Below are 144,179 nucleotides of genomic sequence, written 5' to 3' on the forward strand. Positions count from 1 at the left end.
GCCAGTAGAATGCATTCACATCTGGTGCTAGAGGTCGTCGGATCGATCCCTCCTCGTGTTATGTGAGCTTTGTTGTGAACAAAAATCGTGAGCGTGGGAGTTTTTGGATTAGACCGTTTTCGTCCACTGTCTTCATTCCACCAATTCATCCATCATCATTCATACGTCTTGAGCCGTAATTGCCTAAAGAACATATGAGAAAGTCAAGTCCTTGACCTACTAATTAGAATTTGTTCCGCTACATTAGACCACGGAGGCCGAAACCATGAACTGGCGTGTTCATAAGATTAGCGCAATTTGTAGTAATGTTCAATTAGCACGGCAGATTCCAAATCATATTACATGTTCCTGTATTCTTTATAATTCGATGCTACAATAATAATAACAAAAAACAATGATCAAATAAATCACCCAGACCCCAGGATCGATGAAATGTTCCTAGAACGGTGCGTAACAAGTAAATAACAGAGCTATATGACGGAATGCGAGGCAGTAAATCAAAACAAAATCCACACATATCATTGTTGATCAAAAAATACCTCAAAAGTCCCCTGAATGAAAAATGTATAGATATCAGCTATCAAAAATACCTCTTAACATCACATATAATAGAAGGGATAGTTGATATTAAGAAAATGAAAATATAAGGTTTCCTAAGAAACCAATAGTGCAAAATGAACATCGCTTTACTGTATGTCCTTGTACGCATCGAATAGCACGGAAACAGATTCAACAGTTTCAGGCTTTAGAGCATTTCTCCGTTCCTGAGTACTAAAATCTCTTTCAGTAGACGCACTAGAAGCAGGGATGACGAGATACTGACGCGTTAATTTACACAATTTTGGTAATGATTGTTCTTGTTGCTTCCACCACTGCAGTATATCTAGTTCTCTTACACATGATGTCATGTTGAGGTAGATGTCTACTTCATCATCAAATTCACCAGAGACTGAATGTCTATCTTCCAAATCCATTAGTTTATTCTTCTTGGTAGGTGGTTCCAAGTTATGCCAACTAGCCTAAAGGAGACGATGGTGAGAAATAAATGAAATAGTGGAGTAAATAAAGTGGAAGGAAACAGGAGAACGCCGCGAACCCCCCACACGGTGTTTGTCCACCACAAAGTTCACTTGGCGAGAGCTCGGATCAAACCAGGGACCCCATACACCAGAGGTGAACGCTCAACCGCTGAGCCACCGTTCCAGGAACACCTTATCGACCCTGGCGATTTGGTGATTTATTTGATCATTATATTTTGTTATATTTGTAGCATCATACTATAAACAATACATGAAATTGTAGCGTTCCCATCCGCCGTCGAAGTCAGGAAACCCGCCGAGTGTCCAACACACGTGGATTAGCAAAAGGTCGCACGATATGTTGACCAATCAGCAGCTCCCCCAACCAACTACAGAGGGAACTACACGAGCTGATGTCCTTACATGGTATCCAAAGCAAAAGCAGGCATTAAGTGATAATTCAGCATCCAACATTATACCAGAAATACCACAAATATAAAGTACTTATATCTAATAAATAACCAAAGACTCAAGTCAACTTAACAAAGGTTTATTAACAAATTAAATTACAGGGTGATATCTGATCGCTCAGATAACTAAAAACAACAATAAATTTACCGTCGAAGTACTGTAACATAGATTCTATTTATCAGCTTCAATTTAACCGCGTTCAATGTCAATTCAAGTCAAATGCAAATCAAAAAAATTAACTCTTCAGTATAATAAATATATCCAAATATCAATGTATTTACTAAATTTAATTTCAATTAAGGAGAGAGATAGAGATTCAAAATGCCTCAGTAGTTTCAATATATATCATTCGAATTATTAAGTACGTCGTAAAAGTCCAAGCTCTGGGGAGGATGAATACTAATGCAATCTCAACAATAATACTTCTTATATATTTTAATTTTAAAGCAAGGGTTGTCATTAGTAAATTTCAACATCGAACCCCGAAATGTCTTATCTCGTTCAAAAATCTTTCCAATTAAATCTCTGGCTAATCAATAAATTAATCGAACTTAATCATACTATAAGAAGTAATTCAGTAATAGAAATATACTGGAGCAATAATAACACTACCACAAATACGAAAAGTAATATGAGCTTATAGCCAAAAATGATAAATGCTGAATTATCAAAATCTCGGAAAATGAAAACGTATGGGCGACGAATTGAACCACAATAAACCACAAATAACCACAATGGATGCGAATTAACAACCCACACAACATAAAACACACACAACGGACCAACCAAAGAATATAATAAATGGTTTAGCACTCACCTTCACAGCTCCTTTGGATTCATATTTACCTCCTTATGCAATTGAACCTCGGTCTGCATTTCGTCTCTCAAGTGATAACGAGGAATAGAGAATAATTTTAATTGTTGTTGCATATACAAAACAGGAAATATTAAGATTCCGACTATTCTTAGTCAATTTCTGCGAAAACACAGATTTTCAATCGACATTCAAATTGTCGCACTTCGCAACCCTCCCTTGTAATAATTACAATTGAGCGGCAAATACTTAATATTCCAAAGAATATCTTATTAAGCCCAATGAAGATATTTCCACAATTAATATTCCTCTCACTGATCGATCGGCCAAGATTCAGGCTAGTGTCTTCCCACATTCGCATTCCACTACTTCTAGAACGTTAATGTATGTCCAACAAAAGTCAAAGTTACAGCAATGATACTATCCAGGGATGATGGCAATTAACTTATTAAGGCAAAATAAAGGTTTAACTGCTGAGCGTACTTACGCCTCCCACATCCCCTTTTCACCAACCAAAAATGAATCCACAGTTTCTCATTTAGAACTAGCATAAAGCGAGTTGGATTCAATAAATATCTCTATAGAATGCTTAGTGAAACTAAAACAGGATCTTTCAGCCTATTCACACGCAAATCCCCTACGTTCTCATTCCACAAAATTGAGAACAGAAAAACGATTTCAATGGGCAATTTCCTCGGACAAGGCAACTCGCCGTTTGACAAGACTTAGTCAAATATACTTCTCTTTATTTATTTTCTTTACACTCACCCCGAACACGGCAAAAGCGAGGAACAAAAATGACGAGTGGAAAGAAATAAAATTTCACTCGACTTGAAAAACAGCTGGGAACAAGCAGCTTTAAACTACGTTCACAAATAATCCTCTTCATTCACTTCTTTTGCTGCACTTCTTTTCTGAAAATTTGGTAAATTCAATACACGGCAACAATTCACTATTCTCATTCCTTTTTATTACACACACAATGAAGAAATCCAATAAGGACTTTAGGTAGAATCAAACGATGTAATAAGTGTCATATTAACAGAAGTCCGCTTCTACCATAACGAACATTAACAGAACAGACGTACTCTCCTCTCTGAACAAAGAAAACCAAAGGCACCTTGCATGCCCCAGACACCAATATCAAGACATCTACACGTCTTCAACACAACATAGCTAGTACGCCGTCCCTACGGACGATCGTACCGACCATGGTTCCTGGCGCCACAATCGCGCCACGGGATTCACGCGTAGCGACCACGACCTTGAGGCAGTAAGAAAGTTTACCTCCCCTCTCTCTCTCCTTAAATACACTCAACTGATAACAGCTCGCAACTTACAAATTCTTTCATTCTTTTTCCTCTCTTACCTTTCAGTCTTTTTACAAAAAGAAACAAAAATGAAAATACAGATAAATTTTAACATTCTCTTACAAGAGAAATGCAAGGTTGACATTGACCAGATGTTTTACAATCCTTATCTTCTTATTTTCTCCTCTCGCCATAGTTCTTCGTAACTGGATCCTTACAGGCTGGCCACCGATGGAAAAGAAAAATTCTTCTTCCTGGAATTTTTCGTCATGATAGAACAGCTAGGCTACGAAACATACAAACATCATAAGTACAAAGTAATAAATTACACAAATAAATACTATATAAAACCATAAGTTATGTACAATATTATATACAATTACTAATAATAAATTACTACTATACACAATAAGTTTAATGATTCATAAATATAGAATATTTATTCATCTCGAAATCATCATAACATATAATAAATCTCAAATTCTATATACACAATATTTCTGTTTAACATGATAACTCACAGAAATTTTTGTTCATCACGATAAGCACAGACTTTTGTTCATCATGATAAGCACAGACTTTTGTTCATCATGATAAGCACAGACTTTTGTTCATCATGACAAGCACAGACTTTTGTTCATCATGGCCATGATGAAATAACAATGAAATGACAAAAGACTTTTTGACACACTAATAAATAACAATTGTAGCCTCATATTCATATACATACTTACAAATTCCAATATATCTGATAATCGCTCCTAATTAGCATTATTCATTACGTCTAGTTCGATAGACCTTGATCTCAGAAACATGCGAACGTCTATAGGAATCTTCATTATTGTTTTCATCCGACACTAAAACTGTATTCGGAGTGAGAAACTTTCTGATGATAAATGGTCCATACCATTTGTCACTCAGCGACTTAGCTATCTTGTCTTTAATCGACGATTTTACATGCGCCTTCAAAAGCACCTTTTGCCCAATGTCTAGATTAACGGGATTTCTCCTCTGCAGCATTAATTTTCGTCTAGATGCCCAGCTTTTCTCCATGTTACTTATCGCCTTCTTCCACAGCTCTGCTGAAGATTTACCTCCGAAATCGGTATCGTTGATGCACCATCGATTCTCGAGCGGTGTATTATAAGGACGTCCATAAAAGACCTCGATTGGTGACATCTTCAATCCCGAATGTTCGCTGATGTTTAAGGTAAATTGCAGCTCTGGGATAAGGGATGACCACAGATGTTGCTTGGTAGAAATATAAGCCCTGAAAGAAGCTTTCATCGTTTTGATAAATCTTTCCGCTGCATTACCACCAGGATGGTACGGACTTAGTCTAATGTGTTTAATGCCCAGGCCAAATAAGAACTTCTTAAAATAGTCCGATACAAATATAGAGGCATTATCAGTAGACAGGGCCTCCGGAAAGCCTAGTCTACTAAAAATTTCCATCAATTTGTTGGCCACAACACTAGAACTCAAACTTCGAAGACGTTCAAGCACCACAAATCTGCTTGCACTGTCCACCCCGATGAGAATATATTTGTAACCGCTGGAATTAGGTAAAGCTCCAACGATGTCATACATCCAGTGTGCGTTAATCCTCCGGCTAAAGTTCGAAGCTAAGTATCCCATCTTCTTTTGATTGGATTCCTTCACTTTCTGACATGTATCGCAGTTTCTGACGAAATTTTTAACATCTTCTTTTATACCGTCCCACGTGAATTTCTTCATCATCTTGCCCAGTGTTCGAAAAACACCAGCATGGCTGCCAATTAGTAAGTCTTCATGATGATATTCCATAAGTAATCGTCTTAAATCCTTAGGGATTACTATCTTATATGGATTGATAGCTGAATTAGTTCTTTTTAACAACACATTCTTGTTCAGGATATATCCATTAACTTCCTGGCCATTTTCCAATTTCTTAATGATGTCTTCCACTTCTGGATCTTCTCGCTGCAATTTATCAATGGGCTCCTTCACCAATGGAAGATCCCACAGATGCGCTAATTTCATGTTTTTCTTAAAAGCCGCCAATCCAACTGGGCCGTCCAAAACACTAAACTCAAAGGGATCGTACATCCGCGTTAGAAAATCAGCTATGATGTTCTCCCCTGATTTTATGTGCCGGATCTTAAAGTTGAACTGACAAAGAGTCTCCACAAAGGGACCATATTTCAGAAGTCTTTTACTGTTGTTGAGGATCCAAGACAGAGCTTTGTTGTCGGTCAAAACATCGAATTCATTTATAAGATAGTGTCTATAGCGAGAAATGGTTTTAACTAAACTAATAAATTCAATCTCATAGATGCTACGATGTTTATCAGCCTCTGACAATTTTTTACTATAGTAACACACGGGTTGAAGATCCCCGTTCGCATTTCTCTGAGACACGCAGCCCGCTATACTTTTACCACTCCCCTCGTCATGCACAACAAAGCGTTTATTGAGATCTGGAGTTTTCAATACAATATTTTCAATCAAAATACATTTCAACTTATCCAAGATCTCTTGATGTTCGGGTGTCCAGACAAATTTTACCTTCGGTGATTTAAGAGCACTAAGAGGAGCCATAAGCTCTTGTAACTCTGAGGCAAATTTGGAATAATAACTGAAAACACCCAAAATCTTTAACAAACCACGCCTGTTACGAGGAGGTGGGATATTCCTAATTGCGGACACTCTACTCGGGTCGATCTCCATCTGGTCTCCCTCAATTATATATCCTAGATAGTTTATTCTCTTATAGAACATAAAACACTTATCAGGTGACACTGTAATATTATACTCCTTGAACCTTTGTAGAACTTTTTCCACCATTTCCTTATGTTCTTCTACTGAATTACTGGCTACTAATACGTCATCAAAATACACCTTGACGCCTTTATCAGTAAGATCTCCAAGTACTTTCTCCATAGCCCTCGATAAAATATTGCTTCCCGTCTTTATACCAACGGGTATTCTTGTATATTGATAACACCCTTTAGGTGTAACAAGAGTAGTGATGTCACGAGACGCTTTATCGAGGTATATCTGATTATATGCCCGCTTGAGATCAAATTTGCTGTAGAATTTCTTATCAGCTAATCCAGTTAGACATGCCTCTAAGTTTGGGGAAGGATACACATCATTCACTATCAAATTATTGGCCTTGATGTAATTACCGACAATTCGAAACGTATTATTCTTGTTCTTGACAAGAAAACAACTACTACCATAATTAGAATGGTCCACCTCTTCCAATATCCCTTCTCGAACAAGATCATTAATTTGCTCATAAAAATATTTTTCTTTATTTTTGGGAATTGGAAAGGGTGTATCCTTAAATGGTCTATTCTCTTTTAGATAGAGTTTACCTACAAACCCTTTAATGCATCCAACCCTTTCCGAAATAACATCAGCAAACCTAATCTTCATCGAGCTGATAAATTCAGAAATCTCAGGGGTTTCGTATTTCCAAGAATCCTGACCCAAGCCGTGATCTTTCACCTGTGTATTAAAATGGTTAAACACCTGTGTGTTATTCTGAGCACCATTTGATGACCCCAAGCAATGGTCAATAGGTTGGAACTTTTTATTACGTTGTATGAGCTTATGAAAGTTCTCAGACTGTTCAAAATCCACGTCTGACGCTTCTGATCCACTGCTACACTGCCCTGGTGAAACACTCTTTCGATTTGAATCATCCACCTTATCACCCTTATCTGGATCACTATCACCACAAGGTCCTTGGAACCCACCTTCTAATTTAGAAGATTTAGTAACTTCTTTCATCTTTCTTTCCTTCCTTCTTCTACGACGTTCACGTCTTTTCTTGCTGTAATTCTCGGACTGTCCAGCCTTCGAAACGTTTCCTATCATTGAATCAGAATTGTGAACAATATTCACATTATCCACAGGTTGAGCACCACCTGATATAGAATTACCACAAGACACAGATTCTAAAGTTTTTCGATCATCATCCTGAGTTTCGGTATTCAAAACCCAATTCGATGGTTCACTATCAGCAATAGTTCGATGATCATTGGACATTCCACTCGCACCAACTCCATTATCGGAATGCGAAACTTCAATATCACTATGCCTCCCAGCAGAATTCACAGGCGAAACTATTTCCGCAGATGAAGATCCTTGGAAGGACATTTCACTTGCACCACCAAGTCCATCCGAAAATCCAGAGACCCAACAATTCGGATGTCCCATGTTGGAAACCTCTTGCACACCAATTTGCATCCTATTCGAAGGAGAACTATTTCCAAAGTTCCATTGAGAGTCAACTAAAGCCAAACTTTCAGCACCACGATGATGAGATCTGGAAGCAACCACAACATCAGCTGAACTTCCAACTCTTCCAGCTGGAAATGTAGCACGACTAACCGCTGGTCTGTAGTTCTGTACATTAATACTCAATGGACTCCTCCTACATGTCATTCCACTAACACCAATTCGCTCCAACGAACTCCTTGATGTAGTATTAGAATTTCCTGAAGTTCTTGAAGTTGAATTTTCCAATGATGAAAACCGGAATTCGGACACATCATTCGCTCCACCTGAACCACTGGTCGACGAATCCAGGCGACAAGCATCTGCCATACTAGCCAACGTATCTTCTATAGGACTCCCTAAGTCCACCTCGGAGTCAATCATGGCTCTAATCTGTCCTAACTGGATGTCATCTGGCATTCGAATCTCCAACAGTCTCGATTCAGTCTCTGAGGAATCCAGATTACATTGGATGCCCTCATCATGTAATCCATAGTTGAACATATCGTCGTAAATGAAAATTGAAACCATACTATCATTGGTTTCAATTTGATTTCTTCTATGATGCTCCCTATTATCGTCCGAGTTCGACTGGCCATCTCGAGATACTGATTTAAATCCTTTGGGATGAAATTCAGGTTGTCGAACCGTCTTCTTAAAGTTCAATGATATACGTCGTTTCCCATTGCGGAGCACTAAAATATTCTTCGAATAATCTATGACGGAGCATGTAGTACGCAAAAACGGAGTTCCGAGTAAACATTTACATGGTAATTGGTTAACAACCTTAAACCCCACTCTTTCGAAGTGACCCGAAAGATTCAAAGTCAAATTAATTTCTTGGTTCGTAGTAAAATGCAAACCCGAAGGAGCATTTACATGCTTTTCTTGCGTAATCACTATCTTGTTCTCCAAACCGCAGGCGCGAACCAAGTCCATCCGAACTAAGTTGAAACTCGAACCGCCATCTACGCATATGTCCGTCACTTGATTATGAACTTTCCCCACAATGAATGAAGCAACTGTATTGTTCATCTCAGAAGGAACTTGCGTTTGACCTAGTCTCTCGTCTCGTCTAGGCTCAGATTTATAAAAATTTCTATTGGAATTCCGAAAATTCCCTGAGTTTCCATTTATTCTACCCGATCTGTTTTCATTAAGGGTGGATCCACTATTATTTTCTAACAAAGATTCATTTTTCTTTAATTTATTCTGATATACACCTTTAGTTTGATAACTGGATACAAATGTATTAACCTTTCGTTTGTTAGTACCCATCTCCATATTATAATCAGATTGTTCTCGGAAATTCAACACGTGTCTATCAGCTATATCTAATAACTCCAAACGAGTTGCTGGAATATAGTTATTAAGCATTCGAAACCTTTGATTGGGGTTTATACCACAAATTATAATATTTATTAATTCCGACTCTGGACCTGAAAAACCTAGGACATTCATCGCGACAATAACTGATCTCACATAATCGTTTATTTGTTCGGACAATTTTTGCCTTCTATAAATAAATTCTGAAACAAATACATGGCGACTAATAGGAGTAACAAAATTATGTAATAATTTCTCTCTTAAATTCTGCCAACCTATGTTATTATTAATAGCAAATAGTATTTCCCTTAATAAGGCCCCTGTACATTTGGCAACTATCACTGTTAATATCATACTAAGGGAATAACTAGTCTCCAAGAGAGTATCTTCGATCTTAAGCAACAATTGAAAAACGAAATTACTATTGCTCCCATCAGTCACTACTAAATTCTTGAATCTTAATTCAAGAGATTCACTATTTCGTTTAAAGGCATATTTAATCATCAGATTATGTTCGACATCATACATATCAGGTCTGTTATAACCACTAGAAGCACCTGGTTCTAGGTTATGTGTCTCTATAGACTTACCAATAGGCTGAAAAATAGGAGAACTCACAGGAGCTTTAGGAGTCGAATTCCGAATTTGAGATACTCTTCGATAATAATTCCTAAGATTCAGATATCTATTTGAACCATTACCTTGATTATTACCAATAGCATGCTCATTCGAAAAATTCCTATTTCCAAAACCCATTTGCATGGGTTGATTCATCGAAGCTTCAAAGGTAACCTGTCTCATATCCCTCTGTGGTTCTCTAGAACTACTAGCATTTGCCAACCTACTGAAACCATAACTTATAGAGTTTGAGTCTTCATTCACTCTCCCCAAATTACTATTGTTTCCTAAAGAAACTCGCCTGGCATATAGGCTTCCTTGCATAGTCGGAGTAAGAGACATACTTAAATTACCAAAATCCGAATGCGTATCTCCTTCACAATAACCCGTTCTGTCACGTGTGACTAATTCCGAGTATCCATCAGGCATATCAATGCTAACATATTCAGACCGATCATTCATTGCAACTAGGTATTCAAAATTCAACAAACAGCAATATAATATTATAAGAATCAACACAAGATATTATAAATAAACTTAATATTAAACTAACTACGGACACTACTGACAAACCAGGAGAAACAGAATGGATCAATCGAACAAACAACCTTTAACATTAATTCAATTGAATTAAAATATATTTAGGTTTTGTTTTATTTATTATTATTTCTCTTTTTTTTCAAACGATGGCAGCCTCACAAAAATACTAACAATTTATAATAATTGTCAACATCAACCAGCACGACCGTTCAAATAATAGTAATTTGAAATTACCAATATCATTATAACAGTCCGTTTTTTTTGCTTTTTTTTTTGAATAATTTATCCAATTCTGAACTATTTAAATACTTCGTACAACAATTCGGAAGCAACAACCTTTCACAAATTTTGGTAAAGAGAGGAATCCCATCGGAACTTAGTTCAAAAATTTGTAACTCTTCTCGTAAAGTGAAACTGACTTCAAAAAAAAACCTTTTACCATACAGCGGAACCAATACTTTAATCTTACTCAAAGAATGGAATAGAATCGTTAACCATACAAAAAAAATGGAACGGAACTATTAATTTAACCATGCAAAACAAAAAAAAATGTTATGGTACTAGCTATGTTGCAAATTTTGTAGCGTTCCCATCCGCCGTCGAAGTCAGGAAACCCGCCGAGTGTCCAACACACGTGGATTAGCAAAAGGTCGCACGATATGTTGACCAATCAGCAGCTCCCCCAACCAACTACAGAGGGAACTACACGAGCTGATGTCCTTACATGGTATCCAAAGCAAAAGCAGGCATTAAGTGATAATTCAGCATCCAACATTATACCAGAAATACCACAAATATAAAGTACTTATATCTAATAAATAACCAAAGACTCAAGTCAACTTAACAAAGGTTTATTAACAAATTAAATTACAGGGTGATATCTGATCGCTCAGATAACTAAAAACAACAATAAATTTACCGTCGAAGTACTGTAACATAGATTCTATTTATCAGCTTCAATTTAACCGCGTTCAATGTCAATTCAAGTCAAATGCAAATCAAAAAAATTAACTCTTCAGTATAATAAATATATCCAAATATCAATGTATTTACTAAATTTAATTTCAATTAAGGAGAGAGATAAAGATTCAAAATGCCTCAGTAGTTTCAATATATATCATTCGAATTATTAAGTACGTCGTAAAAGTCCAAGCTCTGGGGAGGATGAATACTAATGCAATCTCAACAATAATACTTCTTATATATTTTAATTTTAAAGCAAGGGTTGTCATTAGTAAATTTCAACATCGAACCCCGAAATGTCTTATCTCGTTCAAAAATCTTTCCAATTAAATCTCTGGCTAATCAATAAATTAATCGAACTTAATCATACTATAAGAAGTAATTCAGTAATAGAAATATACTGGAGCAATAATAACACTACCACAAATACGAAAAGTAATATGAGCTTATAGCCAAAAATGATAAATGCTGAATTATCAAAATCTCGGAAAATGAAAACGTATGGGCGACGAATTGAACCACAATAAACCACAAATAACCACAATGGATGCGAATTAACAACCCACACAACATAAAACACACATAACGGACCAACCAAAGAATATAATAAATGGTTTAGCACTCACCTTCACAGCTCCTTTGGATTCATATTTACCTCCTTATGCAATTGAACCTCGGTCTGCATTTCGTCTCTCAAGTGATAACGAGGAATAGAGAATAATTTTAATTGTTGTTGCATATACAAAACAGGAAATATTAAGATTCCGACTATTCTTAGTCAATTTCTGCGAAAACACAGATTTTCAATCGACATTCAAATTGTCGCACTTCGCAACCCTCCCTTGTAATAATTACAATTGAGCGGCAAATACTTAATATTCCAAAGAATATCTTATTAAGCCCAATGAAGATATTTCCACAATTAATATTCCTCTCACTGATCGATCGACCAAGATTCAGGCTAGTGTCTTCCCACATTCGCATTCCACTACTTCTAGAACGTTAATGTATGTCCAACAAAAGTCAAAGTTACAGCAATGATACTATCCAGGAATGATGGCAATTAACTTATTAAGGCAAAATAAAGGTTTAACTGCTGAGCGTACTTACGCCTCCCACATCCCCTTTTCACCAACCAAAAATGAATCCACAGTTTCTCATTTAGAACTAGCATAAAGCGAGTTGGATTCAATAAATATCTCTATAGAATGCTTAGTGAAACTAAAACAGGATCTTTCAGCCTATTCACACGCAAATCCCCTACGTTCTCATTCCACAAAATTGAGAACAGAAAAACGATTTCAATGGGCAATTTCCTCGGACAAGGCAACTCGCCGTTTGACAAGACTTAGTCAAATATACTTCTCTTTACTTTATTTTCTTTACACTCACCCCGAACACGGCAAAAGCGAGGAACAAAAATGACGAGTGGAAAGAAATAAAATTTCACTCGACTTGAAAAACAGCTGGGAACAAGCAGCTTTAAACTACGTTCACAAATAATCCTCTTCATTCACTTCTTTTGCTGCACTTCTTTTCTGAAAATTTGGTAAATTCAATACACGGCAACAATTCACTATTCTCATTCCTTTTTATTACACACACAAGGAAGAAATCCAATAAGGACTTTAGGTAGAATCAAACGATGTAATAAGTGTCATATTAACAGAAGTCCGCTTCTACCATAACGAACATTAACAGAACAGACGTACTCTCCTCTCTGAACAAAGAAAACCAAAGGCACCTTGCATGCCCCAGACACCAATATCAAGACATCTACACGTCTTCAACACAACATAGCTAGTACGCCGTCCCTACGGACGATCGTACCGACCATGGTTCCTGGCGCCACAATCGCGCCACGGGATTCACGCGTAGCGACCACGACCTTGAGGCAGTAAGAAAGTTTACCTCCCCTCTCTCTCTCCTTAAATACACTCAACTGATAACAGCTCGCAACTTACAAATTCTTTCATTCTTTTTCCTCTCTTACCTTTCAGTCTTTTTACAAAAAGAAACAAAAATGAAAATACAGATAAATTTTAACATTCTCTTACAAGAGAAATGCAAGGTTGACATTGACCAGATGTTTTACAATCCTTATAGTAGTAGGCCCCCGCGTATATCTAGTCGAGTCACAAAAATTTTTGTGACGTCATAGGTCAAAGGTCAATGACCTTGGCCCGGGGTCAATGACCTAGGGGTACCTAGGACCACCCCCTCTAAATTTTGGCAGGGGTACCATGGCCCACCCCCTAAATTTTGGCAGGGGTACATAGGACCACCCCCCTTAAATTTTGGAAATTGCCAAATTTAAAAATTTGGTATGGTAGCCTAGGACCATAGTATGTACCTCTATCAGTATTGGGTGTCTATGTCGTTCCCTTTCATGGGTAAAAAATTGCCAAAAAGTCAAATTTCGGGGGTTTTTGACCTAATTTATCCCCTTGGATGAGGTGTTATTACCCTATATAGTTATATGGGCGTATACAGGGGTCCATTACCTTTCATAACATATGGGTATATTAATGCACCCCTTGAAAAATTTGGGAGGGGTACCTTGGCCCACCACTTAAATTTTGGAAATTGACCAATTTCAACATTGGGTATTATAGTATAGGACCCTAATATGTATTATGATAAATTTGGGTGGTCCACCTCATTCCCTTCTAGGGGTACAAAATTGCCAAAAATATAAACGTAAGCAATACGTTGTACCACGTGTTTGGTTTTTCGACCTAATTTATCTCCTTGGATGAGGTCCTATTACCTTATATGATTATATGGTCATGTATAGGGGTCCATTCCCTTTCATAAGATATGGGTATATTAATGCACCCCTTGAAAAATTTGGGAGGGGTACCTTGGCCCACCACTTAAATTTTGGAAATTGACCAATTTCAACATTTGGTATTATAGTACAAGACCCTAATATGTATTATGATAAATTTGGGTGGTCCACCTCATTCCCTTCTCTGGGGTACAAAATTGCCAAAATATAAACGTAAGCAATACGTTATACCACGTGTTTGGTTTTCGGCCTAATTTATGTGCTTGGATGAGGTCCTATTACCTTATATAGTTATATGATCATGTATAGGGGTTTATTACCTATCATAAGACATAGGTACATTTGTGCACCCCCGGGAGGGGTACAATGGTCCACCCCTTAAATTTTGGAAATTGACCAATTTAAACATTTGGTATTATAGTACAAGACCCTAATATGTATTATGATAAATTTGGGTGGTCCACCTCGTTCCCTTCTAGGGGTACAAAATTGCCAAAAATATAAACGTAAGCAATACGTTATACAACGTGTTTGGTTTTTGGTCGATTTTATTCCCTTTGATGAGGTGTTATTACCTTATATGTTTACATGAGCGTATACAGGAGTCTATTACCTTTCATAAGACATGAGTATATTGATGCACCCCTTTAAATTTTTGGGAGGGGTACCTTGGCCCAACCCTTTAATTTTGGAAATTGCTTAATTTCAACATGTGGTGTCATAGTACTGGATACTAATATGTATCATGATAAATTTGGGTGGTCCACCTCGTTCCCTTTTAGGGGTACAAAATTGCCAAAATATAAACGTAAGCAATACGTTATACCACGTGTTTGATTTTTGACCTAATTTATCTCCTTGATGAGGTCCTATTACATCATATAGTTATATGGTCATGTATAGGGGTCCATTCCCTATCATAAGACATAGGTACATTTGTGCACCCCCGGGAGGGGTACAATGGCCCACCCCTTTAATTTGGAAATTGCTCAATTAAACATTTGGTATTACAGTATAAGACCCTAATATGGATCACTATAAATTTGGGTGGTCCACCTCGTTCCCTTTTAGGGGTACAAAATTGACAAAATATAAACGTAAGCATTACGTTGTACCACGTGTTTGGTTTTTGACCTAATTTATTCCTTTGGATGAGGTCCTATTACCTTATATGGTTATATGGTCATGTATAGGGGACCTCGCTATCATAGTACATGACCTCAATATGTATCATGATAAATTTGGGTGGTCCATCTTGTTCCCTTTCATGGGTAAAAATTGCTAAAATATAAACATAAGCAATATGTTGTACCATGTGTTTGGTTTTTGGCCCAATTTCTTCCCTTTGATGAGGTTTTATTACCTTATATGGTTATATGGTCATGTATATAGGTTCATTTCCTATCATAAGATATGGGTACATTGATGCATCCTTTAAAAATTTGGGAGGGGTATCTTGGCTCATCCACTCGGTTTTAGAAATTGTTTAATATAAGCATTTGGTATCATAGTACAGGTCTCCAATATGTACCACTATAAATTTGGATGGTCCACATCGTTCCCTTTTCATAGGTAAAGAACTACCAAAAATCAAATTTCGGAGGTTATTGACCCCTATTTAGCATGTTATATGGTTTATTACCTTTATATGTTTATGTTCCCTTTTAAATTTGGGAATTATCAAATAACAAAATTCGGTAAACCTTTTTCTAGGACCCATTGTAGATGTTGGTGTTCCTCTTATGGCCAAATATTCAAAATTTAAATGTTATTGACCGGCTTTATTATTGAATAAGTACAGGATTTATTACTTTTTTCATAAGACACAGGTGTATTTGTGTACCAATCTTAAATTTTGGAAGGGGTACATTTCTTATTGTCGTATCAATAATTGGTAATTGGATAGTATCTCATTCATTGGGTAAATCATTATGATCACGTGATCGGTTATTGACCTATGATGGGATTAGGAGTCCAGGACATTGGTACATTGAAACTTTGTAGGATAATTTGATAATGCGTCATTGGTTTTGATTATTCCCGCCAAATATAAACGTAAGCAAGACGTTGTACCACGTGATTGTCCTTGATGAGGTAGTGTACAGGGATTCATTTCCTTTGTTGTGGTACTTCTTAAGTTTGAGTACACACGCACTTCTAGAAAACAGTTGGTTCTACTCAGGTAAACAATTGACGGACATTATTGACCTTATTGAACATATAATGATATGATTAACTCTAAGACTTAGGTATATCAAGAGAAGTATTCTTTAAATTTGGGAATGGTGATAAACAGAATTTTAACATAAGGTGCGAAATTTGAAACAATACATTGAACTTTAGTCACAGCTCATAGTCTAAGATCATTGGTGGTGATTGATTTGAAATCTGATAGCTAACCTTATTGAATCTTATGACTCATAGACGAAAGGCAATACATGCTACAACAGTTTAAAATTTAATCATAAGGTGATGTAATCTGACACTAGCAAAGTTATTGTGTATGCAATTTGATTGGATGATCACTATCTTTCCTGCAATCTGATTGGTTGATCACTATCTTTCGTGCAATCTGATTGGTTGATGATTTTCAAATCTTTGCTGTATTCAGTTTTAAGTTTGTTTAACATTTAAAAATCTTGGTTTCGTTCAACATTTTGCACTCACTGATAAATATGATCAAAACCGTTTATTTGTTAATCGAATAGTTAAAAACCGGATAAAGTTTGACGGTTAACCGTGAAACGTAAAATTTTTTTGCTTGAAACTTTTTGTTTGAAAATTCTTGCTTTCAAATATTTGTTTGATTTTTTTTGTTTCAAAATTTTGTTTGAAAATTTTCAAAATTTTTTGTTTAAAAATTTTTCGTTTGAAATTTGTTTGAAAATTTTTGTTCGAAAATTTTGTTTAAAATTTTTTGTTTGAAATTTTTCGTTTCCAAATTTTTTGTTTGAAATTTTTTGTTTCAAAATTTTGTTTGAAATTTTTTTTCGCTTCAAAATTTTGTTTGAATTTTTTTTCGTTTGAAATTTTTTGTTTGAATTTTTTTTCGTTTCAAAATTTTGTTTCAAAGATTTTGGTTTGAAATTTTTGTTTCAAAGTTTGAGTTGACATTTTTAAAAGTTTGTGCATTTATTAGTAAAGAACCGGAACTGTTTAGAACAAAAACCTTTGACAACATTGTGGTGCAATAGTACACGTCAGAACCTGGGGTTGTACTTGAAATGAAAAAACACAATTCATTGAAATGGATCATTTTATTACACTCCACATACATCCATAGCAGATAGTGGTTCTGGATATTGTCGATACAATGTATTTTGAACTTCTTGCACTAGTTTGTCTTTAGCATATAATTTTAATTCCAATTGAAGTCTTTTAAGGTCTAATGCAATATCAATTGGTGGAAACTCAATGTCCATTTGATCACAAATAAACTGTTTATCAATACAGGTATGCACCCACGAACGATGTTGACAACCATCACAATATCTAGATACATGTTGTACAATATGCATAACACATTTTTCAAAATAGTACTTTTTCAGGAATATACTAGTTTTGTTGCACACTTCCACTGCATGTTTCACACACTGAAATACGCTGATGAATTTGTTCCATTCAGTTTGTGTTAGATACACCATGTTGCGAGGGACATGGAATGTACTCTTTTTACGTAACAGCACCATCTTCTCTTCGAGGACTGTACGCAGCACCACTTCATGATTTGAGCCTAATGATTTGACTATGGTCACATTTAGCTCATCATGAAAATAATCGTTCATTTGGTCGATTCGTGAACATAATATTTGCCATTCTTCACAGGTCAGTTGTACACCAAATTGTTCTGCTTTGCCCAATCGAATCACAGGTTCAAATGTTCTAGCACTGATACCAATCATCACATGTTTTGTTTGAAATATATTTATTGGATAATAGCTTGCGAAGATGAACTCTTTATCGTTAGAAGTACACATCTTTCCTCCTGAAAAGCACTTGCTCAAATGATTTCACGGTATTGGTTGATTTATAGAACTACGGCTGACGTCATATGAAAGGAATGTGCTGACGTTTGAATTCATGATTTCATCACAGTTGCTGACGTCATGCCGACCAACCAAATTCATACAACTACGGCTGACGTCATTGGAAAGAAATGTGCTGACGTTTGAATTCATGATTTGCTGACGAATCTGGCTGTGTACTAAATTCAAGTTGATGACTTCGACCCAAGAATCCTTTGTAACATAAAGATACAGATCCAGTATTTAAGAAACGCAGCAGTTCTTCTTGTTTTGATGCTTCCATGGGTAAATATCTTGCTGGTAAAATTATATTCTTATCATTTTCAAGCTTCACTACGATTCTTAATCCAAACTTTGTAGGGATCATTTGGCTAGCTAAGATTCTATAAGGTACATTCTGTTGTAAATCAGTAATCTTGGTAAATGATTTCATCACATCACGTGTGTTTAGGAACTGCAGACAAGTAGCCATGATGATGTTATCATGAATACTAACTCGAACGATACTTATATATGATGCAAAACTGATGACGTTGCATTATCATGTTCTGACATGTACTATTGCACCACATGTTGCCAGAGGTTTTTGCTCTAAACAGTTCCGGTTCTTTACTAATGAGTGCACAAACTTTTAAAAATGTCAAACCAAACTTTGAAACAAAAATTTAGAACAAAAAATCTTTGAAACAAAATTTTGAAACGAAAAAAATTCAAACAAAACATTTCAAACGAAAAAAATTCAAACAAAATTTTAAAGCGAAAAAAAATTTCAAACAAAATTTTGAAACAAAAAATTTCAAACAAGAAATTTGGAAACGAAAAATTTCAAACAAAAAATTTTAAACAAAATTTTCGAACAAAAATTTTCAAACAAATTTCAAACGAAAAATTTTTAAACAAAAAATTTTGAAAATTTTCAAACAAAATTTTGAAACAAAAAAAAAATCAAACAAAAATTTGAAAGCAAGAATTTTCAAACAAAAAGTTTCAAGCAAAAAAATTTTACGTTTCACGGTTAACCGTCAAACTTTATCCGGTTTTTAACTATTCGATTAACAAATAAACGGTTTTGATCATATTTATCAGTGAGTGCAAAATGTTGAACGAAACCAAGATTTTTAAATGTTAAACAAACTTAAAACTGAATACAGCAAAGATTTGAAAATCATCAACCAATCAGATTGCACGAAAGATAGTGATCAACCAATCAGATTGCAGGAAAGATAGTGATCATCCAATCAAATTGCATACACAATAACTTTGCTAGTGTCAGATTACATCACCTTATGATTAAATTTTAAACTGTTGTAGCATGTATTGCCTTTCGTCTATGAGTCATAAGATTCAATAAGGTTAGCTATCAGATTTCAAATCAATCACCACCAATGATCTTAGACTATGAGCTGTGACTAAAGTTCAATGTATTGTTTCAAATTTCGCACCTTATGTTAAAATTCTGTTTATCACCATTCCCAAATTTAAAGAATACTTCTCTTGATATACCTAAGTCTTAGAGTTAATCATATCATTATATGTTCAATAAGGTCAATAATGTCCGTCAATTGTTTACCTGAGTAGAACCAACTGTTTTCTAGAAGTGCGTGTGTACTCAAACTTAAGAAGTACCACAACAAAGGAAATGAATCCCTGTACACTACCTCATCAAGGACAATCACGTGGTACAACGTCTTGCTTACGTTTATATTTGGCGGGAATAATCAAAACCAATGACGCATTATCAAATTATCCTACAAAGTTTCAATGTACCAATGTCCTGGACTCCTAATCCCATCATAGGTCAATAACCGATCACGTGATCATAATGATTTACCCAATGAATGAGATACTATCCAATTACCAATTATTGATACGACAATAAGAAATGTACCCCTTCCAAAATTTAAGATTGGTACACAAATACACCTGTGTCTTATGAAAAAAGTAATAAATCCTGTACTTATTCAATAATAAAGCCGGTCAATAACATTTAAATTTTGAATATTTGGCCATAAGAGGAACACCAACATCTACAATGGGTCCTAGAAAAAGGTTTACCGAATTTTGTTATTTGATAATTCCCAAATTTAAAAGGGAACATAAACATATAAAGGTAATAAACCATATAACATGCTAAATAGGGGTCAATAACCTCCGAAATTTGATTTTTGGTAGTTCTTTACCTATGAAAAGGGAACGATGTGGACCATCCAAATTTATAGTGGTACATATTGGAGACCTGTACTATGATACCAAATGCTTATATTAAACAATTTCTAAAACCGAGTGGATGAGCCAAGATACCCCTCCCAAATTTTTAAAGGATGCATCAATGTACCCATATCTTATGATAGGAAATGAACCTATATACATGACCATATAACCATATAAGGTAATAAAACCTCATCAAAGGGAAGAAATTGGGCCAAAAACCAAACACATGGTACAACATATTGCTTATGTTTATATTTTAGCAATTTTTACCCATGAAAGGGAACAAGATGGACCACCCAAATTTATCATGATACATATTGAGGTCATGTACTATGATAGCGAGGACCCCTATACATGACCATATAACCATATAAGGTAATAGGACCTCATCCAAAGGAATAAATTAGGTCAAAAACCAAACACGTGGTACAACGTAATGCTTACGTTTATATTTTGTCAATTTTGTACCCCTAAAAGGGAACGAGGTGGACCACCCAAATTTATAGTGATCCATATTAGGGTCTTATACTGTAATACCAAATGTTTAATTGAGCAATTTCCAAATTAAAGGGGTGGGCCATTGTACCCCTAGCGGGGGTGCACAAATGTACCTATGTCTTATGATAGGGAATGGACCCCTATACATGACCATATAACTATATGATGTAATAGGACCTCATCAAGGAGATAAATTAGGTCAAAAATCAAACACGTGGTATAACGTATTGCTTACGTTTATATTTTGGCAATTTTGTACCCCTAAAAGGGAACGAGGTGGACCACCCAAATTTATCATGATACATATTAGTATCCAGTACTATGACACCACATGTTGAAATTAAGCAATTTCCAAAATTAAAGGGTTGGGCCAAGGTACCCCTCCCAAAAATTTAAAGGGGTGCATCAATATACTCATGTCTTATGAAAGGTAATAGACTCCTGTATACGCTCATGTAAACATATAAGGTAATAACACCTCATCAAAGGGAATAAAATCGACCAAAAACCAAACACGTGGTATAACGTATTGCTTACGTTTATATTTTTGGCAATTTTGTACCCCTAGAAGGGAACGAGGTGGACCACCCAAATTTATCATAATACATATTAGGGTCTTGTACTATAATACCAAATGTTTAAATTGGTCAATTTCCAAAATTTAAGGGGTGGACCATTGTACCCCTCCCGGGGGTGCACAAATGTACCTATGTCTTATGATAGGTAATAAACCCCTATACATGATCATATAACTATATAAGGTAATAGGACCTCATCCAAGCACATAAATTAGGCCGAAAACCAAACACGTGGTATAACGTATTGCTTACGTTTATATTTTGGCAATTTTGTACCCCTAGAAGGGAATGAGGTGGACCACCCAAATTTATCATAATACATATTAGGGTCTTGTACTATAATACCAAATGTTGAAATTGGTCAATTTCCAAAATTTAAGTGGTGGGCCAAGGTACCCCTCCCAAATTTTTCAAGGGGTGCATTAATATACCCATATCTTATGAAAGGGAATGGACCCCTATACATGACCATATAATCATATAAGGTAATAGGACCTCATCCAAGGAGATAAATTAGGTCGAAAAACCAAACACGTGGTACAACGTATTGCTTACGTTTATATTTTTGGCAATTTTGTACCCCTAGAAGGGAATGAGGTGGACCACCCAAATTTATCATAATACATATTAGGGTCCTATACTATAATACCCAATGTTGAAATTGGTCAATTTCCAAAATTTAAGTGGTGGGCCAAGGTACCCCTCCCAAATTTTTCAAGGGGTGCATTAATATACCCATATGTTATGAAAGGTAATGGACCCCTGTATACGCCCATATAACTATATAGGGTAATAACACCTCATCCAAGGGGATAAATTAGGTCAAAAACCCCCGAAATTTGACTTTTTGGCAATTTTTTACCCATGAAAGGGAACGACATAGACACCCAATACTGATAGAGGTACATACTATGGTCCTAGGCTACCATACCAAATTTTTAAATTTGGCAATTTCCAAAATTTAAGGGGGGTGGTCCTATGTACCCCTGCCAAAATTTAGGGGGTGGGCCATGGTACCCCTGCCAAAATTTAGAGGGGGTGGTCCTAGGTACCCCTAGGTCATTGACCCCGGGCCAAGGTCATTGACCTTTGACCTATGACGTCACAAAAATTTTTGCTGACTCGACTAGATATACGCGGGGGCCTACTACTCTTATCTTCTTATTTTCTCCTCTCGCCATAGTTCTTCGTAACGGGATCGTTACAACATGTAACACCATTCGATATTTGCCTTGCTAATTGAACATTACTACAAATTGCACTGATCTTATGAGCACGCCAGTTTATGGTTTTGCCTTCCGTGGTCCAATGGTAGCGTACCAAATTCTACTTACTAGGTCAAGTACTTGACTTTACCATACGTTCTTTAGGTAACTACGGCTCAGGCTGAATGGATGATGATGGGATGAATTGGTGGAAAGAAAACAGTGGGAGGAAGCGGGACCACCCCAGAAACTCCCATGCACACGATGTTTGTCCACAACAAAGCTCACATAGCATGAGCAGGGATTGATCCGACGACCTCTAGCACCAGATGTGAGTGTTTTTTTTTATTGAGCCACTATTCTCCCTCGTAGATCAAACATCGGTTCACATTCTACGCAGACCGGTCATAATAACTAGCATTTCTCAATTTTATTCTGTACTTAGAAGGTAAATTCGGTACCATCAGACATGTCAACTCTGACGCGAAGTCGTAGCACTTGTAGTATTAGCAGTGGTCGTAGTAGTAATAGTAGAAGTAGTAATAGTAGTAGTAGAAGTAGTAATAGTAATAGTATTACCAGTACATCACAGTCTTGAATAAAGAGTCAGTTTCCCAAACACATTACGATTAACATAGGCTGACAGTAAGACCGTACAAACATGGCAAAAATAGAGGTAGTGGAGGACATTAAAAAAACAAGTAGGCTGACAACATTAGTTTCCGAACCGTCTTTCAGATACAACGACTCACCAAGGGTAGTCGTTAACCTGGTTCGATCGATGATATAGGAATCTCGAGTGGTAGTAATAGTTTGCATGTAAAAATATCTTTTAATAATTATATATACTATTATTCTCACCTTTTCTATAAGAATTATAAAGTCGATGAACGGTATCAAATGGTTTGTTAGTTGATACACTTTTATGTATTTTCATTCAAACTGTCATGCACACAGACATGATGATTAGGTATCCATAAACAACAACTACATAGCAACTAATTACATAACACACTATCCCATAATATATTTTTTACATATATTAAAAACATTCTTCTTTTGTTATTATTAAATTAACATTCTATTAAGTATAGTGCACATGTATGAGCACTTTCTGCCCAAGGTACAGGTAATTAATAATCTATCCAAAGTATTTCGTTCTATAAAATGTCGCCCGACAATTGGACTGAATATAAAAGTCATAAGCAAGCTTGGCTTTTATCTTCAAGAACCACTGGTCCGTTTACAATAATGGTCTTATTTTACATATGTTCATCACATTTTGATCGCCCCTCGTATGTATCTTCATTACATATCATAGATATAGATACATTTATAACAAATCTTTCACTTCATTAATACTTATCTTTTATTACATTAATTATATTTATTTCATTATCATTCATTACATTATTATTATTATATTTTATTATTAAAACGTCGTCGCCTATTTATTTAATACTTGAAGGGTGCGAAGTCAAAATCGTAAGAAGCAATTACAGTTAGAACATGAGTTACCATTACCCAGGGCGCATTATATAATAATTATATTAGGTGATATTTTAAAATAAACATTGGATCAATAAGGCATCAAAATATAGAAGAATCTCATTCAAGATAGTCGTTGAATAATTAACTTAATAGAATGAATTTTATACTTAACATAATCTTTGACAGTTAGGTTTTCAACACAAGTCAATCTAATATAAATAATCTTTGTTTTTAATCAATTATGAATCGAATTATAATTCCTCATATTGCCTGTATAGCGAAGTTATAAGAATTGTTTTCATTATCGATATTAACACATAAACTTAAAAATAAAAGTTCACAAGAATCTATAACTGATATGGGTTTAACCTAATTTCATTTACGGCAATCAGCTTACATTCATACTTGCATATGATTCTAATAAAGTACATTGTACTGCACAATCATGATTAGGTTCCACAACATGTTGTACATGTATTTCATCGTGATTCTGATTTTGATACGAAGTGCCATCTCTTGACCTCCAATTACGTCTATCCATGTAGCTTGTTGTATTCCTGTAATTTCGCCCTATATTTCGATTGTTTTTATGTCTACTTCTGTTGGGTGATTTGACATCAGGATTACTACGATTAATTAGGTTAGGCGGATTCCCTACATAACTTGGCCTATTTTGCTCGTTTTGATTGCTAGAATTTACTCGGCTTAGGTTGTGTTCCGAATCGTTCACACTTCTGATATTTAGATTCTGAACAGGTAGAAAATGATCTGAATTATTCTTATTTTTACCCCCTCCTACTTGTTGATTCAAAGCATGGTATTGGGTTTCATAGCATTGGACAAGCATTAACAAATGGTTGAAACTCATACGCTGTGTAGAAAACAAGATCTGTTGTAACTTAAATGGGAGCAAATTTCGAATCGATGCTATTATTCTAGATTCCGATTGTATTGGATTAACGACTTTTAATTCGTTGTATGTATTTACGACAAACTCAACAACAGATTTGTGCAAACGAGGATTGAAATGTTGATTTCTAATGGTGGCATCTCGATTTGCAAGCAAAAAGTCATTTTCATAATTCGCAATTAGCGCTGCTTTGAATTCCTCATAAGTATTGATGTGATCACGTACGGCTTTAAACCATAAAGAACATGGTGGGAGTAATACATGAGGAATTAATTTCATATATTGTGATCTATCTATACACATTATATTGCATTCGTCCTGAAATTTTTCCAGGAAAGAAGTAGCGTTTTCATTACATTTACCACTGAATTTACTCATAGCCCGTATTTCACTCATCTTAACACTTAATTTTACCTTCCTTTTATCATTCCGTGTACTTATTGGCTGACAATTCCTATCCATGACGTGATGTGTTTTGCACCATCACTTTTCCGCCCATCAGTCCTCTTCGGATGAATTTCTTCCAAAATAATATCTTCATCAGACACAGGTGAAGGCGAAACCATCTCTGGTGAGTGGGGAAAATCCAAGCGATCACTACCCATATTATTGTGGTATGTGTTGTCCTTAACCTGTAGCGTTCTAATTTCTTCCTGTAGAGTAGCTATCAATTGCGTATTTGCACGTATGTTGTTAGAATTATTGATGACCTGAATCTTTTGCTGTTGAACAGAAGATTCTATTACTTCTAAATCCTTTTTTACATCACTGATTTCTTGGCTCAGGTGATTGTGATTATCCTGGCATTCCTCAGATATTCCTTTTAACTTTTCCTCGAACTGCGAGGTGATATCGTTCATCGTCTGGATAATTAATTGTTTCGTTTCATCTGACTTCTGTTCCATTCGTCTGCTTAATTCCTCGTATTGCTTGTTGGATTCTTCGGACTTCTGCTCTATCGTCTGCTTTAATTCGGTAGACATCTGAATCAATTGTCGCTGTAAGGCTAGCAAGATTCGGTCTTCTGATGTCATTCCTGATGCTACACTATGTTCACCGTCGTCACTATTATTGGATTCTTTCTCAACTGCCTCACCGTTCATTTTTCTTATAATTATTCTACCACTTCTTAGTCTGGTGAAATTTGTATTCATTAACTTTATTACACAAGTAAATTCACCCTTACTTTGCTTCGGGATATGAATTTACAGCAGGTCCCGGGTGAGGTAAACCAAAATTTTTATATAACGTGCTTACCAAGGGTAGTCGTTAGCCTGGTTCGATCGATGATATAGGAATCTCGAGTGGTAGTAATAGTTTGCATGTAAAAATATCTTTTAATAATTATATATACTATTATTCTCACCTTTTCTATAAGAATTATAAAGTCGATGAACGGTATCAAATGGTTTGTTAGTTGATACACTTTTATGTATTTTCATTCAAACTGTCATGCACACAGACATGATGATTAGGTATCCATAAACAACAACTACATAGCAACTAATTACATAACACACTATCCCATAATATATTTTTTACATATATTAAAAACATTCTTCTTTTGTTATTATTAAATTAACATTCTATTAAGTATAGTGCACATGTATGAGCACTTTCTGCCCAAGGTACAGGTAATTAATAATCTATCAAAAGTATTTCGTTCTACAGACTATCGGGCCGGCCCGGCTCGGCCCGGTTCGGCCCGATATGTGCTCGGCCCCGTTCGGCCCGAAATGTGCCCGGCCCGGTCCAGTTTGATATTACTTGAAACGGGTCGGGCCGGGCCGGGCACCGGGCCGAATCGGGCGCGCCCGGCCCGTGCAGGGCTCTGATTCATATCCACTGCAAACGTAGTTTTTGTTTCATTTTGACTTTTATTTTAGTACTCAGACGAGAATTGTGTTCTATGTCTTAATTTTCTGCATTCTTTCACATATGGAAACATTCGTTTACGTATCTAAATGTTTCATTACGTATGGAGAGCTAAATGAGCTCACTCACTCCGGTTCACTTGTTCTGACCTTTCCAGCTTCTAATTTAAAATTTTGGGGTCGGTTGTTTTGCCCCATAAAACAGTCTTTCCGCAAAGAATAATAAACCCGTATTCCTTTATTTTTTGCGTATTGTCCATACAAAAAGATATGTTGCAATTCTTCATGTCCTTTACACACATCTCAGATACTGTTACTAGTACTTTTGATATTTGGTGATCAAAGGTTTGGAGGGGTTGGCGCACTACGGAACCGTTTTCCCCAGGACAATACGAAACCCGTATCCTCATTTTACGTCTGCAGTATCTGTGCACAATTTAATTCACTTTGGCTCACTTCTTCTTGCCTTTCGGGCTTCAACTTTCAAAAGTTTGGGTGGGGCTCTAGCCTTTAAAACCGTTTTCCCGCAGAACATAAAAAACCCGTATTCATTTATTTTTTGCGTATTGTCGATACGAAATGTTTCTTTGGAATTCTTTATGTCCTTTACACACATCTAACATACTATTAATAGTACTTTCGATATTTCGTGATCAAAGGTTTGGAGGGGTCGGCACCCCACGCTTCCGTTTTCTCAAGGAAAATACAAAACCCATACTCCCCCATTTTATGCCTACAATATCTGTGCACAATTTCGTTCACTTCGGCTCAATTCTTCTTACCTTTCGGGCATCAATTTTCAAAATTTTGGGGTGGGTTCTTTTGCCCACAAAATAATTTTTCCGCATAAAATAAGAAACAAGTATTCATTTTCTTTTTGCGTATTCTCCATACACAATGTTTCGTTGCAATTCTTCATGTCCTTTACAGACATCTGACATACTGTTACTAGCGCTTATGAAATTTCGTGATCAAAGATTCGGAGGAGTCCGCGCCACACTTAACCGTTTTTTTTTAGGTAAATGCGAAACCCGTATACCCTCATTTTATGTCTACAATATCTGCGCAAAATGTTATTCACTTCGGTTCACTTTTTCTTCCCTTTCGGTGCCAAATTTCAAAATTTTGGGGTGGGGCCTTTTGCCCCATAAAACCATTTTTCCGCAAAAATGAAAAACCCGTATTTTTTTGTTTTCAGCACATTTTCCACACAAAAAGTTTCGTTGAAAGTCTTCATTTCCTTTACACACATCTCACATACTATTAATATTATTTTTGATTTTTTGTTATCAAAGGTTTGGGAGGGTCGGCGACCCACCTAACTGTTTTCTCTAAGAAAATATAAAACCCTTATTCTCATTTTACGTCTGCAGTACTTGTGCAAATTTCATTCACTTCGGCTCATTTTTTCTTGTCTTTCGGGTGTCAACTTTCAAAATTTTGGGTAGGAGCCTTTGACCCCTAAAACAGTTTTTCCGCAGGAAATAAGAAACTCGTATTCATTTATTTTATGGTTATTTTCCATACAAAATGTTTCGTTGCAATTCTTCATTTCCTTTAAACACACCTCACTGTTACTAGTAATTTTGATATTTCGTGATCAAAACTTTGGAAGGGTTCGTGCCCTTTCCAACAGTTTTTTCCAGGAAAATACGAAACCCGTATTCATTCATTTTACGTTTACAATATATGTGCACAAGTTCATTCATTTCGATTCACTTGTCCTTGCTTTTCGTTCGTCAACTTTCAAAATTTTGGGTGGGTGCTTTTCCCCGTAAAACCATTTTTACGCAGAAAATAAAAAAAAACAATATTCGTATGTTTTTCGCATATTATCCATACATTAAGTTTCGTTGCAATTCTTCATGTTCTTTAGACACATCTCACATACTGTTACTAGCACTTTTGATATTTCGTGATCAAATGTTTGGAGGGGTCCGTGCCTCACCGAACCTTTTTTTGCAGGAAAATACGAAACCCGTATTTCCTCATTTTAAACCTACGACATCTTTGCAATATTTCACTCACTTCGGTTTACTTCTTCTTATCTTTCTCGCGTCAACTTTAAAATTTTGGGGTGGGTTCCGCAGAAAACAAAAAAAAACGTATTCCTTTATTTTCTGCGTATTGTCCATACAAAAAGTTTCGTTGTAATTCTTCATGTCCATTACACCCATCTGACATTTGTTACTAGTACTTTTGATATTTCATGATCAAATGTTTGGAGGAGTCCGCGCCCTACCCAGCCGTTTTTTAAAGGAAAATAAGAAACCCGTATTCCCTCATTTTATGTTTATAATATCTGTGCAGAATTTCATTCAGTTCGGTTCACTTCTTCTTACCTTTCGGACGTCAAATTTCAAAATTTTCCGTGGGGGCTTTTGCCCCCTAAAACTGTTTTCCGCAGAACATTAAAACCTCGTATTCCTTTATTTTTTACGTGTTGTCCATAGAAAAAGTTTCGTTACAATTCTTCATGTCCTTTACACACATCTGACATACTGTTACAAGCATTTTTGATATCTCGTGATCAAGGGTTTGGAGGGGTCCGTGCCCCACCCTACCGTTTTTTTTCAGGAAAATATGAAGCCTGTATTCCCACATTTTACGTCTGCAATATCTGTGCACAATTTTATTCACTTGGGTTCAGTTATTCTTGCCTTTCGCGTGTCAATTTTCAAAATTTTGGGTGAGTCTTTTATATTAAACCTTTACTTTATGTAACTTTTTTAAAATTCTTTTTTTGGGGGGGGGAGAAGGAGAGAAATGTTTTTTCTGATATGTGTCTTTTGCCATTCATCTTTTTTGAACTGCTTAAGTAAGATCATTTTGTAACTTTTGATGTCATCCAACTCCGTCACGATAATAAAATTGTCATTCTTAACAATTTGTTTTATTTCCTTATTTTTCAGTTTGCCACACTGATATGTTTCTAACAAAATTGAGGTTTGGTCCAACGCCTTTCGAATTGGGAACCAACCCAACCGCCGAGCTTTTTGGGTTGCCTGCTATTGCAGGAAAACGAGAATTGCAGGTGGTAATGCACTTTTGGAGTCGTGTATACAATATAAACAAACATCGTCCCCAACATATTGTGTTGACATGAGTAATTGGTATAACACAGGGGGTAACCAAAAGCCCGAAGTTTCGATGCCAAAATGGGATTTGAATAATGAGGGAACAAATCCAATGCAATGCATTTATAATAGGGATGGAGACGAAAGTCGCTTATTAAGAGGGTTTTCACCTTTTATAGTAAACATGGATAAACTTACTCTTCGTGCTGCTGGTGAGAATTTCTCAAATTTATGTATGCAAATACCAATGTGTGATGGGTTGGATGATCGCCTCTTTTTTGAATTTTTGCTGTCTGTATATAGAATAGCTAAACGTAATATATTTCCAACTGAATCTCTTGTTATGGCCGCATTGGGTAAAACTGCAAATCCCTTACATTCTGAACTAATTTCACAAATATCTGTAACGAATGATTGGGTGCAAATTAGTAATGCATTGTTTACTAAGTTAGTTACGGGTGTTGGTCGAAAATATATAATGGATACTTATGTTTATTGTTTGCAACAACGACATGAGACTGCCATGGCATATATCGAAAAGGTGTGCGATAGTTATACCATTGTGAAAGGTGCTTTACATGAAAGTGTAGTGAAAGATATTATATTGAGTGGATTGAACCCCCAAATATCTTATGAGCTTTCCCGATATACTCCTCCAAAAAGTCTTGGTGCCGTAATAGATGCTGTCAAGCAGCATATGTCGCATCTTAAAAATATTTCAACGTACTCAGCATTAGTAGAACAAAATAAAAGTGAACTTAAATTGAAGAATACACTTGGTAATCCAAGACCACAGTGTTTTGAATGTGGGGGTCCGCATCTTGCTTCGAGGTGTTGGGTTCGACGTCAACGAGTGTTTAATAATAGAAGTATTAAAACCAACACGAATCAGGGGAGCAGGAAGTCAACTGTGATAAAAGATAATGTTAGGATTGTCCCCAAGGATAATAATAGACAGATGGTAAACCAGATCACTCAAGGTGGTTACGATATGACCTCGAATGTGTGTGATCAAAAGTCCCAGGGTCGATCCCCGCAGGTGGTGTCGGGAACGTATTTGAAACCTAAGGAAGTGAATAATAGTGTTGATATGCCATCCAAAATAGATAAATCGAAAATGATTGCTGCATTTGTGCATGCATATATACTCGGTGGAACATTTCTTGGGAGTCTTGATTCTTGTTCTTCTGTTTCGCTCCTCAATAAAGAGCAGTTTTTAACATGGAATAATAAACTTAAACATCCGATTCAAATACTGCCTGATAAATTTAGTGGAGTTAGTGTGGACAATAATAAGGTTGAATTGGAGGGTGCTGTCCGTATACCGTTGAAATTTCTTAGTCGTGTGTATAGATTAAAATTCTTTTTGGCACCACGATTAAGACCAACATTTATTATTGGCATACCTGAACTTAAATATTTAAAAGCATCAATAGACATTAATAACAATGTATTACATTTAGGTATCGAAGGTGGAGCAGTGCAATTAATATACGATAAATCTTCTTCTATACGACATCCTTTTCCTTCCACTAGTGGTGATCAGCAAGAAAATAGTTTTGACTCTGTTAATCAAGATTTATGTTACAGGGGGAGAGGTGATTTAATTTCACAAATGTTTCTTCGTGCGGATTCTGCGATTCTGCAGGATATGAGTGTGGTCCAGATGATATGGATGCTGGGAAAACTTTTATTGTGAATTCATCTTCACCTCACATTAGTTGTGCGGAACAAGATTTCCTATATCCAATAGGATCCAATGGGCGAGTTCCATCCAAAGGTGCCGAGTGTAGTGGGATCATCAGTGATGCCAACCCATATGGAGGTGCCAGTGTTGCCATCTCTTCTGAGGATGTAGTCCGGTCCAAGTCTCAACGAGTTGTTAAATCTTCTCAACGTCGGAAGAGGATCCAAGGGATAAACCACTCAAGCGTCTCCAGGGTTGCCAGCCTTGATCGACCTATGTCTACCCATGGAACTTATCAAAGGAAGGACCAACCAGATGTGCCAGCCAGGGGTCAAGGAGTTGTCCAGCCATCTCAACAATGGATGATGGGGCAGAGGAAGAGTCAGCCAAGGGTGTCCAGTGTTGCCATCCCAAGTCCGTCGGCTAGTGATACAGAAGTACGGAGTTTCCCAGGTGTTCCTGTTCAGAGAATCCATGGATTGGGACAAGAGCAGAGTATTCCACCCAGGGTTGCCATGTCTCCTCATCTGAACGATTTCTATCCAGGCATCTCCAGGATGACCAATGAGAGTCAGAAGTTTTCCATAGATGTTGATCCAGCTCTTCTTGAAATGGATCCAACATTAGAAGGGTATGTACAATGTTTGTGTACTAAATATCCTACTGTTTTTTCTAATCGTGTAGGTGAAGTTCCTAATTACGAACATCGGATCCAGCTTAAAGATTATTCACCTATTCGACATAAGGCTTATCCAATGTCGCGAAAGGCTCAAAGAGAAATGGATAAGATTCTAGATTCTCTTTTAGAACAAAATATAATACGCCCTAGTACTAGTGAGTTTTCTTTTCCGTGTTTTATGGTAGGTAATAGAGATGGATCCAGGAGACTTGTAATTAATTATACTGATCTAAATAAACGTTTAGTGTTGAATTCTCAATATACTCCTAGAATAGAGGATGTGTTTGCTGAATTATCTGATGGTGTGATCTTTAGCAGGATAGATGTAATGAAAGCGTACCACACAATTAGACTTAGTGAGGATTCAAGTAAATTTACAGCCTTTCTCACACATCGTGGTTTATTTGAATATCGTTATGTTCCTTTTGGCATTGCTAATGGGTCATTTCTATTAAGTAAACTTATCACAGATATCTTTTATTCTATGAAAGATCAGGGTGTAACATGGTATGCAGATGATTTAATCATAAGTAGCCCAGATTTAGAATCTCATAAACATACCTTGGATATGGTAATACGTAAATTGGAAGAAAATGGATTAACCTTGTCCATTGATAAATGTAAATCTTTCCAAAAGAGAATTTCGTATTTAGGACAAATTATAGAAGGTGGTAATATGTACATGGATCCATCAAGAGTTGAATTTATACGGAAATTGCCAGCTCCAAAGAATAGGCGTGGTGTAATAGCATTATGTTCTTTCGCTCAATATTATAGTAGATACATTCCAGGGTTTCAAGAAGTTCTTGAACCAATCTCTAGGTTAAGATCTCCTAAGGTGTTGTTTGAGTGGGGTGATGAGCAAAAGCAAGCCTTAAAGAAATTGAAAGAATTATTTGAAAGCTATGTTGTACTTAAGCTTCCTGATCTAAATTCGTGCTTTGTTGTGTCATCGGATGCTTCGACCCATTGTTTAGGGGGAGCGATTTCACAATATGATAAAGCTACAGGGAAACTAATTCCAGTGTCATTTTTCTCCCGTAAATTGCGTAAATACGATGTAAACAAGCCCATTTTTATTTTAGAACTTATGGCCGCATTAGAAACCATGCAGCGTTTCCGAACCTTTCTTCACGCACCTTTTGAATTGCGTGTAGATAATATGGGATTAGCGTACGCATTGAAAAATTTGAAAAGGGTGAAAAAATACGGTAGCCTATTGTATAAATTATTTGAATTTAATTTTACTGTGAAATCTGTTCCATCCTCATTAAATGTACCAGCGGATTTTATTTCCCGCATACATAATACTGAAGATTTTGAGGATTTCCAGGAGGATCCATCCCTGGATGAACAAGTAATCAATATGTTGATGGTAAATTTATGGAATATGCCTTATGCGCAGTTATCGATAGAAGAACACCAAAAAAGGGACCCAGAATTGAAAGCTATTTTTGATAGAATTAAGAATAAGGAGAATGTACCTGATTATAAGATTGTGAAAGGAATATTATGTAAGAAAACACGAGCAATTAAAAATCCTTACAAAATCTGTCTCCCCAAAAGTTTGACCAATAACATAATTGCATTCTATCACGAATCGATATTGCCGGGGGCGCATTTGGGATTTTCTAAATGTGTCGCGAAGATCTGTATGCGCTATACTTGGGAGGGCATGATACCGCAAATAAGAGAGTACATAACATCGTGTCCTTTATGCCAATTGAGTAAAAGTAATAATATGAAAGTTATGGGACAATTGGTCTCTAGTTTTGAGAAATTTCCGAACGGAAATTGGGCATGTGACGTCATAGGTCCTTTGGTAGATACGCAGTCTGGTCGCTTTTGCTTGATAGTGGTTGATTCATTTACGAAAAGGGTATTTTTGGAACCTTTTCGGAATCTATCCAGTCAAACAATAATTAATAAGTTATACAAACTAATGTGTCGACATGGATTTATTCACTCTCTGACCCATGATAATCACAGTATCTTTACGTCGTCTCGCTTTAAAGATTTTATGTATGCTAACGGGATCCGAGACATAAGGATTGCACCCTATCATAGTGGTAGTAATCCCAGTGAGAGATACATCAGAGTGATCAAAGATTGTTTAAAAATTTACTTTTCGGATAAACAAAATAAATGGGATCGTGGGATTCATGAGATAGAATTTTCGCTTAATACATCAGTTCATTCCGAACATCAAAAGTGTCCCATGGAATTAGTGTATACATACGATGTATGCGACCCATTGGATATCAAGTGGAGGATAGACTCTACTGATATTAGACAGAGAGATCCTAATATATGGGTAAGTGCTCTCAAAAACATGGAACATGCATGGGAAAAGAGGAAGCGAAAATATGATAAGAAGAGGGTACCGACATCTTACCGAATTGGGGACAAGGTATTAATAAAAGCACAGGTCCAGTCCTCATTAAGTGATAAGATAACAAAAAGCCTTTGTAATCGGTGGTCGGGGCCTTATTCTGTGGTCAAGATTTTAAATCCTAATACCATTCAAGTACAAGCAGTTAATAATGAGCATGATATTAGGAAGTCTCATGTATCATTAACCAAACGATTTCGAGAACCCCGTAATGTTGATTAGTGATGACTGTATAGCAACATAAGTATGTTTTGTAAAATTTCTAGAAATGTAGTTACATTATCATTTGTAAATTTTATTAGGAAATTTTAGAGATTCATTCATCAAATCATACATATTCATAGGTCTCATTTTTAATCATTATATTTGTGAATGAATGTGGTTGTGTTGTATGGATATTCATATAGTTCTCTTTTCAGATAAGTCCGATCGGCATTGTTAGTTTGTCCTTGTATAACCGATTGTAATCATCGTTCTATGTTGTATGTATTTGGATTGAATGTATCTTCGAGTATCGATTCTGCTGGATGGACGACGCTCAGGTCATGAATGAATGGAATATGGAATCATAGTAATCATATTATCATTATTTTTCTTTTTCCTACATGTCTGGAATTTCATAAAAATATACTTATGATCTAATGCTATAAGGCATATTATATGTAACCAATTAATATATATATGTAGAGTGAATTCTATATTGAATGTTTTTGTTAGGGTGTTTCTTTATTAACTTGTGTAATTATGAAAGTGAATTACTGTGACTTATGACTAATTAGACTAATTAACCTTAGTAGAAAGGTGAGTGGATTACTGTAGAGTATTTTTTTAGTGCACTTATTTTTTTTTGTTTTGAGGTAGTTAAATGGTCAAATAGGTAGTTTGAATACTAATATCGACAGTTGACTATGGTAATTTATCTTTCATAAAGTTAAAAAAAAGGTTATTATATATATATATATGGTTATGTAAAAAAAATATATTAGAATATTTTTTTTTATCCCCACAATGGGATTGTGTAACGATATTTGGAAGAGAGAATAAGAGAGAAAGATTAAAAAAAAAAAAGCAGAACTCGAGACTTATGATATTATTTCAGTTTCGCAGCGCCGTAGTGCCAGAAAATGGAACTACGATGTCTGTTGGTAGCGGATTCGGATTCGGGTTAATATAGCTACTTAAAGTATCAGGTGGAACACATTGAATTTTGAAGCTTTGCCTTGTTAAATAGAATACGCATAGCTATGGTTCGAAGGGACATTAACGTAAAGTGGATTAACACCGTGAAAAGAAACCTTACTTTTGAGTCTGATTTATATTATATTCTGCGTTAAAATATTATTGTGTTATGTTCCTCCTATAAGGTTTCGTCATGAGACATTTTGTGGGTGAAGTTACATTTCGTATTGAAGAAATTGTTTCTTTTCGAGTGATGTGATTAATGGTTGGCCAGTTTGCCTTACTTATTTGTTCGTGAAATAGAAATTCCACGACATATAGAAAAGTATTTTCTCTCTATTTCTCGTAAGAACATTTGATTCTATGAAGAAGTGTAAAAATATAATATTTAGAGAGGAATACTGAAACACCCATATATGTGTTGTAAAAGGGACAAGCAGTTTTACTCATTGGTAAGTGACTCAATTATATGCTTTGATAATACATATAGATTAAATTCTGTTGTATGAATAGCGTTTGTAATATATATATCTATCTATTCAAGTTGTCATATAAATATTTTCGATCATATACAGCTTTTTCTTTGCAATAAAATTACAATTAATATATTCATTTGACCTATGAACCCGATAGGTATTGAGTTAATTAGATTCGTAGCTTGCTATATTTTATTAAATCATATAATCATTATTCTAAAACAATTTAAATTCAATTGTAATTTCAGTGTAGTGAGTTTTGTAGGGCAGTTTTAATTGTTCCGGCTCACTTCCACCCAACGTCACTGCTATTCCATATTATATGGGACGGGGTACGTTGCAGAGTTTTGTGTATAATAAAATATTTTTACGTGCCAAAATTTTGATATATAAACGAATTATATTGGACTATTGTAGATAATAATTTTGTTAAATTTTGTATTAAATATTGTATTGTTATATGCGAGTTGATATTGATCCAAACAATAACAATTTACAGAATTATATTGTACGTAATGATAATATTCAGTTTATTTTCATGGTCTTTGTTAGGGTTAGGGTTTCACTCATATTTATATTTCAAAATTAAAAAAAACGTGTTTTCCACTGTTCTTTACCTAGGGAACAATATCCCTAAATTCTAGGAAGATAAAGTTTGATAAACTGATAGCCTATTGCTCAAAAGTGTGGACTAACATAATGTCCCTGGGAAATACCCAAACGGTGGACTACGGAGGTTTTTCACAAACTTCAAAAACCCAGAATACCTGGAAATATGAAATTTGTAGGTAGATATCCTATCATTCAAAGAAGTAATACAAATTGTTAAATTTTTCGTTACTTTTAGTACTCGCTTAAATAGTATAACTATTTTAATTGTGCGGTAATATTTCCTTCGTACTATAATATGATATATTATTGTTAAAGTAAAGTAATTCCCAACTACCTCAGTCGATGACTATGAGTATACGAATCTCATAATAAAATATCAATATATAAGCAACAAGTCAGTCTTTACTCAAAAAATACTTACCTTTCCTTTTCCCTTTATTATATCAAGGAACGAGGAACGTTCGTGAGGTTTTCGTCACTCCAACTCGGCCCAAAAAATCTTAAACACCAATTTTATTCTTTGGCTTCAGTGACGTGTTCCCAACAGACACCAGCTTATAAATGCCTTTTTGGGGAAAAGTCCTTTTTGCTGGAGTCCAGAAATTGTAATACAGCCTTTGTGACATCATCGAGTGTTCGGAACTTTTGTTTCTGCAAGTGTTTATCCATGGCCAAAAACAGGTAACAGTCCGATGGAGCGGTGTCCGAGGAATAGGGTGGATGAAACGACTTTCCAGCCCAATTTCTTGATAACCTCTTTAGTTGCATTTGCAGTGTGAGGTTTGATAGGATCGCGGAGAAGAAGAACTCCTTTTCTGTTAACCAGTGCTGGTTGCTTCTGGACCAGTGCAGCTGAAACTCTTGGAAATTGTGACGAGTAGACCTCGGCTGTTTTGGTTTTTCCGCTTTCTAGATATTCATACTGGACTATGCCTGCGCTAGTCCACCAAACACATACCATTACCTTCTTTTGCTGAATGTCCGGTTTAGCAGCCATTGAGACGGAACCAGAAGTCGTCCAATTATGTTTCCTCTTCCAATCATACATGATAAATGTTACGTCATATGACAAGATTTGGTCCAGGAACGAGACTTTATTATGGCGCGATAGCAAGGACAGGCAGCTGTTTAAGCGTTGAGCATGTTTCCCTCGGATAGGACATGAGGAACGCATTTGTTTGATTTCATGTCACCTCAAGGTTATGAAGATATAATCGAAAGGTTTCATCAGATACTCTAATCCTCTGTGCCAGCTCCCGTAAAGCTTGATGTGAATTCTGCTGATTTCTTCCTTCATCTGGACTTTGTCGAGGATGAATGGACGACCAATAAGATGCTTGTCTTCAAGGCTCTTGTCCCGAAAGAAAGACAGAGCTCATTCGTAGCTAAGCAGTTAGAGTACGCGCATTTGGCTTGAGAGACTTGGGTTCGATTCTCGGCGGGAACTCATTTGGGTCGGATTCCACGTTAATCAGTAGGTCCCGTCTCATATAGCCTCGCTGTTGAAAGAGACGTTAAACTCGAAATCAACCCAACTCGGAAAAAAAAGCAGTTGAGCCTCTTCTGAACAATCCGTTTACGGCCCTCTTCTGACGTCCCTCTAAACTAGAAGCATATTCATCTAACGACCTTTCCATCTTTGTTTCCTAATTTGTACCCGTAAAGCAAAATAGGCAAATAAGCAAAGCAAATTTCGCTTCGTACAAAAAGGATAGCGAAACATTCGTTACACTGAAAAACTATATTAAATAAAGTTTGAAAGGAATATAAGCATACTGTATGACGCTAAATTCAATGTACCAAAGCGGAGGGGTGATTCCTGACCACAAAACCACCAAAAAAGTTCCAATAAACATAGGGCGAATACTGCGTCGTTTACGTGTTATAGGCTACCAAAAGCGTGGGAATAGACACTTTGGAGTTAAATATTCCACAAACTACAGATCGGAGGCGTGATGCTGTAAGATATCGTCAAAGGATCCTAACCTGCTCTATGAAATATGCAGTCTTTAACTTTGTGCAGTGGAGTCTCAAGGGATTCTCCAAAGGACGTTAGAGATTCCCGAACATTGTATAATATGACGTAATTTTAGTGGCAACAGCATGCATGAAGATCCAGTATGTTGAAATACAAATCCCGACTGTAACTAACTTCAAATTGCCCTACTCTCGTTTTAATACGATCTTGCAATCCCCATTCTACTACAGGAAAAATAGATTAATTGGATTTTTGAAAGCTGTAAAAGATAATTATTTCACTAATGCATATGTTTATACACACACAAAATATAGAAAATGATTGTTTAATATTAATAATAGATTATCTTATCTTCCCAGTGCTGGTACTAACTACTATCTACATAATTATTAAATAAGATGCTATCTACTTAATTATTACACAATACCATAGGACTAAAATTAATATTAATTTTACATATAATTATATGTATACATATTGAAAAGAATAAAATGGCAATGAGCCTGAAAGTACTCATTGCTACTTGATTCTTTTGAATATATATATATATATATATATATATATATATATATATATATATATATATATATATATATATATATATCTTTGTATGTATGTATGTAGATAGATGAAAATATCACACAGCTAGATACCATGTATGCAAAAAAAAATCCTGATAATACGAGTAATAGTATTTTATGGAGAAATGATCCCAATAAATTCATTCAAATAGGAAGCATTTCATATATCAACGGAATATAAAATCACTGGTAGTAATCAGTCTTTGAAAAAGATGAAATTAGATTAAATTCGTTGGGTTAAGTTCTAACCTGTTGAGCCTCTATTCTACAACTGCTTCAAATTCGAAAATGTTAATATTCCCGTTGTTTACCTTCACTTTTAGTATTCCCGCGCAAATAACAGCTTGCATGTGTGTCTTCATTTCTCTAATTTTTCATAATTTCATTATTACCGTCGTGATTAATACCATAAGAAAAGCGTGATTAACTAACCAGACTAATCATTATCAAAACTCCGAACACATATTTCTGACTTTCACCGGTCTGAGTGACCGTCTGATTGTCCGCGAGGATTTCGAGACGAGAAATCCGAACCTCTCGGTGCCTAATGCTTATTTCATGATTGAGAACGACGGGCTATTTGAAAAAAAGTTCTCCTAATCCGTTTTGAGAAATGTCTCTTGGTGTCTATACAAGGTAAGTTCAGGTCTACTGAATATACTAATTGGTGAGACAGCAGGGAGGCAGGTGTAAAAAGCAGTCACAGATATATAAGAAATCATAGCTTTTTCCAGTAGCAGAATAGTTTCACTGTATTCCTTACAGTTGAAAAAACAACATAACACCAAAACTTTGCCCGAAAACATAATATGCAAGGATATTCACCCACTTGGACGAAGAAGTATTAGTATCTGAGAGCATTACTTAGAGAAACAACAACGAGCTAAATTTGCAGAAATCCATTCACGTTAAGCTCTAAGAGATAGAAATTAATGCAAAGAAAACGAAAATAATAATACGCATCATACAGAGACCGAAAAAATTAAAAAAAATAAACAAAATAAAAAAAGAAGGAAACAGTTAAAGAAAAGAGCCAAACATATGTGAATAAATGAAATTTTAACACTTAACGATAAACAGTCTGCGTCTTTCTTCTTGCCCCCTGTATCTGTCTTGGTTTTTCTCCATTCAAAGGATAAATCTCTTTTACTATCAAACATGAACATTATTTATAATGTTTAATTCCTTGAAAAAATGTAACTCTTATTTCCGGCTGGGATTCGAACACAGAACCCTTCGAACGCAGACAGTTACAGATACTGCCTACTTATTTACACAGGCTATATCAACTGTGTTAATAAGTCAGCCATTACACATGCTATTATCAAACGTGTTAAATAAGCCATTGTAGGCGAGTTACCTCAGTTACACTTGAAGTTTGAAATTTATTCACGGTCTTTAGCCATCTACGGCAACAGACCCCTTGTCTTCATTAAAAGCATTTGTTCTGTAGATTAGAATCAATAATTAATTAATCTATAGTCTTGGAAACTTACTTTTGTCAACATATATATACATACATACATACAGGGTGCGGAAAAATTCCCTGAAAGGTCCAATATCTCGCTAAATATACAGATCAGCGAAACAAAAATAACACGTGTTAAATAGTTTTGAAAAAGCTATTGAATGATACCAAACTCAATCCCCTATCTTCATGTCCTTCGGGGATATGGGGATAACTTTAAAATTTCCCCATAGTCCTTAAGGTACCAGTACTGACACCTGGTAGCGTATAAGTAGCGCACTCAGTATAAATAAAGCTTCGAAATTACAAGTTGCGAGTTGTGCCGTGGATAAGCCGGTAAGGTGTATTCCTGTTGATTGGGAGGACGCGGGTTCTTACCTCGGCTACATGCATTACTTTATATTTGAAAATATATTTCCATATGTTTATATTTGTTATTAATAATAGCTATCTTGTATTTTTGGTAAATTATCTTAAATTAATACAGGTTGAGTAAAGTCGAGAAGGCTAAAACACATATATGACTGCTTTATCCGCATGTGCAGTCCAGAGATTGAATGGGGCAGTGGGTCGCGAGTCAACAGAACGTGACCCACCGTGATCTACCAGCCATCAGGACCCACTCTGACCCACCGACTCATTCTGAGCCACGCTGACCCACCGGTCCACTCTGACTCAACAAAGCATTACCAACCCATTCTGCTCATTACATTGTAGACAGCTTCTGAACACTGGTGAATTTTTGTATATTTTACTTTCAAAGTCTCCTTTTTCTTCTTTTTTCATTAGTTTGTATTGAATAAAGAACTTCAGGCAAGTTTGGATATTGATATTTGCAATTGAATAATAGCAATAGGACTTATTACTTATCTTTCAGACGCAGATTGTGACATTTTAGAGGAGCAAACTACTGGTTAAAATATTTTTGAATCATGTGTCATATATGAATTATTATATAAAAATTAATTGAAGCTATATGTGCGTGATCATAACATCCAAACTGCAAACTGAAATGAAATGACCTTTGGTATATAGTTAGGCCCCAATTCCAACTGAGAAGTTCTCATACGCGTATTACTTTCATTATATTACTTATTTTATGGGATTTCGGGGTCCGAATTTTTGCGAAATATTTAGTATGTCACACCCGATCAACTTGGAGAGCTAAAATTCTGTATATTAATTCTTTATTATAAATGAACAGAACACGACCTATCATTTTTTAATTCTCTTTTATTGAGGGTGGTATTTTCTGTCTTCTCCAGACAGAAGTGTTTGAAAAGGGAATAACGACTGCTTTGAAACAAATGCAGAATATCATAATTAAATCTGTCATATCTGTAGGTTGTTGTGAATAAGAAACAAACTTGTGAATCAAAGGTTTAAGAGCAACTCAAGTTATTAATATAAACTATCTCAAATGTCATTGACTTATAACATGATAACAGAAATGCGAAAGTAGTTTTGAAACGAAAGAATAGAATGTAAAACTTTGTAAGCGGATACAAGAAACTCCAGTTAACACACTAAAGACGAATCACTTACTGCGTAGTGATCGTCGTTTACGGCTCAAGGCACTCGACCAGTAGCATGGAAGTACTCGGATCGAATCAACGTGGGACAAGTATTTTTCGTTCGCAATACCCCTACATTACAAAACGAATGCTCAGGCCACTACCCTCAGACTGCTCTATTATCTAAGAGTTAAAAACACTCATGTATGTAGCAAATTGCACACGTTTACGATTCCGATATTTTATTAACGATGAAGCACTCTGATTTTGGTCATGACAAAATACTATAGCAAAGAGAATTCAAATTTAAATTTAAACGAAGCCATATTAACAAGTAAGGATACGAAGGAGGAACTGGTGTTAAAAGTAATTCGAACCCTTAACCCGAACCTGGTGCCTCAAACCAGTTTTTTATTCACCGTAAGTATTTCCGTAACTTGTCTCTATTATACACGGTTATATTCGTTTCATAGCTATTACCAGCAACCTTGAACGACAGGGACGCGAACACAGATACATCAAAGACATTTAACATTTCAAAGGCTCTCCCACCGGGAATCGAACCCCGTAACCGCAACGTTATATGGAGCGTTCAGAACATATGGCAATCAAGGTGAATAAAATTTACATAAAATTTATGCTGTAAACTAATTGCATCAGAATTTTAAAGGTCATCTGAAGTGACTCTCTACTTCCTTGACCGGTAAGTATCAGAGTTCATATGGGTATGTAGGGAACCAGTAGGATCTGTAGATCACAAATAAGTTGATATTTATGTTACAAAGTGAGGTCTGTTCAAACAGGAGTCGAAAAACCGATCAAAGGTCCCGATAGGTTTTGTAACTTCTCGGGTCACCGTGCGCCACTGGAGAGGAACTCTGTGGAAGTTGGATGTAGCGTCCCAAGAACATTTCCCGTCAATTCCTATTCAAACCAAAAGTAGTTGGAGTTAGCCATATCCAGTTTCAACGTGTATTGCTATAAAATGAAAACGGTAACAGATAGCGAGAAGTGCGTTTTATTTTCAAACAATTCAGAGTCTTAAGATAACACAAAATGATTATCGACAACATTCTACTGAAACCGAAATTGATTCAAAATTACAATTACTTCAGTTTGTAAGACTTATTTCTATTGACCAATCATGGTAAGATGTATCGAGATGCAGTTTTTTTTTTCAATCGATTTAGCATGCCAAGAATAGGTACCCTCAAATCCATTTAGTGTATGTTCCATATAAAACTGGTTCAAATTAACCGTTTATGGGTTCAAAGGTTATCACCATAGAACAGAAATGGAAATAGATAGCGACAAACAATTTTTGCAATAAACTCAATCTCTAAACAGTATATATATCATCACAACCCCGCAGCACCATGTCGAATCTAGTAGTAGTTAAATTGGCTAATACATCTCTTTTCAGATTTTCGTAGAGCATAACTTGTAAAAGATGATGAGGAGTTTTTTCAATCGATTTAATGTCCCAACAATAGGTTCTATCTCTTCTCTTAATCCTTTATTTAAAACGTAAGTCCTTCACATTAACGATTTATGGTTTCAACACTTATCTCCATACAAGAAAAAAGGAAGGGATTGTATCAAGGAATGGCTTTTAGATGTATTCAGCGTCCGAGGAACAGGTTTTAGCTTTAATCATATTACTTTATTGAAGCGGTTTTAGATGTATTTTCACAAAAGGAAAAGAGTGTTTTTCGAGGGATAGTATCCCTTGTCCCTTGAAGCAATGGAAGGTATGAAAAAATCAGTTTGCTTAACAATGTAATCCTAGTAATCCTAATTTGTGGATCCTAGTAAAATATGAAAATGCATAATTTATGAAAAAAAATGTGTTTCAATAATTTATGTGTTTCAATCTGTCACATTTCATTTTCCTAAGATAATAATACAAGGCTACTAGTACTTGTATGATTCAAGATCAAAAGTAAATTGTGTTCTAGACGTCTTTCCAAGAGAATCCAACTGCTAACCACGTTCAAGACTAATTTTAAACAATTACAACTTTTCCTCGCCGCCAGTGTATGGACAAGAACAGAAAACTAAGAAATTTGAGCAGCTACCTCCCTTTCTCTGCCAAAGGCGGAATTTTGGGGAATGGTGGAACAGGGGATCACACAGTTATAACAGTAATTTTAAATGTCGAGTTCCATGTTTCTATGATGAGAGATTCGGGAAATACACTATTTTTTAAGTATATTTAAACCCCTTTTCCAACTTACGATATGTATTGTAATGAAACATGATGAAACATGTAACATGATTAAAGTCTGGCTCGCGTTAACCAAGAAGTGGTCAGGTGGCACTCCAAGCCGTGGCACTATTTAGAGAATGGTAAACTAGGCTTAAATAATAGAAAAGGCGTGAATGAACACGGGTTGGAGTTATGTGGTTGAGGTGAAGTTTAGCATTGAAACTCAATAAAGAAACAGGTTCTTTCGGCACCCGTTATTTGTCAGCACCAATCGGAGCGAAGCTAAACACTTGAGACACGCATGAGAAATATCCGAGCTGTTGGAGTAAATAATCTGTTAATCATATTTTCAAACCCTATTAAAAATACTTGTTCTTGTTTTCTTTCCTTCGCGCACATCAAAGTCTGCATTTGAATGACTTCCAATGTTAAACTTCAAATACTGATTACTTCTCGTGTACACTTCCACTTGAAATTTTACATTTATTCATAATTGATCCTTCTGTAAATTGTAGTCAAATTCTAGTGAGGAAGGCAGTCAAGTAGTTGCACTCAAGAAGTAAGGAAGGCAAAACGGCGCTTTGCTTATGAAATACTTGAATTCGAAAATAATGGAGCAGTTCTCTGGAAACAGCTAAAATTATTAGGTGTTGGGAGAAACATATCCAACAACGCAGTTAAATATACGCCAGATGAATTGAACATTTTTTTCTGTCAAAGCCGTATGATACTAGCCTCCATGAAACTGCGAACAATAAATAATATTGTACCTTCGGAAATAAACTCTCTTCTCGTTTTCTCACGTATAGCCTGCACATGTATTAAAAGCAATCCAAAGAATTAAATCTCAAGCCACCGGTACAGGGTGATATTTCAATAACCATGATCAGGAAAATCCTACCGCATGTACTTAATCCTATCGCTGACATATTGAATTACTCTCTTTCCACAGGTACTTTTCTCAGAGTATGGAAACTCGCTAAGGTCCGCCCACCTCCAAAAAAGAACAACGCTGACAATATCACAGACTATAGTCCTATCAGTGTCCTTCCCGTGCTTTCAAAAGTTTTTGAATATATTGTAAATGATCAAATTCGGGAATACTTAACAACAAATAATTTATTGGATACATTTCAATCTGGTTTTCGAAGTAATTATAACACATGCACTGCACTAGTAAACGTAATGGATGGGCTATTGATAACAGAAAACTGACGCTTCTGACTCTACTTGTCTATAGTAAGGCATTTCAAAAGATTGAGTTTGACATATTACTTCAGAAATTATCATTATTGTTTAGTTTTTTCTGAATCAGTGGTTAAATGATCTCATTCTTACCTTCATGAACGTAAACAAAGAGTAGTGATCCATCAGGATCATATATCGACATGGCATTGTATCAACAGTGGAGTGCCACAGGTTAGCGTACTAGGTCCCCTTCTCTTTGCCCTTTACACTAATGATCTCCCTAAAATTCTCACCTAGTGTAAATACCATACTTACGCTGATGATTTTCAGTTATATGCTTCTTTTCCCCAACAAGATATTAATAATGCGATTGAGAAAATAAATACTGAGTTAAACAAAAGCAGCGACTGGTCTACGGCTCATGGGTTAAAATTAAATGCAACAAAAACGCAGTGCATCTTAATTGGATCCCCAAGAATTCTCTCTTCTATTCATATCTATCAGCTTCCAAATATAAAATTGTTCAATACTGTTATTCCATTATTCACAACTGTCAAAAATTTGAAAGTCATACTAAATCAAAATCTCTCCTGGTCAGATCAAATAAATGGAGTTTGTAAGAGAGCATTTGGTGCTCTGCATACGTTAAATCGACTACGAAATTTCTTACCAATATCTCTGAAGATCAAACTTATCAACGTACTGGTGTTTCCACATCTTGACTATTGCGACTCAGTCTATTCTGATCTAACAGAAAATCAATCAAAGCACTTGCAAAGAGTGCAAAATGCCTGCTTTATATTTATTTTCAATATAACTTACAAGGAACATCTCACATCTCTTTATAAAAAATGACATGGTCGACGTTAGTTGGAAGAAGAAATTTACATAATATTACCCTATTGTACAAACTACTTACTACGTCAGAACTTTCGTATCTAGAAGATTGATTTTTATAATTATCAGACTTTAATACTAGAAGCACAAGATCACAAGATAATTTCTTGCTCTCCATATCCAGTCACAATTCTGATTCATACTCACAGTAAAACTACACGCCTCTGGAACAGTCTATCTCAATTAATACACAACGTTTCCACAGTTGCCAATTTTTAAAAAATCTGTAAATTCCCTCTCTTAAGTAAAGATAAGGATACTGGTAGCACATGAGGCATCTTCGTTTTACGCGGATTATTAATAACCCACATATGAACACACAACCAATAGGTAACCTATGCTAATTTGTACAACTTATGCATTCTTGCTTCTAGTACCGCAATATGCAATATGCAATTTAGGTTTCTCCATGTTATTTAGTTTCCTCTATTGTATATTATTTTCAATTTTTGTTTTTGAAGTGTTTACCTATTTTTTTACTATAGTAATATATTCTTTTTATGTGGTTCAATACTTTTCTTTTGTAATTGTTAATATTTTCTCTATATTGGTGGGCCCTTTTTTTTAAAAAAAAAATATGCCCGTGGTTATGTGCTCGGAGAAGGCTGCAGAGCCTTAACTTCGACACGTAAAAGAAATCATAAATAAATAATAAATAAATAAATACATTGAATATAAGTATCGCACTAGCTTTAAATTAAGCTTGAATGCTAAAACATTCTTCAGTTTCATTTCTTAAGTGATTTCCTTTTCCTGTCCAGCCATTGATTTATCAATAGCTTACAAACCGCTGGCATGCAAAGTCTTTAACGGTTTTTTCCTGTATACTTATCTCAACTTTCTCAGATTTAGTAAAATATTTTCCTCAGTACCTTTTTAGTATTAAAAGTTGTTCCAATAATAAATTACCATTAGCACCTAATCTTAAAACTGCTTCTGATGAAAAGGAAAATTATACTGACTATATAAAATTTCATGTGCAGTTTCCTCATTTTGCGAAAGTTTCATTTTTTCAATATCGTAAGTCTTATTTCTTCGTAAATTATTTATTACTGGTGCAACTTAGAACACTTTGTTCACGATTTATATACGAGTCACTTGAGTCGAAATTGCTTTTCTCACCCGCTCTCACTCTGATAGATACAGCAACTCAAACAAACCTAATTATTCAGACAGACCCAATGGCCCGGAAGTAACTGAAATATAAGCGCTACACCATTTTAATCTACCAAGTCATCAAATTAAATTTTACATTTATTCATCTTTTCATACTAGAAGAAACACAGCAGTTTTGGCCATTCTCTGCACAAAAAAGATTTAACAGAACACTGTTCGTATTCAGCTGTATTTCTTATATTGTACATGACAAGTTTTTCAGACACGCTTGCTTCAAGTTTGACTAAACAATATAAGAAATTCATATACTTTATCTCTCCTATAAATCAATGAGTTTATACTGCTATAGAACTTGCAGTTATCTTTCAATGCAGTGTGTCGATTCACACAGATGTACCCATCAAAAGAGGTAAGCAGCCATAAATTTAGTGAGAAGAGAGCGCTAAATCGTGTTTCTAGAATCACGTTTCAAAATTAATTTAATGTCCTACGATTAAGTTCTTTAGGCTAAAGGAGACGGGCAATTAATAAAAGTTACCTAGCTAGTTAAAGTTTCAATTATTTTATAACGCGAATCGAATTCCAGACTACATACACCAAAGGCGCACACGCTAGCCACTAGACCAGCATGAAAGGATAGAACTAAATTAATAGCGTCATACAAATTATTTTTGTGTATGATGATGTTTCGCCTTCTTCAGATTTGTTCGAGTCTTACCGAGTTACGCGTCTGACTGATTCCAGGTCACGAAATTCTTAACCAATTTCATCCCTACTTCCAAGTACAACATTTGTTCCAATCCCAACAGGTAAGAACTGACTGTAGTCAGATAGATATTCTTTTCTAAAACCCAAGTTCAATTTTCGGCGGGAGATCATGCTGTTGGGATCCCACATTAGGTTGTGAGTCTCATATGGTCTCGTTGCAGAACGGGACGCTAAACTTAAATCAACTAATAATTTATATTCTAGAAAGCGCTCTGCAGACCATTTTCTTTATTATAAACATATCTTTATGTCAATCAAAACAAACGTGTATACCTAACAAGAAACATTCAGTAAAACCTTCAGAAGTATTCACAAATTAAAAATAAAAGATTTGATATATGAGCTTTCACCATAAATAGATTCCAGAAGGCGAAGTGTGCTTTTTTGACATTTTATTTTGACATTAAAGATGAGTAACTACATTTGCTAAACGTTGAAGTTACCTTTTCCCTGAAATATATACAAAGGTAAAAATATTTCTTGACCTAAAATATAGCATGTAGTAACGATGGAATTAGGTATGTTGATTTATAGACAAATTAGGAAGCAGGAGATGGTTCAATAAATCACACCCTGGATATACCGTTAGTTTGGGAAGTTGAAATTTGTGCTCAATTCTTTAAGATTTAAAGTTCTTAATACATGTTACATTCTATCGATAATCAAATTCAAGTTGTATTAGAATGTGAAGTGACCCTACCTATTGAATAAACTTGTGTTCTAGCATGTAATGACAAATAGTTTCCTAACTTTCAATACCTTGCACTTCAATGCAGTTTACTTCATTATAACTATTATTTAATTTATTATAGAGTTTGTCACATTATTTTCGACATTTACACGTATAAATATATTCATTTGTTTTAATTATTTATGAAAAGAAATATGGCATAACATGTTATGTGACATTTTGACTGCGCTCACTGTTTTGTTTAGAACAAAATATGAGGTTTTTATATCTAAAGAAAAAACGATTTTAGTTATATTTAGTTCCAGAAATAAAGATGATAAAATATAATGTGAGGACCACACTCAAAATAACTGAAACCCATCTGCTTGACCATAGTTGTTTATGGCTTAAAATTAAAGATAATGCAATTTAGTTTTCAGCTGTAAACCTCGTCATACTTGTAATTAATATTAAAATTTAGGGCGTTCTTTACGTTTGTAAAATTCTACTTCATCTTTTTCGCTTGATAACAACAATAACATCAAAATTTGAAGAATGTCGAATCAATTAGCTACAACTGTAATCATATTTTTGTTTTAGTTGTCCTACTTAATCAAATTAAAAAAAACACAAGAAAAGCACGAAGAAGTTTCAAACACGACTCACCTTTTGGTAGTTCCTTACGGATCCAATGAACTACGGGATAACGTAGCAGAAACTCCCTACTCTGTAAATACAGTATATATTGCTAATATTCGTAAGTTTCAAGCTTGTGAAAGAACGTAGCTGTTTCGTCTTTCTATTAAGATTTGCGATATTTCTATTGTATCTTTTCTGAGTTGCAAAACGAAAGATAATGCATTTATCGATTTTGTTAGCGAATTGGCCTTTAAAACATTTAAATAAATCGAGAGGTGATAGAAAGAAACTATCCCGCGAATAACATGCATACTCTTTTGTGACAGATGATAACACTACTTCAAGTTTGACTATTGAATTGAAATTGTTTGTAAGTCTTCGTTCACACTGTTAAACGATAGTTACTTCTTTAATTTTGGTTTTTGTCCTGATAACTCGTGTAATACCTGCAACAAGTTGACACTCTTAGCCATAGATTATAAACTTGTAGCAATGTAACAAATATTTGGCAGAAATTGTATGAATTTTTAAGCAAAATATGCCGCCTTTATCCTTCGTCCTTCAGTGACATCAATTTGTTTATTTTGATTTTAACCATTAGCCTACCACTAAGAACAGTGCTCGCATTTGGTTTGTTTTACAGATGTATGTTTTAACTACACCAAGCTCTTGCCATTCGGATATTTACCTTGCCTGCCTCAAACATTCTGATAACAACCAATGACTTGTTTATAACCAGAAATATTTTGTAAAATTTTAATCTCTTTTAACTTGATTGTGGTAGGTGTCATTCTGAATATAAAATGTTTTGGTGTTTTTTAAGAAACTTTTCTTTCCTTACTTTCATACGTATCTAATAACTTGGCGATTTCTATCATGTACTAATTATATTGTAAATAAATAGTTTGAAATGTTTAGTTCAGTGGTAAAGCATACGGCTTGTCATTGTTAGGCCGTAAGTTCGATTTCGATGGGGTCAAACATTTTGGTATGCTATGAGAAATTCCTCAATGCATTAATAATTATATAACATAATTACATTTAAAATAAGTCATTTGTGTATATATATCCATACAACCATTTCAGTTCATAAGTAATTATTATGTTTAAAATATACATCTGAGGTACGGTGAGTGTTTACAGAACGTCGGCATATTATTGTGAATGTTATATACAAATTAACTAAAACAAGGATTATCAATACGTATGTCTTTTGTATTTGCCTGAAGCAACACACTTGAGGTTCTGTCTATAGAAATAACTATTGCAACTTGAAGTAGTAGTAACTTGGCTTCACTTTGTGTTTTGGTAGAGTTTTGTCGATAGCCATTGGATGTTATCTTAAGACGCTGATTCGTTTGTAAAAAGACGCTTCTCACTATCTGTTACGTTTGATTTCTATATTGATAAACATTGAAAGCGAAAATGGTTAATTTTAATCCCTTTAAATTTGAAAAGTGTTTCAACGGAAAAGATTGAATCCATCTTTGAGACTGAAATAACTGCAAAAGGTCACATCTTGATAGCATTCCCCGTTTTCGCTCTATAAAAATCAGAATTGACAACGTCAGTAATAGTAAATTTGACCTTTTCCGTTTTAAATACAAAATTAAAGGGTAAATAAAACCCATTCTTAAGATATGGATAGAATGAAAGAAACAAAATTTTGATAGGTTTCTATCATTTGTGAACTAAGGGACCCGGTATTGCAAGCAGAAACAATAACAATAAAGAATCACTTCCATCTTTAACAGAGTGTTGTTGATAGTCATTATACATTGTATTGAGAGGCTGATTTGTTTGAATAAAACTGCTTTTCGCTATCTGTTACCACTTTTGTTTTACGGTAATAGGGGTGAAAAAGATATTCAAACCGTAAGTAATAGTAAACTGAGCCACTTATGGTTTTGGTAGAGTAATGATAGTGTGTGTATAGTGATGATATGTTTGCAAATCTGCTTCACCTTTTCTATTATCGTTTTCGTTCCATAGTGATACACGTTGAAACCGATCTTTGCTAACTTAAACCACTTTTGGTTTTAATATTGATTGTTGGATAATATTCTTTGGATGTTGAATTCTTGGAGGAACATTTTAGGACCCTGAATTGATTTTAAAAAGCCTTATCTTGATATCTCTTATTGTGTTGATTTCTGGAAATAAGAATTGAAATAGGAAGCAATAGCTAATTTGAACCATTTCCTGTTGATTGTAAAAAGAGTCGCAACTGATATCTTCCATTTGTTTGATCTACGGAAACAAACATTGAAATAGGAAGTAACATTTAATTTGAACCTCTTCCTCTTTTGATAGGATGTTGAAAATAATTATGGTATTTTGCCTTAAGACGCTAAATTGTTTCGTCAGAAATGTTGTCGGTATCTGTTACTGTTTTCTTTCTATGGCGAGGATCGTTCAAACAGAATATGGGTAATTTTCAGAACTTCTGCTTTCATTAAAGCTGCCACGGAGAAACACGATGCTTTTCTTGAGACGAGAATTCGATTGCCAAAAGGAACTTGTTAATATCTTTTACCATTTTTGTTCTAAGGAAATCAGTATTGGAACCGGAAGTACTAGTAAATTTGAACAATTTCCGGATAGTAACAATATGTTTGTTGAGAGGCTGAAGCTTTTGCCTAAAACCGCTTCTCGCTATCTGCTGCCGTTTTCATTCTATAGCGATAAACCTTGAAACCCCTATTGTAACGAGAATTTATAGTAAATTCTAACTACAGAAGAATTTGGTAGAATATTGTTGATATGTTGTCTTTAGGCTCCAAATCGTTTACAGAAACGGCTTCTCACTATCTGCTATCAATTCCTCTGTATAGCGACTACCGTTGAAACCAGAAATGGTTAATTTAAACCAATTCTGATTAGAGCAGAAGGTCAAGGGGGTAAAATAAAATATATTCTTTGGACAGTAAATTAATTGCAAAAGACTGCATTTTCAAGCATTTACTATTTACATTAGGCGGAAAAAGGAAATTGAAGCCGGAAGTATTAGTGAAATTCAACCATTTCAATTTTAATAGTGTATTGTGGATGACCATGATATGTTCCTTATACACACGGAAAAGTTTATAAAAACGTCTTCTCGCTGTAAGTTGCCGTTGTCATCTATGGGTTAAATGTTAGAACTGGAAATAGCTAACAAGAACCTTTTCCGGCTTGAATATGAAGTTAATTGATGAAATGGAACCTATTCTTTGGATGCAGAATCAATGACAGAAAACCATTTCTCAATATCATTGACTGTTATTGCTCTGGTATCCGTCAAAAGACACACGGATGAAACCACTCTATAAGAATTTCGACTTTTATGCACTTCATAGTTTCTAAGTCTAAAGAGTCTCTTTGGTTCCATCAATATAATTAACTCTAACATATCAATGATACTTTTGTGTATAATTTAAAAAGTTAGCCGTGAAATTTATTCCTGATTCGAAGCAGTTGTGGGAAGGCTTATTGCTATATCATATTTGTGAGTGTTCAGGTAAAACCAATATAATCTTTCTATTTTACATCGGGTTAATAATGCGTAGGTCATTTCAAATGTATTTCAACTTTACAGACAAATCGTCTCGTGATTTCATGAAAAGCCATTTGTTGGTTCTCCACGACAATAAAATAGCTAATACTAGAAGTATACGGGACCCATTAATTCGATAGAAGAGACGTATAGAACATACGTGTTTACGTCCAAGGCTAATGCCTTCGGCAGTTAGTAGAAGGCTTAACAGGGTGGGAACAATGTAGCAACGTTCTATGAAGAAGAATGTTTTGCTGTGTAAAGAGTGCTTTGGGTTGTCCTATCTGTTGTCTGTATATAATACGACCTCGGTTGTGTGTTTGTCTGTGAGGGTTAGAGTGCGCTCTGGGGATCAGACGAGTTGACTGAAAGTTACTAAAGTTTGGTCACGGAAACCTTTGTCTAGGACCCAGACCAGGACGAAGCTTTTTTTTGCAAGATTCAAACCAGGGGGTCTGAAGAGAGGAGGCGTTTACCGAAACACGTAAAAATATTAGAAAATGTCCGATGTTTGTGTCGAATTCATAGTTTTCGCGGTTGCTGAGATCAATTGTGACACTTCCATTGGCGATGACTTTCAAAATCATCTATCATTTTATGTGGGCGGGGATCACAGGGAAGAAAGGGGTTACCGAGACGTAAAAATAATCCAAAATGACCGATATTAGTGTCAAATCTATAGTTTATAAGGTCGCTAAAATCAATGGTAACACTTCCAATAGCAATTACTTTCATAATCGACTACCATTGTTTGCGGGCCGGATCACCGAGGGGGGGGGGGGCTGCCGAAATGACCTATAAAAGTGTCAAATCCTTAGTTTTCACGGTCGCTGAGATGAATGGTGATTCTTCCAGAGGTGTTGGCTTCCAAATACAGCCCCCATCGGCTGGAGACCGGAGGCGTTAATTTCAAATTTCGAACCAGGAGTCTCACGGGGCGTTTACCGGGATATGTTGAAGTTTCAGAAAATGACCGATTTCTTTTAGTTCCGTTGTTCAGTTTGTTTACATAAATATTTTATCTGACCCACGCAAAAAAATGGTATTTCAGCTAGTTTTTAACAAATGCAAGAAATAAATTATTAATAATATATACATAGGGTGGCCTAAAAGTAGGTATACAATATAGTACTGATCAGCTCATTGCATTTAAATAGTTTCTTATTGTTATTGAATAAGTAGATTTATTTTCGTTATTATATGCTCTTAATATGTTTTACTTAAATTTTAAGCTCAGAAGAGCCAAAGTAAATAAACTCATAAACTAGAATGTTATAGTTAATCAATGCAGATGTGTATGCCTACTTTTGGACTACGTGAACAGATAGGAACGTATATTGAAAGAAAAAAACTCAACTGTAAACATACAAACCCTATTTCACTTTATATAATTTATCCTAAACCTAGGTCACTAATCTAAGATAATGTAACAAAAATACAATACATTTGCTAATAATAATAAATATGAACATATAAAAATATATTTTGAAAGAAAAAGTTCCCCTGACTGAACTTGTTTATTCCAGTCGCACAAGCATTAACTACTTGCCTACCAAGGTAGCCTTATAAATATTGGTTTGTATATTGTATTTACATTGCGAATAGGCAAAATTGAAACTAAATAGTATTGAAGTCGATCATTTAGTTCGAATAAAATCTGTATGTTAAACACAGCAGAATCCCTTTGAGAACATTTCTAATGCCGAAACAGTAATCCACATGGCCTTAAGAAAGAAGGAAATGTGTAAAGATACATGTATGACTGTCTAGAGATAGCGTGGGTTAATGAAAACTTAATCCACGACTCACCATTCATCTTGACGCACTATTTACCGTGACCTAGAAGGCACTATGACTCACCACTCACTGTGACTCACTCGAACCCACCACCCACCATGAATTAATCTGATCCATTGTCAGCAACTCCGACCCACCAAAACCCATCGTCATCAATTCTGACCTATTATCCACGCTCTCCTCTCCACTGAGTAAAGTTTACACTTGTAATGCTGTGAAATCATCACTAATCGGAGTTTGAATCTCTACGGTTCAACGCTCAAGCACCGCTCTGTTACAATACCGGTGGGTCTGATCTTTATTATATATAATGTTAAAGTGTTTGGCATTGGCCAAATTGCGATGAATTTAAATTTAATTATCATATATAACTATTTCTTTCTTGACTTAAAGACTTTTTCAGTGGAAAGTGGGGTGTAATTTGAAAACCTCAAAGCAAGGTAAAGTAGACCAAAGTAAAGAGAAATCTAAAATTGTCCATTCAATTAAGAAAGCGTACAAATTTCAAATTCCGACGTAATTAAGCTTACAGTACAAATTGTATGTCCCTTTTCCTCACAACTTTATGACGTGATATCTTTATGCTCTAAACGCTCCATACAATAAACACAAGTTTCAGCAATTACTATAATACGTAGAAAGCAGTAGATGTAAATTGCGAAACACTGTACTTTTTATTTTTTTATAATTGCCTTACAATTTCTTTCTGAACTAATATGGATCGTTTTCCATTATTTTTAGAAACCAACCGTATATAGCCCTATAGAAAATGCTACCCCCCCCAAAATTCTTTTTAAATGATATTGAGATTAGGGACTAACTATATACCAAATATCATTTCAGTTGAGTTTGCAATTTGATCATGATCACACACATTATTATATTAATTTTATATAATAATTAATATATTGCAGGTGATTCAAGTTTTTTCAGTAGTTAGCTCCGCTAAAAGCTCACAGGCTGTCCCTGAAAAGTCAAGTAGTAAATCCTATTGCTATTATTACAATTACAAATATGGTAAATTGCCTGAATTTCTGCAAGGGTGCCTGAAGTTCTTTCTTCAATATAAATAAATGAAAAAAGAAGAAAAAAGGAGGCCTTGAAAGTAAAACGAAGACAAATTTACCAGTGTTCAGAAGAAGCTGTCTACAATGCACTGAGCAGAAAGGGTCGGTGTGTTAGAGTCGATCGGTGTGTCAGCGTGTTTCAGAGTGAGTTACGGTTCTTTGTGCGTCATAGTGAGTCATATCCTGTTGACTCACGACCTACTAACCCACTCGCAATTCTTGACCCAATTGACCCACTGACTCACTCCATCTCTGGACTGCACAAACGAATAAAGCAGTCATATGTTTATCTTAACTTTACTTAACCTACTTTAAGTTAATCTACAAACATGCAATAAAGCAATTCATAATAAGAAATACAAACATATGTAAATGTATCTTAAAAGAAAGAAGAAACAGAGTGACCCAGCCGACATTTGAACGCTCGTTGTTCCACTCAACAAGCAGATATCTTACCGACTTATTCACAGCAAAAATTGCAACTTTTGGTTTTGAAGCTTTATTTATAGATACGCTACGAGATGTCATTATTGCTGCGACGGCCTCTTTCAAGAAACGTTTCGTAAATTTACGAAATCACTCTTTTAATCCTCAATCAATCAATCTAATATATATATATATTGGTGCATCAGTAAGTTCCCAAGCTCTCAAGAGTTTAGATTAATTTATTCTTGGTTTTAATCTACAGAAGAAATGTTTTTAATGAAAAAGGGGGCCTGTTATCCGTAGATGGATAAAGGCCGTAAATACTTTTCAAATTTCAAATAGAACTGAGGTAAATCGCAGACAATGGCTGATTTAACAACAAGTTTGATAATAGTATGTATAACGACTGATACTTACTCAGAGTCCTTGAGAAATATGGTTTTGGGTACTCCTTTATTTCGCTTGTACGAGGAATTTATACGCATAGATTGACAAAAATTAAAGTTAATAGTGGCTTAAGTAACCCAATAGACATTAATAATGGTATATTGCAAGGTGACCTAATGTCAAGTCTATTATTTAGTTTGTACCTTTCTCCTCTTATATGCGCGACTGAACGTTTACTCCCTGGTGTCTCTGTCTACAATACCAAGCTAAGTGTACAAAGTTATATTGATGATTCTCATTATTGTTTACACAATCTGGCCGACATGAATTGCCTACAACGTTTATTCGCCTTGTATCAACAGGCTTCTCGAGCGCAACTCAATCACAGAGAAACAAAAATATTATGTATTCATCCAGAATACAATGCTTCATATAGCCACTACTATGACACAGTTCAATGTGTCACAATACCTGGTGTGTGTTGGTTCAATAATATCAACCAAACCGTAGAACATTCATATCATATTACAGCAAATAAAATTCGAAGTCTTCTTATCACTCATAGACAGCGAAACATGAACATTTTTAGAAGATACTCTTTTCTCAAAACGTCTGTATTTGGTATTTTTCAGACACATTGCACAGATTTTACCAATGCCAGTTAAAATATGTAACCAGTTCACCAGTCAAGCTTTGTTTTCCAAAATCTTCCACGTGGCTGAGAATTAACTCTACCTCCCCTCACGTGAGGGAGGCATAGGTTTTTGGCACATAGAAGAATAGGCACGTGCCCTTCTTATGCACGGAAGTTGTAAGCTTGTCTGTGAACACGAGACTTCGATTACGGCTGCTGTTATCAATGTCTGCTACCACTGTTTAGACCTTCAGGCACCAGTACGCGTGTTTCCTTGGAGCTACAAATTTCTTCATTTACGTGATGTCATACTTGATATGATATATGCCTTGCTAGCAAAATAACCAATTGAAACTGGTTCGGTCAACAATCTTTACTGGTGCTACGTTTGCTTGTGGGTTACTAGTATACGGAATGCCGTTTTAAAGCAACCACACAAAAATTGGGAAGCTTAATGGAAAAACATATAGCCCACAAACCCACAAACCCAAACACAAACCCACAACCAACGTACAACCTGGTATTTCATAGTCAATAATGTATACCAAACATTGGAAAAACTTCAAATACAGGTATTGTAAATATGAATATATGCCCATACTGCAACAATCTCGATACACTAGCACATAAGTTTTATGAATGTTCCAACGTACCAACCATCTGGACGTATTTTTTGTATTTTAATTAGTAAAATGTGTCGTCTTTCACCTCATAGCTTTACTGTAACAGAACTTATCTTGTGGCCTGAATTTAGTTATTTTCCAACATTTAAAAACCATGCTGTTATCTGGATCACTATACAGACATTTATGTTTCTTGTGCATACTAATAGGCCTTATCATATAGAATTATACAACCAATATGTGAAATATCAGGCCAGCCTTCTCTCTCCTGCACGAGAAAGGAAGTTTTTTGCCAACTATTTAACTGTTCTTACAGAATCTTTGTCCAAGCATGTAATATTCAAAAAAAGCTAAAACAAAGATGAAAAATCTGTAATAAACTTTTGTCACATTAGCTCATGATAATGTCGGTATAACTCGTGGTAAAAGTACTAATGATAATGTAACCTGCCTGCCGCGTGCAGACACCTATGTATATATGCATTGTCTTTGTTCATTATGTCAAGTTTTTTTCGTCTTTTTGCTTTAATTTTTAACATATTTTTAAAAATGCATTGATTCACTTTTTTAAAAAAAAATCTTAATATGTTCATGTATTTTGTTTGTTCTTCTCAATAAAGAAGATTTAAAAAATGTAGTTAAGCGGATGGTGTGTCCGCTTATCGTTATAGAGTTCACGTGTTCGATTCCCATCCTGACTCTACTGTTACATTTCTTAAGGAATTAAACATTGTAAATCATGATCGTGATTGATACCGAAAGATATTTATTCCAAAAAGCAAGAAAAAAGTCGAGACAGAGGAAGGGGGAAAGACGCAAACATTGTTTACATTAAGCGTTAAAATTTCACTTATTCCCATGTTTTTTCTCTCTTTGCCTTTCCTATTTTCTTTTTTATTCTTTTATTTTGCTTTGCATAATTTTTCGGTCTCTGTATGATCCATAGTATTATTTTCGTTTTCTTAGCATTAATTTCTATCTCTTAGAACTTGAAGTGAATAAAATTTCTCCATATTTTTATTGTGTTTGTTTCTCCAATTTATGCTTTTACCTGCAAATACTTTCTTGCTCCAAAAGAAGAAATATCCTGGCATGTTATGTTTTCGAGCATGTATTTGCAATCACGTTGGTTGTCCAACTATCAGACATACAGTAAAACTATTCTGCTACTGGGAAAAAGTCTCTTTTCTTATACATCCAACCTCCAGTTTCTGAAGTTTCTGACTATACACGATATTTGTCCATAACAAAGCCCACTTTGTGTAAGGTGGGATCAGCCAAAAACCCTCGCACTAGAGTCAAACGCTGCACCTCACAGCTATCGCAACCTAAACTATAGTGCATTTTTAGTATATATAATACCGATGGAAACTTCTATTTCGGCAAAGCAGTTCCATAATCCATGATCTTTAAGTTTTAGTATCCCTTTTTCCATGTTCTGTATTTGTTCAATCCTATATTTCCGGGCCAAGATTTGTCGTTACATCCGTAACTTCCCATTTTCAACCCTTATTCTCATATGGAAACACATGTTACATCAAACTTCACTGGTCGCATTCGCTTACACTCTGAGCTCCTCCCTGGCTAAGCGGTTAGCATACGCGCCTTTGGCGCGGGAGACCCGGGTTCGATTCCCGGCGGGAGCTCATGTGGTTCGGATTCCACGTTAATCAGTAGGTCCACGTCTCACATAGCCTCGCTGCTGTACGGGACGCTAAAATGAAATTCAACTCAACTCAACTCGCTTACACTCTTCACTATACATAATGCCACAGTATTGAAAAATTAATACACATAATACAGGCTTGAATATACATTAAACATCAGTTTTTGACAGAAAACCAGCAGTATTAAATTAGTCATATTACTGTATACATCCAGTAAAGATGTTAGTGGTGTTTTAAGTTCTATCTATCACACAACGTTATAATATAATTGATTCAATCCTACACATACTAAAATAAATTTATTCAAATTTGTATAAAGAAATAAATATATTATTTAAACATACCTTAATATCCAATTCACATTAGAATTTCCAATATGTGATACACCATGCAGAGTGCTCTGCCTCATATATTCTCGCAGGGAAGAACGAAGCAGCTTGGAAATTTCTAATGTAACTGATCTGAGCTCTTTGTCAAATTGCCTACGAAGTGAAATGCAATATGATACAGCATTTTTATTTAAAATTATAGGTGACTAAGTATTTAGAAAGGATATCCATTAGGAAGAAAACATAAAGTTCTTACTAGTAGTATTAATAATTAATCATCCTGGATACCTTTGTTAATGACTTCTATTACAAAGATTTATTGTAACCATACAGTTGAATCCAAAGTTTCAACTTCTTGTGTCATCCAATCTTATTCAACACTTTTTACAGGAGGTATTTATAATATAAAATTAATTACGTTACTTTTGTGCACTATCAAACATGTAGTATCCTTTTAAAAATGAAAAGACACTATCAAGACGCTAAGCATGAAATCAATTAGGAATTTCTTTATAAAAATAAAGGAGTAACGCCGTATTTTAATATGATCGCTTCCACCAAGAATATGCCTTACATGCTAATATTACAATAATGAGATTCGAAATAACTGCTGAAAATATACACAATGATTTATTCTGAACCTCTACTGTTCCGATTAAATAAATCATAGAATTTATTCTAAAACACTTTTCTAAAGTCAGTGAATACAAGCCCTACTGTAAATATTAGTGAATAATGGTAAGATTAGATTAAAGATCCTTATTTGTGATTTTCTCCTTTAATGGCCTCCATCCACACACACTCCCCATTACCTGAACATTTGCTCTATTTGAGCCTCAAAATGACGAAAGTAGCGCTGATATTTCTAAAATAATAAACCTGATATAAAACACGCTGAGCAATTTATGTTGATCTATCACTTCAGAAGCACTAGTAAATCTTTAGGAGATGGCTGTGTGTGTCTCCTAGTTGCTATGAATCTTCCCAAATTACAAAACTATTATTTTCGATATACAAAAAAAAATCTTCTCCCCGTAAAATGTCTCTGCTGTTTCGCCTATCCCCCCGAGGAATTAGAGGTGTTGCCGTCACTGATTTGAACAAAGCTGTTTTTATTAGTTATATATAGCATTTATTAGTATCCCAAAGACTTATCCTATTTCAAGTTAGAAATTTTATATACTGTTTGAATTCAATCTGTTATATACTATGTTGCTAGCCAGCTGTGAAAACCGGTGTAATTAGCTATGTAAAGATTGTATGATTTAAGCAAAATAAAACGACCATACTCTTCAAGAAAAAATTTGTCTGTTGACTGGTAACATTGCGAATAATTGGTGGCAACAAACAGTAATACCCCATTTGGGAGACAACGTCAGGGCTTCGCTCCCCGAACTCTGAGCAAAGCTAAGAGATCCATTATATTAACCTTAATGCGTTGTTGTAATGAAATTAACATATAAAAGTATGTGGGGAATATTTCTTGATGACACATTCCAATTCTGTTCACTGCAATAATTTTACAAGTATGTAAAATACTATTTAGTGTTCCTAAATGTTTGAACATAAAATTATGGAATAGTTACACATACCAACACAAGTGCAGTTATAATTTAGATTCTCTTTTATAAAATGGAGCAAATAATTTTGCAGCTCTTGAAGCCACAATTGCATAAATACATTTTGCAAAGTTATTTAGAAGGTACTGTTGATATATTAAAGAGTTTACTTCACTTACCATTTCAACAACTGGATAACATTCATGAATTAACATATATTGAATATACTCACTCACTGTTTTTCTCCACTATCGATTGCGGAAAACTGTTAGTTGAAATTGTGTTTCTGTGTGGAAGAAAGTTAAAAGAAGGGGAGTTCAGAATCCAAACTTTATATAATTTTATTACTTTTTACTGTACATAATCTGTGAAAGTGTGTTGGTAGTTTATGGCTCAATTTCTTTTAATGGAGAACAAACTAATACATTTCCATATATACAGGAAACAGTCTGGTATTATCAGTTGTTTTCATGTTCATGTTTCTCGATGTTTCAATGTGTACGAGTGGCCGGAATTTAAATATTGATAGAGTTAGTATTAAACCCCAAGAAACATGAAATAGTTCTTACAGTTTACTATCGTTATAACAGATTCAACAGGAATGACAATTCGATATAGGAAATTTCCGCGGTTATTTGTTACACTCAGAGAACCCCAAACATCTAGACTTTGATTCTTGTTCGTTGGTGACAAACTCACATGGCGGTCTGGAAGTCCAACGTTTTGTGATCTGGAAGTTTGCACAGAGAATAAACATGGTCTATGTTCAAATCGTTTGCAATGGCAGAAATACTTTTCTTAGGATTTACTTTCACGGTACTCCTGAGAAGCTGAACTAAACATTATACTGGTAGGTGCCTATGGCGCCCATTTGGCAATATCATCTCACTGGATTAATTTGACAAAGCAAATATAAATATTCTGTTCGCTTGTCATCTCCATCTCAGGAAATTCTTAGAAATTGTCGTTACTTGATATGTAGAATGTCCAGGTTTGAGTTCGAAAAAAATTATTGACGAATGTGTCCCCTCATAATGAATTCCCATATAAATTTGCTTATCAACTCATTGCATCCTCTAGTGGTGCTTCAGAGCGTTTGCTAGACGTTGAGAGAGTTAGTGAGTTTGATACGTTAAGATAGTCAATTCACATCCATGTTGTGTTGCGGAAATGAGTTTTTATTAGATGTCACCGCGGACACTTCATTCGTACCAATCTAATTATACGAATTTCACTTGATGCAAACCTCCCTGCAAATGAGGATACAGAGCTACTATTACTGATTATGCTAATAAGTTTCATATAGGGTAACTTCGGCAAATAACGCCAGTCGGGTAATAACGCCATTTAAAGCTCTCCACAGTGCTAGCATGAACACGTGATTCGTAAGGTGACCGATTATGAGTGTGTGATAAACAGTGATGCCTGTTGTCTTTGTAGACACAAAGACTAGTGGTCTGCCAGGCGTCAGTAAAAAGAAACCAGTTAACAAATGTTGACGTGGCAGCCACGGAGCAGAGGAAACAGCTCACAAATTTTTAGTGTGTCAAACGAGGTAGGCGAATTGTTTGGGTAAAAGCAAGGTTTTTACTATTACAAGAGGTATACGTTGATAGGGCCGTACTTGCATAATATTACTATGTAGATAAAATATGCAGGACCGCTATTCTTGGAATAGAAATAATGACTAAATCAAAGTCTATTGTTTCTGGATATAACGCCACTATCTCGTCGGGAAATAACGCCACTCCATCTAATCGCTAATCGAAACTAATACTAGTGTTAAAAGTTTGTTTTTCTTTTTCGTAGTGGTAGAGCCGGAAAAGTCTAGTTTTATGCTTTCATGGCAAGACCCTCTAATATCGTGTGTAGAAAGGCGGAGAATTTGAGATATGGTAAACTCTTGCGTTTCGACAGAACTGTGTGAACGAATTGTATACGCTATTGGGAAATACACTTGATGCTAACAAGGGAACCTTCCGAAAATGATAGTTGCAATGAAAGATGTGGCCTATGCCAATTAAAAGAGCTGTAACAGAGATGTTCATTCCCAAAAAAATAGCTGCCCATAGCTATAGTTTCAAGAAATATAAGGGGTGGGAGTTCGGGATACAGCAAGGTTGGACAAGCGGGAACAAGTGCAAATTCCGCTGAAAGGGGGGGGCACGGCAAAATACAATACTGACAAGTGATGTATAGAAAGATACTTGCCACAATAGGGAACAAACGAAGGCCACAGTGGGGTTAACAGTGTTGTCAACTGCAGTGAAAAGTACATGTTTTGCAAAGAACACTATATGAAGTGAGTGCAATATTCAGTGTCAACCTGTAACGTAGAACATAAGATATGACGTGTATAATCAGTGGTACAATCTAACAAACGAAAATAGAAAAAACAGAAGTACGACAAATACAGAAAAGTCGGAATTGGCCATAAAGCGCCACATTTGATCACGAGCTGTGCATATTAAAATGAACAAAACAAGAAGCACCAACTATGCAGGAAACCGACGTACCTAGAGTCGGAAAGAAAAACGAGTTCCAAAGTTGGCAACATTGGCCCTGAACATCCAGACAAGTTTAATATTGTTAGGCCACTCGCTTCACAAAAAGAAAATTCCGGCAACAGGCATCACTTAGAATGCATCAATGTTAGAGTGATTGAGGCAATGTCAAGTTGGGGAATATGAAATAGTTGGGTTGAGCCAACAACCGACAATAGAAGTAGTGAGCATTATGTCATGGAAGGTCGTATGTGGGAATATACAGGGTGTCCCACCAAACTTTGTGACCTGAAAGATTTGCGAAACGAACAAAAATGTGAAGGATCCAGTTGTGCAGGAATGTACTAATGTCAGGGGGTGATAAAAATCTGTCAGAAGCAAGTGCCACCAGGATCTCCATCATAGGGACCCAGGAGCCAACTTCAAACTTTCAAATGGCAACATAGACCGAGGGGTACCTCTTCCGATAGATCATGGAATGTGCAACAACACCTGTAGGAAACATTTGCTATATGAAGTATGGTTTTCAAAATGGCCGCCACAAATATATGTTGTATCTTAACATGGAATCGAATATTGTGATCTCAAATTGCTGCGAAGCGAAAAGAGATGTTGCAAATCCAATTGCACAGAAATGTACTCATGTCAAGGGCCAAGAAAACTTTGTAAGAAGCAAGTTCCCCAGTGCCCCATCATAATTCTCTAGGGGTCAACAGCAACATTTCAAATGGGAACAGGGGGCGGATGATATTTCTCTGGATAGATGCAACACCGTCTATAAGAAGCATTTGCTATATGAAGTACGGGTTTCAAAATGGCCACCAAAAATGCAGGTTGTTCTTGTCACCGAGCAGATATTTTTGGCGGCCATTTTGAAATCCCATATAGTAAATATTTCTGATATGCGTTGCTGCATATTCCAAGATTTATCGAAAGAAATATAACTCGACCGATGGTGCTATTTGAAATTTTGAAGTTGGCCAATGGGACCCTATGATGGGGGACTAGGGGGCACTTGCGTCTCACAGAAGTTTGTCGCTCGCTGACATGGGTACATTCCTGCACAACTTTATGTGTCACATTTTATTCGCTTTGAAAGTATTTCAGTCGCAGAGTTAGGTGGGACACTCTGGATATATCATATAGGCGGTGATAGTACTGCAGACAGCTGCACACAGCATATCAAGCCTTTGATTATGTTTGCTTTCTACAGGTGTGGATATGTGATAGAAATACCACCTAAGGTTCCGACACCTCTAGAGTACTGTTTCGAGACATTCACAGGCGATTATTGTACCATATGTGACGGATTAACAGTATTCCGCTGTGCTCACTGCAAATGTATCTTCTGTTTGGATCATTGTCTCATCGTACAATTGCACGTACAATGTTGACGAGCATGTACAAATGATGCGAAGGCTTATGCCTGTTACCGGAATTTTGTTTTTGTAAAGCGACTGGCCTAACTATATTAGAATTGTCTGGATTTACATGGCCAGTGTTGCCAACTTTAGAACTCGTTTTTCTTTTTAACTCTAGGTACGCCGGTTTCCTGCATAGTTGGTGCTTCTTGTTTTGTTCATTCTAATATGCACAGCTCGTGATCAAATGTGGCACATTGGCCAACTTCGTCTTTTCCGTATTTTTCGAAGTTTTGTTTTTCTATTTTCTATTTTCTAGATTGTACCACTGATTATACACGTCATATCTTATGTTCTACATTACAAGTTGACACTAAATATTACATTCACATCATATAGTGATCTTTGCAATACATGTACTTTCCATTGCAGTTGGCAACACTCTTAACCCCACTGTGGCCTTCATTTGTTCCCTATTGTGGCAAGTCTCTTTCTAGTCATCACTTGTCAGAATCGTATTTTGCCGTGCCCTCTTTTTTTTTTTTTTTTTGCGGAATTTGCAGTTTCCTACCCTTGTCCAAACTTGCTGTTTCCCGAATTTCCGCCCCTTATATTTCTTGAACCTATAGCTATGGGCAGCTAATTTTTGGGGAATGAACATCTCTGTTACAGCTCTTTCAATTGGCATAGGCCACATCTTTCCCTGCAACTATCATTTTTGGAAGGTTCCCTTGTAAGAACCTTTTGTGACAATCCAGAACTTATTTACAATGCAGATTAAATGCATTACTATAACGTACAACAGTAGCCTAAAAATTTTGGTACAGAAAGGGAGCAAGCGAGTACTTAATACCACACATGGCGGAAAAAAGTGAAACTGTGAATGTTATTGCGTGCATTAACGTATCAGGTTCCAATTAGATCCTTCCGATGGTGTTATACAAGGGAAAGTATGAAAAAAATAATTTAGTAATGATCTTTCTCCAGGTAACACTTATGCAATGGCACCTAAAGGCTATGTTACATAAGAATAATTCCGCACATTTCTAGAACATTTCAACAGACATCGAATCCCTGGCTGAGCACTGCGTATTGTAGTTTGCCATCGCAGTCATCTTGATATTACCATTTTAAATGCTGCTGAGACTATGTATATTAAACTGCTGTGCTTGGCTGCACATTGCACCCATGATCATCAACCGCTCGACAATAGCTTCTTCAAATCCTTAAAATTGTACTGCTCTGAAGGAGTTGACAGTTATCGTCGAACGCATGCCGGGAGAACACTTGGGAAGCAACAGTTTTCAAAACTCTTCTCACAGACATGGTTCCGTTCAACAACACCTCAGAACACAATTTCAGGCTTCTGCGCTACAGGGCATCCTTTTAACAAAAATTGCTGTACGCGATGTCGCTTTTCCCCCAAATGACGTCTCAGAGCAACAGAAACCTCCACCAACACCTCCAAGCACATGACCAGTCTCCATCTCTTCTTCAATACCACCCAGTGCCCACTTCATCCACGAGCTTCTGCCTGCAGCTAAAATAACTAGGAGCAAATCTCATCCCAGGGGAATTTCTCTTACTACCAGAGGATTATTGGTAATACTAGACGTATTCGCAAGAGCTAGATCTTTCACTTCTTCTGGCACAAAGAAACAAGCATTCTCTAGAAAGACGAAGGATGGATATATATTTTGTGGGGACTGTGGAGGATTTTACTATGATCACAGGGGTCTCAAAAAGTGGATTCAATGCATTAAATGCAAGATTTATTTTCACGAATTATTGGATTCTGACAGCATTGTTAAATGTGGCTTCTGAACATTTTGTGACGCTGGTTGTGCATCGTTGTCTGGCTCCAACGAGTAGTTCTCCATATGGCTGCAGCTTTTATGTTGAGAGGTTCACAATCATCACAAGAGTTACCGGTTAACGACATGTACGATGACTATGAGTTTTGTGTACCAGCAAAGGAGGTAGCATATTGCCAAGAACATTGTTTAGTTGTGTTCAAAATGTATCTCTTTACGATTCCAATACCTTTCCGTTGTTGTAAAGCAAGTGGTTATTTGCCGACACGTCTGGTAATAACGCCATCTCATACTCACTCCGATTCTCATTGCATTGCGGTCGACATTGTGCGTGTAGGATCTTTGTTTTCTCATTGCATTATAGCGGAGGGTTCACTCCATCTTCCATGTAATTTGCACAGTTCTAGATATAAATACACTTTAACACCAGAACAATGTGTTGAATTGGTGGCGTTATTTGCCGAAGTTACCCTATATATTTTCTTTCTCTATTATGATCATTTATAAATGTGCTTCGAAACAACACCGACAAAGTTTCGCAGGTGGTTGCTGACACCAAGATAAAACAAAAAGCATAGACCAACTTGGGTGCACAAATGCTTCCGTTCGGAGCGATAGGCTGCCAAACGCCTGAAAAAAATAAACTTTAAAGGTATATAGCTCCAAAACTATGGGACCCACTGTAATCGGGTCAATACTTCACGGTCTCAGAATTCTAAGGTACTCACGCAACAATTGTTATAGAGGGAGTTTCAGCATATAATTTGAAGTACTCACCAACTACCTCTTTAAAAATGTTTGAGAACCACCGTAGAATTCTAAAGCGTAGATATTTAGATAGGACACATACTAGTTCCTAAATGAATTCTTGACCCAGCTACGTTACGTCCATAGTTGTGGAGCCATGGACCTTTAAAGTTCAGTTTTTCATGTTTTCGGCAGCTTATAACCTCGAAAGGACGCACTTGTGCACCCAGGTTGGAATATATTTTTTTCTTATATGGGTGTCAGGAATCACATTCCAAACGTTGTCGGTGTTGTTTTGAAACACCTAGTATTTAATTTTAATTTAACGATCATGTTCCACAACATTATGTTTATCTTTGAATAAAAGAAAAACTTTATGCTCAACACATATTCTGCAATAAGTAAAGTTGTATTAACTTACTTGAATTTCGTGTTCTTGTTTATCCATTTCCCATCCAGATGCGTTTTCCTTATGGCATTTCCTTCTCGTTTATGCTTCTTCAATTTTCTCTGCATCTGTGTATTTCTCTTAACTTTGCTATGATTACAAAAGTGCATCACGATTTCTTGAAGGACAAAGAACGAGAATTCTAATACAGAAAGGATACTTCCTCCGAGGAAGAGACCAGCAGTACTTCCAAACGAAACTGAAAAATTTATTGAGCGTTGTAATTATGGTTCATACATATGTAATGATTCAATTCAATCAATATTAGCTTAATGAACGAAAATAATTATTGTTTCAAGTATATTTTCTGCAGATAATATAGTTTTTTCTTTCGTACAGCCTTCTTTACACTTTTAAAAAGAGCTAAGACGCACAAGAGCATATAACTATGGTAGAAACCTCGACAATTCTCAATTCTATGCTTCGGAAAATAGACTTTAGACGTTTTAGTATGGCAGTTTGTATTTCTTACACCGTATGCTAAGTGGCAAACCCTGGGATCTATTAGTACCTATAAAATCTCTTTATGGCCTAGAAATAGAAGTGTCGACATACAGAAGAGTTTGTGACATATAGTATAATAAAATCATAATGCTCCGTTCAGCAATAACTATAGTTATATATCCTCCAATCGACTAATCAGTTTTAAGATCTAAAAGCTAATGAATCATAACGGGACTGGCTAAAAAAGCACCTGATAAACTCAAAGCTAGAACGCGACTTACACTGTAAGTATACAAATGCACCCGTTTTAGATAAAGTAAAAATACAGAGACATATATGGTGGGGCACATTTTTCAAACCACAATAAACTGGTTGTTAGTACAATGAAAACAACTGTTTCTAGATTGCAAACAAAAATATATTTTATCTCGAATAATAACATATTTAGGAATAGTAACTAATGTTTGATATCTGTTTTGTATGTATTGATGCAGCCTATCCTGGAAGGTTTACGAACTTAAGCCAGTCTAATGGTAGGTTGTTTCTTTCTTATTACACATTGTTCAATATTACCTCCAATATTGATTCCTCATTGTTGCATTTACTGTTGGCTTTTTATTAGAGCTACAAACAAAAGTTTTTCTATAGAGAAATCTTTAGTTTATTCGTTAATATGGTGGTTAAGAAAAAATATTGGTGTTCGTCGCTAAGACAGATTTGACTCCCACATTCTGAACACTAACACACGGATTACAGTTTGTAGAGCAATATCACAAGTAACAGTTTGATATTGTGTGCTGAGGTGGTCTATGTTTACATATATTCGTTACGGCTCCTCTGCTACTCAGTATAAGTGTGCATGCTATGTCATGTATTGAGAGTTGGTTGGCACAATATTTCCTATTTGACGAATCTTACTTCTGTAGAAGGTATTATGATGTTCATGTTCATGCATTTTGAAAGCTACAGGTGGTAGTTTCAACGGGCTTGGTGTGACTCCGTTTTGCGTTTCATATTGGTGCGTTCCTGGAGATTGTGTTATGAAATAACTTTCCATTCCAACCCTACATCGCATTGACGAGTACTTATCCAAGAAGCGATAAGTTAACGATATCTTACAAGCCATTATCGTCCTTAGACTAAACCCAATTTCCAAGGATTAAGTTAGTAACAGTATGATGTGTCATCAATATTTGACACTCTACGTTGATGAATATTATATTTCCTGGATGAATATTATATCCTACTGTTTTACTGATCAATTTGTTTCCCTAATTTCTGGCTTGGACATATTCGGTCCATGGTTGTAAAATGCTTTGCCCACCATAGATAGACTCACCCCAGTTAAAGATGATCGCTTCCGCTTCGCGTTAGTCCCTTGGTTTTCCATACGCCAGGGTGAATCCAAGATCTCGTCCTATCTATCCGTCTCTTTCTGTCTCAGTCATGCTAGGACCGAATGCTGCATCTATACAATGTGGCTTTCTGATACTCCCTCATAACACTACTGCATTCACATTTGGGTATACTTGTAAATTAAGCTCATTGTCTGCCATTTTTATGGCTACTACACCTTCCGTTTTCACATGTTCTCTTTATAATTTTCATCAACCCATTAAAATGAAGTGCACCGAAAAAGGCTATGCAGAAGCAACACTTTAATGTTATTGTGAATATGTAAGATTCACAAATCATTGAACGGTATATAGTGACCACTATTGAAGATTCCACAACGAAAATTCATTGTAAAGATGAAACATTTTTATGTCAAACTTTTATTATTTTGATTTCTTACCAATTTAAACAAAATCATTACACAGTGTGTTAAAAGATTTTAGCTATCTACCCTGCTCTAGAAGGCATATTCTCGCAATCCTACGTAAATATTTCTAATACCTTGGCTTAATAATGAAAATTCTAGTACTAATACTAATACTAATGGTCGTTGATAACCAAACAAAATCCACGTTTAATTCATTTAGTTTCAACTGAATGTAGTGCAGATCTCGACAAACGGAAATATTGACTGATTTTGGTTAATTTGATTTGAGTTTATTGTTCCATTTAGCAGTGAGACTACATGGCAGTTGGACCTACAGTTTAACGTGTGATTCGAACCAAGTAAGGAACCACCGGAAAATGAAAACTTTTTCTCGATATAGGCGCGCAAGCTAACTACATAGCCACGAGGAAGGGGTAGAAAAACAGTTACGTTTTTAGAACAAGACGTATGTTGTGAAATCAAGAACTATTATGGTAGAATTAATCATCTATTAACTTTCGTAAGTAAATCATTTTTGATCAAAAGATCCAACACATTTCAATCAAAAATTTTCTTGTACGCCTTACATCTGGGGAACTACATACAGTGTAGCTAAGTAAAAACTATGACTCACTATGTTGCGCTTATACAGTAGAAAAGACGAAAAATCGATTTAGAGGCCGTTCAAAAATTTTGCAACCCCTGGTAGAAGATTCAAAATATTTCATTCAATCAAAAATTTACTTTTACGCCTTATATCTGGATAAATAAATACAGTGTAACCAAACCCAAACTATCACCTAACTCACAAGTAAAGGGTCCAAATGGATGAATCGAGTTGCGGGATTAGTCATAGTGCATCTGATAGATGGTGTGAAAATATGTGTATATGCAAAGGTATAGAGGCTGAGCGCCATAAGAACCTGAAGGGGAGGGTGTCAAAGTTGGTGGGAGAAAGGCTATTCTATGTTGTTGAAATACATCAAAAACTGTTGAGTCTTAAAAATAGTGAAAGATAGACAATGCAAACTATAATAGTTTCACATATTGGCAAAAAAAATGAGCAGAATAGATCACGAACCTCGGCCGCTATCTTGAAATCCGCCATTTTGAAATATGCGATTTTTTTTTTAAATTTAAAGGTAGTCATCTGATATATCAATTAGGACCAGCATGTTCTCAGAAAGTCAATTATGAACTTTATTGATTACTATCTGCACTTATTTCTAAGATTTAAGATCATCTTTATATTCTATATCTAGGAGACTGATACTCGTATATTGAAAGTGTGAATTTTCACGAAAACACATGTAAGTTAAACAATCTACAAGCCAAGAAAACTAACAGTGAAATTTGATATCCAAGTTGTATATTATTATCTTATTATTTCTGACATTACTTTAATTTGGTTCATATAGTGCCGGAGAGAACTGTTCCGGTCTGGAAGAACCGCTTCCACTTTTTTATGGTTGTTGTTTTTTCTTTCTCTTTTAGTCGAAAACAATGTAGAGTTTATATAGCTACCTTTTGTTAAATGATATACTTACTAATATAGACCATAACACAATAAAAATCTGAAAGATCGGAATGCAATTATTACGTACTGTATGCAAACTACCCAGGTACTATATTTTTCAGCACTTGAAATATTTTTCACTCAACATTCTTTGTCCACGTTCGTAAGCATTAGCAATTTGGGATGAGTGTAGCATATGATATCTAAACGAAGCATGATTCGCGAGTTTGGAAGCTGCAATGCTGATCCATCGTCGAAGGAACACAATAACCTTGTCCCGTGCCAACATTATCACAATAATCGAGGGTTTTATACTGCGAACAAGCCGATCAAATATAATGCGACACGATATAGACACTCGGGAAATCCACCTCGCTCGATAACTTATTTTCCGCTACAACTTCATTGTTCTATTCGACTGCAGTAGTCCACGTTTCGTTTAGATATCACATGCTACATTCATCCCAAATTGCTAATGCTTACGAACGTGGACAAAGAATGTTGAGTGAAAAATATTTCAAGTGCTGAAAAATATAGTACCTGGGTAGTTTGCGTACAGTACGTAATAATTACATTCCAATATTTCAGATTTTTATTGTGTTATAGTCTATATTAGTAAGTATGTCATTTAACAAAAGGTAGCTATATAAACTCCACATTGTTTTCGACTAAAATAGCAAGAACAAGAGCAACAATAAAAGAAAGGCGGAAGCGGTTCTTCCAGACCGGAACAGTTCTCTTCGGCACTGTATGAAGCAAATTGAAAGCAATGTCAGAAATAATAAGATAATAATATACAACTTGGATATCAAATTTCACTCTTAGTCTTCTTCGCTTGTAGATATGTCTAATGTACATTTGTTCTCGTGAAAATTCATACGTTCAATATACGAGTATCAGTCTCCTAGATTTTCGTAAGTAATATAAAGATGATCTTAAATCTTCCAAATAAGTGCAGATATTGATCAATAATGTTCATAATTGAGTTTCTCAGAACATGCTGGTCCTAATTGATATATCACATGACTACCTTTAAATTTCAAAAAATATCACATATTTGAAACTGGCGGATTTCAAGATAGCGGCGGAGGTTCCTGGTCTACTCTGCCCATTCTTCTTTTGCCAATATGTGAAACTATTATAGTTTGCATTGTCTATCTTCCACTAGTTTTACGATTCAACAGTTTTTTGATGTATTTCAATAACATAGCATAGCCTTTCTCCCACCAACTTTGACCTCCTCCCCTTCCGTGTCCTATGGCGCTCAGTCGCTATACCTTTGCACATACACATATTTTCACACCATCTATCAGATGCATTATATCTCATCCCGCAACTCGATTCATCCATTTGGACCCTTTACTTGTCACTATAATGTACGTATTCCGTAAAACATACAAAACCCGATTTAGGGTCATTAAAAAATTGTGGACCCTGATCCAATTGTCCCAAAAAATACCAATATATTTCAACAGAAATATTTTTAGGCCTTTTATCTGAATACCTACAAACCGTGTAGCCGAACGCAAACTATCAGTTAACTCAGTATGACGTGCTTATTCCGAAGAAAATACCAAAACTCGATTTAGGAGCCTACAAAAATGTTGTGGTCTCTGATCCAAAAACGAATTATAGGTAAAATCACAATGTATTGATATTCATCAAATTTTTCAATTTTGGTTTTCCTAATTTGCTTGTTGTCTATGTAAAATACTTTCATAAAATTCTAAAGCTTGCTGGAGTTTAGTAAATTAAATAAATCACTGCAAACTAATTACTAAAGCGAAAAAATCTATAATGCGAGTACTTACCTAACATTTCTATTTTACCAAACACCACATCTCTCTTAAATAGCGAAGTTGGAAAGCTTGCCATGCAGAAGTAAAACCCAGGAAAAGCATTTGCCACGGGTCTATGAGAGAAATAAAAGTCTCCGAATATACAAGACGATTTACAATTATATTGAATCAACTTCCGAATAACATTCAAGTAATAGTAAAGCATTACTCTGTCTTATCATTAGAAATATGAAATGTCATTGACTACTAGGACAATGGGAAAAGGGAATTTGATGTTTCTTGATTTTAATGAAACTTAGTATATGCCCACCTCTAATCTTCCTCTAACTTTGTTTAATCTTTCAAGATTTTATCAAAAATAAGGGAGTATAAGACAATAAAAACCTCCCATAGCTGCAATTTTTTACATAAAGAAAATAAGTTTCTGGTAGGAATTACGTAAACATAATTTGAATTTCACAAAACGTAATGCATACTTTCTTTAAGACTTCCAACTCATAGCCAATAGTTGCGGTTAAAACTGATCAAGGATAAAGTGTGAAATATGCAAGTCCCCAAAATTTTAAACTTTCGCTTTTGAAATAATACGATGCTAAGAAAATATTTTTATTTGATAACTTTTCCACAATGATTCGAATGTGGTGTGTGTTTTCCTTTATGCTTACTAATCACTCCCCTGCATACGGTTTAAGTCTTTCAAGAATTTAACGATGAACACCTAATTAATTATATACCTATATATTAGATCAGTAGAACTGCATAGAGCATATGGTCGGCCTTTAGGCAGAAGTGACTAACATCGAAAAACATACGAATGGAGTTAGGTATTTCTCCCAGTACAAGAAAGATATATAAGGTGAAATATATGACTTCTGAGACATATTACGAGTTTAGATGTAGCAGATGGCTTTGTTATGTTAAGGCTAACCAAGCTTAACATCACAATTTCACCTGCTACATCTAGCCTGACAATGCTAGAACGTCGTGTATTTCATCTTATGTATCGTCATCGTACTGAAAGAAGCACCTAACTCCATTCCTAGGACAGAGGAGTTAGTGACTTCTGCCTGAACGCCGACGATATTTACTTTCAGATTTTCATTTATTCCTTCTGGGTACAATTAAAATCAGTAAAAGATAAAGAATAGATTTACTTTACTGACAAAAGATACTATTTTAGTGCTTTGTGGAAAATAGGATATGCGCATTTCAGGCTTTCCTGTCATCCCGTAACGATTTGGTATAGAATCAGTCGAGATTGGAGCAATGAACTTAACTCCGTCCATACAGCTTAGAAAATACATCTTACAATACAATAAAATAGTGTATATCTAAACTGGACGCAACATTTCTCGAATTTCTCGAAAGCTTCCCATAATGTCTCAAGCAGGTCGTTTTATTTACTTTGATATTATATGTCGATTTAAATAAAGCACACTTTCGACTATCGGGCTTAATGTGGCAAAAGTACATGCTTGATAATAAAAAATCCGGATCGTCCATAGTTCTATAATTACCTCCCTTTTGCCTCTCCATAGCATTAAAACATACTTCTTAGGTCAGTACCCGGTCGCGTTCATATTTTCTGACCTCATACGCCAGTTATAAATTTATACATCTTTGATATGTATTATATTTTCGGTTTTAAGAAATATATTACGAGGACGTACAAAAATAAAATATATTTGAAGATAAATTTTATAATGTCTAGCCAAATTGCAAGAAGCATAATATAATGTATTTGTACATACGTACAATTTTAAAACAAACAAAACACTATAGTTGAACGTCAGCCTAATTCTTAAACAAATGTCTGGTACAAACTTCTTATATACTTATTCATTGATAAATGATTCTATAAATGCGAAAAAGTAGATCTAAAAAGACTCAAAACTTAACTTCTAAACTTTTGAAAATTATCATGAGAGAAGATTGTTTATCTTTGCAAACTCATATGTCATGAAGGTGTATTACGTCAAGTAGATCGTTTAAACCATAGAGTTATGAAATAACTACTACCCACACAGCAAGGAATATTTCCTCAATCAAAAGAAAATATTTTCCTTGGTTTCCAAAAGGTTTTCCTTCTCTGAAGATTTCCATGCTGGTTTCCCCAATGTATTCCGAATATTTCCCGAAAATATTTTCCCAAAAATGTTTGTAAAACATTTTAGAAATTACCTGGAGTACATTTTGAGAATGATTGCCGGAAAGTAAAACCAGGAAAATATTCACAAAATATATTAGAAATATTGTTTTGGATCTAATTTAATATGTTTTCACTGTTGAGAAGGGAAATATTTTCGAAATGATACTAAAAATGTTTTCCATATATGATACGGAAAGCAATCAAACGAAATACATTCCACATATTTAAAAAATATTTTCTAATACGTTATTTGTAATATTTTCTATTTTTACGAGAAAACGTGTTAAATATATATTTTTAAAAACATTTAGAATATTTTAAAAAATAAATTATTTCGTAATATAAGAAATATTTTTCAGAAATGTTTTAAAAAGGTTTACTTAATTTTTACAAAAGTATTTTGGTAATCTTCTCCTATAACTTAAATTAAATATTTTCGTATGATATTTTAGTATTATTTCCAGAATATTTTATGGAATTTTGAATATAAAACTTTAAAACAGGTAAAAGAAAACATTAAAAATGAATAGAAAATATTTTCCATTGTGTTTTGGAAGATATTTTGTGTCTTTAGTGAACAACATTTTCTGATATAGGTCTATTATAGAAACATTTTTACATGTTTTCAGAATATACTCTTCCGTTACTGGAGAAAACATATTCCTTGTTATATCTGAGAAGTATCCCAAATATATGCCGGAACTATTTTTTAAAATGTGTTTGGAGAACATTTAATTAACTACGGGAAGCAGTGGCGTTAAATAAGCTTTCCGGGCTTAATCCTCCCCCGAAATTGTTTTACTATATTAAAGTAAATGAAATATCCTGCACATTTTTCACATTTTCAGGAATAAAGTTAGCAAAGATTCCCTCCACGAAACAAAATCGTAAATATGCCACTGAACAGGATGTGCATTTTTAGAACGTTAGTAGGAAAATTATGTATGGAAAATTGTCACAAATTGTAATAGAAATATTGTGTTGAATGTAATGTAATATGTTTTCAATGTTGAGAGCAAGGGTAAAAGTGGATCTGAAAAGGTTGGGGGACGGTAGGTAGCGGATGACGTCACGCCGTTCACCCTGCCTATCTTTGCCCATTGTAATTTTTTTTAGGAACTGGGTAGACGCCGTATATATTTTCTTGAGGTGGGGGCGGCGTCCCCCCGTACTTTTACCCCTAGTTGAGAGAGAAAATGTTTTCTAAGTAACACAAAAAATGTTTTACATACATGATAAAGGAAACAGAATAGGCCTATAAACAGGCCAACATGTCATTTACATTCTTTTCTATTGTTACAAGAAAACATATGAAATATAATTTTTAAAATATTTCGAATATTTTAAAAATAATTTCGTTCGTAATATAAGAAATATTTTTAAAACTCCTATTAATTTTGTATGGAAATGTGTTTGTTATCTTGTCCTGTAACTTAAATGAAATATTTTCATGCAATATTTTAGAATTATTTCCAGAATATTTTATCGAATGTTGAATAAATTTTCTCACGAGAATATCGTAGTAGCATTATTACCAATCATTATACTAATTATAGCAGCACCAAAGAAATATATTTTTTAAAAATTTGAAATTTATGATATCCAGTGTGTGAGATTGCTAATTAGCATCGCTACATCAACCGTCATTTGTTTATCAAAGGTACCAGCCTTCCTTGCGCGCTATGTTGAATTCACAAGTCAAGAGAAGAAGAAATATTTAAAAAATAAATAAATAAAATAAAATAACATGTTGAAGAAGATATCTTTATATAGAAAAAGTAATATTGAAGACGATGATTATGTATATTGCTCGTAATATTCCTTTAACTGAAGAAGATATATGGGAACTTACGGAAATAATCAGCTGAGTTTAACTACCAAACACAACACTTATAGCCTAAAAGAAGACTTTTCCGAAGTCGGAGGCACACCTCAACACTGTTAATAGTGAAGAAGAAAGAAAGAAAGACAAGAAAAGTCGGTTAGTATAACGATTACATAAAATAATTTAGTTTTATTGTCTGTATAAATGATAGAGTGTCTGTATAGTATACATGAAGCTGCATCAGTTCCCGAATAAGCAGGACGCTCATACTTTTAGGGATTATTCATTGAGTATGTACGAACTTACAAAGGGGCTAACAAAGCGACTTTTATTTACTTATCGACTGATACGAAAATAAAAAAAGAGCGTACCTGTACTTTATATATGCATGTGTAGTGCCCTTGTACTTATCTATGACTATGTGTGTGTGGAGGGGGGATTTAACGCATATCGCATGTCTTGTCCACATGGGTACTTCTTATATTGCACTACGTAGAAAATTTATGGTATTTCATGTAGAAATGGTAATAGAACAAGAAGAAACGCAGATCAGGGGGTTCTCATGTATACTATGTATTATCGAGAAATTTATGTTTACAAATTAATAAAGGTATGGGATGCTAGATTTCTATTTTTCATCTCTATACATAAAATGCCGTGAAGGTTTACTTTTGGCTCACCAGTCGAAATAATTGCTGAAAAATAGATTCTTTTAATAATTTTCTTTTTATTGTCGGATTGAGTATAGCCCGCTCCCCCCAGTGATTTTTAACGAATCATAGTGATTCTAACGATTCATACTAGTTCATAATGAATCGGAATCGCATGTTATAAAGATTTAAGATGTAAATCTTGCGGTAAGGAAGCTTTACTATAAGTAGTAGTAGTAGCTTTAGTAGCGGTAGTAGTAATAGTAGCAGTAGTAGTAGTAGTTAGTAGCAATAGTAGTAGTAGTAGTGGTAGTTAGTAGCAATAGTAGTAGGAACGGGTTAGAAGCCCCGCAGGGGTTGGTTGGGTTCTGTTCTCGATATAAGTAGTAGTAGTACTGACTCTTCCAGTTCCGGTGACAAAGAACTGGGGGAGCGGGCTACACACAAGCCTTATTGTCTCCTAAAGATTTGCGCTAGGCGATTTGAAATACGTCACATGGAATAGATAAAATTCAAAAGTAGCGTCAGAAGTAATTGTCGAAAAAGTATAGTTATTCTTTTATGATTTGCGTATGCCGGATGTATGACGTAAAAACTACAGTGCAAAAAATATAAATCAGCCTGTACTACGTGGCCACTAAAAAGCACCAATAGGCAGGGTTGTAGAACACAGGTTCCTCTTCCCATTTATCTGTAATAAAGACATAAATCAACGTACCCTGCGGGGCTCTAACCCGCCTTCATTTGCTAACGCTCGCTCGGCAATACTATGTGAATTAAATATTTTACTTTGGTACAGAAAAGAAACATCTATTAACCTATATGGGGGACCTGTGTTCTAGAAGCTTCCCGCACCAATACTGTCTGAGTCAGAGCATTGCGAAGTTGGAGGTCAGCAGGAGCGAAGGGATGCTTCCAAAGGGATAATATGCGGGCAAGTCTTTACTTTAGTCAAGGCAGTGACAATGACCAATTGATCTGAACCGGTTTCTGCAGTTACAGTTCCCAAGAAGGAAAGAGAAAACAACGTGCCCTGCGGGGCTCTAACCCGCCTTCACTCGCTAATGCTCATTCGGCAATACTATGTACTGACATAATATCACTGCCTTGCTCAAAGTAAAGAGTTTAAAAAGATGCCCACATTACCATTTTTATGGCAGGTTATAATAATTCTGCGTGCAGTTTTACTTCTGGTGTGCCACTCGAAAGCAGTGTTTCTTTCAAAAGTAATGTTCCGGAGGCATTGCTCGTGCTATTCTAGTTATTATTATAAACGTATTATTTTGGTCTGCTCCGGGGAGCCACTGCCCTCCCAAAGACAAGTCTGGAAGAAGCACTGCTCGAAATACTTAGTGAAATATAATTCTTTCGCTACTTTCCTTCTTGTTGTCTATTTAATGATTTTCGCCAAGCGACGTATAAATTTTTCACTTATAAATTCAAGGAGACCGTCAGAATTAATTGCCGAAAAATTACAATTCTTTTACGATTTGCGTATTTATACTGTTTCCTGATGTGTGGATAAGAAGCCCAAAAAATACAAACCAATCTGTGTTACGGGGCTACTAAAAAGCACGAATGTCATCTAACATTCAGGGAGGGTGAAGGCGGGGGGGCCGAGGGGATGTTTCCGAAGGGAGTAGGCACGTACATTTCAATTTTGGTTACGAGATAATTGCAAGTATATTACCATTTTAATGACGTATTTACGATTTTTTTTCAGGGGAGAAGGGCTTGGCTAACTTTGTTCTCCAAGATAATTCATTTACTTTAATATAGTAAGTACAATTTCAAGGGGCTTAAGCCCGGAAGCCCCCCTTAAATACACCACTGGGTTATAATAATTCTTGGGTTCTCTCGAGCAGACTTTTAGCCGAGAACAAAATTTATAGATAAAATATGATGTGAAATATTTTTCGTGAAGGAATGAGAGTGTTAATGTAAGTTATTTCTATCATTGCACAGCTTTTTTTTAAGAATTGTGTAATAAAGAGAGAAGGATTATAAAGTTTCTACAGAGTCATGGTATGGTGAAGCGCGTAAAATCAACTGCGCAAAGTGTGGAAAAGATTTAATCAAGAAGAAAAATTCAGAACAGAGGCAATAGCCCTACATACACTATTTTCTGTCGTAAAGGTAAGAAAGAAAGACGGTGTAACACTCGTGTATTAGCTGTGAAAGGTATTTTCTTTTTGGATCGAAATTAAGTGTTTTTGAAGATAAGAATAATTACAAATATTGTAAATGTTTTTGCACCATCCTCGTTTATGCGCATCTCCCTGCCTTGTCGCTGACGTGCCTGCTCGCTACGCTGTCGCTGCGCTGACGTGCCGGCCTCCCTGACTCAGATAGCATGCGTGCTTTTTTATTGGCCACCTAACAGAAGTTGTTTCGCTTTTTCTTTTAGAGCTCCTCATTTAGTACATAGGGGGGCGCGGTTGCTCAGTGATAGAGCGTTCACCTCCGGTGCTTGGGGTCCCTGGTTCGATTCCAGCTCGTGCCGTATGGACTTTCTCGTGGGTTTTCTCGGGGTTCTCCCGTTTCCTCCCACTTTCTTCATTTCTCATTATCACCGTCTCCTTTAGCCTAACCGGCATGGCCGTGGGATATTAAACTTAAGGATTTCTTTTCGTTTAGTGCATGTTCTGCAAAAAGAAACCGGAAGATGCAAGAAATGCGTTAAAATTTGGTAAAACAGTCTGCTTGAGTATTACCTAATTCTGCCTGCAGGTTTACTATTGGCGTGCCGCTCGAAATAATTGTTGAAAAATTATAATTCTTTCGCTAATTTTCTTATTTTCTCTTAAATGGTTTGCGGCAGGCGACATCCTGGCATATATAAAATTAAAGGGGGCCATCAGACTAGATTTGCCGAAAGATTACAATTATTCTTTTGCGATTTGCGTGTATATATATATATATATATATATATATATATATATATATATATATATATATATATATATATATATATGTGTGTGTGTGTATTGTATTGTGTTCAGGGTTTGCCCAATTGGGCCCAGCCCGGAAAAACCCGCCTGGGTTTTTGAGGTTTTTGTTGGTGTATTATTGATGCAATTAAGGTGATCAAGTGATTGGAAGTGGTTCTTATTAGATTTTGGACTTTCCTTGGGCGAATTAGTTGCTTTCGCGCTAAGATATACAACATTCAACGTAAGACCCGGGGGCGCGGTGGCTCAGTGGTAGAGCGTTCACTTCCAGTGCTTGTGGTCCTTGGTTCGATCTCAGCTCGCGCCGTGTGGACTTTGTGGTGGCAAATACCGTGCTCGTGGGTTTTCTCGGGGTTCTCCCGTTTCCTCCCACTTTCTTCATTCCAACATTTCACTCATTTCTCATTATCACCATCTCCTTTAGCCTAACCGCATAACCGTGGGACGTTAAACTTAAAGATTCCATTTTTTTCAACGTAAGAGCTTTATAAAGTTCTGAATGCACTGAATGCATTAAAAAAGCCGTACCTTAGATTCAGAGTGGAAAGAATCATAGAAGTTGTCATTTGAAGAGGGATACACTATGTTTAAATTCTTGTAAAAAAAAAAAACCTTTCTGGCGCCCTTTTTAGTTTTTTCTTCGCTTTAAATACATACTATTGTGCCATTAATACTTCTCAGAGTCATCTTCCTGTAAACTTTATTTCCCAAAAGCATGTACTACAAGCGCTGTTATAACATTTAAAACACTTTGAAAATCCTTATTTTAGCAAAATGCGCAATTTCCCCTTCTTCAAGTGACACGTTCCATTTAAGTGTCCCTGGAAGAGAGAGTTGAACGTGTATAGAGTATATTTGAAGGGTAAGGGAAAAATAGAAGGAATGTCACAAAATTGTATTTTTGAGAAAACGGTGTTTTAATATTGAAAACCTCGTAAAAAGGCATAGGCTTAATCAAATCTTTTGCCTGTTTTTACATAGACATTTTTACATCTACGGATGCATATATATATACAGGCAAATAGTACCAAAAGTCACCATCACATAGGACAAAGTACCCAATAAAGCACACACATGGACATTCCTAGTTTTTTCCCCTTACCTTTCATTTCATCCTTTTACTGAATTGTTCTGTCATGTTGGTAGTTTTCTTGAGCATTTCATGATTCATTCCTATATTCGCGATTTTTTGTATTCTTTGCAATGCAACGTTATCAAAATTATTCATTTGTATAAGGCAAAATAATATGTATGGCCTGCTCCGTGGGGAAAGAAATCAACCAAGGTAGCGGTCATCAAGGCCTTAGTAACCACCTCGGCATTCACCTGGTACGACTGAGGAAAAAAGGATGATCGAGTCCAGATTTTAGATCAGAGCATTCGGAATGAGACGCTAGTTCTTCATCAACTCAAATGCTGCCACATGTTTTCAAATTATTATTATTATTTTTTTTAATATTAGGTTTAATATTTATAAGATGCTATACTTTTTAAAAATAAATGTGTGACCGCTTCAACATGTTACAACGTCCGTAATTAAGCTACAGTCTAAGGTATGTCACTTTCAGCTGTAGCTGTTGTCTTCCTTGCCATTTACATTTTCTTCAGGATGTTACTTTTGTAACACAATATTGTCTTCACAAGCTGCTGTAGGTCCTACACAAACATTTTAAATATTTTTGTAAGTTTAAGATGTAATAATTGATCTTTAATCATTCCCTGCTGTTATTATGTTATTAAACGCTGCCTATTATTTTTATTTTCAGAAACTGTGTAACACAAGAGAAACGTAACTAACGATGAGATCGCGTAGATTATTGGGATTTGGCTTCAACATGTCATACAGAGACGAACAAGAAGATCAGTTAAGAATTCAGCTGCAGTTCCACAGAACTTTAACTGACAATTCGCAGCGTCGAATTTATAGTTAGTTGTGGTAATCAAAAGTGACATTATAAAGAAGCAAATACGTTTTCTGGTTATTCAACAATGTGATATTTCTTGAAAGTTGCAAAAAGTGACATTTCGTGAAAAGATCTATTCCCCATACGCCGTAGATTTCTAGAACATATTTTCAGCAACATGCATAAATATTGTTGTTGATTTTTTTAAATTAGTGTCAGTGACATAATTTTCTAGAACAAGTGTTTACAAGGTAAAATGTGAATTTCTGATATTTGAGAAGATTGTTCTTAATGTATAGAAACAAATAATACGAGCAGCATGAAGATGCTGCTGAAGAGTATTTAAATAAATAAAGCCAGAATAGTATACATTTATATTTTTATTTAACTATTAACCGATATAAACTTATATAGATGTATATTTATTATAGTGTACAGTGTAAATTATAACTACATAATGTTAGCTTGCTCTCATAATTTTAAGCTGCTTTTATTATTATTATTATTATTATTATTATTATTATTATTATTATTATTATTATTATTATTATTATTAACTCAAAATCTTATTTACACACAGAATGCTTCTGGGTGTTCCACTGCTACTACTGGTATGTGGCCACGCCGTCTATGTATGTTGGGGTGTCTTATGTGATGTTGCGAGGTTCAGACTGCAAATTAGAGCCTTCACAATCATCGCGTGCCAGTTTACAAAGCGGCTATATTGGATTTATTATTTTTAAGATAGGAAAATGATTGCCAACAATTGTTTCTTGAAATGGATGTCTAAACTTCAATCCTTTTCGTATTAAAAAAAAAAAAATCCAACACAGCCGCTTTCAAAACTGGCAGGCGACTATTGTGAACACACTGATGTGCAGTTTGAATGTCGTAAGTCACATAAGACACCCCAACATATATGCACGGCGTGTCCACATACCAGTAGTACCAGTGAAACACCCAGAAACATTTTGTGTGTAAATAAGATTTTAAGTTTTAAAAAAATGCTTAAAATTATGAGAGCAAGTTAACATTATGTAGTTATAATTTACACTGTTTATTATTATTATAATTATAATAATAATAATAATAATAATAATAATAATAATAATTATTATTATTAGTAGTAGTAGTATTTTATTTTTATTTTGTTTTTAGTTATTTATCTATTTACTTATTTTTTTGGTCTGAGTCTGTGGGCCGCAATGGTTCCTCGTCATGAAGACAGAGTGAGGCAAAGACGTCTAAGCAGGTAAAATTGTACAGAAGAATCTTATGTTTTCTTCCAGCTGCTATGTCACAGCCTGGCCGCCTTGTTCTCAACCCACTATTTGTTCCCAGCAAGAAGCCGTTATATCGTATATGCAGAGTGACGCAAAAGTCCGGAGCCCATAGGCCAACTCGGTTACTATTGCAGGTATGGAAACACGGTAAGATATGTAAGGACTCTTTTAAATTCCAGCAACACTTTTGTTTTTGTATTAGTGTACCGCTCAATAAAGAAAATGCGTTACCATACATCATGTCGGGCTACACGAATGAAAGAATGTGTGGTTTGAAATTAGCTACACCGAGAAGAATTGAAAGGAGACACAGTGAAGGATAAACATGCAAATGCAACATCCACGGCAGAGGCGTAGCAACCACGGTGTTGGGGGTGGGAGCAGATACGAATGACGCGAAATTGGGTCTTGCACTATATTTTTCATTGTCTTTCCGTTCCCTTTGGTCCAAACAATTTCAAACCACACTTTCTTTCATTCGGTGTTGTCCAACAGTGGCAGCGTTGTACTTTTCGTTACTATTGGGCGGTATACTAATATAAAAACAAAACTTGCTGCATTTTAAAAATTTCCTTCTGTATCTTACCTTGTTTTCGTATCTGCAGTAGTAACCGAATTGGCCTATGGGCTTTGGGTATTATCATGTACAGAAAATATTCTGTAAATATTTTGTCATGTACAGAAAATATTCCCTAAATATTTTGTCATGCACAGAAACTATTCTTTAAATATTTTCTGTGATGTACAAAAAATATTCACTAAATATATTTTGTCATGTAAAGAAAATATTTTGGCACATGTAGCAAAATATTGTCTGCGTTATTGGTAAATAATTTTAAAATATTCCATGAGAAACATTTTAAAAACCATTCCGTTAACATTGAATAAAACGTTTCAAATACTTTTTCAGTAATGTTTGGAAATCGTACAGGAAACGTTTTTAGGAAAACTTTTCTAACGGCGTATAAAATATTTCTACAACGTTTTTGAGTGTATTTAGAGAATATTTTCAGTATTATGTGGAAAATGTTTTCAACAACATATGGAATATATTTCCTTAAGGGAAGTAGGATACATTTTCTGAAGGAAAATGATGGCACGTTTTAGAAACGTTTTCAAAATATTTCATTGCTGTGTGGGTAGAGGCACAATTGGCTCTGCAAAGGCGTAGCTCTTGCCACTGCCCCCATATATAGCAACAGCTCCTTCGTGGTTAAGTGGTTAACGTATATGTGCCTTTGGTGTGGGAGACCCGGGTTCGATTCCCGGCGGGAGCTCATGTGGTTCGGATTACACGTTAATCAGTAGGTGAAATCTCATATAGCATCACTGCCAAAGGGACGTTAAACTCAAAATCAACTCAACTGACATATAGCAAAACGTGTTAGCAAGGCAATGTGTCTTATAAGTGATGTTTGTTTGGAGAAAGCAAATCTCAATTTCTTGAGCAGCTTATTGATGTATAGAGAAATCTGAAAGAGAATATTTGTAATAAACCGTTTCACGCTTAATTTACACGTATGTTTAGATATCGGAAAATTATTTATCTGTAAAAGTAACGTAATGTATAAAATAAATGGCTATTGTACTGCCCCACTTACTGGTTCCTCGGACTGCAGCAACCTTGCTCAATTGCCTTTACAGCTAAACTTCATATTATTTTAATTATATAGAGTAGAGGTTTATTACAAAATTTTAAAAGGAATTGATAGCTTATCTACTGAAGATTAGTAACAGTCATCTTCTTACGGAAGGTGGATCCTGGAGGTTTGAATTTCCCGATATCTCAAATTTTCTGTAAATTTAGTCTAATTTCAGGGATAATTTACAAAATTTATTATAATTCATCCTGATATTGACTTTGTACCCCATGAGTAGATTTGGAACTCCAAACATAAAAGCCTGTGTACGGCTATATGCCTGATGACAGTAGCAAAATGTAAGAAAGGCCGGATGCTCATTGTATGGATCCAGAAAGGAATAAATATTTTAAATACGGCTATCATTGTTTACTATTAATTAAACCTTTTAGTGCAATTATTAATATCAGCATATAACAAAGTGATTGAAATCATAATATGATGAATTAAAGTGCTACAACATAATTTCTGCTGTAATTTTCTACTTTACTCCAGTTGATCTAGATAAAAGCAGGAAGTATCCAGGTTTTATTAAAATGCATTATATAAGTAAAATACAGGGTTATTATAAACGATAGACCCATTTTTAAAAATTCGTAGTAATTAAAATACAAATCGAAAATGAACAGTCTTTATACCAATGGAAAAAGGAAGGTTAAAATTTTCTGTGGGCAATGATGGTTCCCGAAGCGGCCGGTAGAGTTCGCGAGGCAATAGGCCCTAATTCGTTTCCATCTCAGTTGTGTGTGAGATGGCTACCGTGGAGCACAAGGTTTTCTGCCACCGAAATCTGGTCTCACTCCATGTAACTACTTCTTATGGGGTTGTGTTACGGAAGCTGTTTACGTCCCACCTCTACCAATAGCTCTGGACGATCTGTAGAACCTTATCACAGCTGCCGTGCACTCAGTAATAGTATATACACTTGCTCGTGTGTGTGACGAGTTCAAGCTACCGCATAGATGTTTGCCGTGCAACAGACGGTGGACACTTTGAACATTTAAAATGTATTGCAAAAAGAGACTTTGAAACTTCCACTTTCCATTGGTATAAATATTGTTCATTTTAGATTTGTACTTGAATATATACACATCTTTGAAAATGAATCCATCATTTATAATAACTTTGTATGATATCTGTGCATTAATCATAGTGCGTAAAATAACATACACTAAAAGAATGCATCAAACAGCGTCTTTGGTATATGCACTTTCAATTGATTGATTGATTAATTGGACCTCCAACATTTTTTTCAGCTCTGAGAATATGTGAGACGGGACCACTTGCTGTAGTGGAACTTGAACCACTACTCAAGGTCTTACTGAAGGCAAGCACTTGCCCATGGATCAAAGTCGTAACCAAGCATAGGGTTCCCTCTAAGCTATATGGTTAGCATAAGCGTCCTTGGACACACATATTCGATTCCTGGTAAGAGCACGTGTGTTTCGGAACCCGCATAAACTGTGAAACTACGTCTTATACAGACTTGCTACTAACGTGGACGCTAAACATACATTCTATCCAAATGAAATGTCTTAGCGTATTGACCCATTAAGTGAATGTATCAGAGTGCCATGTTTTCAGAGAATTGTCCTGGATAAATTTCACCCTTGGATTCAACAAATTCCACTGTCTATTTCTCAGTTTGGGCTCAACCAGTGTCACAACTCGTTTCGCAGTACAAGTGCTAGTGCTAGTTTCATCCACTGTTTATTTTGAGTTCCCTTCCGGTTGAAACCTTCCAAAATCATCACTGATTCTATTCGCTAAAGAAAGAAACGAAAACAACCATATTATTTCATAATTCTCTCCGATCAAGAATTTGAAATCCGAGCAAAACTTCTAATTATGTATTAAGAAATATAAGCAATCCTCTATCAAGACTAACCGCTCAAGTGAAATTTAATTTGATTAGCTTATTTTAATATGCAGATAGCAACGTGTATTGTATGAGGTGCACAAAAGCCTGAAATATTTATTATGCCTTTAAATCATTTTGTACTCTTTGCTTATATGCATCCTTAGTCCACAATCTGTTTGAGTGATTCTATAGAAACAATAAAAATACTGCATTGTTTTCACTGCAGGAAAAAATAGTCTTTTGATCTATTAGTAATATATCTTAATGTAGTTCTAATAAGAAATCCTGTTTGAATCTTTTCTTGAAAACATCTCTTATACATTCAAAGAATTAGCGGTCAATTGCTTTTTGCCCTGGAAAACAAATTGTTGTTCAATTGGCAACTTGCTAGAAGCTGGACTCACATAGATAGTGGTGCCGATTGTGTCTCTAGTAGTTATTCTATAACTCTATGGTTAAAACAAAATATTTCCTTTTATTACAAAGGATTTTATTTCTGAACGATATTTCACTTAGGCAGTAATTAAACTGTAGCAGTGAAACCAAATTATGAACTCTACCTCCTTAATCGTACTGTTTAATATAATTTCATTATTACCATGAAGAAAGTTTTCTTAATGTAAATTTGAGCGTCAGTTTCATTTTAACAGGTTTAATGAATGTACAGCACCAAATATTAGATTTACTAAGAGGAACGTTTTCCTCGAGTTGCTGGAAAGTAAATATGTAGATATAAATTTACCTTAACATCAATTAGTATCGGGCAATAGTTCATCATTCAACGTCTTGTGCCATATACTATTAATAGTACAATTTAATTATTTTATAGTTAATCATATTTACTAATATGTTCACTTACATGCGCTTGAATGCGAAGAGTATTTTGAAATTCTCTTCATCACATACTGCAGGACACTTATTCATTTTCTCTATACTTTCTCCCTTATTATTTGCTGAAACAAAGTTAACTAAAGTTAAAGTACTTCAAAATCTATATTTATCTTTTAAGTTTTCAAAAGTTGTCATGTGTGAACTGACATGTCAGAATTCATTGAATCTAAAACTCCCTATATACAAATGCAATTACTAAGTATCTAAAAATCACTGTATACAAGTGCAAGTACTAAGTGTCAATTGTTTGCCACATAGAGAATTTGTTCTCTCTCATGTTGGATGTTTATTTCGCTAAGGCTTCATTTACGTCTGTCATTACACATCAAGCAATACATGTTTCCAACAATAATAACGGGAGTTCAGAACATTGTTACAATGACCTTGATTTCAATGTTTAGTACGGACATTTCCTAAAGTAACAATTCTGAAGGCTAAGACGTCATGGGCAAGAATATTTCAGAATTTAGTCTTTATGGTTTTTGTCCAATATTTACTGTTGAAATTAAAATTATTAAGCTTGCAATTGACCATACGCTTCAACTATCACTTTATGCTGTGTTTATCTAAACCGACTCGTAGAACATTATTAAAAATCTTGAAACTCACAAAACGTCTTTTCAGGAAATACGAACTCGTACAAGACGATCATTCGAGATGTCATCAGGTGCAGTAACAGGGATGTATCATTGTCGTCTGGTAGGTTTCGGAGCAGTGGCGTTCGAGGAATGTACAGGCCAACACAGTAATCCGCAACATTTCATTTGCAGAAGTTCAACTAGAGCATTTTCTTTTTTGGTTATGATCTCTATAGCTATGATCTCCATATCTCTACCGAGCTGATTGGAGGAAAACTGTACCGGTCTTCAAGAAAATTCAGTCACTAGTAGGGAAAACAATGCAACACAACTTGATGACGATCATAATCTCGGTAAAATGAGGAAATTTGACATTAGAAAGATCATCTCGGTGTAAAACCTATGCGAAAACATCTTGATAATATCTCTAGATAAAACCGTAAAATGCTAGAGTGTATCCCACGGGCGACTCGTAGAGGCCTTGCCCGATTTCTGTGAGAAATATGATGAATGGATGAGGAAGACAGATTGCAGATATGATGGAAGGAAGAAAGTTATGAATCCTATGTACGGAAAGGGGGCGCGGTGGCTCAGTGGTAGAGCTTTCACCTCCGGTGCTTGGGGTCTCTGGTTCCATCCCAGCTCGGGCCGTGTGGACTTTGTGGTGGACAAACACCGTGCCCGTGGTTTTTCTCGGGGTTCTCGCCTTTCCTCGCACTTTCTTAATTCCACCATTTCACTCATCTCTCATCATCACCGTTTCCTTTAGCCTAACCGGCATATAAATGGGACGTAAAACGTAAAGATTTCGTTTCATTTTCCATGTGTGCAAAAAATAACGTGAAAAGGTAAAAGCTAGGTGAAAAGGTAAATAAGTGTTTATCGGTGTATCTTTAAAAATGTGTACGGATTGTTCTTTCTAGTGATTTGAAAGAAATTATGTTAAAGGTGTAAACAGAAGAAGCGAGAGAGTAATGATTATCAAGATATGAAGGGACGAAGTGATTCCCACGTGTTCACATATGCTCTCCAAGTAGGCTGCGAGAAGGAAGAAAAGATATAATCCTGGAATGAATTGTACTACGAACTTTATAGCAACCCGATAAAAGAGAGAATAATTGTAAAATTCTGACTCAAATAAGTTATGTCGCTAGAAGAGGTAAGAGATGTAGAAGGAGACCAAGAATATATTAGAGAGACTTTGTTAAGAATTACTTTAGGGAGAAAGATCTAAGAGGGTAGAATTCTAGGACACGGCTTTATGGTGAAGACACATCAGAAACGTCACTTTCATATAAGATGGAGAAAGAGAAGGTAGTTATCGTCTCATATTAGTTGATGAGATTAAATGATTCTTGTGCACTTCCTTAACGTACATTCCCATATCATACATTCCCTTTTATTCCATGATACTAATGGTCTGTATTTGGCGAGTGTATCATTTTAGCTGAATATTCGGCAGATTCTTGTAGAATACCCAGGCTGTTTACACATCAAAGAGCGTTTAGGACTCATTAAGTATATGAGGCGTAGGATGGTGAAGTATCGTAAATTATAATTATTTTATTTTTATCAAAAATGAGATTAACTCATTTCCGTGAACTTGAAACCATAGCCTATTGGATGTCAAAGTTGAGTATCTCAAAGTTAAAAATAGGCCCGAAGATGGCAACACAAAGAATATCGTAAATTCGAATTCACCATGACCATGCACGGCAAAGTGGCCTATGTCAGAGAGCATTCGACAAGAACAACTTTAAAAGGGGCCTCGAGTTACCAGCAAACTAAAGAAGAACAATGTAATAAACTTTCTGCCATTTATGCCACCCATTCATCATCACTACTTCTTGTCCTTAAAGGATAGTGACCAGCATGGAGATGATGACGATGACGTGTTCTCTCACAGTACGATGAATGCATAAGGTTCCAGTATGACTTTCTGTTGCCACTTTGTTCTTTTGTGACTTACTTATATGTTCATTTTATGATGTGCAATGTTTCTATCAGCATACTGTTCTGTTACACAAGGGGTTGGATGGCAAAATAGAGGAAGTCATTATTACTCGTCATTTTAGATACTGATGTGATTATTAGAGTAAATACAGATAATTCTATAAACTTATTAACGTATACCTACATAACGAGTCTTCAGAGATAAACATCTAGTTACACAGGGTTAAAAACCTATATACTTGTAGAATTTCCTGTATTTATTTTAATATGTATCCCAATATATAGAAATGACCAACACCACGTTTCCTTCCAACCTCTCAATTATGTGCTATTTCACTGAAAATACAAGAATTCGGTGTACATATTCTGTCGCTCTTCACTTTCCGAGTTGGCAACATACCGTGACAACATAAAGGATTCAGAACAGAACTTTGTAATTTTTGTCCAATTTTTTTATAGCGATTCTAATAAAAGTCTCAACATCTCCAAATGTCCCAAAAGTGACTTACACCACTTTGTCATTCAACACTTCATATTGATTATAATTAGGTTTTGGGCGAAACACTCTGTGCGGTTACTGTACTATCGTTTGCCACTTGTGCCATTGAAACTGGTAATGTTTTCTGAAGCTTATCATTTCTGTTTCCAACATCTTTGCTTCATTATTTACTTATAGTTACTTCCTTTCAAGTACTCTTTTATCTGTTGCTTATTTTATTTTCACAGTAATGATGAGCACGAGATCCTTGATCTTGTAGCTTTTGCAAGAGTCTTGCATGCAAGACCAAGACCAAGACCAAGTAAAAGACCAGGAATCCCGATGCAAGACCAAGACTCTTGCGCAAGAGTCTTGTAAAAGTACCGGTACTACTTGAATTCCCTACAGAATATAAAAAAGGACAAAATAATTACATATTTTACTTGAATGTCTTGGCTTCAGTAAAAATGCCACTGGAATGAATATGTTCCCAGTAGTTTATGCAATCCGTGTGAGTCAATTTGTCCGTGTAGTATATAGCTACTGTATGTCGTTTTCTAAATTGGTTGCTGGCGTTTTCTGTAGGTATTGCTTGTTTTCAAGCCACACAGGAGTCATCTTGCGCAGTGTGAGCTTTATTGGTAGGCAAACACTGTGTGCGTGGGTTTTCTTTGGATTTTTCCGTTTCCTCCTACTTTCTCCATTCCATCATTTCAGTCATTTCTCATCACCGTCTTCTTTAGCTTTGGTGCATAATCGTGGGACGTCATTTCATTTCAAAGCACATTAGTGGGGTTCTTCTTCCAAAACTAAAGAGAAATGTAGCATTGAACCTCGGTAATTCCGTATACCATAGGTGCCGACTACATGGGTATGGTCTTCTCTCCGAGACTCAAGCATCCGGTGGATTTTTTTTCGAAATAACATTTTCATGACATTCACAAAAACTTAGTGCATTACCGGAAGTTTGCTTTCATGGGCGGATGCTTATACGTTGAATAATTGTTTATCAATGTAGCTTTTAGTCTCCATAGGTATACGGCACATCGAGAATTGAACAGTATAATTATACTACGACAATAAATCTATATTATAAAATTGAAAGTGGCTATGTTTGTGACTTCTAATTTCTTAAACCACCTGACATATCTCTATCAAATGTTTAACATAAATGAGGTTTTGGCCTTCGAGTGATTTCATCATTTCAGTTTGACAGTAAAACTTAGTTAACTTTGACGGAGCATCGTAAAGGTAGGAGGAGAAGAGGAGATATACAAAAACCAATATAAATAAAAATAAATGAGACTAAGTTTGTGAATTAATAATTCTTGATCTACCAAACAGATCTCAATCTAATATTTTAAACATGTATGCATATGAGGTTCGGGACTGGAAAGTTTTTTACAGTTTCACTTTGATGGTAGAACATAGGGGAGGAGGAGGATAGGGATATATATATATATATATATATATATATATATATATATATATATATATATATATATATATATATATATATATATATATATATTTAATAACTCTTGAAACACCCGACCAATCTCAATCAAATTTTCAACAAAGATGAGTTTTGGACTTAGGGTAGATTTTATCACATCACTTTGACGTAGAACTTAGGTTTTGAGAGGGGAAAATGCACAAAAATAAATAAAACTTAATAACTCTTGAACGATGCGACCGATCTCGATCACATTTTCAACATAGATGAGGTTCGGACCTGAGATGGTTTCTGACATATCAATTTGACGGTGCAGCGTATTGGAGGTGGAGTGGGGAGACATTTAAAATGATTGAAAATGTCCGATATTAGAGTGGAATCTATAGTTTTCAGGGTCGCTGAGATAAACAATGATACTTCCGATGCTGTTTAAATCCAAATTCAGCCTCGTAGCTTGACGGAGAGACGAATATTAGTGTCGAATCCATAGTTTTCAGGGATGCTGAGTTGAATACTGACCCTTCCGATACCGTTTACGACCAAATTCATTCCCGAAACTTAGGGGAGAGGGGGATACATCAAAAGAATCAAAGATGACCGAAGATTAGTGTCGAATCCATAGTTTTCGGAGTCACTAAGTTGAACAGTTGTGCTTCCGATCCCGTTTAAATGCAAATTCAGCTCCTCAACTTGGAGGAGGAAGGAGATATACATATAAAATTATTGAAATGGCCATTATCAACGTCGAATTCATGGTTTTCTAGGTCATTGAGATGAACAGTGACACTTTTGATGCCGTGCCTTGCAATATGGGGAGAAGAAGATATATTAATGTATTGAAAATGACCGATATTAGACAAATCCATAGCTTTCGATCATTGAGATGAACAGTGACATTCTGCTGCCGTTTAAATCCAATTCTGCCCCGCAACTTGGAGAGAGAAATTCACCGAAAATGATCGATATCAGAGAGCGCGTTAGTAATAGTAAAAAGTAACTGACTAACGAAACATATTATTATTATTAATTTCAAATTTAACCCAACGAGGTGGTAATTGATGCTAGTAAACAATATTCACATGTGAGAGTGACTTTGTACAGTTATTTCAAATAACTTGGAGTTTGATGCCATTATCTTGTCTTTCTCACATAGGTCAAAGGTATTTATATAAATCGGGTTTATACAAAAGACATAGATATTTAAGTCGTTTTCAGTTTCCATTGAAATTATTTTAAAATATTAAGATTTTTGATTATAATATTTAAAATGTATTTTTTCTCTCTCTTTTTTTGGTCAATATTTCTAAACATATGATCATCATCATCATCATAATAGATATCTGCCATTATTGGCAGGTTACTTGCTGCAACTGAGAAGCTTCGATGTATGGTGGTCCTTAGCTAGTTTCTTCGTCTTGATATAGTAATTTTCTGTTTTAATACCTTCCATCAACTACAGTCTCCTTCGCTCGCTCCCTCTCTTTCCTTCCTCCTTACCCTCTAACTCGTCCATCATAATACAGTTCCTCCTCAGCCAATATCGCAACCAGTTCCTCTTCCTTTTTTAACAATATTTAAAATTCTTATTTTCCCCTACTGCTAATATTTATAACATCTTTTTTCCGTTCAACACAGCTAATTCTCTCCTTTTTACCCTCCATGCCCACGTTTCTAAAGCGTGCAATCATTGCATCGTTTTAGCGTAATGTCCATGTTTCTACCCCATAGAGTACATATTGAAATCAGTAAAACAAAATCTCAATATTTAATTGGAAGTTTGTTTAATATAAGGATTAGTTAATCGTGGTTGAAAAGAAAAATCTGACGCCTTTAGAGTGGAAAAATAATTTTACAATTCATGGTATTTCAATAATCTGTGCCGTCTTTATTTTTTTCATGTGTGTCAGGGGTAACCTCCCCAGTTTGGGAACCAGTGGAGTGTTGGATCTGTTATAAGATATAAAAAGATTCGAAAAGTTGTAATTTATCTTATAAGTATTGAAGTGTGGGCACCTATTGAAAAATAAGTAAAGGTCATCACCTATGTTGTACACTATCATCATACACGAAGGTAAACTATATTACATTTAGAAACATATATTGTATTTTCCTAACTATTAGCGCATTGTAGAATTCATTATCCCTTATATCCAGATTAAAATTTACCTATGAAAAGCACTATATTTCTTAAAAACAAGACTTGCAAGACTCTTGCAAGCGAGACCAAGACCAAGACCAAGACCAAGACTGGGTATGCAAGACCAAGACCAAGACCAAGACTAAGGGTTCCAGTGCAAGACAAAGACCAAGACTGGATGTGCAAGACCAAGACCAAGACCAAGACCACCCCGGTCTTGGTCTTGCATTTGCTGATCACTATTTCACAGAAACTGCATTTTCATTTCTTATATAATTATTGTATTTCGAATTTGACTACTTTCATTTTATTCTATATTTGGTCTGAGATATTATTACATTTTTATTCTTAGTTATATCTTTTGTTGAGAAACCTTTATAATCATAATATTTCACTCATTTGTTGGAACAAGGCAAGAGCCTTGACTCTTATAAATAAGAAAAATCTTTAACACAGAAATCTACCTACTTCCATTCCAGAACATGAGGATTACCTTTTCTCATAGGTGTAGCCAGAACGTTTCATAAAAGTGTGCACACAGGTAGTTAAAATAGAATTTATTATATGAGTGTATGTGGTGATAATTCAAGGCTAGGTGCTCTCTCAACAATGCATTAATACTTGCTCATTTTACAGATATGTACTGTCTGAAACGAATTGAAAAACTACATAATACATAATTTTAAGACCGAGTTTACTCACAAGGGAACATTTTCTGCTTTCACACGAAATGTGGAACGAGACTATGGTCAGGCAATTTGTGTTAGTGAATAAGAAAATCCACAGGCAGGAAAAACCCTCGATCGCAGCCGTTCCGTACTTATGGGGGGAAGTAGGGGCACAGGCAACACAACACTTTGTGGATAATGAGACAAAATATGGAGCGAATTCGATGAAAATATGCGTAGAAGCACAACGTATGCCACATTATATTTGATAATACTTTGACAAGTGAGGGCAGAGGCGTAGCACATAACAACAGAGGAGGGAGCGGGTAAGCGCAGTTAAAATTGGTCATATAATTGAGGAAAACAGAGAAGCAAGACGTCAGGGGAATCGTACAGTAATAATACATAGTCAAGTAATCAACCAGAAACTATAGACGGCACCGTGAAGTATAAATTCAAGGAAGAGAGCTATGGAAATAATTGTCTGTAGGGTCCGGACCCCCACCCCTAATATTCGATGTTTATAGACTGTTGTATACATGTAGGCATTCATTTTCATATGTTTAGATGATGATGACATAAAAGTAGGACAACAATATATGCCTCTCTCTGAGTGGCATACAAGTCCAATACACTACTATACATTGAAAGATCAGTTCAGGAAGTTGAGGGCCGTTGCCCCCTTGTCTTTCTATTTTCCACTAATGTACTTGACAATGTCCAAGATATATTACTATGCTGTTCCCCTCAAATCCGGTTCGTATATGTTCACACCTTCTATGGAACAACCTTTCTCTTACCCTATATTCCATGCTACCCATCGTCGTTACGTGCTACGCCTCTGCCCTCACTTGTCAGATTATTGTAGAATGTATTTTCACATTGTAGTATATCTTTAACTGAGCTTCTATGCATATTTTCATCAACCTCCTTCCATATTTCGTCTCATTATCCACAACGTGAGTAGAGGTTCCAGCGTTCATGCCCGTGGGAAAATTTTGTCCTTAAAACGGTTATCAGGGCGCCATGAACCGGTCTAAACCAGTAGGTTGCTATGCTAGAATAAGAAAGTATATTCTTAGACGCCTACTAGCTGTAGAAAAAAGATGAGACATGCCTTTTCGTCTTCTTCTTCGTGTTCTCGTCGTGCATTGCCTCTGACCCCGGCCCTTCTTGTGAAGGTGAGAAGGGAAGTTTCTCATAGCATTGAGTAGCTATTTTGGATCAGTATCCCTCCTGCGAAGAGCGTAAGCGCTCAGTGATCGAAGCTTCCCAATTGATTTGTCTTCGTCTTCTCGTCTTGTATATATATATATATATATATATATATATATATATATATATATATATATATATATATATAAATCAGCTAATGATTATGACACCAAACACTATTCGAAGCTTTCTCGCATCCACTGGAAAACGCGAAGTATATTAATATTTATTTGCATATATTGTTATTGTAGACTGTTCCCATAATGCCCTCTGACTCCGATTTTACAAAATTTGAGAAATAAATTTCACTTTTTATTTTGTGATCAATTTGAAGGCATTTTGTTATACTACCATTAAGAAACCCATATACATCATATTACGGATAAATCATCATGGAACAATTTCATGTGTTACACCAGCAGTGGTACCAATCTTTGAAAGTTTCATTTACAACTTTTTTCCTTTTTCTTTTTTAATTGACTTTGTGAGTAATGGTGCATTCAGTATAAAGGTACAACAAGATTTTCTCTCTCTCTCTCTCTCTCTCTCTCTCTCTCTCTGTGTGTGTGTGTGTGTGTGTGTGTGTGTTTCTAGTTTCCGACGTAAGCGTGTGGATACTACCAGGTATACTTTCGTGTGTAGATATGTTAGTGCGTGTGAGTGGCGGGAGTATATGAAGTATTAATTGAGATCGCGTAGTGGAACTTATCGATATTAGTACGTACACACGAGCGGCCGAGAGTACGTTCACACGATAACTTTGGACGAATGCGAATTTTTTAATTCTGCTTTATGCAATAAACAAGTAGAGTGATTCCTGTCGAGGAAGTTCCTTAATGGAGGTGATTCGCCAACTCGAAGTGGTAGAAATGGGTCATTTCCGATTTCAACGTTGATCACTATAGAGCTTACAAAATTAGGACGATTACTGTGTTTGAATTTCATCATAACCTTTGAGTCTACGTCTCATATAACCTCGATCCAGAAAGGGAATACTAAACTTAAATAATTAATTAACTCGAAACCGATGAGAGTACAAAACTCAAGGTTTCGGCAGGAAACTAGCACAAAAATTTGGAATAGAAAAATTATCAAGTATCCAATTGGAGGGGGAGGGAAAGGATGGGAACACGGACATAAGACCATAAAACACATTATTGAAATGGCAGTCAGTGATGATTATAGAGGTGGCTCTTGGGCCTAGAGCTTCGAAATTCCCTCTATGGCATTTCCCGAGCGTGAACAATCTGAGCTACTACAATCTTCACACTACTATATTCAGCCATCGTTTATTCAATTTCCCCGCCCTGGAAAATCAGAAATGAACTTTGCCTAATACCATGCTCAATATGAATTAGATGTATTTTTGCAGTACGGCTTTAGGCAGACCCCCTTCTCAAGAATCAATCGGAAATGGTCTCAATCGTTTGTACATCACTTGTACAGAAATGTGCAGGCGAAATTTTTGTTTGTACACAATTAGGGGCGCCGCCAGAACGAAAAAAAAAATGTGCGGGGCTGTCCAAATGGTAGCCCTCCTTACATGCCAAATTCAAGCACAAATCGTCGCAATCGTGTGTACATCGTTTGTACAGAAATGTGCAGGCGAATTTTTTGTTTGTACACATTTAGGGGCGCCGCCAGATTCAAAAAAGTGGGAGGCTGTCCAAATGGTAGCCCCCAACAATGTCCAGTTCAATCACAAATCGTCGCAATCGTTTCTATTACATTTGTACTGAAATGTGCACTCGAAAGTTTAGTTTGTACACAATTAGTGGCACCGCCAGAACGAAAACAAAGTGGGCGGGCTGTCTAAATGATATCCTCCCACCATGTCCAAATCAATCACAAATTATCTCAATCGTTTGTACATCGTTTGTACATAAATGTATAGGTGAAATTTTCGTTTCTACACAATTAGGGGTGCCGTCAGAACGAAAACAATGTGGGGGCTGTCTAAGTGGTAGCCCCCCACCATGTCCAATTCAATCACAAATTGTCGCAATCGTTTGTACAGTGTTTGTACAAAAATGTGTAAGCGAAATTCTTGTTTGTACACAATTAGGGGCACCGCCAGAACGAAAACGAAGTGGGAGGCTGTCTAAATGGTAGCCCCTACCATGTCCAATTCAATCACAAATTATCGCAATAGTTTGTACATAGTTTGTACAGAAATGTGCATGCAAAATTTTCGTTTGTACACAATTAGGGGCGCCGCCAGAACGAAAACAAAGTGGGGGATGTCTAAGTGGTAGCCCCCCACCATGCCCAATTCAATCACAAATTATCTCAATCGATTGTACATCGTTTGTACAGAAATATGCAGGCCAAATTTTCATTTGTACACAGTTAGTGGCGCCGCCAGAACGAAAACAAAGTGGGCGGCCTGTCTAAATGATATCCTCTCACCATGTCCAGATCAATCACAAATTATTTCAATGGTTTGTACATCGTTTGTACAGAAATGTGCAGGCTAAATTTTCGTTTGTACTAAATAATATACGGATGTGAGTACTTTTAATATTTGACCTAGTATTGAAGAAAAGGGATGGGGATTGTAATTATTGTAATTATGCATATATCTCGAGATTGCTCAAAGTTAGAGATATGAAAGTTGTTGTTTCGACTTCTCATTTCAAATGTTAAACAACTGTATCATGTTTTAACGTTTTTTGATACTTAACCTAGAAAGAGAGAAAGGGGGTGGGGCTACAGCTATGTATTACCGTTTTTGCTGTTTAGCGATCAACGTTAACCGGTTTGAATAACGGTTGCTGAGATTGAAAATGGTACCTATTACACTAGTCGACAAAAAAGTCTTTTTCTCTGGCTCACGAAGGAAAATACCTGATTCTAGTAGAACTTTTCACGTAGAATTCTAATCTGCAATCAGTTTTTCTCTATCATCTCAGTTTTCCCGTGACAGAGGATTTTCGGGAAATTTACCCTCAAATTTTCCCTTTTCTTTAACCATTTTCATACCTGTAGCTCGGGTAGCTTAGGTATATAAACACACAAATTATATTGTATGTTAGCTTGATTTATACTTAGTAAGCTCTCTAAGTTTCATAAGTATAGCGTTATTCTTTCTAGAGAAGTAATCATATTTATATAAAAAATATGCTGTGTGTACTGCTCATTTTACCATATTCATTAGTGCAGATAAAATCACATATAACTTGCACGAAAATTACAATATAAGCACGGTTTATATCTCATTGGATTTGAAATAAAACATATTTTCAATGATGTCTACACCGTGTCACCATTTTATATCTACTAAATAAAATTATTGCAAAAGAAGTGAGTGGTATCCTTTTAATAAATGAACACTTACTTACCTTAACTAAAATGTTTTAGTTGTCGACTTTCTTCTGTGTTTGGCTTCTCGAACATCTCTATTGAGTGTCCAACAGTAATCACTCGCATAGCATTTTTGAACTCCACTGTCACTGGTATCTCTTCTCCATGGAGGAATGTCCTGATGAAAACTTTCCCCATGCTCATCTCTAACAGCACCAAGGTTTTCAGGAAACAAAATGCAGGTAGAAGTCTAGAAAGTGAGCTTTAAGGGACATGTTGCAATCCATTTCTTTGAATGATTGCAGGAAATCACTCACAATTTCACGGCAATTTGGAGCTTTCTTGTTTTCTAAAAGAATTCTCTGTTAAAAATTTAAATGAACACCAAGCTGCTTTCTCAACAAGAGTTAAGAGATTCTCAAATTTTTGGTCACGAATCAAACATCTTATTTGGGGGTCTACAAAAATCCCTAGCGTCACTAACCCGAGGAAATTTTTCCTTGAGGTAACAAAATCTTGCATTACTTTTGCCCATTGCCTTAATAAAGTTTTTGAATAGCCCAACTTTATGTAGAATTATCTTATCAGGGCTCACCAGTGAGGAATAAACAGCATTCTTCTGTCCAGGAGTTAATACATGCGTTGGCCATTACATCTTGATGCAATGTACCGCTTTGTTCCTGCTGCCCCATTCGCAGAGGAAATAACAATATTTCGTATAACCAAGCTGCAAACCCATTAACAAAAAAACAAAAAAAAAAGACTTTTAAATCACAGCAAACGGTCCACTTGTATTTCTCATACTAATTCGTTCTAACACTATTTCGATACTTTCATCGGTTTCCTTCATATTAGTTGAATAAGCCAAAAGCACTGAAGGAAATTTGTTGCCATTGTGCAAAAGGACAGCCTTAAAACTAGTTTTCGAAGAGTCAATAAACAATCTCCACTCTGTACTTATATGTGCATGTCCAAGTGTATCCATCACAGCACAGATATTATTACAATACACTAAATCATTTTCTTGAGAAAAATAGTTTTGAAACTCTATATGAAGGTTTCGAAAAATACACACTTTAGTGTCACGATGGAGCAGATTCCAGCCTTTAAGTCTAGAAGCAAGACGTTCTGTCTACCTTGGAGAGTTTTTAAATCCCGTACGAAATCATTTAGTTCACCCTGAGTTATTAGATGGGGATCCAATGTAGATGTGCTTCCTACATAAGTAGGATCATCTTCTTCATTTTGAACTTCAGTAGTTGCCTCAAGTACGTAATCCTCATTTACCGTAAGATGAGGAGGAGGTACTGGTACCGGAAATTCTGCACTGTGTGAAACTGTCCTAATTGCTGATGGCAAATTAGGGTACTGTACTGTGTCCTTAGATTTACTGGTTATTTCTTTTATCTGTGTCACACAAAAGTAGCAGTCTGAAGAATGATCTTTTGTTTCCCTCCAGATCATCGGTACTGCGAAGTTTATGTTTCGTTCACCATTTGCCCACCCAGTCAGACGTTTCACGGAAGTACAACAAATGTAGTGAGGAGCCCAATCCTTATTTTGGTCTCCTACACAGCAACCAAAATATAACTGATAACACTTCCTCACAAGTGGAGTAAAACATCGACGTTGCGATTTAAATGTCAGCTCCCCACATACATAACAGAAATTGTCCGGTTGATTTACACACTTCCTCGGTATCTTGTATCCTGTAAGGTATCACACACATATACACACAGGAATCTACACTCCATCAACTTCCCACAAAATCCCTCTAGAAATTCCCTCATACAAAAATGGCTATATGGTGTACACATCATTGAAAATATGTTTTATTGGAAGTCCAATGAGGTATAAACCGTGATATATTGTAATTTTCATGGAAATTAACTTTTGTTGTTGAAAACCGACCGGACCCTACCCGAATTGACTGACCCGACCCGCATAACCCGACCCGAGCTGGCCCGATTGACCCTACCCGAGCTGCCCCGAGTTGACCCGAGTGACCCGACCCGAAGTGACCCGAGTGACCAGACCCGATGTGACCTAATCCGACAACCTACCCGAGTGACCTGACCTTACAATCTAACTAGTTTGAGAGAACTAGAACTTTACAAAGCTGCCACCAGAAAAGAAATGCTGGCCAATTCGTATGCATAAACCATTGTTTCGGCTCTTCTATTTGTAGTATAATTATCCTTCTTCTCCTTCTCCTCCTCCTCCACCTCCTCCTCAGTGTTCTGCCATTAATGACAGGCTAGTTTCCGTGAACTAGGTAAAAAGCTTCCATTTTTGCGATTTCCCGCTAATATTTTCCTCGCAACCTAACATAATGTACCACCTTCCTTATTACAATCATCAATTGCAACCTTCTTACACACTCTCGCTCTCCTGATATCACCCCCTTTACTACATCTCTCAGAATGCAATCCCTTAGCAAGATCGAAACTTGTGATCCGTCCATTTTTTGGCTTCCTTATATCGTCCAATATTGCTCTCGTCTCTTGCATTTTTTCAGCATTTCCTAATTCGTTTTCCTCTCTACCCTGCTAACCTTCTCTATTTTCCTCCACATCCAAATTTCGATGGTTAAAATTTAGGCAATCAACTTTGAAATTCAAAATAAAATTTGAAGTTCTGAAAAGAACACGATTTTCTAGTAAGGAGTGTTTATAGAATTTCTTTTATTTTCTGCTGTGTAATAAGCAAAAATTTCATCACGTTAACATTCCGATTTTTCTATTTAAAAACAGCGTTTCTGTCTGATAGAATAATAAGGATCTAATTGCACTGAAATATCATTTTGTAGGGAATTACCTTTAATTTTTTTGATAATAATAATAATAATAATAATAATAATAATAATAATAATAATAATAATAATAATAATAATAATAATAATAATAATAATAATAATAATAATAATCTGAAGATGACCAAGAAAGTTCTGTCTCTTTTTGTGGAGGTATGTGTTCAATTGGCCCTCACACCGTGAGTTGAATGCGAATGGAGATAAGGCGAAGGTCAGTTGTTGGGCGAGACGAGACGAGACAGAATTTTAATGAAGGGGTAAAAGTGAGACAGAGCTCTTTCAATAGAAACATATGTACTTTTCGAGACGAGACACCTCACGACACATTTTCGAGACGAGAATGCCCCAAACCTGGTCTCTTGAGCAACACTAGTAAGTATATCGAACATACTACCTGGTTGTGGCTGTTCAGATACACCGTGAACGTGCGTAAGAACAGAGTGAACATGTGACCTTCACAGAGCGTCATAAGAGGTTGTTTGCTGTACGAGTTCAAATTGGGTAACACGCAGCTCCGCGGGACGGAAGATATGCCAGGTCTTTGGTGAGGGTGTCGTGACTACGCGGAGAGTGCAGCGGTAGGACGGTTTAAGGATGGTGACGAAACACTCGAAGACGCACCACGTGCCGGAAGACAAACAGAAGTTCAAAATAAAGATCTTTAGGCAGCAATTGGCGCGAAGACAGACATGTGAGGAACTGGTATTACAATTGAGTATGAGTGGAGAAACCATTCGGCACCACCACCATCAACTTGGGAAGCACTGCAATTTGGGTTGATGGGTCCTACATGATTTGACTTGGGGCCAGAAAGCAACGCGAGCAGACACCTGTGTTTCTTTGGTGTCTCGTCTGAGGAAGGAGCAATTTCTGGACGGGGTGTTGACATGTGATGGGAAGTGGGTCCTGTACGAAGCTCCACAGCGCCGTCATCGTTGGTTAGCATCCCATGAACCGGTTCAAAAACAGCCCAAACCAGCACTACATCAGAATAAGGTTCTCCTGTGCATTTCGTGGACTGCTCGCGGCATCGTCCATCGGAAACTGCTCGCGGCATCGTCCATCGGGAACTGCTACCAGCTGGTCAGAGCATCAATGCAACTGTGCACTGTCACTCTCTGGATCTAGCACTTCTGAATCGCAAAGAGGTCCTACTGTTACAAGGCAATGCAAAGCCCTACGTGGCTAAGATGACCCAGGACACCATTCTACGCCTTGGATGGGAAACACTATTGGATCCGCCATACTCCACGGACATTGTACCGTCCGATTATCACCTGTTTCATTCCTTGGACAATCACCTTAGAGAACGCCAGTTCAAATCGCTAGTAGAGGTTCAATATGCACTTGATACCTTCTTCGATTCACGTCCCACCAATTTCCAAAACAAGTGAAAGGAATTTTCATGAATCGGAAAATTTTCATCACGATGTAGAAACAAGTGAAAAAACTTTTCATAATCCGTAGAATTTTGTATATTATGTATAGTGATGTTAGGTGGAAAATTTTCCACTATATTCAACTGCACATAGAGCTACAAAATTGAATTTCTGTAGAGGAAAGTTAGTCAGCAACAAATTATAATTTTCCAATTAGCTTTCGGGAACCTGAAAATTTTCCAATATTTCAAGTTGGGAAGTAAAATTTTACACAGTGTTTCTCTCTCTCTCTCTCCCTCTGCGAGCTAATTCGTTGTTAAGCGGTTAGCATACGCGCCTTTGGCATGGAGGACCTGGCTTCGATTCCCAGCGGAAGCTCATGTAGTTTGGATTCCACATTAATCAATTGGTCCCGCCTTTTATAGTCTCGCTCTGAAAGGGATGTTAAACTCAAAATCAACTCAATTCAACTCCTCTCTCTCTCTGTGTGTGTGTATATATAAATATATAATGGAAAGTGCAGAGAACATACATCGAGTTCGTAGAGTACTAATATCCCATTCTATTATTTAAAATTTCAATTTATTAAAAGTCATAAATATATTTCCTATTCATATAAACATATTCCACTTATTCCTACATCGTTGTTTAGCCGTAAAATGTATTGGTAATAAATATTGTCTTAAAAAGTTTCATTAGTGAAAATCTAACGATTCTTCATTTCTAGAATGCTTCAAAAACGTCAATGCGTTCTTTCCTCAGAATCCACGTTTGATCATACAAAATTACATTTCGTCAGTTTAATACCCATAAGACGTTTTTCTCATAGCTTTACTACTTTCATAGATTTACATACTGCAACATTTATAAATAAGTAGATATAATATAAAGTGCCTACTGTAAATCTTTGACTACCCAAAATTCGAGTTTAAGTGACTCATGAAAGCAAATACTGACCATTTTCTGGAAGTAAACATTTATTTATGCATATAATCATTCAGAAAAGAAAGGGAAATATAACTAATAAGGAAGCTGATTTGTGTAGTTGTTCTTCGAATAAAATAATAAAAGAAACATAAAAAGCTGTACTATTAGCGCTGCGTTTTAAAAGCAACAAGTAATTTCATTTTAATTTACAAAATAAAAATCATATTTCTATACTTGTTTTATCGAATCGTCATTATTTCTAATACATTTTTATACATAATAATGGTAGTTTTACAATATAAATACGTGCTCTAAGATGTTGATTATATAAAATTCCAACATTGAAATTATGAGTGTTAAACACAATAAAATCATTTTTTCTTATTTTCTGTTACAAAAATAATCTTCATAAGGAATTTTTATGTAGTTATTTCATTACATTGGCAGGCCTGAAGAAATAGTGGAATTTTCTGTTTCTGAAATTGAAAAAATTCACAAAGGTTTCTTTTCAATTTCTTGTTACATTTTAAATATTGGAATGGGATATTTGTTTTCTACGAATTCGATGTATGTTCCCTGCGCTTTACACACACACACACACACACACACACACACACACACACACACACACACACACACACACCACACACACGCACACACACACACACAACACACACAAACACAGATAAACACTGTATATTTTTACTTCCCAACTTGAAATATTGGAAAATTTTCTGGTTTCGGAAAACTAATTGGAAAATTATAATTTGTTGCCGACTAACGTTCCTCTACAGGAATTGAATTTTATAGCTGGATGTGCAGTAAAAAATAGTGAAAAATTCTCCACCTACATCACTATACATAATATTCAAAATTGTCCGGATTATGAAGTTTTTTCGTTTGATTCTACATTGTCATGAAAATTTTCCGATTCATGAAAATTCCTTTCACTTGTTTCTACAGAGCAATAAAACGTTCCGATTCACAAAAAGTTGTTTTATTTTTTGCTTCAAAATGATGAAAATTTTTCGACTCATAAAAAGATCTTCAATTTTTCCATACAAGACAGAAAATATTTCGATTCATGAAAAATTGTTTCACTTGTACCTACATAGTGCTGAAAATATTCTGAATCATGAAAATTTTCAGATTCTTTAAACGATCTTTCAGTTTTTAACATTTCTATGTATGATTTCCATCAATTTATATGAATACTGAGGAACTGTTACTTGATCGCTATTTGTTAACAACGGAAAATTTTCCGGAAAAATATATAAGAAAATTTTCCACTTCACATCACGGCAAAACAACGATGTAGAAATAAGTGGAGTATGTTTTTATGACTTGGAAAATTTTCCGTTTCAAAATTTTCCGGAAAATTTTCATCACTGTACAGAACAGACAAGTTTTCGATTCATGAAAAAATTGTTTCGCTTGTTCCTACATAACACTGAAAATTGTCTGAGCCATGAAAATTATCAGACTCTTTAAACGATCTTTCACTTTTTAACATTTCTATGCATGATTTTGATCAATTTATATGAGTACTGAGGAACTGTTACTTGATCGCTATTTGTTAACAACGGAAAATTTTCCGGAAAAACATAAGAAAATTTTCCACCTCAAATCACGGCTAAACAAGGTTGTAGGAATAATTGGAGTATGTTTTTATGAATCGGCAAATTTTCATCACTGGTCTTCGATGCTGATGGAGACTATTTTTGATATTCCAGGTACGTCTTAGGTTACATATTAATGTTCGAAGGTGGTGGGTGAAAAGGCGGCGGAACTTTCTTGGTCACTCTTAAAGTATTATTATTATTATTATTATTATTATTATTATTATTATTATTATTATTATTATTATTATTATTATTATTATTATTATTATTAATAATAATAATAATAATAATAATAATGTGTCCTGGAATCATTGTCTGCAATACGTTAAATTTTGGACCATTTTCAGTGGCAATTAAAACCCAATTCCTGTAGCTTTCTTAACAAAACGGGAAGAGAACTAATCAATACGTACTCACGCAGCGGCAAATATATGGCATCATTCTTTTCTATGAACCAGTAATATATATACAATAACTTTACATTTCCAAATGAAACTATATACATCAATGGGTCACTTCAAAAAAGTGGGGGGCAACTGCCCCCCTTTGCCCCCCCTAATCGCCGCCCATGATTGGAATCATGATATACATAACAGTTGCAATAATGAAATTGCCTTTCAGTACAATTTGAAGTGAAATTTGAATAAAGTTCCATTACATAATTTTTCTTTGTATATAACTGCAAGAAAGTACATGTACATATTCTAAAGTTATCAAAACAATATGTATTTATGCAAATAATTTACGTATGTGCAATTATGTATATCCTCCAGGGCTTTTATTGATAATGATGCATTAGCATCGTATTTGCAAAATGGAAATATATGTTTAACATATAAAGGAATGAAGATTAATTTATCTGGACTTAACATGCACGATCTTGAATTTAGTGAATTGATATCATAATCGCAAGTGTATAGGGCATGTATATACAAGATGAAACATGATTGTTCCTCCTTCTTATCATATTAAATATTGAATATGGTCTTAATTCAATGAAAAAATAATAATTTGTATTTAACTCAATAGAGACACACTTGAACAAGTGATTCGTGTTGGTAAAGGCCTTGTGTTTGGAGTGAAGTCAAATTTAACAGAATGGGAAAAACTTGTACATTTGATCCCACTTGTTTCGGACTAGAAACAAAAACTCATAGATTCAATAATGTCTGATTTATTTGATAGTGTACAAATACAGTCAAGTTTGGCGGAAAGCGATACTCTTCCATTGAAGGGTATCAAGGAAGTGAACTCCTGTTCATAAAGAAGAAGAAGAAGAATATATTTTTCATTTATCCTGAGCAGTCTAGTACTAAATCTAGTGCATTTAATAATAATAATAATAATAATAATAATAATAATAATAATAATAATAATAATAATAATAATAATAATAATAATAATAATAATAATAATAATAATATAGTGAAATTGAAATCTTTTATTTTCACATAAAATGTATATTTTGTGATCGTTTAATACGTTTAAATATGATAGGGTATTTAAATTAGTATACTAATGTTGGTTTTTTTCGATACTTGTCTTTTAGGAATTAGGAAACTTCATTTAGAATGGTTGATCTGAAAACAAATCGTACCCACGTCTTTTTTACTAAGGAGACGCTGTACGCTTATCTCTATTGTGGCAGCCTTTAGTTCGATCAAAGTACGGCGTACGTTTTACGGTGAACAATATTGTGTTTGTAGATTTTTTGAATTCATCAGAAAGTCCACACGACGCGAGCAGTGATCGAATCAGTGACCCAAAATACTTGATGTAAACCCTGTAACACTGACCCACTACACCCCTCAAACCTAAAATATAATAAGTTTGTACATCATGTGAAGATCCCCGGAAAACAAGAGATAGGATCCGATCGGATTAAATATATTCTTGCAGAACTAAATTCTTGTTATCCATTATCAATTTCGCTCTATTTCGATTAACTTTAAAACCAAAAATGATTTCTGTCATTACAAAAGGGGATTAAGAGATATGATACGACATAGGCTACTCTCGGAACGATGAATTGTTTTCAAAGAAACCAGTTCTCGATCTTACCGTTTTGCTCTATGATAATCAGCGTTAAAACCAGAAATAATTTCCATCTTTTCAATTTGAAAAAAAAAATAAAGATTTGACAGAATTTATTTTGGAACGTGAATTTTTCAAAAAAGCCAGTTCTCGACCTTACCGTTTTGGATGTTCATTCTCAAAGTGTTCTCAAAAATCTTTTCGTTTCATTTCGTTTTGAAAATCAAAGTACAAAATGTATGCCCTGATTTTATCTGGAAGGTATATGCATCATTTCGATTTATTAATATGATATCCGCGCTAATCACTAAGGCATCAAAATTTCAGTGAGTCAATTAGACGGATAGACATAGCCCTCTCATGTGGCTTCCCGTTGCATTCCATAGTATGGAAGTCAAACTTTACATTGCATTGTAGTTTGAAAAAAAAGACAAGCATACAATGGGAAATTACTTAGAGGTTTGTATGTTAATTCTTGGTTGTATCACGTTGCATGAAAAAAGACAGACACAGAGAGGGAGAGAAAGAGAGGGACAGAGAGAGTATGTGTATGTGTAAAAGAAGAAGAATTCAATATCATAACATTTGCGGCTGCGAACGAGTAATAAACATATCTATTTTCTGAGAAGTAAAATTATCATAATCTGTATTCGTTCCTAGAGGAAAACGATGTTATGCAGACCAGCCGAAAAGGCTAAAAAATATTTTTTACTATTTGTTGTGCACTGTGGCAGAGCGCTTACATCTAGTGCGTGCGGTCGCTAGTTCGACCTCCGAACAAGTAAGCTTATAATGAACAACATCGTGTCCGTGAGTTTTCATGGGCTAGTCACACATTCTCAGTCTACTTATTATTCAGTCATTCATTGCCTTAATCATCCGTCTCCCTTTGCATAATAGGCATAATCGTGGCACGTTAAACTGAAATATTTTCTTACGTTTCGAGCATAAGAAACAGGTGAACTGTGAATCAGTGGTAAAGCATTCAATTTTCGTTCATGGAGTCCTTGGTTTAATCCCAGCTCACGATAAGTGAATTTTGTGGGTGTTTTAGTCGTTCCAAGTTTTTTTTCATAATTTTCATTCATGTTTCATTATCATCTTCTCCTTTAGCCTAACCTTTATAAACATGGGATGTAATGACTTACATTCGTGTTAGCAACGACTTATTCTTTCAGATGGATACTTAGTGTAGTAGAGCAATGTTCCGCAACCCTTTTCTATTCGCTACAGAGCATAGATTATACATGACGACTTAAAATGTATTATAATGATACTGTTATTTTAAAAACATACTAGAATAAAAAATTACCGAAACTATCACAAACACTAACGTAGTCTTGTGAGAACTCTTCTAATCCTAACCGACAAGCTTCCTATTTTGCAAATCAGACGAAGATATAAATCATCAGTAATAGTATCATCGTCAAGGGAAGAATACAGACTGAAATCGCTTGCAGAAGACTACGAAGAAGAAGCACAAGAAGAAGAAGAAAAGGGAAAACTAGTATCTCCTATAAGGAAAAGGAAATGTGCGTTTAAGTGTCCAGTATGGTCCGATAGATGAAAAAGCTTATCATGAATCCGAAATCTTTATATATTTCATTTATTTTATTATATGAACAGGCATTCTGATAATACGCATTAAGAGAGAGAGAGAGAGATGAAATCTTTCAGTTGAACGTTCCACATATATGCTCTTTCTCGTTAAGAGGACACACGATTAAGACAAGTGAATGACGAAGAATGGGTGATAGAATGACAATGTGGATGAACGTTCAATCAGTGAGTCATCATGAATTCTCAAATTCATTGAATTTGTGAGTAGAAGAACAATACACGTGATAGAAAAGATACATGTTCTTCTAACCTGACATAATTGCTTTAGAAAAATAACAAACATAAAAATAAAAAAATACAGCTGCACATTATTATTATTATTGTGTGTGGATTTTTCCCATTTATCTTAAAAGGTGTCTGATATAAGTTATGCTATATTAAATAACTGTAGAATGAGAAACTCAATCTCTGTTCTCGAATTTGAAAATGTACTTGTCTATTCGAAATTTTTCTCTTTTCGTGCCGGGAAGTTTCTCGTTTCGTTGGCAATACTAGTTCAACAAAATAATAGTATTTTGAGGTTTCAACTTGAGTGAACTAGTGTTGCATACGAGTCTCGAATATTTCTGTATTGTCTCAAATTTGAAAATGTTCTTTTCGATTCGAGAGTTGTCACTTTCCTTGTCGAGAAGTCTCTCGTTTCGTTGGAAATACTAGTTTATCTGCGTAGTAGTATTTTGAGGTTTCAGCTTTAGATCTTCATATCAAGTCTTTAAATTCCCTGCATTTGTACATTTGTTTCAACTTTTATATCTCGGTAGTTATTAGATAAAACATAAAATGTGAACGTGATATAAAAACAAAGATAGAGTAGGAATATCGAAAGAAGCATTTAAATAAGAAATAACCTATTTTGTGGATCTTTGAATAAGAAGTTAAGAAAAAAATCTATGGAATAGAAACATAAATATTACCCACGCACACATGATGTTTGTACACCACAAAGTATCTTGACGGGAGCTGGGATTGAAGCCGAGCCCGTACACAATTCATGTTCATTCCTTTTCTTCGTTTGCTGTTATGAAAAGGTATGTTCTAGGTCAGACCACCAGCATTTCTTAACATTCCGACTTTTCTGTAAATTATATCTAGTGTGGACAAATTCCTCATCGAAAACTTGGGTGCAATAGTATTGCTCATAAGCCTCGGATGCGTGAACTAGTATTGCCCTTAAATCTTGGATGTTTCTGTATTAATTTGAATTTGAAAATACATCGTGTTCTTGAAATTACTATATCAATTTAGCTTATATATATACCTCATGTAACATTAAAACAGTGTTTGAGATCAAAAACTTGAGTGAACTAGTGTTGCCTACTAGTCGGGGACGTTTCTGTATCATCTCGAATTTGAAAATGTACTTGTCGGTTCGAGACTTGTCTCTTCTCGTGCCGAGAAGTTTTTCGATTCATTGGCAATACTAGTTTACCCGAGTAATAGTATTTTGAGGTTTCAGCTTTAGATCTTCCTAGCAAGTTTTTCAATCCCAGCATTTGCGCATTTAGTTTCTACTTTTATATCTCGGGAGTTATTGGATAAGACTAAATGTGAACGTGATTTAAAAACAACCATAGAGTACGAATGTCGAAAGAAACATTTAAATAAAAAATAACTTATTTTGTTGTTCTTCGAATAATAAGAAGTTAAGAGAAAACTCTATGAAATATAAACAAAAAGGTTACCCACACACACATGATGTATGTACATCACAAAGTTCACTTGACGGGAGCTGGGATTGAAACCGAGTCCGTACAGAACAGTTGAGGTACAATTCATGTTCATTCCTGTTGTTCGTTTGCTGTGATAAAAAGGCTTACAGCTTATTGTGAAATTCATGCTTTCATTCCAGCGTGATCAAATAAGAATTATTTAATTCTATACGCTGCTAATATTATTATATATATATTACTTGTAAATAACTAGACACTTGAATAAAAATAACTTTCAGCACAGGAAACAAAACATCGGTGGGTGGAGACTCCTGTGACTTACAGTGATAACTTTAACATCTCGAGAACAAAACTCTTGGATATTATTGTTTTCTACATAGGAAAGGTCAGTGTTTCTTTTGCTTATCGTTACGTGAGCTTGAGAATTACACGTTTTGCTTCCCCTTCATTGTTTGTCTTCAACGGAGTATAGCAATAAATTCAAAACTAGGCACTGCAGAGTGTCGCAGTGAATAATTAATTTCATTTTAAATTATTATTTTATCGTATTGCATTGTTCGTTTAAAAATACTTCATTTTTATATTGCAAACATTCTTCATTCACTGTGGGCCTTGGCAATATTGAAGAATATCCATAATAAATGACAATTTCTTGTAAAAACTTTAAGCACGATGTGTTTCAGTGCGAAAGGTTCCGTGTTCGATTCTCTGTAGTGGCACTCGGTCGAAAAATGTAACACTCTTTTGAGGCCAGTCAACTTGAATGAGGTTTTTCTGGGTATTCCTCATACAGACCAGGCAAATGCTGGGGTGGTACCTAACTTACAGTTCCGAGGCCACTTTCTTCCTTCCTTCCATAATAATTTCTTCCTTCCATTTCCCCGGATAATGTGTTCAACAAGGGACGTCATCCCTCAAAACGTGACGGAGTAAATGGCCTGGGATCAAGATACAATAACATCATTTTTATTTATTTATTTTGCAAAGGGTATAGGAGATATAGATTTTAAGAGTTAATATTTGAAAAAAAAATCTGAGTAGATCATAGGAGAAAGAAAAATCAATACTTTGAATTAAACCAGTTTGATACAAGGTACGTAACTTACAACCACCAAAATATGAATATTCGATACCGTTATAGAGCTAAAAAGATATTCACAATTCAAATGAAACAAGAAACTTTTTTCTTTTGATTGCGAATCATCGAATGAAAGAAGAATTTTTTTCTTTTGATTTCGAATCCTCGAATGCAAGAATATGCCCAAGAAAATCAATACTTTGAATTAAACCACTTTGATACAGGGAGCGTAACGGACCCACAAACAAAAATATGAATGTTTGGTACCGTTACCAAGCTAAAAACCTCTTCACAATTCGAATGAAACAAGAAACATTCTCCCTTTGATAAGAATCTTCAAATGAAACAAGAAGAAAATACATTCACAGATTTCTAATAGCATAGGTGAAAACTATAGCACTGAGCTACCATGTCCCTGGCATCTTCAAATTCATTTTCATACATACTTTGTGAAATCAAAGCAAGGAAGACAGTGTGTATTTATTCACTTAAAGAAACACGGTACAAACATCTCTAATAGCAGAGGTAAACGCTCTACTATTGACGTAACGTACCTTGTATACAAGCATAACAAAAAATTTCTCTTTCATTTTATAATATTTCGTTTCATTAATCATCCTTCATTCTTTCATTCTATTTATTCAAAACTTTGGTCCTGAGATCGATTTCTGATGTGGACACTCTATTGAGTAATTATGCATAATAGGTTAAAGGATATTATGATGATAATGAAATTGGGCGACACGAGAGGTCGCTCAAGGTCTTGCGTATTCCGTAGAAAATCGACCTCCTAATCACAAATAACAATTACCGTGATCCTGGGATCGATTTCCGAAGTGGAATGATAAGTAATTATTAAGAAAAACAAGATTAAACATTGAACTATATGAAGGCTCGTAATAATATCGTAATTAGTGAAGTAGCGATTCATCTAGGCCACGAACTTCATGTAGAAAGTATATGCAACCATACGGAGGGAACTATAGAAATGTACAATGGAAGGCAAAATTATATGTGTTGTCTTGTGCTTCCAAACCGGGTTGCCATATTACATTATTTAACGCTTACCATCCGATTTTTAATGAACATTATAGCCTTAATTTACAACAGTACAAACAGAATGAAGTCTTTTTCTACGACTTTTAAAAGGGGTTCAGGCCGACATTCGCTCTCCTCATTTTGTTTTTTTTTCGTAAAAGTCTCGTCTGGTCTTCTTTCTCGAAGTATTCTGTCTCGTCTCGAGAAGGAACTGTGTTATGAGGGACGTGCTCTCGCCACAAAAATTAAGATTTCCTGCTCGAAGTAATTCTACTTAAGTAGCGTCTAGGACGATTTTTTCGTTTCTTTTATTTTTATTAACATGTAAATTTCCAAAGCTAACCACAAGAACAGAAACACGACTAAATTCTAGAATGTTATTAACGTTGAACGGGAAAAAGAAGTGTGCAACTAAAAAGATGAAATCTTTCAGTTTAACGTCCCACAAATATCTCTTTCAGGCTAAGATAAAGGGATGATTAAGGTAAGTGAAATGATATCATGAGATGAAGCGAAATTACCGTCAGAATCAACGGACACGATGTTGTCCACCAGGAACTTGTCTAATGTCCTATGGTTATGCCCATTATGCTAAGGGCACCATTAGCTAATATATTCGGGAGTCGAACTCGAGACCCCATACACCAAATGTAAGCGCTCTGCCGCTGTACCACCTGTTCCCATTTCCGTTACTAAGTTCTTTTAGCCTTTCCCAATTGGTCTAATGGCTAGCACAGACCTGTGGAGAACGTGGTCCTGAGTTCGATTTTCGGAGGGAAAGGATTGAAGTTTAAATCGTGTGTCGTCTTAGCGCAAAAGGACATTTTTGTTGCACGTTAAACCCAAAGATTTCATCTTTCTCTCTGTCACCAAAAGTAGGTTTGGTTTAGAAGTATTTTGCGGTAAATAGCGTTGTAGTGTCGTTATTGATAAGCCTTGCTTGGTTCAATTGCACGAGAAAGGCCCACCAAACTGAACTAGATGATCATTATTAGCTAGCATTCTTTATGAACTATATAAGGATACCGACTGGAGTATACAAAAAGGTGCTCAGCAAAAATACGATATCTCGCAAACATACAAACAAAAAATTCATAAATCTCATATATACATTAAAGGTAAACGCAATCGCGAAGCAATACGATCACTTATATATAAACAAGTACAACATATCTGAAGTCAAAGATAAAGAGACCTTATTATGATGAAGATTTTCAAGAAACATATGAGCTTTCCCAAGCGAATACAACCCTCTACTACATTTCATATCCTGATTCAGTTCCACATCTGAAACAAAGTTCCACATTTCCTGCTTCACATACATTATTCGATAGCTGTATCAAAAAAATCATATTCAGTAAATCTTATATATCAACAAACTTTATTTACAGTAAACATAGCTCAGCGTTCAGACTACATTATCTAAAGTCGCGCGTGAGTATGTTCGTATGTGAGGACGACAACAAAAATACATGAGATCTCGAATGCTGTATAAGTTTGAAAAAAAAAATCATACAATGTGATATTCACCTTAGCAACTAAGATCTTTTCGATCAAAGGACAATCTCCAAACAAATCCTTTTCTCATGAACACTTACAAGTGAATTCGTGAGAATCCCAAGACCAAATTAGATAAAGCGAATAGCTTCAATGAAACAGTAATCAAAAAAGATGGAGTCTTTACGATTCCCAGCCTATGACTTCAAAACATTATGAATTGCAATGGGAAGCACACAGCATGCACCCAAGTGGTCTCTGTCATGAGGAAACATGTAATTCTTCATATAACACTTTTCACATATAATACAAGCGCTCCTGTTGACTTGAGTATACAAATTTGCATCTTACGTTGTCAAATGTTATGAGAAGCCTCCGTTGTTAGACCATGTTCAATCATTAGAATCCAACACGTTTTAAAACAATAATGAACTACGATATTCATCTTAGCAATCCAGGGGACGTTCCAAGGACAAAACGTTTCCCACAGACGGGTCCTAACACTTAGCAACAGGAAGGGGCTGGGGGCAGGGGATCCAAAATAGATAGCCAATCCTATGAGAAGCTTCCCTTCTTAGCTTCAGTAGCTACCCAAGGCTATTTCTGTCAAAGTACAGTAAAAAAGTTAAGGGAATATGTTTCATATTTTTGGGCATATTTTATTTTACAATGATGATTATATCTTCATGACCTTTTTAGGTAGTCAGCTGAGGTTTTGATCAGAGTGAAGGCCCTCTGGCCACATAGAGACCTGGAGAGATCGGTTCCGCTCATGTGGAAGTCAGTCCAAAATGTTTATACATGTCCCATCCACTAACGAAGAACCACGGTCTTGCGTTCGATTCCGGTGAGAGACCTTTCAAAATGGAAGCATATTTAGGATCCGGGTTGGATTCTCGGTGAGACAGAATGCGACACTAAGACAAACTTAATTTAACAATAAATCGTGAAGTATCAAATTCGATCCCAGTTCCTACCAAATACTAAAATGTTTAGCAAAGATTCAAGGTGGATAAAATGATCAAGAAAAAATTATGTTGTACAAAATACAACCCTTTATTCAATCCTCAGCATGCACCCAAGTGGTATTTGTCATGCGTAAACAACATATGTGGGTTACAGAAAATGACATTATTTCCAATCTAACGAACAGGACATTCCGTGGGGGGTATTGACCCCAAGATCGTGAGTTTGGTTCCGCTGACATCGTAAGTTAACGAAGCTACAATCAAGGTTAACTGTGTGCCTCACTTTCGCTCCACGTTTAACACTACTTTGGTACGGGCTCGACTCTCGATGAGAGAGAGAGAGAGAGAGAGAGCATTGAATACTTGAAAGCATTATAGTGCGAATGATCGCATTAACCACATCCAGTTTCTCGCGTGACTTCAAAGCTATAATAATTTCTAACTCTTTTGCATAATTTGATCTTTGGGGTTCTCTGCATAAGTGAATTTAATTACTAGTCATCGTATTCTATGAAAATGTGTTTTAAAACAATATCTCAAGGAATACGATTAATACTAAATTTCGACAGTGTTAACGTTGTAGTTCTTTGTGCTATGGGAATGTGTTTCAAAGCAATATCTCATCACGTGCAACACAAGGCCATGGGATATTTGAGTATGCAAATTTTCATCCTACGTTGTTAAAAGATTATGAAATGCTACGAGAAGCGTACATTATTAGATCATGCACAATCAATGGAATCCAACACTTTTTAAAAGAATCATGAACTACTCTATTCATCTTAGCAGCCCATTGCGCTGGGAACGTTCCCAGGGCAAAATGTTTCCCCACTAGGCGGATCCTAACACTTAGCACAAGCAATTTCATGATTTTAATTACTGTGTTTCGAAACTATAAATTGAGCGTCCAGTCCGAGGGACGAGGGTGGGTGCTACGAGCATTGAACACTTGAAAGCATTATGGTGATTCGAAATGATGAGCTTCGAACGGGAACTGTACTACATGGGTCCCAAACCCAATCAATCAATATATATATATATATATATATATATATATATATATACAACAAGACGAGAAGACGAAGAACAATCAATTGGTAAGCTTCGATCACTGATCGCTTACGCTCTTCGCAGGTTGGACAGTGATCCAAAACAGCTACTCAATGCTATGAAAAGCTTCCCTTCTTACCTTCACAAGAAGGGTAGGTGCCACTGGGTTCAAATAACTAGCCAATACGCGACGAGAACACGAAGAAGAAGACAGAAAGGTATGTTTCATCTTGTTTCTACATCTAGTAGGTGTCTAAGGGTGTACTTTGTTATTCTAGCATAGCAACACACTGGTTTAGACCGGTTTAGGGCGCCCTGATAACGGTTTTAAGGTCAAAAGTTTCCCACGGGGATGAGCGCTGGGACCTCTACTACGTGTTGTGTTGGCAGTGCTTCTACTTCTATCCCCATAAGTACGGAACAGTTGAGATCGAGGGTTTTCCCTGCCTATGGAATTTCGTGTACACTAACACAAATCGATTGACCATAGTTTTGTTCCACATTTTGTGTGACACCAGTAAAAGTTCCCTCGTCAGTAGAAGAAATCTTAGATATGGAGACTGGAGTTCCTGGTTCGATTCCAATTACCAACAAGAACCTGGTGTTTGTTGTTTGCAAACTCCGTGTGCGTGAGTTTTCTTTGATTTCTCCGATTTTCTCCGACTTTTTCATTTCATTATATTGATCATAGTCATTTTCTTACCATCTCCCTTAGCCTTACGTGTTACGTTAGACAAAAAAAAAACTAAAAGCAGGACAATTCAAGAACAGAAAGAATTTAACAATTTTATTGGTGTGTACATCGACACACCATGTAGCTACGCCTATGCTTTTCTATCGATTCGCACACAAACTAATTTCATCTACGTTGAGTTCATTTAGATTAGACTCAAGTTTAGCATCCCTTTCAGCAGCAATGTTACATCAGATGTGAACCTACAGCTAAATGTGAATCCGATCAACTGTAATGTGTTCAATTTCAAGGTTCTGTCACTAGGAACAAAAACCGAGACCCCCTGTACAAAAGGCGTGCGCAGTAGGCGTTGTTTAGTTAGCCCAATTGGGACATTTCTCCCATTTGAATTTTAATCAATATTTTTGAATATTTTAATTAATCTTCAATAACAGGAGAATTGACAAAGAAACTTCGAGGTCAGTTTAAATCGCTCATGCTGTTCAGTACCACTTGGACACTTCACTTTATCATCGATTATTTATAGATTATGAAGTGGTAAAGAGCAGACTTCATATTTCATATTTCATAATTCTAACTTATTATATATTTTGATTACTTATACATCCTTATTTCGAAATCAAGTAACATTTTTGTCCGTACATTCTGCGAAAGTATAGAGTCTTAAAATGGTATAGCAAAGAATATTAGTCCTCTGAAATGCCTTCATTGTCAACGTACACTTAAATATTACGAGATCTCACAAATTTTGTCTGCGATACATGAAAGTCCTTTCGTGTCGCATTCTGGATATGGTCCTGTAAGGAAATATTGTGTTATAAAGTTCATATCGTGATTGAATGAGAGAAAATACAAACTCTAACAGTATATAACATAACGGAATATTCTCTTGTAACCATATAGAACATTTGTAATATATTGACTATAGTAGCTTCACACAATACAATATAAATGAAAATATTTACATGTCAATTTGTATTTTTAATTATCCTTCTGTTGCATGGTACATGCAAGGGTGCGAAGATATACTCCCAGTCCTCTGTCATTTACAAATGTATTATGTAAGTGCGTATCATATATTAATAAGTTGTATATATTGGGGTGGAAAATCATTTTTGAATTGTCCGTATTAGGTAGGTATAGTATGTCTTTATTTTCATATATAGAAAGTAATATTTATTTCTATCATGTTATTTTTCAAGTCAAATGTACACTACAGCCATGTACAGTATTATGTAATTATAGAAATGTATTATGTAATAATATGATATTTTATATTAATGAGTATTAATTACGAGAATGAGAGAACTTTTCTGCATATTCTCGAACACAACATACCTGTTTTTATTATAGTAAAATGAAAGTAATTGAACATTCATGGTATAAGTTCCCAGTGTTGCACTATCTGCAGTCATCTTTCTGCCAGTTCCTCAATTCCGTGACGATATTATTTCTTCTCCTTAGAGATAAAGAAGCAAGTCGCTGCTGTTTCCACCTCATACTGCTTGCTGAACCATTGAGACTTCGGGTAGTGCGACACTAATCGAATTAGATAGTAATCCGAAAAGATTAGGTCTGAAATTAGTGTCGAGAGTTGTAACAGCTTCATGTGATCAAAATATTACGTTTTTCTTATGTTTCTCGAAACAAGTGTGGTTGCGCGTTAAGCTGTATTAGAGGACCCGCTTTCGATTCAGCAATGAAGGATATTTATGGCGAAGTTTAGCATAATTCACTCTAAATACTGGGGGTCGGCATTAATATTACGACCGTTAAGAAAGAACTCGAAGTGAAATACACTTCAAACTCCCACTCTGCCGTGTCGTGACAAAACGCTGTAACTTTGGCGAAGAAGTTTTGCGAAAATGAGCCTTAAAGTTTTCATCCGAAAATGTGATTTGTATCGTATAGAACCAGTGTATCTTGACTTTGGAAACACGTGGTCACATGTAATGTTACGTAAATGCATGTTGTGTGATTAACTTTTGTGAAAATTGATTGGTTGACCATTATTGCCTAGTTACACTGGTTCTACACGATACAGATCACATTTTCGGATGAAAACTTTAAGGCTCATTTTCGCAAAACTTTTTCGCCAAAGTTACATCGTTTTGTCACGACACGGCAGCACTACACAGACAGCAAAACTTTACGGTTGAAACACCGCAGTTTGGCGATCGGTTCTGGAAAATTTCCTTTCCTCAGCCACTCTTTTTCCATATAAAGATCTCCGAAAATACCCACTGTTTTTTCTAAAGTCAAACCGTTTGAATAAGTACACATCACGTGGATTTTGTAGGAATTGTTCGCACATTTCTACTCTGCTCCCCGTCTTAGCCGGGATTAACATTGCACAATATGGCAGCACTTAATAGCTTTTCTAAGTTCATGAAGGTTACGTACTTCAGTGAACTTGAGATACTCAGTTAAATTAACAGTTTTTCTTAGTCTGGTTGGTTAATTTTCTTCCGAATCTGTTACCCTGTGAGGGCTGAACCTTTGCTAATTTTCGACATTTTTACAATCTACACGAAATTTTTTGAACCAAAACCTTGTTTGCGCAATGATTTGATAACCCTTTTTTACGACACATTTTTTGATTGGTGACGCAACCTTTACTTCCGGGTTCGAACTCAAATAGCAATAGCTCACGTGTCACACATTGTTGAGCACTCATCGTCATTACTAATAAAATATTACTAATATGATGACGGGACGGAGTGACGGTATGCATATTAAATAGTGAGTTTGTCATATTACCTCTTTGAGTCAGTTTAACAATGTAGTTACTGTCAATCATGGCGTATAGATACTCCGGCTGTTTGGATTATAGAAATATGCAAGACTTATGAATCATTTTTTATATAGGAATGTTATTAATACGGATGGATTTGATAATAAAGTGATCGAAGCTCCATTTGCTTTACGTAAAAGAACTACTAGCTTTTTATGTTTTAAGAGAATCGGATTCTGAAAATCAAAATGTTGATGATTTCTTTACTGCTTGTAATTTTAAATCATCAGTACTTCCTGAAAGTACTTGCTGTGAACCAAATTGTTACTTATGTTGTTATAATTTGATTGTCAAAATAGCAGATAGTAAAAGTTCAATAATAAAGCGCTTTGTGAAGTTCTGAGAGGAAGGAATAAATCAATGATTCGACACAAAGAAACACAATTACATTTACTAGTTTGAATCTCCGAATATGTACTCACTCACTTCATACTCTAACATAATTCCATTTCTTTCAATTGTTATGCGCAAAACAAATATATAAATTTGTAACGACATAGTGTGTCGAATACACAACTTGTGAAGAAATATCCAGCTTCTGATAAGAAAACAATCTTTATGTTACTAAGTCTAAGAAAATATTCCTTTCATTTATTACTTTATGTCATACGAAAGGAGAATAGAGTAAAACATGTTATTGAAAATGCCAAGCCACAGGCTCAACTGATATTGGCTACCAATATATATCAAATAATTTGAACATCTTACATCTTCAACAATAATTCCAATTTCTTTTTATGCAGTGCGGTTTACCAACCAAAACTCATGTATAAATTTACTCTAACTATTCGTGTTCCTGTCCATCTCAGAGACTATAAATATCCTCTGCGCATGCGCATCCGTCAGGTAAGCAAATATGCCCAACAACTTCTTGATGGGTCAGCAGCAATTTGACCAGAATGTAAAGAATCGAAAGTTAATAACCGATTTCGCTTATTGAGATTATATTACCGAGCGAAGTAGTTCAAGTGGAAGATCTTTGCCTTCGTGGTCGTGTGTTCGATTCTTGTGGCCAACCATCCTGACTGGGGTTTTCAAGGGTTTTCCTCAATCCTACCAGGCTAATTCCGGAATGTTACCTAGTAAACTGGCCCTAACCGATACCTTCCCAAATCCTTTCCATTGTTTTTGACATTGTTAGATATCCAGTATAAAACGGCGTCTGAGCTGTATCTGCCGATTACTTAATAAATAAAAAATAAACATTCCAACCAAAAGCGATAGAAATCAACAAATACTCGTTTAAATGTTGATCAGACTAGATACGAAACAGTAATAGATAACAAGAAACACTTTCAAGCGAGCGACAAAAATATTAAGGAATACCCTGGTTTTAAACTCCCTACTAGAAATAGATGTGATAGCAGTTCGAAAAATCTTATAGCTTCAGTATTAACCTGCATAGAGGAAAACTAATAAGAGATAACGAGCTTGTCGTAGTTTTAAGGAGCAAACATAAACTTACCTGAGTTAAGAAACAAATGCGGAACACATTCACATTTTCTAATGGCGTTTTCGTATTTTCCCTGAATAGTGCATGCTACTGGGGTATAAATAGGACTTAAAAGCAACTTAGTTTCATCTCGAAAGACACATTTCCTCTGAGCTACCGTCAGATCCCTTATATTTGGTGAGCTCACAGTTGCAATTAAGTCCACTCTATAACCAAACATAAATTTTGATTCTCCAGTTTCCAAAATGTTCTTACTTAACTTTGGATATTCATACTTGGAATTGATGAAATACTATTAGGAATAGAATAATAAAACACAATATAAAAGTTGTTATTTTACTGATAATGCATTATAAATTGAATATTTCCATGTAACTAATTTTATATATATATATATAATAGGTACTATCCATTCATTGTATATACTGAAAAGCTTCTGTAAACTACGGTACCTAGCTATTCTTTCCCTATAGATGTTACAATTTTCCCCTTGAAGAGTTCCATCAATGTAATCTCTCTCGTTCTATTTCTCTTTATCCTTAGACCGTACCTTCTGCCATGTTTCGAGGATACATTTCCTTTTCAATAAGTGAGATAATTTAATATTTCTTTTTTAAGTTAAGTACCATAAATTAATAGTTAGATTTTTCTTTTCAAATTTCAATTAATATTCATGACTTGACTTTCTAGTGCACGCTAGGCGTGCAGTAAGGCGTTTACTTTTGATGCGACAGTTCTTGGGATCGACCTTATTCAACGCGAGTTTACGCGTGTCCGTGTGTTTCCTCGCCCTTTTCAGATTTCTCCCATATTTTCACTTAACCAATTTCTTCATAAACATTCAATTTCACTAATTAACTAATTATTTGTCACTTTTCTTCATATGAGATATAATCTTGATATATATATATATATATATTGCTCCGGCATTCTAAAACATGAAGATTATTGATTCTTCAGATACATCTAACGATACTGAATTGATTATTACTAAACTGTGGTTAACTCGCAATCCTTAGTTTGTTGTTTTCGGTGTGGCCATATACTTGATGCCTCACCAAACTGAACTGGTGATACACTTTCTGCCTGCTAAAATTCTGCAAATGTTCAGATGTTGCATTTTTAACATCGTATCTTGTGTTTCTAATTGTGCATATATACATTGGATTCCAAGTTAAACACAGTTTAGTAATAATCAATTCAGTTCCTGTTACGTGTATCTGAATAATCAATCTTCTTCTTATTTTCGAATGTCGGCGAAATTCTAGTAGGCTTCAGCTTTTTAATGAGGAGAAAATAAAATTTTCAAGTTCTCCGTTCCACTCTTATGCCTACTTGGCTAAAGGAGAAGGTGGTGATGTGAAATAAAGGAAACGGTGGAACGAAGAAAGTGAGAGGGAACAGGAGAACTCCGAGAAATCCAGCGCACTGTTTTTGTCCACAACAACGTTCATTTGGCGCAATCTGCGATCGAACCAAGGACCCCTTGAAACAGAGGTGAATGCTCTGCTACTGAACCAGTGAGGCCCCTTAAATGAGGAAGAATTGTGTCACATCAGGTCCGAGTCAGTGCTTTGACTGTTGCTAAAAAGAAAAAGAAATACACAATAGCGTACAGTATCTAAATAGCCGTTTCATACCAAAGTCTGATAGAACATAGTGGTGTGTTATCCTATAGTGAATCGGATTATCACATTCCGAACATTGATATGTGAATTCTGAGTATTTGTACAGCAACTCTCTGAACAGCTAAGCGCCGTCTCACATATTTGGTTGGCGTTCATTACTGTAGTTCCCTTTGATTGCATACGAAAGACGTGTAAGACTGCAATTGTACCATGAAGATAGCAGGCGGGGGAAGGAAGTTCTTACTCGGATCTTCACTATCATTATAGCCGTGTTCGAGTGTTATATTACCATGGCATTAGTCTTAGTGTCTGCAGTCTGCGCCTGCACATCAATATCGTCATGGTATTTCCATCGTCATGGAATAGAACGTGTTTAAAACTAGACAGATTCTATTCAATATAGATCCAGTTTTAAGAAATAGAAATAAAATACATATTTTATAGGTTAAACATCTGGACCGAACAACACTAAAACTATAAAAGGTGCACTGAAAACGACTGAATAAGAGTTATTTATTAGGTAACAAATAGCAATAACGTGTGGGTTTTAGAAACATCAGGACACACTCCAAATCCCCTACGTGGCATTTTTATATCCAAAGACATCACGAACGAAATTACATGCATTTGTAAATAGTGCAAAATTTTTATTAATTTTACAGTGAAGTATCTGCCATGAACACAATTAGATAAATATTTAATATACAGTACCTCTCTATCTACGTCTAAGGATAGAATATCTTCATATCTATTGTATATCTAATATATTTAACTTAAATATATTTTCGATATCTGTGATATAACTAAATACCTAATAGATGCACTTTATATGTATTTCTGCTGTGTGGTAAGTTACTGCTATGGAGGTGTGCAAAATGTCAAAGTAAATGCAGCATACTATCAACAGCTTATCCGAGAGCCATTTACGATGCTTAAGCTTTAAAGGCAACGATCATTCACCGAAAAAAGATATTTAGTAATACGACTCGAATAACTATTGCATCCTAAGGAGTGCTGATAGGATGGGATTAGCTACAGACACCAAAGTATCACACTATTTAACGTATTCTCCCAAAGATGAGCTCATTTGGCAAGTCGTTGCTCCAACCAATTTAACCCCCCTAAAAAAAACTCCTGATCTGCAAAAACATGTTTTCCAACTGCACTTATTTTATTTAAGAATTACATGGGGAGTGAAACAAATTCCATAAGGAAACTTGCTAGGAAAACCTGGTCCATTCAATAAAAAGAATGGAGTCTCGTAAAAATACCTTACATCCTTCTGTAAGTTTTAGATTTCGAGTTGATGAATATTGACCGGTATCCTGTTGCAGGTATTTGAAGGATTGTTATACTCTTGTTATAAATTGACAGTATCCAAAATAATATTTTCTCATTTATTTCTAAACTTAATACTACTTACTTTATTATTCTTTTGTGGATACAGTAGACCAATAAAAGGTTGAAGGCCACTCACATCGAAGATTACTTCCTCCTTTTCGTTTGTACCGTCGTACCATACTTTCCTATAAAGAATAGATTGTACGTGCATCAAGGCAATTGCAAACCAAGAAAAAAATAGTGTGTTCATATATGTTTACCTGATTACAAAACGTAACTCCTGATTGTGCAAAGAGAAGAAAACATTCTTTGAATTCCAAATGCAGAACCTATCAACAGTTATAACTTTACGCAAAATATCCAACACGCACGCAAGATATCCAACACCACGCAAAATGTCCAACACATCTTCAATTTCACGCATTGTATACTTTTACATTTCTAAAGTGGTTGTTTGACTAGTGTCTGTGATGTGCTGTCGTAAGATCACAACATCAATAACTGTTTTGTGTACACAGTGTCTTTACCTTAATCCCAACGAAAATAGTCTTGCAGAATTATGAGTAAGGCTCGGATTCTAAATGTCATATTTTTTAATAAGTTTTACGTCCCACGTATGTGCCGGCTAGGCTAGAGGAGACGGTTATGATAAGAAATGAATGAAATGGTGAAATGAAACAAATGGGAGAGAACGGGAGAATCCTCAGAAAACCCACGCATACGGTGTTCGTCCACCACAAAGTTCACTTGGAATCAAAACAAGGACGACATGCACCAAAGGGGAATGATCTACCACTGAACCATCGCGGCCCGTATCATATTCTAATTTTACCATATGTTTACATATCTAATTAGATATAAGCATATTTCAGACTTCTGAACACAAAAATAAGGTTGTTGTTTGTCATACAAATGAATATACGAGCTCTGTAGGGCATGTATCTTTATAAACATTTTTGGTCATTGAAAGCAGAAGCCTTATTTATGAGGTTACTCCGCCTCCGCAGACTAGTAAAAATAGTTATTCTGACACCTCTTGAACCCTTCTTAACGAAGCCTATTGCATCCATTTTTACTTAACGTGGTATCTTTACATAACGCATCCGAAGCATTCACTACATAGTTACTAATTATTATGTTCCTACAAGCCATGCACCATATTCGGTCTTTTCCTGAAAAAAAAAATCACGATACAGTGTTCATAAAGGCCCAAGTGATATACACGATGTATGTGATACAAATGTAGAGACTTTATAATTTTCTTGTTTATCTGTAATAAAAATGCACACTTAGTGCTATTTATTATTATTATTATTATTATTATTATTATTATTATTATTATTATTATTACCGTGATTATTATAAACACTTATAATTATGGTAATCATTTACGAACACCCTGTATTATGAGTAGAAATAGTAGTATTAGTTACAGTAACAGTAGTAGAAGCAGATGCAGTTAAAGTAGAAAGAGAGGGAGAACAAGAGGAAAAAATAGAAATTGGATAAAGTAATAAAATTATTCGGCTAACCACAATTAAAATAATAAAGTATATTATTGATAAATCACTTTGAATATTTCTGCTGTTGTCGTGAAGGGAATATTTCTCTTTTTGCATAAGATTACTGTTCTTCAACTATATTTAAAAACAAAGATTACACCAAACCTGAAATTTATGACATAACAAATTGATCAAAGTTTAATTCAAAATATGAGTACTATAAGTCAACGGAAACACTGCCAAAAATTTAATTTATTTATTTATCAACACAACAGGCATTACTGCCCAATTACAGTGTCTACGTATGAACTTAAATAAATAATGTTACAGTATAACATAAAACTTGAATAACAATATATATATATATATATATATATATATATATATATATATATATATATATATATATATATATATATATATATATATATATAATGAACGTAATGCTTGAAGACAGATAACTAAATTAAAATAATATATTTTACTTTTTTTTTTTACAAAACACTCAATACTAGTTTTTTGAATGATTTTTCTCAACAATGAAATATGTCTACATCTTCGTAATCTTTAATGATTTTATTATATGTAGCACAAATTCTCCATGTAGGTGGCATATTCTGTGCATTTGTACGTGTCATTCTGCAGTAGAATAGGCCACTCTTTCCCTTGCGTGTTTTGATGGATGGAACCTGTATCATTATTTTTGTAGTTATGTCTACACAGTCTATTTTGTTGTGAACACCGTGTGCGTGGGTTTTCTCGGGGTTCTCCCGTTTCCTCCCACTTTCTTCATTCCACCATTTCATTCATCTCTCATCATCACCTACTCAAAGATTTCATTTCATTTCTTTTTTCTATTTTGTTGTACAAAAATCTGTGTAAGAAAAGGAGATCGTTCAACGTCCGACTTTGTTCAAATGTCTGAAGTTTAAATTTATCAAGTAAATTATCATACGAATCGTATTTTGGGTAAAGTCCTGTCTTCTTGTACGTGAGAAAACGTATGACTTTGCTTTGTATCTGCTCTACTTTCTGGCTACGTGTTTTCACAGAAGTGTTCCAAATAAGTGAGGCATATTCAATTTTTGATCTTACGTAAGAAAAATAAAGCAATTTTGTTACCATTTACGTAAGTGTTACCATTTATAAATTCTTTGCTCGTTCTGACAAGAAACCCAAGATTTCTATATGCATCTTTGGTAATATTTGCCGGATGATGCGCAAAGGTTAATTTTTTTGTCAAATATCATACCTAAATTTTTAATTGTATCTAATTTTTCTAAATTTATTCCATTTATCGAATAAGTAAAGTCATACGTTTTTTCGCGTCTACTGTATGTCATGGTTTTGCACTTATTAATATTTACTTCAAGTATATTGGTAGTACACCAGTTTAGTATATTAGTCAGGTCCTGTTGCAGACGTAGACTGCCTTTTATAGATTTCAGATTTACAAATATTTTTAAATCATCTGCAAAGATTAATTTGTGAGAGTTATGGATATAAAGTGGCAGATCATTAATAAATAATAAAAACAGAAGAGGTCCAAGATTAGATCCTTGGGGGAATCCGGAATTTACACTAAAGCTATTAGTTTTAAATTGTTTATACAGAACGGATTGTCTACGTTCACTCAAGTACGAATTGAAAAATGTTATCATATGGGGATTAAAATTGGAAGTGGCAAGTTTCTGAATTAGTATGTCATGATCCACAGTATCAAATGCTTTATGAAAATCCGTATATATTACATCTACTTGTCCTTTATTATCGAAGGATGAAGTTATAAAATCAGAAATGATGGTGACGTTAGTTATCGTGGATCTATTCTGTAGGAAGCCAGGCTGATATATTGAGATTAAAGATTTAACATGATGCATGACCTGATCATAAATGACACTTTCAAATTCCTTTGCAATTGTTGGTAATATAGATACTGGGCGCTAGTTTTCTATGCTATTTTTATTGCCGGCTTTTCGGACTGGGCATATTATTGACGCTTTCCATATGTCCGGAACAAAATTGTCTTTATTGAGAGGTTAAATAAGGTATAAAGCGGATATTTCAAAATATTACTACAACCCTTCACAATATAAGGTGGTATATTATTAGTTCCAATTGCCTTATTCGGTTTCATTTCTTTATTGCATTCTCAATATCTCTTGTACTAATCTCCATGATATGAAATAAGTTCTGATATTCCCCATGTAGGTATTTTTTTCTCATGTGAGTCAATAGAATTTTTAGTTGAGGAGGAGGATTTACTGTAAATGGACTGCAAGTGTTGAGCAAAAGCTTCCACAATTTCATCATTTTTAGTCAAACTCCGTCCGGCATAGGTCATAGATTCAGAAGAAAGATGTTGGGATTTACATCTAATGTAGGTCCTGAAGTGCTGTAGGTCTTCGGTTATATTATTTTCAGCATTAAAGATAAAATCATTGGGTCTTATGCAGAACCGTTCTGACACGTGATTAGTGCCATACTAAAGAGTTCGACTAACATATGCTTCCTGCAGTAGTCAGGTCTTTAATACGACGCTAATCATACTTCAAAATGACTCTGTATAAGGCTGATTGTGTCCTATTATTTCACCTTCACTTCTCTACGTAGTCTGCAGTATTCGTTATAATGATATTGGTGATTAGTGGTTCCCCTCCCCTTAAGCCATTTTATACGATGTTGCCATTTAAGTTTTATTTTTTGTATTATACTGTTACTGAACCAGCAATGGTTCCTCTTCTGCGTAGGCCTTTTCATGGGAATGCTCTTCTCAAATATGTCAAAATGTTAGTATTACCGAGAAAAATAAGAACTAAAAAAGAATAGGCTGCAACTAAAGATATAAAGTAGTTCTGTCAAATTTTTAGAGGAACATATCGATGGGTATTTGGAGAAAGGTGATATTTTTATTTCTTAATCTTTGCAGGATACAAACTTCAAGGAATCTCATAATCACAGGTTTATACAAAACTTTGCTTTTATTAATGGAATATTTACTGGAGGTTTTTTTCTTTAAATGTACTGTGCTAAAGGTAAAAGAACATTTCGGTCATTATCCATATCATTTAGAACCTAATTTTCGAAAAAAGAAACGTTCAAAACGAAAGAATTATATACACTTGGGTCCATTTATCTCTTCCAAAACTTAACTGGTGGTTTTTACCGCCAAAATTGTCAAGTTTGAAAAAAGTATTTTAACTCTGGCAAAAGAATTTTCTGACTTGACTAGCTGAAAGGATCATCACTGGATGCAGTCACAGGATGATATTTACTCTTTATCACTCCAGATTTTCCATCAACCACTCACGAGTCAGGCGGTAACATTGGTAACTGGGAGAGCTGTCAAAGACTATTCAAATGAATTAGATATTAATGCATGGTAAACAAAGCCATCCTCTAAGATTTACCCCTTTATAGACATTAACTGTTAAGTCTATGAAAGATATTTTCTAATTGTTGATACTAATGTTAGTTCACTTTACAGTTTCCTTCTTTTTCTTGTGGTGACATTTTTAGTTTCATTATATTGATTAGAATAACATGTCTCAAAACGCAATATCTTGCAAGCTACTTTCTTAATGTTTAATTCAAAAATATATACAGTGGGCCACATAAATTCTTGAGGTACAAAATCCGTGAGTTTGGTCATCCAACTACGCCGATGAGACTTAAATAACTTTATAATAATTTCAAATGAAACACTATATAAACAAGTTAACTTACTATATGCGTATCAAATAATATGTGGATAGATTATGCGGTTTATGTATTATTGTATATTTTTTAAAAGTAAACACAAAGCCTTTGCTATCACTAATATTGCATGAGAAAATTACATATACAAAATAGGAGTAATCTAGGACCGATCACTGGTAAGAAATGTCTAGGTGTGGTTCTGAGTGAACCTACACTCTGTACGATGAAGATGGATATGCATCACAACAAGGAAAGTGTTAACAAGCGCAACTCACTGTCTCCCTGTCGTTCCCAACAGATGGGATAGAGCCGCTTGCAAAAAGCCACTGAAAGACGTTCTTTGAAGATTGACTGAAAAATATTTGCAGTGTTCCCGTTGTAAAAAGTCAAAATACAAACATTCATTATTCCACGGTAGTGAACGATGAACATATAAGAATGTTGTACCAACTAACCAGAGGACCGTATTGTGTTTGGTTTTAGGGTAATACAGAAATGCAGGGATGAATAGGAAATCTGCGGTAAATATAGGAACAAGGGTACGGCAGATCAAGCTAAACGTACGAAGGAGGAGGTTCTGAATATTATCGGCACCATAACACGGCGTGTAGCGATGATGTAGTGTGTCGGAGTGGGCACAATATTTGCAGGTGAGGATTGTGAAACGTCCAATGAGCACAAGTCATTCTTGTATGGTGGACAGTGGTTGAACTATGCTCGTCTATACTGCTTGTGTGTGCAAAGGGAGGACATTGGATCGTAAATTTCGCAAGATTTGGCGCCATTGTTTAGTGGGGAATAGATAATCTTGTACCTGGATACTATCCTCTGCAAGTGACGCTCTCCACAATTGCCAGTATAAGGTTTGAGGAGTATATGTGTTAAGGGTAGGAAGCTCACCAGAATATGTCCATTCTTGAACGAGATTCGGTACATATGTAGGACATAAGTTTCCAAATCGGCAGAAAGGCGTATTCCTCGGTTCAGAGAATTCCGGCAAGAAACATTCTATTCACAACCATGTATAGTCCATGTGAGGCTCAACGTCTTGATTGGCGTCTAGCATGTATAACACTTGACTTTTAAGACGAATGTTCACGAGTCCAAGGCAACCTACGATGGCAGGAAGATAAATAATGTAATGGCAGAGACGGAAGAAGATGCCCCACAAAAGTTACCACATAAATACAGATTCCATTTGGCGAGCGTGAACACAAGGGAGGGAAAGATGTTCGCGTAATACCAAAGTTTAGCCGCAACATACTGGTTGAGATATTGAACCTTATGTATTATGTGCAGACCGCGGCACCGTTGTAAGTATAGCATCTGCTTAATCTGATTAACGATAGGACGCCAGACAGCATCCAATTGTTTGCTTGCATCGCTATGAAAAGTCAAAGCATCAGCCATCGGAATGTGTGTATGTGAATTAGGAAGTGAGGGTAAAGAGAATCCGTGAAACGACAGGAGTTTGGACTTGTGTTTATTGTATGCCAAGCCGGAGCACTGGGTAAATGCGTTAGTTATGCTGATGGCGGCTAGGATATCGCCGGGTTTAGTTCCAATTAACTTCACGTCATCCGCAAATCCGAAGACGTTTAATTGATAATATTCCGGTATACTGGGAGAGGTAATCTGAGCCAGGGCCTGGAGATAAGTATCTAATACTATCACAAAGAGGCTCGTCGAGATACTATCGCCTTGTTTCAATCCGTGTTGGAGAGCAAATGGTTCGGAACGATGACCATTGATCTGAACTCGACGTTGGGCCGATTGGTAGAGTTGTCTGATGACTTGTTGAAATGCAGGAGGAAATCTCCAGGCGTCTAATGTTTGAAGAAACCCGTGATCAACGCAGTCATATGCGGAAGAAAAATCTATGACAAGGACCCCCGCTCAAAAGCGCCGAGTTTGCGCGTACGCTATAAAATTACGTAACGAACGTAACACACAGTATATGTTATATGTGGGGTGAGTGGCTGCCTGGTATGGACTAATATGCTTTTGTAATATGGATTTTAAACTTGTCGTCAGAATTTTGGTGAACAGTTTCAAATCGGTAGGCAGTAAAGTGATAGGTCTGTACTCCTGTAGTCTGTGAATTGGAAGCTTTCGGGATAAATATTGTGATTCCGACGTCACAGCGGATGGGGCCTCCCGTTAAATATGCATTAAAAACTTGAATAAGGTATCTGAAAGTAAGGTTCACTATTGCTTGTAGAACGCGTGTGGCAGACCTTTATATCCCGGCGCACCCTTTCCTTTTGTTGGCTAGAGGGCCATTAATATTTCCTGGGAAATTATGGGAGGCATGAGATCACATCCCTCTTCATGCTTAATCAGTTTGGGAATAATCGACAAAAACTGAGTTGTAACATTGGGGTCAGAAGGGGTTGAACAAAATTATGGTAATATTCTACAAGCCCGTTTAGGATCTGAATTGAATCACTAGTGATGTCACCATTGGGTTTGCGGGAAGATACTATAGTAGCCTGTTTCCATCGGTGCAACAGACGTGCAACGTCGTAAATAGTGACAGTTTCCTGGGCAAGCCTACGATATTATGGTGTGATCGATAAAGGAAAGCATGAGTGTGGGAGCCTGTAGATTTTGTATTTGTAGTTTTAGTTGTTGACGTTTATTCTGTACTGACGGTGTCACATCTCTTACCTGACGCAATGTTTGATAGAGGAATTCAAACATTAACTGCCGATCGGCTCGTGTTTCGCGTCCTTCGCCTTGAAAGAACAGAGCGATCTTAGGTTTCAGAAAAGTTGTCCACCAAGAGGCGAGATCGAGAAAAATTGTTGCAACAGTTCCCAATAGGAATATTGTTGTGCTAGTTCAGCCGATAACCTTCGTGTTGAAGTAATGATGTATTTAATTTCCAGTATCCTTTCCTGTTCAGGACAGGCAGGCGTTGGTCTGTTTTTATGTGGAGCCTGAGCTCTACATGTTCGCTGAAAGAAGTCAATTATAGTGTGAAACAAGTCAGGCGTGACATATATTTTGTGAGATGCAATACTTTTCGAATGTGAGATGCAATGAATATAGATACTCGGTGATTTGGAAACAATAACTACATCCCGTAAAAGATAAGCCCGCAAGAATTCCTAAAGTTCGGGACAAGGGGCGGTCGGAATTGAATCTTCGCTGGTTTTAGTGGTATTCCAATCAGCCATAATTTACCACACGAGAAATATGGGGAGGCAGGAATCGTGGCAAACTTTGTCCATAAAATTCAGTCCGTTCCTTCTTAGCTGTATACCCAGAAGGAATGTATATTCCGACGACTAGGTGCCCCTGTATGACACAATGAATAATACCTCCGTCAGGGGAAAGAGTAAATTTGGTATAACATAATCCTTTTCTGATAAGCATCCCTACGCCAGTGGTGGGTCCCAAATTGCCATACATATCATAGTCCAGTATATTGTTAAATAAATCATGTGTAACTTCTTTAAGACAGACTACATCCCGTGTATGGCATGTTAGAAAGTTTTTAAAGATTTTTTTATCATCACTACTTGCTCGATTTAAATTTATCGTGAGAAAGGATAAAGAGTTTATCACAGTCATACAGAGGAAAAGTTCGTAGTATAACACTTCCGTGCAGTGTCTAGATTTGTATAAGTTTGTTCTACTGCGATTTAGTATGAGTCTTAAAACTAAGAGTGGAAGCAAATATAACTTACAAAATCCATGGTAGATATTAATTAGAAGACTAGGCACTGCAGCTAAATAAAACTCATACGTCTATGTTAGATTTCAACACAACGAACACTCAAGGATTTTCTCGTTGTGGGAGAAGTAATAGAGTGCCTTTGTTCCAATCAGCACTCTTGCACTATTAGATTCGGAAAGCATTTGTATTGTTCACACGTGACGAAGAAATAGCACAATACATAACAAAAGGAGGCACACACAATACTACTTGGTGTGGTTTCGTATCCATTGACCTTGAAGTCCAATACCTTATGTAACTGTGGCCGATACCTATTTTGGGCGAGGACGTGGATCTCGTTCGGAAGACGAGAGACTGGGCAGCCCTCCAAGTGAAAATTCTGTTTTTCCTTCCAGGATAATTTTCGTCTTATTTGTTTACATATAACATCGCTAAACTTAAGTCCTTTTCTCTGATGCCGGAGAAAAACGCTTTCAAGGGGTTCAATATTCTCTTCCAGTGTCTCTTGCTGTATCTCTCTATCCTCAACTGATGATGGGTTGGCTTCGGCCTCCATGGTGTGTGAGGTGATATGCTGTTCAACTCGTATGCCCTAGGCCTCCGATGTAGTCAACAAAGGCACTCTTTTACCTGGAAGTTCGGTATCTTCCTTTTCTTTCTGAATGTACGTTATTGTAAGTGCAGGGAACTCATCAGGGTCTTGTACTTGGAGTCGTTACTCAAGATCATCTTCTTGGTCACCAGATATCGTAGAAATGACGGTGGGGCTAATTTGAAGGATGTCATAGCAGTCTCTTCTTGTTCTGTAATGCTTGGAATTGAAGGGGAAGTGGTGGGGATTACACTCGTTCCCCACGGGGTTGAGCCTCCCGTTTCAGTCCTCAGTACGAAACTGTGTGCGTAGAGCTGTGGCAGCGAAAACGTAATCGGTTGTCCACGTTATGATACGCCTACTTTATAACCATGCACGAGAAGCCGAGATGGCTCATGAGATGTCAGTTTAATGTGTACAATTCAAGTTCCAGTTTTAATACCAGGTGGTACCTATTCTTTATTTTCAATTTTAATCACTGAAACAAATGCACTAAGAGCCTCACTGAGCATTTTATTTGGGTCTTCAATAAGAAACTAAAAAACAAGAAGAAGGGTTGTCAAATCTGCGGCGGAAATTATTCTAACTAAACTCACTTCCTTATTTGAATGAGTGAGTGGGACATTACTAGGGGCTGGAGCTGTAAAGTCATCGTATTCTTGTTTCGCTTTAAATTTTAGAAAAATACAAAAATTTTCAATATTTATTTGCATGGAACTGATGTGATAAGGCATACCTGGGAAAGTCGAGTTAATCGAATGGTAGATTTCCAATGGGACTCGTCTCACTCCACCAAACTTGTTGTCAAATTCCAGTTTAAATTGATAATTTTTTACATTCCATACTCACTACTCTACTTATACTCTGAGACACTACGCCTAAACGACAGTAATTTAGAGTACAGAGTATAACTCCTAATTCAGTAGAATTGTATCGATATAGAGATGGAAGCCATGAAATACACCAAACGTATATATATGGTCTACTATACAAGAGGCTATAGTACACTGCTTAAGCACCAGAGCACCCGTGTTGTCTCAACGGTGGCTTGATGGGGACTGGGACCAATCATCTCAAGCGTTAGTTCTGGCTCGCCTAAATAAAGAGTCTTTTCTATAATAAAACAGTAGCTTCTTAATACTCAGATTGATTGGCAAAACACAGAAATATGTAATGAGGACTCGGAGAGCATTATATGACAGTATTCGTTAAATTATCAACATCACAGATTTTTAAAAGAAAATACAAAACTCCTTTATTTTGAATCAAATACGGCGCGTGTATTATACTCGTAAACAAACTGAAAATGAAGCATTTGTTGCGTAGTAACGTAGATCATGGTCAAGGTGCTCGACCAGAAATCTGAAGGTAGTCGAGTCGAATCGGATCCACGAAAGACCAGTACATTTTCTTTACTTTAGATATATGGTGAGGATACAACGGCAATTATATTCGTTCTATAATCTTCAGATATTTGAATACTCGGACGTTTCAATAATTGAACTATCAAGTCTTCAGGAATATCAATAATAATAATAATAATAATAAACTAATAATTATTATTATTTCATACAAGTTCGGAGCTTATTATCGCTCAGGACATAACATTGCAAAAACAAATGTAACATTTGGCAAGACTATTTCGGTTTTCTCTAGTTGCTCAAAAGAAGAGGAATTTCTCATCACATTTCTGAAACAAAACCAATAAAATTGAGACGAGAATTAACATTTTACATTCAAGTCGGGACAAGGTTAACTCAAGTTATCCTCTCGCTTTGGATTTGGAAATCGAGACAGTACTATAAGTACCGTAAAAATTTATCATTTTATCTTCATTCTCGAAATAGTGTATGTCCATTCTTTAAGTAACAATTGCTTTGAAGACGGAACCATACACGCTATTTTTTACTTCGTATTTTGGAGCTCATTGAATTTATTATAGCCTGTGTAGGTATGTCTGTAGCAAAGCTTTTATAATTACTTCTGCATATCCTAAAAGTTAGTTTATTACCTAAGTATATGCTTTACTGTTCAGTGATATTCAATTATTTTTTATTAGATTTACTTCCCTCAAAGCGTACAGTAGAATACTTTCTACGTGATACTTTAGTGAAAGGCTTTTGTGTAAAATATTGGTAGTTGCCGAGGTGTGTCTTGAAGGTCCAGACACCCACTAGAAATCCGGACTTATCTGTAAGTGTTGCCTAATTTTACGACAACTTAAAATTTTATTATTATTATTATTATTATTATTATTATTATTATTATTATTATTATTATTATTATTATTATTATTAGAGAAAATTTAAGACCTCAATATTACGTCCTATTGGAATGTATATAAGCGTACTGAATTTAATAGGAAAAGAAAGAAAGGATAAGAGATACTTTCGTGGGATTAGTTTCCGAAAGGAAACGAGAGGGAACAAAGAAGGTGTCAGCTCCTGGACAATATTGATATCGAAACTTCAGATGCCTAAACAGAAACTAATTAAATAGGATTTATCTTCATCATGGTACATAGTAACAAGCTTTCTTTGGTTAAAAGACTATATAACAAAATATGCATACCAATATAAAAAAGAATAGTTCCTATTTACAAATTTTGATTGAACGGATATATGGATCGTGTTGGAAATAGAGAAGGAAAATATTACTTTTTCTAGCAGTAGCGGTAATAGTGGAAGACGTTCGGAATAAATGCTAGGAAACCATATCGTTTCAGAAATATTTATGACTCATACTATGCCCTAAGCATTACCCTTAGGGGTCGTTTTCATGAATTGTTTGCTAATCACGTTGCGTTCTCACACAGTACGATTCAAGGTTATAGACAGCCATGTGACGTCATCTAACTATTATTTCCCTGTGCAGAAAGCCGTCTCCACTCTAACTTGTAAGACCGAAAGAAATGGAGTATTTTTCATTTTATTACACATCAGAAGTATGAAAATTGTAGTAGAAAAAAAAAGTAACCACAGCGAGAATCGAATCTGGGACCACTGAATTACAAAACGAATGCTAACGCCATACTTCTGGCGTCCTTAAAAATATGCTCCTGAACACTGGTGAATTTGTCCACGTTTCTCTTTCAAGGCCTCCGTTATCCTTACTTCTTTATTTGTTTCTGTTTACTTGTCTGAGAGGAGCGTATCTAAGTGGAGAAAGATAGCAATAGGACTTATATTACTATTCGACTTTCAAGACACACAGCCTGTGAGTTTTTAGAGGAGCTAACTACTAGAAACAATACATTTTTGTATCATGCTAATATATAAGCTATTATATAAAATGGATGTAACTGTGTGTGCCTTATCAAGCCGTTAGACTTACGGAGCTGAAATTCAGTATATTAACTCTTTATTGAAAATGAACAGAATGTGTCATAGTATTTTTTAAAATTCTTCTTTATGGGGGGTATCACCTTCCATAGATACAAAATTGGTCATGTGTTATTTTGTATAAATAATCGTAAACGATCGATATTAGTTGAGAAACAAATTCACAAACTAATTGAGAAACAGAAACCATACGCTTTGTACTATAATAATGGCTTAAGCTTATATTCATTATATGGAGCTCTTAGGGCACACGGCAATCAAGCAATAAAGTTGTGAGAAAAATAGACATAAAATTTATAATATACGCCTAATTACACGGAAATTTTAAGTTGGTCTGCATGTTGCTTTAGTTACCTTGATTTGGGACTTTCAAATTTCATGCGTTTTTCCTCTGAAAAGCATCGATAATTCAACAAAAAGTGATTATACCATGATAAATTAATTGAAATTCATGGAAATTCGGCCCATAAGAAACACTTGACCATTTTATATCGTAAATGTTAGATTCACCGTTATTGTAAGCGAACAGTGCTTGAGCGAGTGACCGTAAAAATTCTATCTCCGACTAGTTACAATTTCACACCTTGGTTTTATTACAAGTATAAAGCCTTTAGTCAGTACAGAAGAGCTGTATATCATGTGTCAGACTCGATAACGATATTATTTGGTTTGTACTGGATCGGGGCGGGTCGGTGATTAGTAGTGGGTCCCAGTGGGTCATGGTGGGTTGTGTGTCGGATCATGGTCGATGGTTGGTCAAGTTTTCATTGGCTTACGCCATTACTGCATCAGATAGTTCACTGCTCGTAGTCCCGCGTTTAATTCCCGGTGGGAGATCCTTTAAAATTGTATACGTCCTCGATGTATCGGTCCTTGTGTCCCTGTCGCTCAAGGTTACTGGAAATAACTTCAAAACGAGTATTACTAAATATAATAAAGACAAATTACGGAGATAATTTGGGTGCATTACAAAAGAAAGTGGTCTGAGACATTATATGTCTATTTTTCTTTTTAAATTTAAATTTAAAGTCCCTCGACTATAGTACTTTATTATGGCCGAAATCAATGTGTTCCCCGTTATCGTAAACGTGTGTAATTTGCTACATATACCAGTGTTTTTTTACTCTTTCTAACAGAGTAATCCTAGAGTAGTGGCGTGAGAATTCGTTTCCTAATTCAGGGGTTCCGTGTTCGATTCTTACTGTGGTAAGTGTATTTTATCAACTACAATATTCATACTTGTGGTGTGTAATAAAATGAAAAAATACTTAGTTTCATTCTGTCTTACAAGATAGAGTTGAGACGGCCTTCTTTACAGGGCAAATACTAGTAAGATGACGTCACATGTCTGTCTACAACCTTGATTCCACTGTGTAAAAACGTAACGTGTTTAGCAAACAATTCATGAATACTACCCCTAATAGTCATGCTTAGGGCCTCTATGAGTCAGGAATATGTCTGAAACGATATTGTTTTCCAGCAATTATTCCGAACGCTTTCCACTATTAGTCCTACTGGTAGAAATAATAATATTTTCGTTCGCCATTTCCAACAAGTTCCATATATCCGTTCAAACAAAATTTGTAAATAGGAATTATTATTTTTATATTGGTATGTATATTTTGTTAAACTATCAATATAACGCATACATAATCCAAAGTCTTTTATCCAAAAAAAGCGTGTTACTATGTATCGTGATGAAGATAAATTCTACTTAATTAGTTTCTGTTTAGGCATCTGAAGTTTCGATATTAATATTGTCCAGGAGCTGACACCTTCTTTCTCTCCTGTCGTTTCCTTTCGGACACCAAACCCTCGAAAGTGTCTCTTATCCGTTCTTTCTTTTGTTATCAACGTCAGTATGCTTATTTACATAGCAATAGGACGTAATATTGAGGTCTTAAATTTGCAGTAACATAATAATAATACTAATAATAATAATAATAACAATAATAATAATAATAATAATAATAATAATAATAATAATAATATAAGTATTACAATTGTTTTAAGTTATCCTAATCTTACAGATAAGGCGGGATTTCGGGAGTATGTCTGGACCTCCAGTTTCATGCAGAAAGTGTACAACTGTGAATAGCTGTAATAAATGTTCTAAAATAAATGTAATAACAATAATTGAATATCACTGGACAGTAACCATATAACAAACTAACTTTTTGGATATGCAGAAGTAATTATAAAACATTTGCTTCAAAAGTACCTACACAGACCATAATAAATTCAATGAGCTCCTAAATACAAAGTAACAAAATAGCGTTTATGATTTAGTCTAGAAAGCAATTATTACTTAAATAATGGACATACATTATTCGAGAATAGAGATAAAATAAGAAATGTTTATAGTACTTTTAGTCTTGTCCCGATTTCCATTTCCAAAGCGAGATGATAACTTGAGTTAACCTTGTCCCGACTTGAATGTAAAATGTTAATTCTCGTCTCAATTTTGTTTGTTTTGTTTCAGATATGAGATGAGAAATTCCTCTTTTCGTGAGCAACACAAAAAAAACTTAAGTATTCTTGCCAAATGTTACATTTCTGGTTGTCGTGTTTTGCCCTGAGGAATAATGAATTCCAATCTTTTAATATTTATGAGATAGTAATAATTATTATAACTATTATTATTGTTATTTGATAGTTCAATTATTGAAACATCCGAGTATTCAAATATCTGTAGATAATAAGATGCGTGTCATCGCTAATTCATCGTCATAAAAAGCTTCTAAAGGAAAAAAAGTACTGGTTGTTCATGGATCCGATTCGATTTCTTTCAGATTACTGGTCGAACGCCTTTACCACTGAACCACGATTGCTACGCAGCAATTCATTTATCTTTAGTTTGTTTACAAGTATAATACACGTAACTTAACACAGTGATAAAATGCTCTCCGAGTCCTCATTAAATATTTCTGTGTTTTGCCAATCAATCTGAATATTAAGAATGTACTGTTTTGAGAGAACAGAAAAGGCACTTTATTTTGGCGACCCGGAAGAAGTAACGCTTTAGGTGAGTAGTTAGCGATGTAGTTTCGTAATTCGTCAATCCGTAACCAATTCTCGCTTTCACCGTTTACACTTTTCAAAATGTTTCATTTACAAGGCTGAGCTCCAGTTGATGCTGCTAAATGAAAGGTAATCTCGAGTGGAGAAATTCAGTGATGATGTAATCCTCAAAAATAAAGGAAGGAAAAAGGAATATAGAAAACGAGTTAAAGAGGTCATTCTGTTAATGGTTCCAAGTTTGATTCTAACAGTTAATTTCGTGCATTTTAAAATTTTTGTTAATGACAGTATATTTTCCTATTTTCTCCTTTTGTCTCAATGTGTAAATTATCACAAATATTAAACAAATCACGAACCCTCAATAATATTTGAAACCTAAGTGGAAATACGCTTAGTATTGATAAGTTCTCCAACTCGTTTAAGTGTTATCAATTTTTTCATTTTTAATATTTACAAATAAATTACTGCATGACAATATTTAGCATTTCCAAAAATAATTTAACGAATAATGAAACATAACAAGTTCTTCTTTCGAAGTAACATTACGTATTTATCAGTGGCCCCGGGACCTCAGAGCTCAGGCCCTGTTAGAACCCCAAAATTTTCATTAGGGACTGGGTTCTTCCCCTGAATGACCAATACATACTTTAATTGTTTTGTAGGTAGGATTACTATCAATAGTTTTAAAACACAGTGCAAGGTTTTGTGTTTACTCAAAAAAGTAAACTAATATATATACCGCATAATCTATCCGTATATTATTTGATACGCATATATGTATAGTTATATGAAGTAAGTTAACTTGTTTTTATAATCTCTCATTTGAATTCATTATAAAATTATTTAAGTGTCATCTGCACCTCTGATGTAAGTATATTTTTTTTACTGTTACTGTGCTCTGTACTGTGAGTACAAGCATGAAAAGACTCCCTATTTGTCATTTTGTCAGCCAGCGTTTTGCTTCACTCCTGAACGAAAACTATCTTTACGATTTGTTCTTTTAACAGGTGGGGGGCAACTTCATGATGCTGTTCTAGCTGCTCTACCAGGCATAATTAATCTTGGAGCGGGGGTTAGTTGGGAATTCTAACTCACCCATTTTGTACCTCAATAATTTATGTGGCCCAGTGTATACTTCTTCAAAATATAATTGCATGTCCGATATTTTCTAAGTAACTTTCAATCGTAGGAATGGCAACAGCGCAGTTGACGTAATGGTAGGGGAATTTAAAAAATGATAATTCCGAACACAACTCACTGTTGGCTGTTTCAAATACTCAGTGCTCTTTTTATAACTTAATGTAATGATACATTTCGAACATTATAGTAT

The sequence above is a fragment of the Thermobia domestica genome, chromosome 12, assembly GCF_964235325.1.
Source record: "Thermobia domestica chromosome 12, izTheDome1.hap1.1, whole genome shotgun sequence".
Classification (NCBI taxonomy): domain Eukaryota; kingdom Metazoa; phylum Arthropoda; class Insecta; order Zygentoma; family Lepismatidae; genus Thermobia; species Thermobia domestica.